At 26.8% G+C, this 143,064-nt stretch overlaps 5 protein-coding genes across 6 annotated transcripts; 3 read left to right on the top strand and 2 right to left on the bottom strand.

Moving 5' to 3' along the window:
- Nucleotides 1–21,490: 21,490 nt before the first annotated feature.
- On the bottom strand, nucleotides 21,491–56,047 carry LOC129968797 (cyclin-G-associated kinase-like). The gene is made up of 26 exons (XM_056083051.1): nucleotides 55,806–56,047; nucleotides 52,646–52,707; nucleotides 52,500–52,559; nucleotides 51,117–51,231; nucleotides 47,437–47,576; nucleotides 47,204–47,329; nucleotides 47,032–47,121; nucleotides 45,121–45,256; nucleotides 44,665–44,811; nucleotides 42,164–42,404; nucleotides 42,006–42,058; nucleotides 41,089–41,360; nucleotides 39,864–39,997; nucleotides 38,628–38,741; nucleotides 37,186–37,266; nucleotides 33,233–33,350; nucleotides 32,900–32,979; nucleotides 32,222–32,403; nucleotides 32,039–32,130; nucleotides 30,412–30,667; nucleotides 29,983–30,218; nucleotides 27,859–28,114; nucleotides 25,609–25,848; nucleotides 25,369–25,520; nucleotides 24,433–24,606; nucleotides 21,491–23,344 (listed from the first exon to the last, which is right to left on the bottom strand). The coding sequence occupies exons 1-26, from the start codon at nucleotides 55,933–55,935 to the stop codon at nucleotides 23,249–23,251; spliced, it is 3,783 nt and encodes a 1,260-aa protein (XP_055939026.1). The 5' UTR covers nucleotides 55,936–56,047; the 3' UTR covers nucleotides 21,491–23,248.
- A 258-nt stretch (nucleotides 56,048–56,305) lies between these two features.
- On the top strand, nucleotides 56,306–97,201 carry LOC129969456 (gamma-tubulin complex component 2-like). 2 transcript variants are annotated; one of them, XM_056084032.1, is made up of 27 exons: nucleotides 56,306–56,487; nucleotides 56,596–56,660; nucleotides 58,853–58,937; nucleotides 61,412–61,503; nucleotides 61,964–62,021; nucleotides 64,032–64,136; nucleotides 66,597–66,663; nucleotides 68,369–68,469; nucleotides 69,982–70,056; nucleotides 70,788–70,863; nucleotides 73,609–73,686; nucleotides 75,387–75,592; nucleotides 78,886–78,947; nucleotides 80,501–80,543; nucleotides 80,636–80,707; nucleotides 80,795–80,856; nucleotides 82,632–82,744; nucleotides 82,893–83,043; nucleotides 83,985–84,164; nucleotides 85,214–85,287; nucleotides 85,629–85,726; nucleotides 85,836–85,906; nucleotides 86,433–86,607; nucleotides 87,055–87,198; nucleotides 89,658–89,744; nucleotides 92,315–92,466; nucleotides 96,870–97,201. In XM_056084032.1, exons 2-27 carry the CDS (start codon nucleotides 56,608–56,610, stop codon nucleotides 96,934–96,936), a joined length of 2,547 nt encoding a protein of 848 aa, XP_055940007.1. In that variant the 5' UTR covers nucleotides 56,306–56,487; nucleotides 56,596–56,607; the 3' UTR covers nucleotides 96,937–97,201. The 2 variants fall into 2 exon arrangements, with proteins under 2 accessions (XP_055940007.1, XP_055940008.1); XM_056084033.1 differs by having other exon boundaries at nucleotides 68,375–68,469; nucleotides 96,870–97,200.
- A 7,142-nt stretch (nucleotides 97,202–104,343) lies between these two features.
- Nucleotides 104,344–105,621, bottom strand: LOC129969067 (stimulator of interferon genes protein-like). Its single transcript, XM_056083476.1, has one exon. The coding sequence runs from the start codon at nucleotides 105,351–105,353 to the stop codon at nucleotides 104,433–104,435; it is 921 nt and encodes a 306-aa protein (XP_055939451.1). The 5' UTR covers nucleotides 105,354–105,621; the 3' UTR covers nucleotides 104,344–104,432.
- A 747-nt stretch (nucleotides 105,622–106,368) lies between these two features.
- Nucleotides 106,369–107,059, top strand: LOC129968572 (histone H4). Its single transcript, XM_056082592.1, has one exon. It carries the CDS (start codon nucleotides 106,468–106,470, stop codon nucleotides 106,777–106,779), a length of 312 nt encoding a protein of 103 aa, XP_055938567.1. The 5' UTR covers nucleotides 106,369–106,467; the 3' UTR covers nucleotides 106,780–107,059.
- Nucleotides 107,060–115,942: 8,883 nt separating this feature from the next.
- Nucleotides 115,943–116,596, top strand: LOC129968571 (histone H2A). The gene has a single exon (XM_056082591.1). It carries the CDS (start codon nucleotides 116,032–116,034, stop codon nucleotides 116,404–116,406), a length of 375 nt encoding a protein of 124 aa, XP_055938566.1. The 5' UTR covers nucleotides 115,943–116,031; the 3' UTR covers nucleotides 116,407–116,596.
- The last annotated feature ends 26,468 nt before the right edge of the window (nucleotides 116,597–143,064 follow it).

The raw sequence follows: 143,064 nt of genomic DNA, 5'->3' as shown, positions 1-143,064 counted from the left end.
GCTCTTCTCATTTATCAAATTATCTCTGTGCCAAATTTTAGGTAAGTGAAATCATGTTGGCAAATATTAATAACATTCAAAGATGTCCTTCGTCACCTATCAAATTATATTTGTGCCAAATTCTAAGTCCAATAGCCTTGAAGAGTGGCAATCCACATACACACATTCACTTGTATTGGATTTAGATAATGTTATCTTAAAGTTGGAAACATTTTTTCGTAGTTTTAAATAGTCATATTTTCATTAAAACTGAATAATAATTAAGTATGCACTAGTCACCTTTGGCGACAAATTGCTCTTCAACCAGATAAATAGCATTATTTTAATCATGTCAATAAACTTTGATAAGCTACACCTTATCCCTAAAAAAGAAATTAACATTTCAAATTATACATGCACAAGAAGTATACAGAATTTTGATTGTTTTCCCAACTCCAGTTATGTATCAAAAATGGACAGATTAATTGCAGTAAACGGAATAGAATGAATAGTGAAATATAATTTTTTTTTCGGATTTCACAGCTAAACGATGTATGATGGGGGAGGGGGTGTGAACGACTATTAACGATATATTTATGGGTTATGCGTTTTTATTGACGAAATTGAACCAGTGGTAAGAGCTGGGAATAATTTCTTTAATTTTCCTAGGTATTTTAAATATACAAATTGTTAGAATTTAAAAATTCAAGTTTGAAGCATAAAATGTATTTTTTGTAAGAATACACAATATTGGCTGAACTGTAAGGACAGGAGCTGCAAGCTGAAATGCTACAAAATATGTTCCTAAATTTAAAATATTTCTCCAGTGAGCTATGCGAAAAAGGATGCATTATTGATGCAGTATTATTTTTTTTTCTTCGCAAATCCGTTACCGATATAGGAAAAGAATGCTTCCTATTAATATATACATCGTCCTGGAAGTAATTTGTATTTCCCATAACTTTTACCTATTCCATGTTCTCATCTTCACGCTTCACTGATGACTTGTACACATTTTTTTCTGCCCCCCCCTTTTTTTTTTGAACTCAACTTTCTAACTTCATCATAATTTTGATGATTCAAAATTCCGGCATTGACCGTCACTGAGCTCAGGCGTAATTGGGAAAAGAGAGAAAGAAAAAATAGATGCAAGTATAAAAAAAATAAAGAACCAAAAAAGAAATTCAAAAGACTAGATGAAAATGAAAAAAAAAGAAAGAAAGAAAGTAGTAGAAGACTCTCGAAATCTCTCATGCTGCCAATGCCCCAAAGAGCACGTTTAGGTAGGTGGAGGTTGGTGGAGAATGGAAAGAAGTTAAGCAAAATCACAGCTAATAAATGGAAGAGTATGTAAAAAAAAGAATAAAAAAATATGTTATTGCGTCTACGACTTTTCTTTCTCGGTTTTTATCGATTAATATTATAATTTGTTCAGTCACTCAAAGAGATTAATTCCACCTTACACTGATTAAAATCAATAAACGGTCGCGTAGACAGTTGATATTACTTTTTGGGTAATAAAGTGTGCATTAAGGTTTTTAATCAAGTTGGATATCTTTTGTCGTTATTCTGTGAGTGATGAAATATAAATATCAATATCAACCAAGGCTTCTTTACTTGTTTATTTTTGATAATTAACTATTATTTGTGCATTGTTTGAATAGTTATGCTGATATAGAACTTCAAAGGAGATAATTATCATAAAATGTGCGCAACAGATTTTTAAAATAAAATATTATGATTTTAGATATTAATATGCGTATGCCTTACAAAAAGAGAATATAATATAATATTTTCTGGTGAATATTTTTCGTTATAATACTGTAAAAAAAGGAAATAATTAAATTAAAAGAAAACCTTTATTAGTTGTCACGAGGCGATAAAAAATTGTAATAAATAAGAACTTATGGCTGCCATTGTTACTCATTAATTTAGTTTTACGATAATTAGCCTTAAATTTTATGCGGAGAATTCCTAAAATTATAAATGCTTTAAAATTAGCTAATAATTTAAGAAAATGAAATGAAAGACGATTTTTATGTCGTTAAAAATGAACCATTTCATTAGAATTTGAGGAATATTATTTCATTTTTACTTTGTTTTAATGGCATTGTTCTGTTTCTATCTCCAACAAAATTTTGATAAAAAAAAAAAGAGAGAACGATGCTGTATATTAATTACTTATATTCTATTATTAATGAGAGCGCTTATGTGTGCGGTTAAAAAATTTAATTTTTAATGATACTAATTTAATTGCCGCGATTTTTATACAGAATTTTGACAAATTTTTAAAATTAATTTCTTTTATAGTTTGAAATTTGTTGCAATGAAATGTTCGTTGTTGCAATAAAATTCAAACCGTTCAATTCAAATTCAATTGTTTTTTTCAGATATTTAAATGCATAATTTTATTCCATTGTTGAAAGCGAAAGAAGAAAAGTTTTTCTGGTAATTACCTGCGCAATTTACATGAAGAATCAGAAAATGAAGTCATATTACCACGAAAGAAAGACTACAATTTTTAATTAGATTACACAAATATTTATATTTCTAATGCTTATGATGTAATGGGAATTCGGTTCCACTGGGAAGGTTCATGTATACGACATGTTCAAGTATAAGACTATTCAATACCGTACCTTTCATTTCTATCTAATTTTGATACTTAAAAGTATTTACTTTATAGTGGGAATCAGAGACATTAAATTAAGCATAAGAGCTCAATTAAAATTCAATAATTGGGGACCCAGTTATTGAACTGGCCCCCCCTGGGAAAACTAATTAACTGGGACCAATATTCTTAGTTAATCAGCTGATCACCAAAGTGGATATGAATAAATGAAGCTGATGTCTTCGGCTATTCAATTTCTTATATACAAAATTTACAAAGAGAAAGTATTGTAATCGCTAAAATATTTTACCTGAATATCTTTATAAATTTCTATGATTTAGACTTCTCTGAATCGACATAAAACATTTTTGAGATTACATAATTTTTATGTGCATGTGTCTATTTTTCTATGAATTTATAACTCAGAAATAGTGAGATCAAAACGAATTAATTTTAATTTTAGTGTGCGACATTAACATTAAAATAGCCAATATCTTTAAAGTTTTGGCAAAACTGGTCAAAGGGAAATTTGTCTAACTGTATGTCACATGACAGTATGTCATATTGTACAAGCACATAAGAAAGTGGTCAACATTTTCCGTTGATTGAGTAAAAACTTTCGAATGCCAGTGCGATTAGCTTTCCAAAATTTTCTTTTGCACTAACAGACGTACTATCCCACACATAATATTATGGATCTCAGAGAAGACCACGAATCCCTTGCCTGTCATTGACAAACAACAACCAGGAAATATAAATCTTTGGCCTGAATTTACCTTTTTTTACAACATCTATTCTGCTGTCCGCAACAATTAATATCCCTGCCATGCGGTTAATACACAAATAACCAAAACTCGAATTTGTATTTTAGACGCCTTCTTTGAAAGAAAAATTTGATAAAGCATTATAATTATAAACACGAGTTCACATGCCACATTTCGTATATTTTAGACATTTCGTTTTTGAATTATTGTGTTTACATGTAAGGGAAAATAGAAACCTACAGGTGGTCACCTGTTTGATAGATTTAGTTCCAAATTTAATAAGGATCTACATTTTTTATGCTAAATCTGTGTACCAAAATTTATTTATCTAGCTCTTTACGTTTTGTAATTATCGTGTTCAGATAGCCGTATAGACAGACTTCCTATAAATGAATTTCATTCGAAATATGTTAGATTAGTTTGTTTAGTTATATTAACGTCCCGTTTTAAAGCAACACTAGGGCTATTTTGGAACGGACCTCGTAATTTTAAACCGCGGTCAGATGACGAGGGCAACACCTGAGCTGGCACCCCCCTCTCCACACCACACCAGCGGGAGGACGTTTGGCCAGGACGTTTAACGTGCACCAGACCCGCTTACACGACGGTTCTTCGGTGGAATCGGGTCTCGAACATGAAACTCTCCGGTTCCAAAGCCGAGACCTTACCACCAGGCCACCGCGGCCCGGAATATGTTAGAAATTTACAAGTTTGTTGCCAAACAGTATACCAAATTTCATCCACCTAGCTCAAAGCGTTTTTGAGTTTTTTAAACTTGGAAATTCGCCAAAATTTCACTTTAATTTTTTTTTTTTCGTGTGTGTGTATTTTAAAATATTTTTTTATTGTATACTTCTTATGCAAGAAAGTAAAAAGTTGCAAAACAAAACCATCTCCTGCATCATATTAAAATTCAAAAATAATCTTCTGGTTTATTACTGGTAAATAAGATTTAATATTTCTGATCTACTCTCTATCTCCATTTTTTTATCTTCAGAATATTTTTTTAATAATTTCCCATCTACATAACATTTTCCTTTTTCAAGAACCTATTTGTGGTCTCTTTAAAATATAGTCACACTTTTCAATCCCAAGTGTTCGTTACATTTTTCCGCCTAGAAATCCATCACATTTCTACTATAATCCTTTCGCCACTCTCTACGAATTCCTATAAAAAATTGTTTCTTCAAATTTAAAAGTTTATAGCGTATATACCCGGTGCACTTATTTGGTGCCAAATCCGACAGGATTTACGCGAATTGAATTTCGTGTCTGAAGTTACAGTTAGATTTTTTTTCCATCCCATCTAAAATTTTTTTCAAAAATACATATCTATGAGGAATATGAACATTCCAATTTGTGAGTGAGGGATCTTGCGGGCAAAACAGAAAATGAGGTTTCCGACCGTGGAATGATAGCCGTGCTGGTCTAGTTGGAGTCGGAATTGGAAGATGTCTCTACTGTTGCACATCGTACGAAGCAATTTCTGAGATCCCTGGGTGATATTTGATTGGGTTCAAATTGATGGAGTGCTCTGCGTTGCCAAAGGATAAACCAGTTTTATCCACAGTGGCGTAAGAAATTGTATGAGTTAAAAATAAGAATATTTTAAATTCGTATCGGTAATCTAACCGAAAATATCCATTTTTGTTCATATTAAGCCTTAATAAATGTAAGTAAATGATTCTAAACATTTTGTGTTTTATTAGTTAATGAAGCCCAGCATTGAAGTAAATCGTAGCATGTTAATGCGATGGAAAGAAGTATCCTAAAGTTTTGCTGTATTATGTTAAAAATGTTTGCAAATTTTTATTCTTTGAGATTAAGACTTATTCTGGGTACTTAAAGACTTATTTCTCCTTTTAGTTTCCCTTAAATTTTTCAGAATTACTACTTTTTAAAATCTTAATAAGCTATTATGAGCAAACATGCATTTATTTGAGAATTATAATGGACAAAAAATAAATTTAATAAAAAGAATTCTTACAAACTCGCTTTTATCAAATTATTTTCTTTTTTTACTTTTGTTCTTTAATTCATAATTAATTATTATAAATATTATAGAATACTGAAATCAATTTTCTCACAATTCACTACTAGTCTAACATGTAATCAGAATTTAATTGAATTAATAAATTAACTGATGATTAAGTTCTGAAAATATTAAAACAGGGTATTGATATTACGAACATACGTGAGTAAAAATTAAAACTAAAAAGAGAAAATTAAGAGAGAATGAAAAATAGATTATTAAAATCAATATTACAAACATAAAAAAGATGGACAAAATAAAGAAAAAATATTAAAACAAACATATATTTTATACATACGAAAGTTTAAAACTCCGTCAATTTAAATGAAAATGAAATAAAACTTAATCTTTACAAACATAAAAAAGCCGAGAAAAATAAAAAAAGAAATATACTAAGATGTCGCAAATTCATCAATCTATAAAAAAAAAATACCGAACAGTCATAAACCCACTAAAAACGTAAATTAATTCAATTAATATTTAAGTCAAATATTTCAATCACTTCAAATTTTAAAAATATAAATAGATCGGAACAGTAATTTATTTATAGAATTCACCTTAAAGCAAATAAACTATTCTCCTCTTTTCTGCAAACGATAAATTACATTTCAGATACATCAAATTCTGATGCGCAAATATGAAAATAATATTTCGAGGTAATGTACCATTGCCACTGCTTAATAAGAAATCAAATGTTAATATTTTTTTAAATTATTTTCATTTTACATAAAAATTATTATGATTTCAAATCAGCATCAATTTCATCTAAAATCTACAATCACTTACATTACAAAGACAATTTGCATTATAGAAATGAATTTTTCTCTATATAGTTTAATTGACTCTTGTGAACTGTTTATTTCTCTTTGGGGATTGTCTGTATATTTATAGAAAATCTGGCAATATTTCACTTCAACATTCTTTAAATGAATAAAATTCTTATGAAGATTCTTAAATAAAATAAGCTTTCTTTTTTTGTAAAATTTACAATAGCAATACAAATAGCACATTAAAGAGAAGTGCAAACATGTTTTTATTTTTACACATAACAAATGATTTAACTTAAAGTAAAAACAAAGAACAATCAACGGAAAATTTCTAAATTTAAAAGTTTCAGAAGCATTTTAAATAAACATATGCAGATTCTTGCCTCCGAAAATTGAGAATATGGCAATGAAATTTTTGTAATAACTCGCATACAAAGAAGGTATAAATATTTAATTGCATGTCCTTTGGCTTTTATAATGGTCTCTAAACGCCGTGGTAACGATTCGACCAATTTTTCTCGGCATCTGAAGATATTTTACCCCATTCTTCTTGCAACACTTGTTTTAAATGGGTTTTGTTTCTAAATTTTTTTTTTTTTTTTTTTTTTTTGTTCTTGAGCCACTATTTCGAGTTTTGCCCACAGATATTCAATGGCATTGATGCCAGGGTATTGTGGTGGTGTGTGTAACTGCTGTTTACAATGAAAAAGACACACATTTTGAAGGTACATTTTGTGTTTGGGGTCGTTGTCCTGCAGGAAAATGAAATTTCCATCTAAACCCAAATTTTTTGTCCTCTGTTTAGTAATGTGTTATTTATATTGAAAGTCGGATTTTTCAAGTAAAAGTAAGGTGTACTCTCAATTGTTTAAACCACTGTAAATTGTTTTAATTTAATAATAATAGTTTAAATAATAGTTTCCCTTCTATAAGGTAATGGGAGGTTCTTCCCATTCAATTCCCAATTCTAGTAATTCAATATTTCAAATTTGCGTCAGTTGTATTGGTATTTTTGAAAATGTTTGATTGAGCAAAAGGTATATATGGTTTCAAACAGATCTAATCTCCAACAAACTGGAAAAAAAATCTTTTTTTATAGATTGATGCATATTTTACGCCTGAGATTCTAGATTGCAGCAATCACAATTAATTAAATTTCATATAGCATTTTTTTTCTTGTATTTTTCTTCATCAATAGTTTGGATTCAAAGAGTATACATTCTTTCGATTCTGTAATATTGTTTTCCTGCAATGCTAGTCATATCTCAGAGAAGAGAGATTTACAGATTTTTTTAATGTAGAAAGGATATCAGGTCAATGATTATCGACCTTAGCCACAAATTTGGCGACACGAGGGAAGGTCCTTTTAAAAAAGCAGGAATGTTGACGCTATCTCTGTTAGAAATTGAATTTCAGAGTTCCGTCTAGAAAATTTGATTGTCTTTTGAGATATTATGTAAGCGCTACTGTATTAATTACCTTAATATTCTGGTCATACAGCAGTCAATGATATGCGGTTAATATAGAAGTACCAGAAAACCGAATATGTAATTTAAATATATTTTTTTTCGATTAACTGAAATTAAAGAGTCATAAGAAACTACAACTGTAGTCATAAGATCACATATCAAATTTCACTTATTTAAGTCATTACATCTTTGAGTTTTCGCTTTTACATGCATGAGAAAGTATAGACCGACAGTTGATCAAACTTTTGACTGATTTGGCTCAAAATTTGATAAGGACCTGCATTTGATGATCTGCACTTTAGATGCTATTACTTCTTTTAACTATCTCGCTCACAGGCAGATAAAAATACAAACCAATACTCCTTAACGAATATGGTTCAAAATTTGATGCAGGTCTATTTTTAGATGCGATGTGAACGATTATTTTTCAATCTATCTCTTAATGATTTATAATTATCTGCTCAGTTATATACAAACAGTCGGATAAACAAACTCCTTTGTGAATGGATATCATTTAAAATTTCATAGAAATATGCAATTGTCGTGTTCACAAAGAAACATAATTCCAAAAAACGTCTTTTTTCGGACTCTGGAGGTTTAAAAAAATGGAGATTCATCAAACCCACGAAATCGATTTTTTTTTTCGGCAATTGCAATCGTTTCCTTGTATACATCATATACTAGAAAGTGACCAGCATCAGTGACCTCCCCAAATCTTACTCATACTATCTTATAAAGGATGAGAGTATGATATTGGCGTATTTCATACAAGAATTCCCAACGAAACCTGGTATGAAATTGGCGTATATAATAGCTACGAAATATTAACCTTTGGCGTGAATTTGGCATTTTTTTAGTGAATCTATCGTGTGACCCTTGGCAATTAATCCCTGTCATAAGGTTAAGAGGGTGGATCCTAGAATAGCCCACCTCTTGGCGTCTTTCTGAATTCTCGCCAAACGAGTGGCGATAACATTGCCAATGTGGCAATCTAGACAGATTTTTTTTAAATTTATTTTTAATTTATTTATTTTATTTTTTATTATATTTATTTTTTTATTTTTATTTATTTTTTATTTTATTATTTTATTTTATTAATAAATAATCAACCTTGACGGATTTTTTTAAAATTTAATTTAATTTTTTATTATATTTATTTTATATTATTATTATATTGTTATTATTATATTTATTATTATTTCTGGCTTTCAAGTATCGTTTTTTAATTAAAAAATAATAATAATAACAAATTTTCAATTAGTAGTCAACTTGGCGAGATTTCAAATAATTCGCCAAGAGGTGGGCCCATCTAGGATTTTACCGGTTAAGAATATCCAGAAATCGAATTTGTATTTCAGACGCGTTTTCCGCATGCATATCTTAATGCACTCCATACGGACCAACGATGTATGAAAACTTCTCAAATTGAAAAGAATATTAAATGACACCAAATTAATATTTTTATCTTGAAACTAGTAGGTGAAGTCTCTCCAAAACTTTCTCGCATATTCTCTAATAAACATATAATCCCAGAGAACGCTTTACATGGCTTTGGCTTACAATAGTCATGAAATATTGCCCTTTGGCTTGCAATCTATCGTATGTTTAGCGAATTATTTGGAGATTAATCCCAGGCACGCAGCAACAATAACTGAAAATCGAATCTGTGTTTTAAGACACAAATTCGATTTTCTCAGCCGATTGAAACAAAAAGTTGACACATAACTACACTTATAATCGTTAAATCACATACCAAATTTGATATATTTAAATCATTGTGTTTACATAATTCTAAAAGAACAGAATCGCAGACCGTCGCCCCTTTGTTGTATTTGGCTCAAAATTTGATAGATGCCTACATTATAGATATTAAATCTGTATATCGAGTTTTATTTCTCTGGCTCTCTTCATTTTATAATTATCATGTTAACTTATATCCAAGCAGCCGGACAGACAAACTTGCTCTGAAAGGATTTTGCTCAAAATTTGACAGAAATCTGTTAATTTGGTATAAAAATCGTACGCCATTTTTCATTCCTCTAGCTAAAAGTGATTTTGAGTGATCTTTGTCATAGACAGATAGATAGACGGACATTTTTCAAAAATGTGTTTTTTGAACTCGGGTGAAGTCTGACGTGGAGATTCGTCAAAACATCGAATTCAAATTTTTTTGACCATTAAAATAATTTATTTTTAAATAATAATTACCTATTTATAAGCATTGCTAATGCTTATAAATTTTAAAAGTAGTTTTCTACTTCCTTCTTTAAATCGGCAACATGGTTTACGATTACCGATTTGGGCTTTTTTTTTATTGATATGGATTCTTTATAGGAAATCCCTTTTTTTAATATGTTGCATATAATTTCGATGCATCTATTAAATTTAAAAATACTCATTAGTTAAAGCACTTTTTGGTATGGTAATATCGAGAATCAATTTTCATGCAGCACGAAATTACTCCGTTTAGATTTTATTCAATCATCAGGTCTAATTTCGATTAAAAATAAATAAATTGACTCAAAAAATGGTTTATTCTAATAGAAAATGCCAGTTTTGACAATATTTGCAGATGCAAGTTGTTTTTGATTTTTTTTCTTTGAAAAACAGTTTTACCTTAATCGAAGCTTTCCTTACATCAAATTGTAAGGAAAGCTTCGATTTCTCTCAATATCCAACAATGCTCTATTAAAAACGAAAAATTAGAAGGCGAGAAGGCTTCTTCTAAAATAGATATTTACCACCACGGATCTTCTAAATATTCTATGTATGCAAGTTATTCAAGACCATTTCCCGCGTTTTTTTTGTCGTGGAATAAAGCTGTGTGCGGAATTACCTTGCTTTCCCTTTATTAATTATCATTCAAATATTAAAAATTCATGTTTTGGTTTATTTGCCATACCAATTGATTACAACTTCATCTATAAGCTGTCATTAAATAAGAATTACAATCCATTCGCGGATATAAAATTTTTAATCGCAAACGATTTTTTAAAAAATATTTCATCTACAATGCAAATATTTACAAATAATAAAATTCCGAGGCTTTTCTGTATCGTTTGCATTTTTCAAACATCTGTAAAGCGAATTTCCCTGCACTCATTATCCTTTTGTGGTGAAAATATCCCTTGATATTTGCATTTATTTATTATTCGCAAATTTTCTTTTTCCTCAATTTCAAAAAAAAAAAAAAAAAATCATAATATACTGTTATAGTAAAAGATATTAACTTTTACTTTATGTTAGCTTTACAACATTTCATTTCAAAATTTTATCATTTTTCTTTAACTAGCCAAAATCTTAGTATGAAGAAAATACGAAACATATTATACAAACATATTTCACTATTTAATATTATGTATCTCATCATATTAACATTATTTAAATATTGTTAATTGAATTAAAGTTATTACATACATTTGCATTTTTTCAGAGAATGAGAAAGTTATCTTTCTGAACTTTCTTAAATTCGTAGATTAGAACGATTTCTTCCCCTTTTCGATTTACTGGACTTTATCAATGCCACTAGGGCTTAGGGAACTTAGATTTGAGGGTAAGAAACTTCCGGTATGGTGGTTGGTTCTCGCTACCTGAATGGGTACGGAAATAGTGTGGGATCGACTAGCCCCTACCGATGACGGAATATGCTTCCCATGGGAAGGGTTGTACCGTGGCCGGAAATGGACTTTAGGACTCGATATCAGTTCTCACCAATGCTGTCGTGGCGGTCCGGTCATTCATAATTTATCCGTGTGCCTCAGGGCGGGTCAGAGTAATCAACTTGTGATTTCCTATTTCGCCATCTCTCTCCAAACTTATTACGAGTACAAAAATGTGAAGTCTGCAGTTTCTTAACTTTGGAACAGGATATTCAAAAAGTAAACTTATTAATGGCTTTTTCTCGATGGCAGTTCATACCTCTTTTTCGGAGGGAAAATTGAATCCAGCACCTAATAATATGGACTAGTTTTGTAGGTAACACAGAATCTGTTTTTGCAGTTCGTGGAGTCATTCATTCCTTTTATTTTTTGTGGCTTTGAGCTAGCTTATACCTCAGAAGGCCAATTTTTCCTCAATACAATTGATTTATTTTTACTATTGTTATTATTTCTATGAATTCGACTACCCTCAAAGGTTTTACTATTCTAGAAAGTTCAAAGTGATTCAAAATGAATCTAGAAGTTGTTTGGATGTCTTATCTTTGAAAGAAATCTACAAAGTTTTTAGAACACGTCTTTATTAGCATATTACTGAGTAGAAAACCAGTTTTTAATCAAAAGTATAGATATCAAATAAAAGTCGATAAATAATGAAACTTTATAAAAATACTTTAAAAATCGATAGGAATCTCTGGAATTTTAGTCATTTTTTTAAAACATATTTCAATTTTTGATACATTTTAAGGAAAAGTCTTACTTTTCATTTTTATTATGGCTCGCTTTCTGTATTGTATTGTTTTCAGCATTCAAAACTTTTAAAATTTGTTTTCCACCCAAATTTTTTTAGAAAAATTTTCTACTCTTTAATATATTGACAAAGGTATAGCTTTAATTAATTTCTAGTTAAAGTATAGTTTAAAAATGCAGTTACAAATTCTAGTATTTTCGACTTCATTTAAACATTTCCTAATTTTAAAGCTCACACTTGTTATCTAGAAGTAACTTTCTTCTTAGAAGTATCTGGATTTGAAAATTTCAAAATATCTGCAAGAACAAGAATTCTGAAACTTGTGAATGAAGCGGAAGATTTGAAACTAATTTTACTAGTTAAAGCAAGAAATAGGCTAATTTTTAATAAAATTATGAACGAATTGAAGAACATCATCTGTCTTCCCATTAAAAATAAAAGTGTGTGTGTGTGTGTGTGTGTGTGTGTGTGTGTGTGTGTGTGTGTGTGTGTGTGTGTGTGTGTGTGTGTGTGTGTGTGTGTGTGTGTGTGTGTGTGTGTGTGTGTGTGTGTTGTGTGTATGTGTGTGTGTGTGTTGTGTGTATGTGTGTGTATGTGTGTGTGTGTGTGTGTGTGTGTGTGTTGGCTGTCTACAGACCCAGGTATTAGCTACATCTAATTAATAGAAATCTTCATTTTCTTGCGTTCATTGTAGGAATTAAGAGTTCATTGTAAATACTATTAGTGGTCTTGACATTCATCCATAAAAAAAATTGAGGTTGAGGATGTAATTGATAAAACGTATATAATCCGAGACTATATATAACTCATTTTAAAGCAACAAGAATTACAATCGTAGAACAGACGCGAAATATATTCCAAATTCTGTCTATGATTGTCATGAAGTTCTCATCCTACTTAAGAGGTTTCTTCAAATATACTTAACTTCTCTGGCTTCTATATCATTAGTAGCATTTAGAAGAATGTCGACATCATTTTGTATTTCTTAATATCTTTTGTATTGATATTCTCTGTGATACGTGGCAATTGAGTGAAAATAGTTCAATCTGCACGTTGGAACAGAAACTGTGAAATGCGTGGGTGAGCCTTGGAAATATGTTTTCTTAAAAATTATTGAGCAAAGATAGATATTAGAAATGAACTTTTCTATCAGTCGCACATAAATATTTGCACTATCCGAACCCCACTAAGTGTTATTTCCATTAAAATCACCAAATAATAGAAATTGTAAAAAGGAATTGATCCACGAAATTGCCAAGAGCTTGTAGGTTAACAGCTTTATGAGGTCGCATACAAATACAGCAAATTGTAATGAGCGTTCTTGTGGGGACTTGTACAGCCAAAGCCAAAAAAAAAAAAAAATCATTCAACAAAGTGAGAAAATAACTCGGATAAAAATGAGACATCTCTAGAATTCTTCATTTCAGTGTCAGCATCATTCTAAACCATTATAGATGCGTATTTTAAATGACAGTACAAACTTCAAGAATATTTTTTCCTGCAGAATACAAGGAAGATGAAACTTGTTATTATAATTTTTAAGATCAACAATTTTAGACCTTAGACTACGAAAGCTGCAAGAAATTTAAATAATCGTCAAGCAAGTGTACTAGAATTTATATCATTAAGAGCATGCGAACTGAGTTGGCGAGACTTCCTCAAACGGATGGAGTGCAATGAGGACAGGATATTTAAGTACGCTGAAAATGGATGTAAAATGCTGGTGGAGTAAATACTTTTTCTCCAATCTCAATGGAATATAATTCTGAAAAAATTGCAGCCGCAAAAGTTGTTTTTAGATTCTTGAGTATAAGGACTTTTGAAGTTTTTAAATATAAAGATTTTTGAGCAGCACATTTCCATCTTTTTTTGATAATGTTTGAAGCAATATTTGATGGTTGATCAGATTGAAACTCGACAATCGCTATCAAAGCATTAGATTCGTACTACTGATAAAATCCTTATTGTCTTAATGTTCATGTTGAATTGATGCATTTTTCAGTGATCTTCTAACTTCAGAATAGTAGGCTATTTTCAGATATTACGGCGCACGCTCTACGATTCGACGAACTTTTTGAAATGACACTTGTTCCCTAAATTTCATAGCAATAATTTCTTTTTCAACTTCCCAGGTGGGACAGGAACAAGAAAAGAAATTGTGACCGTCCTTGCAATTAGTGCATTTCTCTGTTACGATGCACTCAAAACTGTCATCGCCAGTTCCCGTACAGAGGATGCAAATAAGCATCTCTTGGCAATTAGACTGGAAAAATCGCTGGCATTGAAACCAGTACAAAATATAAAAAATATACATCTATACAAGTAAGTTTATATATCCTGTTTTTATTGAAGCTGGTATTTCCGAAGTATTAAATATAAGAGCTTTGTTTGAAACTCTTGTCCATTCCGCCAAATAGAAATCAGGCGTACATCTATAATCCTTTGATTTTTACAAAGGGGTAATACATTCTTGTTATTATTTCGAAAATAATATTAAATAATTCCCTACAAGTTATAAAACCTTGGTATGTTGGTATTTAAGAAAACATGAGGTGTAACAGCTCTAAGAATCATTGTTGGTGCTTCGATTTTGACAGTTTTCTGATATTGGATACAAGAGGAAGCTTCGATCAATAAATTTACCAGAGTAAAGATTTAGAAAAAAAATGAAACTTTACCCTTAATTCCAATCACAGATTCTTATAGAATAAACGGAGAAATAGTTCCAAATACTTCTTTTCTTCAGAAATTCACTTCGTACTAATAATAATAAACACGTCAAAAGATTTTTTCAACTGGGATTGGAACTTTATGAAGCTCAATGAAGGACTATATACCAGATCTTTTCGGGACCATATGACATGGAGAAAAACTCAGGCATGACGTCACTAGCCAATACGGATATCAGCAAGAGATGGGATAGCAGCCACCGGCTATGGGCATTTCCAATCTCGATGTTTACTGTGGTGCTAATCGGCGTCTATACGCTCAGTCAGTCAGGAGGACTATAATCGTTATCAGCGCTACGCCCAAAGAAGTAATGCATTCGCTTGATCCCTAGCAGACTGACCTCAGGTAGCTAGCTACCGGACGAATTGATATATCAGGAACCATAGAATCTAATGGGACTCTGCCATCAGTGGGAGTTTTGGCTATTCATGAAAAGCACGAAACAAACTTCTCATGGAGAGTTCCCTCACTGGCTATCGAAGAATAGTCAGCAGAAGGCATGGAGGAGGATAAAGTAGTAAAGACCCAGGGGAACCTTGGAATTGGGACACCCGTGCTCACCTAAGAAAGTTAAATCTCTTAGGAATACTTATTGTATGGATACATCTACATACACTTGACTGTAAATTTTCCTCTTTATTATATCGTAATGACTGATAAAATTTTATAAAATAACGAAGAATTATCAGAAGATCTCGTATCGTTATTCACTCAATATTAGATATAAATGGCATTTCCAGACAAAAATTATTTAAAAATATCATGATAAAAATAATTCTGTACTTCTTTAGAAAAAAAAATGTTCCAAGCTGGATATAACTGATCAGAATAATTTTAAAGCAATTGTAATGGTCGATATAATCGATCGAGTTCAATACAATTTGTCCTAATTTCAATGGATTTTGATGTGCACAGGAACCTAAAAATGAAAATTAAGAATTGAACGAGTATATGAAAAATAATTCGCAGAGCATTAAAGTGGCATATCTAATTCAAAATTAAAATCAGTAAGGACATTTGTTTGTATTTTATCGTACCTATAAAAATATCTTTCCTAATCATAACTAATAATTAAAATATACGCTTTGCTTATACTAATTAGAAGCATTAGAAATTATCAAATTTAGTATAATATTTTATGTAAAAATCTTATTTCTTCTACATCATGTGAATAATGACCATTTTTATGAATATAGCCATTATTATGAATATGACCATTATTATGTCAGAATATTTGAAGATCCAAGTTTGCTTTTAACTTATTAATGGCAAAACTAGGACAGGGCAAGAAGGGTATATACCATGCGCCATTACCAGGAGTGTCAAAAATAAATTTTCATGCAGTTTCCAGAAATTAGAACGTTTTTAAAGTAAAATTTAAATGCTGACCAGGTCACATTCCATAGGAAAAAAATTGCGCGAAAGCTAGGAAAATAAGTTCCAATGACGTTTTAGTGCCTTCAAAAAATAAACGAAATTCAGAAAGCAGTGTATTTCTTTTTGGAAAGCAAAATGCATCCAATTCCATTCAATCAATTCATCCTCCATTCAAGGAATATTATGAAGACAGCAAAAGTTAAAATTTCATTACTTAAATATTCTAATATTTTAAATACTTTATAAGATTAGAAATTGAATTATTTGCTAGAAAAAAGGAAAGGAATTGAAGGAAAAAAATTGCATTAAAACAATGTTTCCCAAACAATGAAGCATGACGTTTAAGAGACTACAAAATGACAAATGTATATGCACGACGACATGAAAAAAAGACGAAAAGTAAGCAATTGAATAATTAAAATAGGAAAATAAAAAAATGCATAATATTTTAATACAAAAATATTATATCGTCTTATATATAGGTGAATGCACATTGTTAACGTAAAAGGAATATTGCAATTTTTAATTAAAATTGTTATAATTTTTCATTTAAAACAAATTTTGAAAATTGTTTGCAAGTTGGCAGCTACTTGAAACATTCAAATTTGGCTGATTTTGAGTAATCATTATATCATATTTATATATAAATTCTAGTAAATACGAAATAATTGTACAGTCGTCAAAGCTGAATTATTTGGGAGCGATTTCTCGCCAAATATAATCTTGTTTACAAATTTTTTACAGTCCTAAAAACTATTTATCATTATTTCTGGCAAAAATCCAAAACGGCGGACTTTGGGCAAGTTTTTGACGTGCTTGGCAGGAAACCATATATTAATTTTAAATCTTAGTCAAATAAATTATTTTAATTAGGCTTATGCTCAATTTTTTTTCATATGACAATTTAATGTTGTTGTTGTTTTAATTATTATTTGACGAAAGTTAATCCTTCACCATATGAGGTGCTTTTTGGAGAGTAGAAAAATTTTGAGACCAAATAGTTTTCTCAGTATGATTTTTTTTTAAATGTGTTCATATGCATCTTTTGTACTAAAAAGGTACAAAAGTGCAGTTACAAATCATAGAAATCTCCGCGATATTTAATTATTATAACCGTTTTGCCAATCAATATAGATTATAAAATTCTTTTAATTTATTTTATTTTCCTCAAACTGTTGTATTATTAGAGCTATTCTAGTCAGTTACAAGTATATTATTTTCTGTTTACAGTTGAAAAAAAGTATTATGTTAAACTTAGATAAATTCTGAGAAGAACATTTTTCCACACATATATGCGTTTAAAATAAACCCAATTTAAAGAATTTGCTTAATATGGCACGAAATTTTATTACATTTTTGCACATAAAAAATAGATTTATTATTATTATTATGTAAATAAATATTATTAAAAATATTGTTAAGGAAAATTCCAGTCAAAATGATATATTGGGTGTATGGTTAAATGGTCCGACAGCTCCAATAACAAACAGCGACGCTTTTTTTATTGAACACGCAGGCAACAAAACTGAAGCGAATCGTCCACAATAACAGCATTTGTGGATAACAGTAGAATGTAAGCAGCAAAATAATGATGAACAGCTCGAAGCGCTCAGAGAGAGAGCACGCTCAATTAATAACATGAGCTCAACTTAAATAACTGACTCCATCTCGCTTTCACGGATTTTTATATTTTCCAAGTCAGAGAAGGTTCTCGAAAGATCACCCTAAATAAGCCTATCGCCAAAGTTCACGAGGATTCTAAAATCTTCCATTTTGTCGCCAAATGGTCATCAAGTTTGTCGCCATGTCGAGGGTCATCGATACGCATACGTGCATCTATCAACAGAACTATCTGTCAAACGGTTTTCCTTGCAATGTCACTAACTGAGCTGGAAAGCAGCATTACAAATGCATAATAATATTTATTAAGCAGCAAAAAAAAACAACATTAAAATATAAATTGCTTCGTCTTCCCCCAAATATATGCATCAATTTTTAAATTAATGCATGTTTAGGTCTGTAAACAGGTTTGATAAGTTTTTTCTATTGCAATGACCGCCTCCTTTACAAAGAAATTTCAAACATAAATGAATAAAAAACATTTACTGTAATTATGGAAAGCTTAATTAATGCTAATGTATCACCAAGACTCAATAGAAATGCAAAAGAAAGGGAAATCCGTAATCATACCATTTTTCTATAAAAAAAGATACATTTTAATTTATTAACGAAATCACTTTTATCAGAGTATCATTCTTGACTCCTAAGAACAAAGAAAATCATGAACATTTAACTTTTTTTTAATATATATATATATATATATATATATATATATATATATGAATTTAGTTCCAGATTTCCTGAATTAGATACGAGTTAAAATCAGTTAATGAGTTTTATATCTTCCAATTTCATATTGAATAAAGTGTCTTTAGTATAACAGAAACAAAAAGGTTATATATTTTTTGTAATTCCTAAATTTGTTTAAATTATGTTTTATTTGTAATTTTTTATAGTTTTAATTATTACAGTGATTTAACAAAAAAAAAATTTCCTTGATAAGTTGTGTTTGTTCCATACATTTAAATTTTTTTTAAAAAAAAATCATTTTAAATTAATCATATAATTTATAAATCGAAATATTTACACGATCCTGTTTCCAAAGAACAAGCTGAAATCAAAATCCTTAAAACTCCTTAAAATATGGATTGTGCTTTTCAGAAAGAAAATGGAAAGGGGTGGAGGCATAATTAAAGTATTTGACGAGGGAGCTATCCGCAGACTGTGCCAATGCTTCTATTTAGCTAGAAAAGCATTTTTAACAATCTCATATAAATAGCATCTAACAATTTCATAAAGATAGAGATGTTTACCTGCTACTGCATTATGCAAAACAGAAGCTTAAGTAAACTATTTTTAATAACCAATTTATTCTAAAAATCCATCAATTCAAAAATTTACCATGCCTTTTTTTTAACTAATTTAGAAATAATTCAATAAAATTAAGGATTAATTCAAAAATTTGTTAAGGATTTTAAATTTTATTATTGAAATATTCATTTAAAAAACTGTTTATGTTACAAATTGATGAAAAGTTTTTACTGGTATGAGGCAGGGCTTTCAGAAATCGGGACATACATTTTCAAGATCTCCAGTAATTTTTCAACCAAATTCTTAGAAATTCTTATGTCAAAATATATTTTTGAATTGTAAATAGTAAAATAATAATAATAATAAGATAAAGTGTATGTTCAACAATACTGACTTGCTAACTCAAATATTATAGGTTCGATTTAGTGTGTCAAATTAGTTTTTAATAACAAAATGTATTGTTATGAAAAATTTACCACATTTTCTATTACAGAAATAAAAAAATTCCTGCTTAGCCATATTCCTATTCTCATCAAGGAATAAATTATAAAAATATGAAGAAGTAAAACCATTTAATTAATAAATTAAATGGTTTTAATTTAATAATTAAATAATTTTTTAATTATTAATTTCTGCTATTAAGCATAAGATAAGCTTCATGGACTGAAGAAATTTTAAGTCTATTTTATTTTTACTAATGCATTTAAATTTAGTATTAAAAAAATTAGAGAAAAATTATTTTGTTTGTAAAATAGAAACCTAAAAAGCAGCAAACTGACTTGTAGTTGAGAGATATTTTATTAGAAAAAATGAAATCTATGCATTTCATTGTGAAATGCATAGATTTCAATAAGTTCAATCAGAAGAAACTCATCCTTTAGGGCTGGATAATAGCAGCGCTGCAGATTCTAAAAATTTGCACTTGCATTTGTAATCTCATTTAGTAATTTTTCTACATTGAGAATTCGATAAAGAATGAAAAGAAAAAAAAAAGCAAATAATGAAACAGAAAATGAATTGGTAAATAGACAATATATAGTTGGGGCTGCCCTTGGAACAATTCTAAAAAATACAAAAATTCATTCATTGCAAAATAATGACAAACAATGAAATATTGATAGACTTACTGAAATTAATAATGTGCAGCTAAACTGGCAACACCACAGGTTTAATTTATGTGGCCAACTATGTGAAGCTCCATTTTTTTCCCCTCCATCTTATCCAATACATGCTTTTGCTCTCGATTAATTTTTTTTTGTTTTGTTTTTGCTTTTTCCCACCACTTAGATTGTTTATAACTATTTGCTTCTGGTTTTACTCTCAAGTTGCTCTTGGGAAAACTTTTCTGCATTTAGACACATTTAATTTCTTTTCATAGAAATTTCTCACTGAAAAAACATACATCAATAACTTTCCAAAATACAATTCAGATAATTATAATTAAAATTTCATCTGCTTTTTAAAAAATAATAATAAATAAAAACTGCATTTTTTTTTTTTTTTTTTTTTTTTAGAAATTTTTTTACAGCATTGCTTGCTTCTGACTTGACGAACTGCAAGCAAGTTTAATAAACACAATAATAAATTCAAATAAAAAAAATAAAATAAATTATAAGAGTACAATTTCACTACTAACCCATTTATTATTTTTATTTCATTAAATAAATTTCGAAATGTTAATCAACAATTTAAGAAAAAATCTCAAATCACAGTATTGCTGATTTAACACTTTTATTCTCTACATGGAGCACGACCATAACAGTAGTATATACAGGAATGTTAATTCAAACCCAACACAATCCTGTGTTAAATCATCATAAAATGATGTGTTCCCTCCCCTTATGAAATGGACAGCATCTATCACTGAACGAAAATGATGTTAACAGTTCAAAAATCAAAAACACATAACCACATATAGATGATGCAACATTAGAACATCTCAACATAAATTTCACAAAAATAGAAATATAGTAGAAGTCTCTGGAACAGAAACAATCATTTCACAGTAAAAGTTCACTTTAAAGTGTGATAAATATACAATAAAATAAATTATTTCTACAAACAATAAACATCAAGATAATGCAATAGGAATGATTGAAAGAGACTATATACAGCTAAATATTACAATTAAAGGAACCATCTTTCCATGAAATTATCCAAAAATATACAAATAAAGCTTAAATATAATAAAACGTACAGCATATATCTTATTTATGTAAATGAAGATATATCAATTTCTGATTTTTAATATATAACTGAAATAAATAAAAGTGGACATATTTATACATACTGAATTATTTCATTTAAAAAATAAATGTGTATTATTTGTTCCATATTAACTATTTATTATATCAAACAAGAAAACAATTTACATGACAGATAAAATCAACATAATTATGATTTTTTTAAATCAAGAAACTGAAGAGAAAAAAAAAATTTTTTTAATAGATAAAGGATAACTCAATGCAAGTTAAATAGTTATTTCACTTAATTATATCATATCATAAAATTTGCATAAAAATGGGAATAGAAAATGTGCAATGCATTTCAAAAATGGTGATTATTAATACATTTGGTGCAAAAAAAAATCTATTTTGAAAGAACTTATTTATTCTTTCTACATAAATAAATGAATATATAAAATAAAAAAAAAAGCTTTAATAAATGCATCACAATTTTAAGTACATTTTGTACTAACACTATTTACATGAAAATAAAATCTTTTAATATAAATCTTTTCATATAATATAAACAAAATTAATGCGAGATTTTTTTTTTAAAGATTTTTGTGAAAGCAATAGGTAGAGCGTGACAAAAATTAACGCAAACAAAGTGTAAAACATTTAAAACTGCACACATTTGGCACAATTATTGCTTTTGAGAACTAGTATATCACAAAAACATCACAATATAATCAAAATAACAGAGTTCAATATTTAAAGAATAATATAACTGATATTAAATATAAACATGAGATTTATATTGTTGTGACACCAAGCTACTTGTAAATGCGCAATTGCAGCATTTTAAATATTATTTTCAGTTATATATTTACATCATAATAATATAAAACCTAACCTCTCACTAAAAAGACATATTTCCAAACAATTTTAGAAATCATTTAAACCCAGACTTCCAACTTTTCAAATGAACATTTAAAGATAAGAAATTAATATCTCCAAAAAATTACAAGTAAAATTATTTTTAAACTAGTATGTCCTCCATGTAAATAAATGGGAAGACAGCAAAATATTAAAAATTAAAAAGGGCTTTTTCTTTTCTTTTCTTTTTTTTTTAATTTACTAACATGACAAACAGCGTTTTAAAAATTGCAGTATAACAAGCCATTGAACAAATTAATGCAAATAATATAAAGATGAAGTTAAAATGGCAGCTAAAATATTATTTGACTCCCAACATGAACTTAAGATATAAGAATAACAAGAAAAAACATGAATGAAATGAAGAGTGAAAATTCACACATAAATCAAATAACCTTTCTTATCTATCATAAACACAGCAGGCAGATTTGCTACTGTTATACTATTATTTTTCAGTTAGAGGCAAGTAAGTACTAGATTCAAAAGCTATAAGTCCTGGGAAACAGACACCAATATAAACATATAGGAAATTATTAGAACAAGAATAAATAATTTAAAAATAATTTTAGGCAACAATTTATGATTTAAGCCTAATTTATGAACCTAGACAACAATTAATTTTCAGCATAAAGCACATGAAAATGATGTTTTATATAACAACATGATATTGATTCTAGATATTTTAAAAATATAGCTCTATCAGAAACACCAAAAATACAGCACAGCAATAACATTTTTGTCAAAGAAAACATTTTCAACTGAAGATATTTAAAAGAAAATACTTTTTCAACTAATTTATGTAACAATGCTCCTTATAAAGAAAATTTATTTGATCACATATTCTATCATTATTCTCATATCTCTTCCATGCACCAAAAATAAGGCCACACAAGGTGTCTATGAAACCAATCTTCATAATATACATTCATTCTAAATATATATATATATATATATATATATTTAATATTTTATAATACATGAATCAAAATACATATCATACATAGACATGTAGAATAGTGAGAAAGTACATATTCTCTGAGTATGGAGATATATTCTGCATTGACAAGTGTTTTATTTTCTTTTTGCCATAAATCTTATGGTGCTGTGATGATAGTCTTTCGATGAACCATAGAAAAATGACTAGGCTAGATTATTTTGCTTTTCAAATTCACTCCAAGCATCATTTAATTCCATAAATATTAATTTAGCTAGATTTTCATTTTCAGTTCCTACTTGCTGAAAAAGATAATATTTTGAATAAAATACTTTTAAACAATAAGTACTTTAGCTATAAGCATTTTACTGATATAAAATTACTCTATTCAAAGGAAAAGCATGGATAGTTATAACAATATATAATAAATAAATGTAAAATATTTACATACTTGCTTATTTTAATTATAAAGAAATGACATTCAGTTAAATTGTCAATTAAAATATTTTTCAATATTCTTTATTCATAATGTGGGCTAATTGATAAAATTTGTTTTATTATTATAATTAATATTTCAAGTTAAACTTCAGACCTTTCATTTATTGCTACTTTGTGTTGTATAAATTTGTATGTGTCTGCGTCCGTCGAATAAGTAATTGAAGAATTAGCAACTTGAAAACAAATTTGCAAACACATATCCATAGTTCTTTCATTAACACAGACAAAATTTAAAACTGAAAAATAATTGAGTATTTGTGAGCTAACATAGCACATCATTTAATTATTAATTTTTAATAAGTATGACAATATATGCATGTTATTAAATAAAGATAAAATCTTTATGCTTAAATTAGCCTTGAATAAGCCATTTTTTTTTTTTTTGCCTTACTTTTTTTCTTTTTAAATTTAATCTAAGAAACTAAACAGAAACTAGTTATAATAAATACTGCCAATTCAAGTATTTTTTCTCATCAAAGCACAAATTTCATCCTAATTTTTTTTGCATCAAATAGTATGAAGTCTAATCCCACAAGTCTTTTTCATTATAACCAACATATAATGTAATTATGACCATGCTTCTTTGTCAGTTAGATAAAATAGTTTAAAAAATAAACTGAATCTTGCAAATGACCTAGTCTAAAAATAAAAGTGATATGCCATACATATAAGTATTGTTTGTAACAAAATAAAGCATTACTCAGCTCCTATTTTACATACAGAAAATTTATAAATAGCATAGTAGGGTACAAAGGAAATTATTTGCATTTGATTACAACAAATATTAAAACTCATTCTATATAAGAGAAGTGGGAATAAAATATTACAGCAATATATTGTGCATTTATATATTTTTCAAAAATCAAACAAATATCATAGCAAAACAACAAACCTTATCAGGATGAACTGCCAGGCATGCTTTTTTATACCATTTCTTAACATCATTTGGAGTAACTAATTGGTGCATACCACATTCTTGCCATCTAGTTCCTTCCCAAAGTATAGTGTGCAAAGAGCATAAGAGAGCTCGGATGTTTCTTTCTTTGTGTGTAGTCCAATCCATTATCTGCAAAAATAACAAATAAAACAAAATTCTTCTATAAAAATTAGTAGCAAAAAAAAAATTCATATGTAAAATTATTCTTTTAAAGGAAGCATAAAAAATTTTCCAGCAAATTTATAATTAATGGCAAACAAATGATGATTCATCAATCATCCCAGCTCCTTAATTATTGTGGCATTTTCAAAAATGTATGATTCATTAGGCTTGCTAAAAATTTAAGTGTGTTTATAATATATGCTGTTCAAATTTTTGTGCTTTAAAATTTTACTAAACATTTTAAATTTTGTGCTATCAGATGTATAAATACTGTTTAATACTTAAAATTTGATGTAAAAAAAATTGGTTACAATTTTTTTTAAAAAAACCGAAAAAACGAGAAAAATTATGTTGAAGCCATTGAGTTAAATTGCCAAATGAATGCACGAATAAACATAAATGCAATATATTAAAAAGTTAATAATATATTTAAACAGATTTTAAAAAATGCGACATAGTAGATAACACATAGCAAAATAGCCTGATTTTAACAAATCTGATAAGACAAGAAGTTTGAATTCTGTCTTGAATGAGATACAAGCTAAAAGTTCTTAATTTCTCGATGATGCAATTGTTTTAACACAAAATTCGTGGAAAAGTATAAATCTCTGAAAAAATTCAGATTCCAAATTTTCGAAAACAGAAAATGGAATTTTGTATAAATATAGAACACAATACATATATAACAGAAAAACAAAATGAGGAATCATTAAACAAAATAAAACCTACCTTAAGTCGCTCAGGATCCATTTCTTTAGCTAATTCTTCTCTCCTCATCTCAGCAATTGTTTTAGGACCTTCAGTCTTCTTGGCAAAACTAGTAAATCCTTGGTTTCCAAGTAAGTCAGTAAACTGATCATCATCTAATTTAGGCTTTGGAGCTAATTAAAAAAAAGGAAGGCATAACTTCAATTCTATTTAAATGAAAGCAAAAATACAACAAAAGGAAATAATTACTGAAAATTTTACCTCCGCCTGCTTTATTGCCCTCCCTTTCACCAAAAACACTAGAAAAGTGGGTGCGACTGTAATCAGGTCTCGAAGAAGGAGGTGCATTAGCTCCCTGAAAAGCTGAATTAGCTGTGCCAGCATAAGACTGAGGTCTAGGAATATGCTGTGGACTGGAATTCAAAAACTGATTGCCTTTACTTGAGGGTTGAGTTTTGTCAGGGGGCTGTCCTTGTCCAAATTTTATACCACCAAGTGAACCTGTACAATATTAAATTATACATGGAATTATACACTCTACTTGTGGCTCAACAGATAATTTCTAAAAAGTTTTATTTGCAAAAGATAAGTATATGCATCTAGTAGGAAAAATGTTTTATATGATGTAAAAAACTATGCCTTGTCTAGTTTAAGTCAATAAATAAACTCCTGAAAAAAATAAATTTTAAATTTATCACATAGTCCTCAAATCCTATAAGTTACAAAGAGTAAAATATTTTTCAAGCAACTAACATTTCAAATAAAAGAAATTTTACTCTTCCATGATTAAATTTGACTCAGTTATGAAGCTTTAAATAATACTGTTTTGCACCATGTAAACAGTTTTCTTAAGAAAGATCCATCAACATACAACACTTTTTTAAGATCCTGATTTAAAATAATGAATTCAAAAGCTTTATAACTCAATGGCTTTTAAGTAGCAGGAAAGTGGATCTTTCTTTGTGTAAAACGTTAATGTGTCAAAAATATTTTACCGGATATATCTAATAGGATCAAAAGATTGAATAAAATATTTAGAATTCAATTTCTTCAGCAAAGCATTTATTGACACAAACACATAAAGCATAATTTTTTACATTATTTAAAGCATTTTTCCCAATAAGAAGTATATGTCTATCACTGTCAATTTAGAAATCAGATACTGGGCCATAATTAGAGCAGACAAATCGTATAGTTAAAGTTTTAAAATATGATTGCTATTCCATTTGCCTGCAGTTTTCTTTCTTGGTATGAAATATTTATTGATGAATTTAATAACAATTTTTTTTTATCAAAACTTTAAGTGAATGCAATTATAATAAAACAATTTCATTATTTGTCATTCAAGATAATTCATTCCATTAATATTTTTGTTATTATATCACCCTCCCATTAACAATGTATGATTCAAACACACACATAAGAAATTTGAAAAGGTTTGCATTACTGACTTTGCTACCTTTGATTTCAGCTCATTTCAGCTGCATGCAATAATTCTAGTTCAATTATGCAATAACTCTAGAATAAAATTTATATCTTAGAAAAATCCAAGATTAGTTTGAAAACTTTTCTGAAACTAGAATCTTTTTCATGTAGAAAATGTTTTTGGTTCAATCATCTAATATCTGATATTAACATGTGCTCTGTTTTAATTACTGAATTGCAAAGCAAAGGTCATTAAACTTGATGTTATTAACTCCAAAACATGCCAACAAAAGTTTAAAGAACAAACAATATAAAAAAAATCCTTTTAAATCTCAGTTTTATTTCTGATTTAATATATGTTTATAAAAACCTACTGCTGTTCCTTCTCTGATTCTTTTAAAATATGTATGGAAAAAAGTATCAAATAATCTTTATCTTATTTTAATATTTAAACAAAATATCCCTTTAATAATGTTCACATAATATTTTTTATATTAGTTTTAAATAAGGAAATATTAAAAAATAGTTATATTAATACCTTGTTTGTTTTTATTGTTCATAAAGTATTGTTAAGTGAATGCTTTTCACGTGGAATTTAATTCTACTCATTATTTTCTTTTTTCGAAAGACACAAAAGAGGGAAAGTTCTTGGTTAGAATTTCTTAGAAAATTCTCCTTCCTCATTTGAGAGCCACTTTCCTTTACAAGTTCTTTGCAGTACAAGGAAAGAATACAGTGTTTGATGAGCATTGATAAAGAATGTTTGAATGATGATATCCATTTAACAAATGCATTTTAAGAATTTATTAGAAATGTATAAAAATAACACTTCAATAATCAAATCATCAATAAACAATTCTATCCGAGATCCTTTAAGTTAAAAAAAATCTGAGATTAAGGCTTTTAACTTATTTTTTTAAGAATATAAAAAAAAAAAATTAAAGTTTCAGAATATTTAAAATATGATATGTGTTATTTATAAGAAATCTTCAAAAGAAATTTTTTCGTTTCTTAAGAAATGTGCCTGAAACCTCACATTTTTAACAGTACTAACACAGAGAAACAGGTATGAAAGAATATACTAACCTAATTCAGCAAAAGGATCCGATTTTGCAAGCGCTTCCAAATTGGGAGTTGATGCATTTCGAGGTATTCCTCCTGGAGCAAGTCTTGGGCCTAACAATGATTGGCCACCTGCAGCATTTGATCCAGGTGCAGGAATATTATTGGATGCATTGCTACCTTGGTAGACTGAGTCCCAACTTCCCAATAAAGATGAATCTTGATTGGCTGCTGCACTCATATTAAAAGCAGATGCACTGGAAGACATACCTGGTTTATGCTGCAAAGAAAAAAAAATGTTTAAAAGTTTAATTTGGTCAAATATAGGCTCAAGGAACAAAAATTTAAAGAAAATGCTGTTTGTAAACACAAACATCAAATTTCAGGCTGTTAGTCTAATATTAAACTTTAAAGAAATTTTTAATACACACCTTTAATATTTCAAAAGTTGTTCACAGAAAATATTTTTTTTACATACATACTTCAAACTTTTGCAAAACAATTTGTTTACATAGAACATAAATAATTTTTTATGCAGAATTGTTACATATATACAAGATACATTACATAATTGCACACAAGGTACATAACATTTTTAAAAAGAGAATTTTTAATGCTTGAAAAGCATTTGATTAGACAACAATTAGGAATCGGATGAAACTCATAAACTAAACATATCAACTTTCTTCTGTTGTTCAACATTTAAAAGAAAAATAATTTGGCTACATATTGCAAAAAAATTTTTCTAAATGAAAATTATAAGAAAATTCTTTGTGGCTAATGATAAACATTAGTGACCTCATGCTGAAACCTATGACAAATGACAGATATTTAACAACTATTTTGCAAATCATAAGTCTAAAAAAAATTCTAAGGAAAGAGGCATCTTAGAAAATAAATGAAATTAATTCTGAAAGAAGAAAAAAAAAACATAAGGCTATTTTTGGGGAATAAAAAATATAAAAAGTAGTTCTGAAAAGGAGAAAAGGACAGATATAGATAACTTTTGTTCTTTACAAAGCAGAAAAATTTAAAAAAAAAAAAAAATCATTTTATAAAAATATAAAATAATGGATGGTAGTTGAATACACCAATCTAGTAATTCAATTCATCTAGTAATTACATTATAAAAATGCATTTAAATTATAATCGATAAATTATCATAAAGCCTTTTCATAGTAAAACTTACTTTCCCAACAAATAAAGTATTTTAACATAAATAGAGCATATTATGTCAAAAGCTAACAACCAAATCAATCGACTTATACCCACTTCATCACAGTTGATAAAGATTTGGCAGGAAATAATGCATAGGATTATTTACTAATAAAATTATTTTATTCCTTTAATCCTAATTTTGTAATTTAGAGAGTAATTACATTTCACTTATGTAGCTAAATCAAATATTTGTTAGTTTAATCAAAAAATTAATATATATTAACTAATTCTTAAACAATCTACAACTGATATATAATGCACATTAGCTAGATTTTGGAGGCATTTGAAACTTTACACTTTGAAATTTATTTATTTATTTTCTTGGTAATGCCAAGAATTGAAAAGTAATTTTTAATTTTTTGATATTTTACTATTCTTTAAAAGACTTTTTGATATACTTCTAAAAGTTTTTTTTAAATGACTTGTTACAAATTGTTTGATAAATTTTCTAAAAAAAAATTCTTTTAATAAAAGCATTTTTTTTTAAAGAATTTAATATTATTTTATGGAAATTTTAATTTTGGTTCATTAACAAAATTTTAAAAATATTAGTGAAAACTATGTTTTAAATTAAGTTGATATTAATGATTAAACAATCTATCTTTTAAAACTGACAATTAGGAATTATTATATTCATCCAAATTTTTGGAATAATTTTACTTATCTTGACAATTAACAACCATAAACAAAAGTTTATAAAGAGAGACATTAATTTTCATCCATTTGTAAATTCTTCATTGTTGTTTCAAACCAATATTACTAGGTATTTTTTATAACGGTAATTATAGAAATAAGTTAAAAGATATATTATTTGTGTCATATGCTGATTTACACTTATTCAATTTAGCAATAGTTATTCAGTACTTTAATAGGAAAAATCAGTGTATGAGAGCCATGATATTATAAATCCATACAAAAAGAATTACAAACCTGAGGAGTAGAATGTGCACTAAAACTCGTCTTTGGTGCATCAAATCCACTTCCAGCTGTTGATCCAAAAATATCAAATAAATCAGATGGGGTATTTTTTGGTTCAGAGCTAGAAAACTGGGTATTATTCTCAAAAACACTAAATGGATCAGCACTATTTGAAGTTTTCTGAGTTGAAGCATTATCAGGAAAGGAATCAAAACCATTATTATAATTTAAATTATTGTTGTTAGTACCTGTAAGAAACAATATAAACAATAAAATATAATATCTTATTAATTAAAATATAAATTGAAGGAATTAACTATAAACAATAAATATTAAATGTAATTTAAAACAGGGTAGACAATATTATACAAATTTTAATATATTGATTATACTGCAAAGAAAATATTTTTAATCAAAACTTCAAATGACTTTGTCAATTACCTATTAATGGAACACTTGGAGGGTCGCTTAAAAGATCAAAATTGCTAGGAATACTGTTCACATCATTGTCAATATCTAAAAGATTGACAGCAGGAGAACTCAGGACATTATTTGTAGTGGGAGGAGCACAACTGTTACTCAAATTAAGGAGATCCATTTCTGGAATAGGAGACGGATTGCGTGCAATATCATCCACAGTACTTGGAGTAGGAGTGGGACTTGCAGAATTATCACTTTCTGATTCGTCCTGTGCCAACTACAAAAGTAGTGATATATTAAGAAGTACCCACACAACTTTATCCAAGAATGTGATAATTATCAATGAAATAAAAAAATCATAAAAATATAAATTAATATAAAATTATATATGAAAACAAAATAACAAGAACAAGAAAAGAAGAAAAATAAAAGATTTTACAAGTTTATTTATTTGCAGTAATGATACTATATGGTGAACTGCAGAAAAGAGAAACCAGAACAAAATAATTAAAATTACAATTTTTTTTTTTTTTAAAGGAGGAAAAGAATTTGTTAAGGAATTAAAGAATTTATTGCAAATGATGCTAAGAGAATTTAAAAACAGTAAAAATAATTTTCATTATCTTTAATTTTTTTTTAAGTTTCATGCAAAATCAGCAAAGATGTAAAAATTCCTTCTGTGAAACTGTGAAGGAAATATTGACTCATCTAGTGAACAATTAATCAAAAAGAACAGTTTGGAATTATGAAGAATTATTCCAAATTATTATCTGAAAAAATTTGAAAAAAAATAATAATAACAAAATTACAGTATCATATTTAGGAATTTAAATTTTAATTTATGGGAAAAACTGGCTTTTCTTTTCAGAAATTTTTTAATCTAGAAAGTCAATTACAGCAGACATTCAAAACACATTTAATTAAAATGGCATATATTTGTTCTATTCTATGGTATATTGATTTTTTTCTGAAATCATTAGAGATTATGTATAGGCAAACATATGCAGAAAATAGCTCAATACTTCAAAACTATTTATTTTTAAAATTTCTACATTAAATTTCACTATTCTAGTTTTACAGTGCATTTAGTAACCCTGTTACTTATGTGCCAAATTTCATAGTTAGGGTAAAATAGCATCCATGCCATAGTCAATAAAGCACTTGCAATTATTTTATATTACAATAATATATTTTACACAAGTTACTAACAATAGTCACGGATTTGAATTTAATAAAAAGTTTACAAACTATTACTGTTAAGCTTTTTTTTTTTTTTTTTTTTTTTTTTTTTTTTGTATAAAAATGAAAGGCTAGCACATATTTTACTTCCAAACAAATGAAGTAAAGGCAAATTGCATAGAATTCTTAAAACTTTCCAATACAACTATTTTTATAAATACTACAAAACCAGAAAATGACAAACAAAAAAAAACTTAAAAAAAAACTGTATATGACAAAATATAATTCATAAAAAAAATTTAAAAACCTGGAAAAATAGAATGTGACAAAATAGAGTTAATAAAAACTTACCCCATATAAAATTATGTTTAACTTAAATAGCATAACATGATTGAAACATTTAAGCATTGTATTTAGTTACAAAAATTACAGACAAAAGCAAATGAAATATATATCAAAATATACTTACAAACGCTTCTTTTTCTTGCCAATTAAGAGATGATGTAAAAGCCTTAGAATTTGCAGTTTCTGGTAGTTCCTGAGATGGTTTGCTAAAATGGGCTAAAAAGGAAAATTAACCATTTTATAATGGATATATAAATGAATTATATATTAATACTAATTTGAAAGATAACAGTATCTAATTTCGTACATAAACAAGTATCCATTTCCTCATCTGTATTAAAGAGAAGACGAGGATTAAGCTGCATCTGTGAGATTTCATTCCAAACAGGTAAAACATCAGAAGTCTTCTTTTCAGCAATGCTGACTCCTAATGTGACACGGAAATTATCAGGATATCTATCCAATTCTTCAATGCCATCTAATTCATTCCTATAAAGAATTATTTTAACAATTTTTATCAATAGCAAGTTTATCTTTTTATAAAATAACAATGAATAAATCTAATAAAAAATTTAAACACTTTTAAATTTCAATTTAAACATTAATTTATCATCAACTTTGTTGTATATTAAAGAATAATAATGTTTATAAATAACAAGGAGGGGAAAAAAAGAATTTTCAAGTAATTTAACTTACTTAGATTTCTTTCTCTTTAATTTTAAGGAATGGCATCTTTCTTTCACAACTAAAAGAAATTTTCCCCCTTTCTTAAATTTTATATCTTTGACTGAAAGTTTCTTTTGAATACTATCCATTGCGAGATTAAAAGCATTTAATATCCTCAAAACTAGAACAGTAGTGCAGAGACAAATGTATATTTAACTTATGCTTCATGCAACTTGAATACACATGAAAAACATGAGACCTTCACAAATGTCTAAATAAGATGTTTGAAAACATTCCATCTAAGGCTTTGTTTACCCACCTGCTGAAGGTTATGGACTTGGCTTCCTGAGATATAAATCCAGTATTCAGCTGTAGTTGAAATATTCTATATGCTGTAACCTAATAAAAAGAAGACATGATTTCTTTTTATTTGTTTACTTACATTTTTTACATAATTAAAAGAAGTAGAAGTATAGATTTAAAAACAATAGTACCAATGTTATATAAAAATAAGACTTTTAATAAATCCTATATTCTTCAAAATTATTTTACATCTGGATTGAAAATCAAATAAATCTGAATATGATGAAAATCATAAAAAAAGAATTATGAGTAATAATGTTCAAAAGAAATGAAAGAGAAATTTTATTACCTTTCCTTGAACTTTCCCACCGAAAGTAGATCTTGCATGATACACAACTATTGTTACATCACCCATAACAACTGTTTTCAATGGAATATTAACTTCAGGATCAGTAATATTAAAATGTCTAGAAAAAAGATTCAATATAAAAAATTATAGTTGAAATATTTACTACAAAACCATTATTCTCAATTTGAAATATACAATGCAAATTTTAAAAATTCAAACTAAATAGTTTTTTTTTTAATTTTCCTCAATTTATTCATTTTATAATTTTTTTAAGCATCAGTCAATATATCTTAATTAGAAACTTTAAAAATAATTCATGCTTGATTTCTATAGGGCTTCTAATGAAATAATTATATAGACATACCTTTTTTTTTTTTAATTTAAAGGGGGTGGAGTTATAAACAGTAATAGAGACCTAAGACAGATATTTTAAGTTTGATACCCTCATAACTAAATACAATTTATTATTATAAAGAGTTACAATTCATATCATACTGGCTGATATACAAAATATTTATATAAATTTCCTCCTTTTAAGTAATAATAGAATTCAGTACTTAAGGACAGCAATGAAGACCATATTATGGAATTTTTTAGTCTGAATATAAACATAACATTTTCAGAGATGTGATTGATCAAAAAAAAAAAAAAAAAAAAAGAAAGAAAGAAAGAAAGAAAGAAAAAGAAAAAGAAAATCCATCAATGTGCAAAAGAAAAACATGCAAAAAGTTTGAATTAAATAATCAATGTACAGAAAAAAAATTACCAAAATTATAGCCCAATTGGCTTTTATATTCATTTCAAATATTTATAAAGTAATAAAACAATACCATATGATTTTCTCAAAAACACTTTAAGAACTATATTGCCCAGGACTAATTTAAGCATATATAGGACAAAAAATATAGGGAACTTTATTGTAAATATATCTCTCTAACATATTTAAATACGATTTCTTTAATGCTTAATGGACCTTTGCAGCATATCTCAGACATATTACTGGCTTTTTGGGAGATTTTTTTTATTGACAAGACTGAAAAGGTACTTCATAGTTTGTTTCTGAGTAATTAATACAACAAGCAGCTTCATTTTGTATACAAAATATAGATGTTATTATTTTTCATCTTAGTTCATTATTTTTGTTATTTCTGGTTTTATGATGATTTATGACAATTATTTTGAACTAATTAGGAATTATATTAATTAATTGTTTTAATATTTGCTTTTTGTATTACTAAATCTATTAAAGTAATTTCTTCCATATCCAGGGGTGTTTGTGGGACCCCAAAAAATCCCCTGAAACTTTTACGGACTTACTACCGGCATTTTGGAGTTTCGAGAAGGGGGGGGGGAATGAAAAATTACAATTATGAAGTATTGAATGACCTAATTATAAAAGTTCAATGAATTACTATTTTTGCAAAATTAATAACCATAAATTTTCAAACATATAAACTACTACATTTTATGCAAATCTTTTAAATTACCTGAATTAATTCTTTTAAAAAAAATTATCTAATTTCTGCTGCTTTTTTTTTTTATTTTCTGATGTTTGTGGGCTTGTCTTTCTTTTGTGGTGAACTTCATAATTGCAGGAAGGTTGACTTTTATTTTCCTCATTTACAGTTGAAGAAATTTCCTCGAGAACTGCACATGCAGAGGTAGAAGCAGTTTGCTTTTCTGCTAATGTAGAAGGTTTTTCAGAGACTTTTATAGGTGACTCATCTGAAATACATGTTTTTAAGTCCTCTTGATATGTTTTCCAACTTCTGTTCATATTCAGTAAGAGATCTTTGTGAATTGGATCAGTCATTGGATTTTTTGAGCCATATTTTTCACATGAGGTTTCTTTAGAAGCCATTAAATCATATTTAATAGTCTGCACTGCATCTAGGGAATCAATCTTAAGAGAGGTTCTATAGTCAGTGACAAGTGTATCCATTAAGTTGAATGCACTTTCCACTAACAGGCCATGGAAGCAGCTAAGGCAGGCTTTGACCAATTTAGCCAATGTAGGATACTTATAATCATTTGTGAAATCATCTTTTAAATTAAAAACTTTAGACCAATATTTATCAATTGTACACTTGACTTGATTTCCACTTTCATCAGATGTGTAGAGCATTTCTTTGGTGATATCAATATCACTCTGGTATAACCTTATTTCAGCTTCTACTTTTGACTTTTCATTATCACTAAAAATATGGGACATAAAAGATGATAATTTTTCAAAAGCTAATATTGTACTGGTTTTACCTCTTAGCTCTGGATCTAATGCTGTAAAACTAATTAGATATGAATTTTTAAGGGGTAATTTCTGTTTCATATGCTGAAATTTCTAAATGAAATTCTCTTGCGTACATAAATAAAAAAATATTTCAATAAGCGAAACGAAAAATTTACACGTGCATCAATAAATGAAACGAAAATTTTACACAGCGGAGAAAAAAAAGTTGCGAAGCGATCAATGACAAATAGCTAATACGGCGAAAAATCCCCCTTCTCTACTTATTGGCGCCACGCCAGTAGAGATAAGACCTTTGAACCCAGAGTCACGTTATCGCACATCTGGTCGAACGAAGTCTCCCCCTTTTTTTTCTGCCGCGCCTACTTGCCGAAAAGAATCCAGAAGAGAATGTCCGAGAACCGGGGGAATGAGTCATAACTCACAATAAGGAAAGAACAAAAAAGAAGTTTTTTCCCCCTTTTCACGCATTATCACTGCCTTTGGAGAAAGAAAGGAAAAGTTTTCACCACACACACTGACCTTGCGTTTTCTGCTTTAAAAGCAAACAAAATTACCCAGATCAAAATAAATAATTCATTATTATTCCTACTTCCTTTTGAACGACGATCCCCGGAAATTCCGGGGATCGAAGTTCAAAATCCCCGGAATTCCGGGGTTCCCCGGAGCACAAACACCCCTGCATATCTCTAGTTATTCTTTTAGTTAACATTTAGATGTAACATGTTTTCAGCAATTTAATTTTACTAATACATGAAACATACTTCTACAGGAACACTTAAACAACTAATAATTCTTTGTATGGAGATATAGCAAAATACTTTTATTTAGGAAATAATTCAAGGGTTATTAAATTCCAAAATGAATATTAAAATAATCATTTTATTAATTACTTGCATTAAAGACTGAACAAAAATATTTTTTCACATAAATCTGTTTATTCAGAATAAAATACTCTCCAATATAATGAAAGCTAACTTATATATTCTTAAAAAATAAATAATTCATAAAAAATAAATAAATTCTTAAAAAATAAAAATATATATATATAAATTTAAAAAGTATATATATGTAATGATATTTTAAACTCTTAATTTAATCCAAATTAATTTCCAACGCTTTATCTTAATTTAGCCCATAGTAATTTCATTCTGTTATTTCTTGATGAAATTCCACTTTCTGTTTAATTAATTCAACTGAAGTTCAGTAAAAAGTACTGCACCAACAATCTACGTATCGAGTGAAAATGATACTTCCGTTGCCCTTCTCAAAGGTCACCATGAATATTGAATTGCCGCATGGCCGGAAATTTTATGTAATATAAGACTAGTGATTTTATATTTCATACCTTTTTATTACTTCTGCTTTTGCGCCGCACAGCGTCTTCTTGCAAATAAATCATGTGTGTCTCCCGTGAGAGAATAAAGCAAAATTAAAAATACAACATCTTGTTTATGTCTTCAAACCTGCATTCTGCTTCAACCAAAATATGTTACATATAAACACGCCAGCATGTGTAATTAATTTAACTTTGAAAAGGAATAGAATGCTCAAAAAACAGAAATTAAGCTTGTATAAACCTACTAAATACATTAAAATACCTATTGAACAATAATTCTACATTTAAATATCAGTTTTTAAAGTCAAAAATTCAAAAACATTAAAATTCATTTTACAATACTTCAAAACACATAATATTGAATTTTACCTTATTCTTTCATATTCTTGAGATGTAGTAAAAACTCTATTTTCTCCTATGTAAACTTCTACAAATGGTCTACATCCATCCCTGTAAAGGGGGGGGGATCATTAAAATTGTTATTTCCAAAATATATTCAAACATAATGAAAGGAAAATAAATAGGAATAACAAAATCAGAATCTTTTTAAAAAAAAGAGATTCTTTTAAAAAAATTTCTCATATTCAGAAAAAATAGTTACAAGTATTTTTATACTACTACAATTCTGTGCTTATGAATCTACAGAACTAAAGTTAAAAATTTAGGGCAATAACTGAAACTGTCTTTTCAATTAACACAATAATTAACTTCTCAATATCACTTCAAAATTTCAGCAGCCAAGAACTTTATAATTAAATAAGACTTCTTTCACATACTTCTTTTATTTTCACTCATTCTTTTATAACAAACCCTGTAAATTTGATCAATGATAAAAGTTCTGGCATATCTAAAAATAAATCAACAGATACCCTAAAAAATCCTTATTTTTTTATTTATTTATTTGCCAATTACTACTACCAATGGAAAGAGTTTCAAATAGAAAACTAGCAACAATAAAAAAAGAAGATAAATTTAGTTAAAAAAATGTTTCTTATTTAGTTATTAGAAAATTATAAATATTGAATGCCTGTTTCAATTATATTGTGTACAAAGATGCTGAAAACATTTTCACAAGCCATTAAAATAAAAATGATGAACTTAATATGATTCATTAACAACGCTAAAATGAATTAAAATATTAAACTAAAATGGTCAGGTTATAATTATTTATTAGCTATTACACTGGTTTATTAACACTTAAATTTGCCATTGAATACAATCATGAAATAGACCATGCATCAATCACTCGTGAGTTCTCATTTAACCACTCAATTCCAGAAAAATAAAATTTTAGATTTGTTTATAAGGAATTTTTTTCCCCAAAAAAATGTTTGCAGAAAAGTTGGCAAAGGAAAGAAAAATCAATAAAATAAAAATACTACAACTGAAAGGAAACAAAATTAAAGGAGAAAAAAAATTAAAACTTCTAGAAGAAACTTACAAAAAAATTAGTTGGTTCAGATTTAACCAAATAAAAGAGATGACGAAAAATTCATTATCTATGGCATATAATCTTACTACAATGGAAACTTATATTTCCATAGATCAGATAATAAGTATGATACATCATTGGATTACCATGTGAAATTCACAATTATTATTCTTTATTAAATTAAGAGTAGTAGTGAAATACAATTTATATTCATTAACATACAGAAACATCATTCACAATATCTTCATTCTCTTTATAAATAACTGTCAAAAGAGTAGAATCTTTTTTATTGATGACAAGAAAGAAAAATAATATTATAAGCAAATGTAAAATAAAATGTAACAATAATAAAGCAATCATTGAAATTAATAATATTTACCTCAATTTAGTAAAGAGAGGAACTGGTTTCATTGTTATATAATGAAGAGCTACAGGACAGCAATGTGGATATGTAGGTCTATCTGAAACTATATCTGCTACATATTGCAAATACCTAGAAAAATATAATGAACATGAAATATTAATTATTTTGTGCTTGCAGAAAACAATTAAAAATTAAAAACTGCCTGTTAAGTCACAAATTTTAAAAATAAAAAAACCAGCTACACACAAAAAAAAAATTAAAAAATAATAACCAAAGCAATTAATGTTTTTTAAGGGAAAAAAAATCAATCGTTCCCCTAATCTTAAAATTAAAAAAGACAATTTATTGTAATATGCGAGATTTCATTACCTTTATTTACTAATAAAGCTACAATAATTTTTTATGAAACCCACATAATTTACATTACTCAAATATAAAAACAATGCAAAAATCAGAAATGCATGAAACATTGATATAAATGCACTAATTAAGAATCATATTCAAAATATATTTAATTTTTTAATAAATGTAAAAGATTTTCTTTTGATATTCATTATAGCTTGATTCCTTTATCACATAATTCACTACCTGGTACTTTTATGGTATATGATTTTTTTAATCTTTATTTTAATATATTTATGAAAATAATTTATATTATCGAAAACTAACTATTATCAAAAAAACTATCATTATCAAAAACTACCATTTTTTTTTTTTGTATTTTCCATTTTCTGCTTTTTATTTTGTAATTTATTATGTTAATCATCATCTAATGTTGTAATCAATTTTTCTCAAATTCACTAAAAAAATGACGACATCCACACTGAATCAAAACTAAATAAAATCAAGCAAATAATTGATAATTAAGTTTAGAGTATTTAAATACAGCATTGTAATTAGGAACTCTCAAGAATATAAATTTTTATAATTCAGCACATTAATTAGTAAATAAAAACTGATTATAAAATTCCATTTTTATAAGCATGAAAGTTGAAATAAGCACATGTAAAAATGAGAAGATAAAAACTTCATGCTTCTAATGTATAATAAAATATATACTTTAGACCATGAATGCAAAACAAAAGCGATGGCTTTAAAATCATTTTATAATAGAGGAAGAACACATTGATATTAACTAAAAAATCTTTTTCCTAAAAAAATATGACAGACATTTCATAATAGTAAAATAAAAACTTCCAATAAACACTTTGTGGAAAAATAAAAATTTAATAGAAATACATTGAAAAATACCTAAATTGAGAGGGAACCATGTTAACACAACATCTACGAAGAGCAAACAGTTGCAATGCTTCTTCTGGTTTCTTAAATAATTTGCAGAAAATAAGAAAAGCACTTACAAGAACTGCCGATGAAGATTTTCCATCCTACGAAACAAAACATCAAATTTTCAGAAATTCTTTCATGAAACAATTTTTTAAAAATTCTTCTTGAGGTATTCAAAAGAAATGTTTCAATGAAACAAGATAAGAGAAAACACTTTCCAATAATGAAATTAAGATCAAGATCTTGGTACTCACCAATAAATACATAACAATAGAAAATATTTTAACAGTATCCAATGTTTTAGAACAAATATGTACAACAAAATTAGCATATAATGAATAAAATATTTTAAGATTCTGGGCATAAGAATAACATTTTTCTAATGATTTAATTCTATGATCAGCCTGATAAGAAATTTAAAATTTGCATCTAAATCTGAACTAAAAGAACTAGATATCTCTGGATTAGAATATAAACTAATATACAATAGGGCTCTAGATAAAACTGCTTATTTAATAAATTTTTATATTCAGAAATTAAGAAAGCTAGATATTGATCTGATTGTTTTAATACAATCAGAACAATATCTAACTATCAAAAAATTATTCTAAATGAAATTTTTAAAAAATTATGCTCAAACTCAACTCAATTATTTTGAAAATAAAGACACTATATTACCTCACCTTTTTAACAGCAAAACGATTATATGTATTTAAATATTGATGTTGTACTTCTATGTGACAGCATATTATTTAATCTGAATAACACATTTTCATTATTTCCAAAATGTTTTTATATAAAATCTTAATTTTGCATAACTGAGCTGTTGGAAAAGTTTCAGTTTTATCCAAAAGAGAATTATACAATTAAGAAGATACCAATAAAAAATAATCAAAAACAAATTATATTTTACTCATAATTAATTTTACAATTAATAAGGCAAATATTTTATTTTGAAAATTAATTGTAAAATTTTAAAACCTTTTAAATGCAAAATTTATATATATTTTTAAAAACCTATTAAAATATTGCTCACATTAAACATAAATCTAACAAAATATTTAAAAATATATATAAATTATAAAGGACAATATTAAAATCTAATGTGCATATCAAATTATAAATAGTGAATAAATTGTCTTCAAAGCCCAATCCTAATGATACATAAATGAGAAGACAATATATTACTTACTAGACAATGTACTATGCAGACATTTTTAGGATCTTGCTTCAAATACAAATACATATTCCTACATAATGAAACTAAGGTATTTAAAGGAGGAGATTTCTTTGGTGGCCAGCCTGCTTCACTGATTTTAGCATTAAATTTGACAGAAGTATAAGCACGTCCAGAAACATTATATACAGCATAATGTCCACCATGCCTGGCATCTAAAAGGCCTCGAACATCGTCCACATGATTTCGATACGCAGATTCTAAACCTTCAGCAGGATATGACATTACTGTAAGGCAAAAAAAAACCATTAACAATAAAAAAAATATAATTATATAATTAATAAAAATATAATTGCAGAGGTTTTTGATGTAAACTTCAGGATCAAGTCATCAATCAGCAATATTTAAATATTTTTAACTAAATAAAATTTAGTGGAATTTCAATTTCCCAAATTTCATTCATCCCAAAGAGAAATAATCATGAGTCAATAATTTTTTAAAATTCTGACAGCTTTTTTATAGTACTGCTGATAATTTGTTTATGACAATGAGAAATAAATTCATTATGTAACTGCTTATATTAGTACTTTCTGTCAACAATAGCAATGCTAAAGAGCATTGACATAAGCATGGAATGAGGATAGATAAAAGTCTTCAACTTAGTTTAACATTTATATTTAATTCATATAATAAATTATATTTCTTGCAAATAAAATGAACAAATTAACAATTTAGAAAATCAACACAAAATAACAAGTTATTGCAAAAAAGTCTGCAGGATACTTAATGTTTACTGAAAACATTTAATTTACATCACTGATTAGGAGAAGAACTTCAAGTATAAACTTTTAAAGCAGAAAAGAAACAATGTATTTAAAAAAAAAAAAAGAATTATCTAAAATGAACAAACATAAATTGCTCTGTCAACATACCAGCAACTCTAGCAGTAATGTAATTGAAGTCCAAATCTTGGCGGGCAATGGATCTATAATAAAAAAATTTAAAATAAGATTTAACGTAATTAATTAATAGGATTAAAACATAATTACTAAAACATTTTATATAAATGAATTTTCAAAAAGGGACCTACTGAGAGACAGTCTGCATCACACGAGATGATTGTTCTTTGAGATTTTTGAGAAAACTACCAGCACCTCCTTTTAAAGAACCAAACAGCCCAGGTCCACCTGCCATATTGTTCACCTGTGCATAACCCTGATCAGAATTTACAGAAGGTGGAGGTGGTCTAGGAGGAGGAGGAGCCCCTGATGTCGTAGTCTCCACATTTGGAGGCGGAGGTCTGCTGGGAGGTGGTCTATTAGGTGTATGAGCTGAAAATTACATTTCATTAATTAATTATATTGATAGAAAAATTAGTATTTTGAATAAATCAATAGATTACTATATCAACAACAAACAGAAGGAAAATCAAATTATCTAATACAAATTTCTGAATAGATGCAAATTACATAAGCCTTTTAGTAACCACAACTTTTTTTCAGTACATATGTATGTGAATAAAAATCACTGATTTATTTAATTTTATATGCAATATCTAATACTTTTGCAGCTTTCAACATTTGGGGAAAACAGCAAAAAATGATTCTGACACACATTTAAGGAAAACACAGCCTGCCTCTCTTTGGAGAGCATATTTAAAAGAAATACCAAATAGTGCTAATAATAAAGCACATCATTTCAATTTTATAATTCATTATGGGAATTCATTATATGCATGCAACATTTTAAATGTTGGTTGTATACAAGATATAAAACTCCAGTTTTTCCATAGCAGAAATTTTTTTTTATTGGGCACAAATTTCAATATAAATAAAATAATTATTGATAAATAAAATTACTTAAAAATATTGCACACTAAATAATGCAAAAATTATGTCTCTGCTTATGTATTTAACTTCATGATGTTTTTTTAGTTAGCCACATTTGAATAATGTTTAATAAATTAGAAAGAAAATAACAGAAATGATTTATTTTAAAGTCTAATTTTTAATCAAAATTAATTTAATAATTTCTCTGTTCTATCAAGTCAAAAACCTTATTATTTTCATTGATTAATAAATTAAAATTAATTAAAAAGGAAGATTAAGTTATATAGAAAGGTATCATTATAAAAGCTCAGATAAGTTATGGTTTCTCCACAGCTACAATGCAGAAGCTAGCATTGTTTATAAAAAATGTTACAATTATAATTACTTTTTTCTTTAGATAAAGCTGTACTTTCATATTTACAAGAAAGCAATACCATAACGTTTATAAACGATCTTTAATCATAAAAAAGAATGAAAATTACCCTAGATATTGTATTATTCCAATTTTATATTTCTGTCATTTACAACACTTTTTATTGCTCCCATCAGATTTTTCCATATTCATAATGCATTAAAATCGTCATATTTACATTTACAGAAATTTAAACTTCTACCATTTATATTATACTAAATAGCTCAAGAGGAAGGGGAAAATAATAAAATGGGATCATAATTGAACAGAAATGCTTTGAGTAACAATTATATCATTAGTAGTGGAGAATGGTGAAAATAATTTCAATTTTTCATGAACTTGAAAAACAAACACAAAACATAAGAAATAAGAGATGTAGACAAAAATGTATAGTGGATTATGTATTTTGATGAAAATCACTAACTGTGGTTTTGTTAGGAATATAGTAATAAAATTACAATAGGAATTATAAAAATTTGAAGACCATTTACAGTATCTTGGATAATTTCATGTTCACTTTTATAAAAGACAACAAAATAAAATGTGTATCACACAATTACTTTATTCTTACTAGGGACTAAGCAGAATTACAAAGAGAAAGTAATGTCAGAAATCATTTACATTATTAATCATCACATTATTTTGAGTTAAGAAATAGGAGTAAGAAAGAAAAAGAAATACCGAAAGAGAATTCTTTTAATTATTGTCTTTTAAAAATGAAGAAACTATGATCAGAGAAAGAAATGACAATTTTAGTCCCAATTTTATTTTTACATATTCAGCAAATGGGCACACCATAACAAAATATACAAACACCTAAACAACTCATGGTCATCTTTTTTCAACTCTTGTGGTCCTCATTCCCCGAAGAGCTCACTTCTTCTTCCTTAAGCTTCTTTTCTCTCCTAGGCAATTAATTTTTTCACCAAGTTCTCATAAGGGTCACCAAATAAAAGTGATGCCTTACAAATAATTTGTAATATCCAGAATGTGCATTTGAAAAACATTCACTTCTCCCCAACCTTCACCCTTCTTCCATGCATTTTTATCAATGTAATTGGTTCCGATCATTTGACTCACTATTCATCAAGTCTGTAGGAAAATGCAGAAGTGGAAGAATGCTGTATATTATAAATTATAACTCAATTCACAGAAAAGAATTTCCTATCATCAATTAAATAGAAAATCCACAACTACAGGATGCAGAGGAGATACTGCTGACCCTTTAAAAGGATAATCACAATACCTAAATTGAAATTTTCTAATAAACCAGAAATCGAAATTTTAGTTTAGAGAAATACATCACAAAAAAAAAAAAGTTAAATCACTAAATTCAAATTGTGTATTTACCTGGACTAGGAGGGTTGCTTCCAACTGGTTGTCCCAAATTTAGTGGTGCATTAACATTAGTCTGTCTTTCATCAGCTATTAATTTCAATCGCTTCAAAATATCAGTTACAGAAGGTCTATCAACAGGATTTATTTGCAGAGATCCTCCTGTATTGAATAAAATATATATAAGTACAATTCCACCCCTTGAAGACTAAGTGCCTAGAAATCACATGCCAGTTACAATGAATTTTATACATAGACAGAGAGTGCAATATACGTTTTAATAATGAAAATGAATTTTTTTAAAAGTAAAGTTAATTAGTAAAACGAGTTAGTTACAAATTTATTAAATTACAATGAATATAACAAAATTGACATCACTAATTCCTACAAGTTTAATTTTTTACATATTCAATAAAGAAATACAGATTAAAAAATAGCAGTAATAATATTAATTTTATTTTTACATCTTACTTATTAAATCATGCAGAACTTCATAATCTGTAATATGAGCTGGAATGGTATAGTTAGCATTCAAAATTCTAAGTTTAGCTGAGTCTTCAAATGGGTGCTCTTTGAAGCAAAGAACAAAAAGAATGCAACCTAAAGCCTAAAAAAAGCAAATAATTAAAATGTTTACTTTATTAAAATGTGTCCTTAATTTTGAAATTAAAAAATATGTAAACCCATCTTCATTTTTAGATTAAAACATCCTTAACATTTGAAGAGAAATAAATATTAAAATATGTAATTCAGTTTATTTACTGTCTAAAATTAATGAAAATACATTACTTTGTAATAATTACACAATTTCTTCAAATAATGCTAATCTAATTTATTTGATTTGATTTGAAAATTAAAAACAAAACTTATTCGGACACGAAAGAATTTTTCTTTTAATATATTTTCAGTGAGAAAAAATATAAACCGATTTTAATAATATTGAACAAATTCTTTTAAAGATGAACTTTTACAAATACTCAAGTATTAGCAAACTGAAAAGTTTATTACTATGGACTCATAATTCAGGGGGGAAAATTCAATGAATGAAAAATTACTATAGAATCATCACTCAAAAAAAAAAAAAATTCAGAGGATGAAAAATAGCATCACTCAATCATATTACTCAAGCATTGAAATTTCCAAAAAGCAATCATTGCAAAATAGTAGTTATATTAGAATCAATTCTTAATCATTATCACTGAAGTTAGATTAAAAATTTAAAAAAAAAACTGAAAACAAATTGTGAAAAACACCATTTTAATGGTGATAACCAATTAATACAATATTATTAATCAATGAAATACTTGCTAATTTTTCCTTTCAAACAGATTTTGCTTTTATAAATTAAAAGATTTAGGTACTTCTCTTATGTCTGTATCATCCTTACATTGTTAAAAAAAAAGATTAAGATTTCAGAACTTTAAAGAATTGGCAGACATTAATTCTGAATATAAAATAATAATTATCATAATTATTTGGTGATGTATTACAAATTGAAGGGGAAAGAAAGAGTAATGCATTCACTGAACAGGAAGATGGGGGGAAAAAAGCAAATAGCTTAATCAAAACTTACAACTAAGTTGAATTTAGTAATTAAGAGAACCTGAATGGAATAAAAGAATAAATATTTATAAACTTTTAAAGTTAGGTTTATTATCTTGATATTTTTTTGTTGTTGTTGTTGTTGTTGTTTCAATAAAAAATTTTAAATGCTCAAAAAATACTTAGACCTCTTTCAAAAAGAATTAATTTTATGCATATCCTTTGATAAGAGACTTTGATGCTTTATAGTTGATAAGTGTAATTGATCAAACTATAATGCATATCATTTCCAAAAAAAAGAAAGATTATCAATGGCAGATAATTCAAACAGAAAATAAAAATCATGGGATTGGTAGTCATTAAAAAAAAATCTAAATGAGAAAAGTAATAGCTAAAAACATGCTTTGCAATTAACCATTCAAACTTTTCATAGTTTTATTTTTCAAACTACTAATTTTTTTTAGATAAACAACTAGTTAAGAATAAATCAAACAAAGGTGTAAGTGGCAAGTTTAAAATTTCAAAGCAAATAAATTTTTAAAAAATCTTTTTTCATTATTAAAAACATGACATTTTAAAACAATTAACCTTTAAGTTACAGTTGCGGTCTCAACTCCTTTCTCCTCTAACAATAACATTTAAAATAACATTGCAAGGTATTAAATAATGAACTATTACTAAAGATAATTTAAAAAGAAAGGAATAGAAATATGTTAAAGTTTCAAATTATCAGACAAAAAGAGTAAAGAATAATATTTTTCACTTTCTGAATCTCACAGATTCTACTATTTAAAGAAGAGGAGTCACATGTTTCAATAAAAAATGAGAATGCATTCTTACCCATACATCCATTGCTTGGTTAATGGGATAATTATTATAAGTATCTAATATTTCAGGCGGTCTGTACATAGGCGTTGTATTTTTACACATCTGTAAGAAATTTAAAAAATAATTATTCAAAGAATTAATAATATAAAGAATTTTTTAAAAAAAGAAGACTTTTTGATCATACTTCATCTTCAACTAAACTTCTCTGAATTGCAGTCCAAGTGTTATCAGGATGACAAGCTTTAGTAGTAGCACTTCCAAAATCACATAGCTTTATTTTACCATCTGAACTAAGTAATAAATTTTCTATCTAAAATAAAATTTAAAAAAAATTAAAACATAATTAAAACATTTTTTTACAAATATCATTCTAACAATATTCAAAAAACATTTTAAGAATAAGAAATAATAGCCCACCTTTAAATCTCGATGTATAATTGGCGGACTTTGAGAATGCATATGTTGTACAGCAGAACAAGACTGATAAAAGATCTGAATCACCTGAGCACACGAAAGAGGACTTTGACGAGCATTTAGAGCATCCATAAGGGGACCACCTGAAGAAAATCAGAACTTGAGACTGTATTTTAAATCTGCATATTTAAAAATTCAATGTTATCAATTTTACACCACCTTACAAGGCATTAGAGGAAAAGCAATGCAAATGATAGGAAAATATCAATTATAAAAGAACCACTTACATAGTTAAAAAAATATTCAGGAAGGAAATTAGTAAATGTTTCACAAATGCATTATAAATAATATATCAGTATTTTGTTTTAACTCTTGAAGCTTAACTTCAATTAAGAAAAATTAACTAAATCCATACTCTATTTATTTATTATAATTCTGTTAATCCAATATTCAGGAGAAAGACAATAAAGATACTCCAAAATATATTCAATTAATCTGATTATATTTCATAGTTTTAATATGGAATTATCTATGATGCAATAAGTTCTCTTTTTTTTACATAGCAGATAAAATTTTAATAAATGGTTACTTACAATAATATAAAAATATTTCTTCTAGATGAAAAACCAAAACACTTTCTTATAATAAAAAATCCCCGGACAGAAGAATAAAAACTACATTTTAAAATAATAATTTTAAAATGTAAATCAACTGCTTAAAATATCAGTTAAAATCAATGCTTCTGCAGAAATAGCTATCAAAATAATTCAATAAAGTATGTTAAATTGAAAGAAATGAAAAAAGTGGTACTGAAAAACTGTATTCACCCAACTACATAAAATTATACAGAACAGTATCACTTCAATTTGATATTTTTCCCTCTCTAAAGTAAAAGTCTTTAGTCAGAAAATTAATCAAATTTAAAGGAATAAAAACAGTAAACAGTTTTGATATATTCAACAAATGGCCTTATTCTTCTCGTGGTATACAAAAAATGATCATATTACATATATATACTAGATATTATATATATTATATACTAGATAATTTTATCACATTTTCATTAACAATCACTAACTTGGCAGAAATATATTATTTTATTAGGATCAGTTGGTGTATTTACCAGAAAATTTGAAATTTCTATTCAAAAATCGGAGTAAAACTAGCTAACATAGTATTTTATCGATGCTTTAAAATCTTAAATACTTGAGCTTATACTTGTTATTAAATTCCTACATTTTCTATACAACACATATCATAGAATTCAGAATTATGATAATTTTAAGAACCTTTTTAAAGAATTAAAAAAGTTAATTCTTTAAATTTTAAAGATTTTTTTTAAAAAAATTCACACACTACTTCACTATGAAAACAATTAGATTAAATTTCACATGCTTCATTCTTATGCATTTGGCAGTGGGAATTATAAAAATTTACGATTATCCTAAACAGAATACTGCTGGTAAATTTAAGTACATTTTTATAATAATATTTGAAAGAATATTCTATATATTTCATTTGAATTTGTCAATAGCAAGATGATCATACATTGCAATTAAATGCCAAAATATAACTAGAGCTTTAATGCAACATTTTACTGATTATATGTCATTTTTGATACAAAAAAAAATATATGAATTGCATTACATGATGATACTGATCCTCTGCATTAAATTTCAGAACTCGTATTAACTTTTAGATCATAGGTATGTAATATTTTATGGTTTTAAAAAATGAGGGTTCCATTTAAAAATATGAACATTTCTCTCCATTTAAATCAACAGAAAATAAATGTTGAGGCTATATCAATTACTTATAACATTATTTATTGTTATTTCTCCTCATTAGTAATAAATTTAGCATTCAAAATAAATGTGTGCAATTTTCAACAAGGTTATTAGAACAAAAAGAATACTTCTGAGTAATGGGATGGAAAGGAAAGCAAAATTTTAATGTTTTAATATATAGCATCTGAACTACCATGGGAGGAAAAATAAAAGTTCTATTTATTAATATCTGTGATGAAAAGATGAACATGGATTAACCCTTTAAAGAGCAAAAACATAAATTTTCTAATTATTTTTTTTTTAAATTATGGAAATTTACATGATTTTAGGATCTAAGAGAAGAGAAAATAACTTTAAAAAAATTTATAGTGGACTGCACCATGAGGGGGGGGGTCACTGGAATACCACTGTGCACCAACGCCATATTCTTGTTATAAATATTTAATACTTTTTCATTCGTTTGGTAACATAATTATTAATTATTTATTGATGGAAATACTAAAACACACTATATTATCAATGAAATACTTATACTATCTTACAACATGAAAAAAATTATAAAAGAAAAATAAACAATTTTAATAACAAATAATCCTGAAATAAATCTAGCAATGGCAAGTTCTTTACATGACATTTAGATTTTAAATACAATTTAGCACTATATTCAAGTTATGAAGAAGCATAATATTTAAATTAACCATTTAAAAATTAAGAAAATTATACTATAATAGAAAATATATTTAACATTCCCAGAATATAGCTCTTGCTGATACAAGAAGAATGCCAATGAAAAGAACAAATTTCAATCATCCTATTCGTATAAACCTTACTCAAATGTAAATAAATTCCTCACCCACAAAACACAAGGCAAAACCCATATAAATTATCAGCCACTTAAATAACAGAGTCAGGGGAAGGAAAACAAATTTGTTTCACTAAGGCGTTTCAAGTGGTAGAGAATCTCATGCCATAGGTGCATGGTGCGTATCTCTGAAACCATCTAAAAGGATGTCAAGTATAAAGAACTTTTCTTTCGCGATAGGATTTGAAAAAAAATGTGTATGTTGTGGACAGCTTTCATACAACAAATTTATGAGTGCATTTCAGATTTGTTTGTTTTTTTGCTTGCTGAAAACAAATTAATGAAAATATTAAGAAAAGCATTAAAAATGAAGCATTTTTTTTATGTAAAAGGGATATTAACTGGAGTGCTAACATCTACAGGCAATTATTAAAGTTAGAATATCATTTTAGAGCCTTTGGTTTTGATCAGTAACCACCACGCATTTAGAAATAATTTTTAGAAAGTGGCGGTTTTACCATCATACCACCACGTGTCAAAGGGTTAAATATATAAGTCAACAAATTAGAAGATCATGACCATCTAATTTACAATGAATTTTCATCATGGATACAATTACAAGAATAAATACCATAATATTAATACTTCATCACAATGAGCATAACAGACAAAATAATAAAATTATACAGAGTAAATTATACAAATAAAATTATCAAAAGCAAGATAAATAAAATTACTGAAATACTAAATTCAAATGTTCCAATTACTGACAAGGCAAATATATAACCAATAGATATATATCAGAATATAAAGTTAATAAATTTTACAATTATTGGATCTGTAATGAGAAAACTTTACTTTCATATAAAAGCTTCCATTTGAGAAATCTAATGAAATAGACTTCAAAAATTAGTTATGTTGCAACAGCATTCAATTTTGGGACACAGTCATATTATATATATTATTGTATAATCTCTATTAATAATAAAGATGAATATGAAAGAACAGGAAAATGTGGAACAGGAAATTATGACAATTGTTCTATTTCTAATTTTGCCCATAAAAAAATTGAGAAAAAAATTATTTTTACTGACCAGTGCAAAGTTCAGTAAGCAACAAGTATTCAGCTTTGCCATGTTCGGAATGTTCCTTTTCAATTGAAGCTGCTGCATAAAACTGAATAATGTTTGGATGACCAGAGAGTTTTGTCTATGAATTATTAAGGAATACTTATACATATTCATGTTTTGGCATCTTAAAAATAAATAAATAATAAGCCTACAAACAAATGCCTTGCATTTTATAACATAACTTCTGCCCCCAAGCAATGAAAAACATAAAACAAGAAATCAAAAACTGAAAGTAATATAAAATTTATAAAAAAATGTGAGCCTTGTCATGAATTTGAAAAACAACCATACTACCCAAGATACTTTCTTTTAATTAAAAAGTTGTGTTTTTTTTCTCTATTTGTTTCTTAATGAATGTTAACTCCAAATTTATCTTCCAGTAAAAGTTCTGAAATTTTTTTTCACTTTCCTATTTATAAAAAAAATAATTGAAATAAAATTGTTTACTCATTAACAAATAAAATTGTTTAATTTATTAAATTCATATATAATAACTATAAGGAGTAACTGCATTATTACAACATTCATATAATAAAATTATGTTTAAAATAAAAGATTAGTCTGGATATCCCTTTTCGGTTCTTTATCTATGATACCCTCATTCACAGAAGGGCTTTCTTTCTATTGTATTACGAATAAAGTAAAAAACTTACTGTTTGGATCATACCGAAAATACATTAATTTTTTTAAACAGAAATGATTTCAAATTTTTAAAAATTTAGATTAAAAAAAGCTTGATTTATATATATATATGTGCGTGTATGTGTGTGTGTTTGCAACAATATCAAAGCTTATTAAACTTTTTCGCATTTATAATTCCTTCATCTGATTTCCACTCTCACTATCCCTTAAAGTACAATACAATTAAGAAAATTCACAAATAAAAAAAGCATTGATCAAAAATGTAAAAATTTAAATTAATATATCAAATTTGATATGTTTGAATATATTATGTTAGAACCTTATTTTAATAATAAATACTGAAGAATTTCTATTATGAGATATTATGAGGAGTCACAATCCACAAATTAAGCTAATTTTTTTTTTAAATAAATAGAAATTATAAAATCACTCCATCTATAATATAGCTAATAGACATTTTTTGTGTCTATTAGTCATACCATCCAGAAATTTATCAAAAATACAACCCATTTTAAATAATGGTTTAAAAAACAATAATAATAATTTCATTTTAATTGTATGGTTTATTTTAGCAAAATAAAATAAACCAAACTTATCAAAAACAAAAAAAAAATCAAGCTAACTGAGATCTACAATTTAACATTTATTAAGACATTAAAAGAGTTCAGAAATGTTATATTTCAGGTATGAAACTGAAAAGGATACAAGAAATTTAATTTCTCGAAGTATACTTTTGCTGGCATCACTATCCCCAGCTAATAGTCTCTGAAAAGAAAAGGAAAAAGCAATAAATTACTTCAATGATTTTATTCAGTTAAGAGAAAAATATTAAGGAAATTTTCATTATTTACTTTAAGAGCATATTCTTTTCCAGTAGAGATATCTTGAGCAACAAAAACATACCCAAATCCACCTGAAAGGCAAAAGAATTATAATAAAAATATTACATGCAATTCATAATAGGGTAAAAAAAAATTGTATTGCAGAAAACAGTTTTCTTTATAAATATTTGTTCAAATAAAATTGTTACATGAATTTGAATAAGATAATAAATCATGTTGTAAGACAAAAAAAAATGTGAAAAGAAAATACAGAATTTTTAGGTAGCTCTTTTTATGCAGTAATTATTATAAGAACATATTTAAAAACTTACTATTCAAACTTTAACTCTATGTAAGGAAAAATTAGCTTTTTTTCTCGGCTTTAAAATAATGCTTGTTTCTTGTTTTATAACCTGACAAAATATTTTACTTCTAAATAACTTTTTCTGCGTTTAGTTTTCTTACAAAGAGTTGGAACAATATATGCCTCACTACTCATCAAAGAATATAAGTATGTCTTGACTCATGTAATTGTTTCTTCAACGATTCATGTAATCATTTATATCAAAAGCAAATGACTGGTTATTTAGCCATCTTCTTCGTATAGCTGAAATATATAAGTATATCTATGACTGTAATAGAAAGAGTTCTTTACAAACTGCACTTAAATATGACACTCTTTTATAGTATCTTAATGGATGTCATTATCTTTGAAAAATTCAGAAAAAAGCTGACCACCCAAGCTGGATTTTCAGTCAATAAAGTTTCACCCATCTACTTACTGGATGTTTTCAGAAGAAAGGAAACAAGAATTCTTCGACAGCACATGTATTACTAATTACTCAATTTTGACAAAGAAATCAAATGCAAAATGCCACTAGTAGATACTTTCAGCGAAAAGTATAAATGAAAAAAGCCCCAAACTCAGTTGTAAATTATTCCACAAAGAAAAGTTATAAGAACATTCCCTTGAATAGATTCTATAACTCAAGTTATTATAGATACATAATAGAGCATATTTAGGTACATTTTCAAAATAAAAGGAAATGATAATCTGAAATAGATACTCGGCCATTTCAAGAAAAACATGAATACTTCTATTTCAGAAATTCCACTCAAAATAAATTCAGATACAGTTTGTTTGTTTTTTAATGTGTAAGTATTTTTGAAGAATTATTTTTATTTTTCTGTTGGAACATTTTCATTTTATAAGTATTCATTTTAAAATATCAGTGCATGAAATCCTTTAAAAAAACTTCTATAAAAAAAAACTAATCTGCATTAATTATAACATTTAGTCAAAATTAAATGATACTGATTGATAAATTCATATGCTGTAACAACTGAATTCACAAACTTTTCAGGGATGTTAAGACATTTTTACCACATCTTTTTCAAGTTCAATAATTGATCAAGAGAATTATTTTAGATTAATGAATTTTTTAATATATTCACTAAATTTTAAAGGTTTTTATTTAAATTTTATTTATTTATTTATAATAATAGACACAATAATACTATTAATCAAAGGGTTAAGATAAATTTAATTCCTTATGCAGCCATAATATCTCCATGACAGAAGAAAAAAAATACTAAATATATGGTGCTGTGATAACTGTAGATTCTACAAAAATATATGGATTTTGGGCACTTGTGTATTGACCACATACCAATTATTAATTATGAAAGATACTGCAACCAATGACTGATTATCAAAAAAAAAAAATCAACAAAAATATCATATTAGTTTATAAACTTATTTTCTAATGACATAAGATTAAGCCTAGAGTTTGACAATGTATTAGTATTTTGATTTGAGAAAATCATTCCAATTCAGATTATATTTATAATTGTTTAATACCATACGAGAAATCTTCTAATGGATAGATTAAGCTTGTTAGAAGCACCTCACATAAATATTCCACCCAGAATAATTCTCTTTATTACAAGTTCAAAATACCCTTTTTTTCACATACTCAAAACAAAATAAAACTTTAAGGAATTTTATAGAACAATTTCATTTGAACAAAAAAAAAAAATTAAGAAAAAAAAAATATATATATAAATAGTGAACTACCAAGTGAATAAATTGAAATTAATTATTCCAATTTAATCCATGGATCAATTACTTCCTTATGACATTAAATAGAACTTAAAATTTTTTGTTGTATTATAGTTATTAACTCATATTTAATGTATATAAATAAAAGAAAAATTGTTAAAATATTGCTGTTAATTATATGATAAAATTAGCATATATTTTATAAAAAAATCAACAATACATTCCTTCTTACACTAAATGAACATGTTGACACTATTTAGCTTTGTAGCCTATATTTTTCATCACTTAATGATATGTAATAAATACTATAAAAGTTAATCCTAAATTAATGTTTCATATTACTTTATAAATAAAAATCAAAAATATATTCTAAAAATAATTTTCTTTTGTCATGGCATGTCGTTTGGGAATTTGAGAATTTAATAAATAGTAATCTGACAATTTAATACAAGATACTAAAACTTAACTTAAAAGATCTTATATTAAAATTTAGAATTTTTTTTCCTTAAAATAAAGAAAATTATTCTTTCAATTTGAATATATCTTCGTTTCAGAGCTCTTGCGCATATCAAACTCTTAATACTTTTGAACCAACTTTTGCATGATTAAATTTTTAAACCCTATGTAACATTGGTTCTCCATGTTTCTACAATATTCCATGTAAAAACGGGATTTATTTATCCAATAAATGCAAATTTTATCTTTCTTTTTTTTCTGAACTTCACTCTTCGTCCGATTTTTTTTTTTTTTTTATTTACTTGTATTTTTTCTTTTGAAATGTTTCTTTGGCAAGGGTTTCACAGTTCTAAACCAAGTAAACAATGGAAATCAGCACTACTGTAGAGATTTTACGATAATGCTATGTACAAGTTTGCTATAAAAATAGTTAAAACATAATTATTTTGAAATACAAATAATGACAAGCTATATATTTAATTTCGCGGATTTAATAAAATGTTCTGGCCTACTGAGGAAAACATTGTTTACATTCCGTAGGTCAGTCATTTCGAAAAATCTTCTAATTATAATATAAAAATATTGAAGAATATCGAATAATTTTCAATTATGGAATAAATGTTTAATCTATAAACAGTAGAAAAGAAAATATTTTAACTGAGGGCGTCTCACCTTCTGCAATTACTCGTTTCACTCTCAGTTTTTGTTTTTCAAGTTCAACAATTTGGCCGACAAATTCATGTTCCTCCTTGGGAAGATTGCTTGAAAAATAGCCAAATGCAGACTTGAAGAGATCTGACATTTTAAAAGTTGAGATCAGGAACAAATCAAAGATTCATTAATTTAAAACAGACGAAAATGTTCATTGTGTCCCAATAAAAAAAAACCACAACAGAAACCTACGGAGCCATGAGTGAACGGTACAGACGAATTTTAGAATTTATCTTCTTCTATGTTCTACTAACGTATGTCAAAAGTAGCAGAATTTCCTTGAATTTAAAAAAATCGTGAAAATAGATCAGATAAATGAAAACTAACAATTATTTTTATTTATTATAAAAATCTTTTTTTTTTCTTCTAACTTTTACAGAATTATTACTTTCTAAAATTTTTTTAGCAATCCTTAGTTTCACAACTCAACTCAGGATTTTATTTACCTAATAAAGCGCCTCAATTATAATTTTAAAATGTAGTTTACCGCCGAAGTGACTGCTTGCTTTTGATTATTTTAATCAAACTTCATAGCTAAATATTTGAAATGTCAAAACTAGTTTTTTATATTAACAACAAAAGAAACTATGTATGCTTTTAGCTTTGCGGGAAGCTTTTTATAGAGGAAATTTATATCAATATCGTATGTCAATACAATATTTATGTTGTCTTTTTGTTTTCCTCCCTTCCAATTAGAAACTTAATATTATTGCTTCTGATCAAATTACATTCATTTTTTCATTTTCTTCAGAATATTGAAGATATGAGTGAATATACAGTGCATCACCTTGTGAGTGAATTAATCAATAATCTTGGGTAAGTTAGAATTTTATAAGAAAAGAAGAAAACTTGCCATTCCAAAATTAAAATTTGTTAAAGACAAAAGATTTTATAGTCTTTCTCATTTTGCGAGATCAACATTATTTTTATATGGATTATTAGATTTAGACGGCAATATTTTTGTTGTATTTTTTTTATCTTGAAATTAATAAAAGAAACAATGATGCATTATATTAGATGGAAACTGTCAGATATTCTTATTTTTTAATTACACACGCTTTAAAATTAGTTTTTCTCTTACGATTTTATGGCAAAAACTCAGTACAAAGTATTGTTTTAAACTTTTACTTTAAATGTTAAGTAATCTTCAGGAACAATTTTGGTGTCTATGTTTAAAAGATAAGGTCATCATTTAGGGAAAGGTATAATGCTGTAATGATATATTTTTGTTTTTCCTAATAGAAGTACCATCTGTGTACAGCAGCTTAACTTCAAATTTGGATTAGCCTTATATTATGGATTGCTTAAGTGTTCATTTAAAGTATTTCTTCAGCTAATCAATAAATTTCAAATGGCTAAATCAAAGCTGAATTTCAACATCAAATTTAAAATAACAGAGATGAATCATTTAATAGTTTAAAAATTATTAATCTGAAACTGTAGTGTATTAACCTGGACCTATTAGCTACCTTTTGACTTAATGACATATCACTGACAGAAATATAAGCTTAAGCACATGCCATTGGTGAACATAGCCAATAGAATAAGATGAGATCTTTAATGATTAATTGCTGGTTGCAATAAGCTTGTCATCTTTGGCTGACATTAATCACTGACATGCAGCTAATACACAAAATGCGGATTTCTGATTAGGCAGTTGCTGGGCTGACCAGGGCCACAGGTAGAATTATGGCCCTAGTCATCAAATTGGTAAAATATACAAATTCTATGATTTATAAATATTAAAGTAATATTAACACTTTGTTGCATTTGATTGAACAGTTTCCCAGATGCTTCATTACATTTACTTAATTATATTTATAAACCCGATAAGTCAATCTAAATATTATTATGCACAAATGTTGATATTATGCAATCATGAATCAAAATAAGCAAATATCTTTTCTCGATGCTACAAAAATGAAGATTTAAAAAATTAAACTAAAAAATCATTAATATGTTTAAATTAAAATTGTATTTAAATGCAAAACTGAAATGACCAGTTTATTAAAAAATTTAAAAAATTTCATTGTTTAGTCACAAAATGTCTCAATCTGCCACTAAATGCAAAAATATCTCATTGTCATATCTTGCAAACAAAATAATAAATTGAAATACAAAAATAAATTTAGGTTTTTGTATACTCTCTTTATTATTAAATATAACAACATTCTATTTCTTGAAGTCATAATCAATATAGTAGTTAAAAATACTTTAAGCTTCTGAAACTCAAGTCTGAAAATCAAGCCATATTATGGGATGATTGCTATCTTTAAAATATCCCCAGTGCTTTTACATTGACTGAATAATTTAATAATGTTAATTACCATTGGTTACACATAACAAATATTCATTAATGTTTTTGGTCTTCTGTGGTGGTTATAATAAAGTTTGGTCTTGAATTATTTTTAAGAATTTGAATTTTTCTCATTTGTTTTTAAGTTTCCAATTTTCCAGGCATTGAATCAGCTTAAGAGGGCTCTAACAAAAAATAAATATCATATATAATTTACTGTTTTTTCACAGTAGGAGATCCTCTCTTATCTCAGCTTTACTTTAGATTTTCTTGTTTATGAAAATCATAACATAGAATAAGATATGTTATGCTTTTATATCAAAACTGTTCCAGATATATATTTATTTCATAATTATTTATAAAAAGTTGGGTAGGCAAATTTTAATTTCTAAGTTTCAATTTGCATGTATAAATATTTAAAAATAATATTCTTTCCCATTCAAAATTAGGTATTATTTAAAGTAGATTCTTATTTTTACATATTAAAAGTTCATGATTAGAAATATTAATTACATTAATAGTAGTTTTTAATAATTATTGAATAGTTAAAAAAGATCTGCCATACTTTTGTTAAAAAATTACCATTATACTTTTGTTAAAAAAAATATGATAGTTTCTTACAAATATTCTCTTACAATAATCTCAAAATAAATGAAATTTGAACTGCAACATTATTTCTCAAATGATATTTTTGTTTCTAAATTATTTATAGTTTTACTGAAAAGTTGAGTGAAGGTGCATCATGTGAAGATTATGCAGAGATACTAAAGAAGAGTAGAACTCCTTATAACACAAAGGTTATTTTATTTTTATTATACATTTTATTTGAATGTGTTGTTGTAATATTTAAAAAAATTAATAGCTATTTAAAATTTATATTTCTTGCTCTGTCAAGTTTTATTTTATGCAAAAATTTTGCATCGTAGGTAAATATAGTTCATAATATAAAATTATAGAATATCATAATGCTTCAACATTATAGTTGGAAGTATACTGTTAATATTTGATGGGATTGTCATGATTGAATCAAAAATAATTAAAAACATCTTGGTAAAAAGAAATTAAGACATCTCCTGTGGGAAAACTATAAGTTACAATCAGTTTTTATATGTGTACTTTCTTGGGTATGTCATTTCTATTGAAAAGTAAGTTCTTATCTTGGTTGATGAGATGTGAGGGAGGGGGATACTACCATACAAATAAGTTATTATTATTCTTTTTTACATCAAAGTTTTTAGAATTTATATGCATTATTGCTATTATGTGTTTTGAGTATTGCTTGTAGAACATCTGCAGTCATAATTTCTCTCTTCATTCCATTTGATTTGCAGCTCCACCCTGGTTTCACATCAAAAGTCCTCATGTCTTCAAAATGTAGCATCATTTGGTGAAGGTGTTTAAGTTTAAGAGAGCCTCAATGCAAATTTTTGGCTTGTTAAAATGCCTTCAGCATTACAGACATATTGTTAGTTTTCTAGTAAAAAAAGCTTTGTGAGAAAACTAAATGTGATAAAGTTAAACATTTTTTCATTGTGAACTCTGAAACTTTAGTTCTTAGTTTTAGCTCCTAGTCTTCATACTGAGCAGTTTTGGGAAAATTTAATGTATTTGCTTGTGCAGTTCACTTTTCTTTTTAATCTTCTCTTAATTCAGTTTAATTCACCAACAATAGGGCTGCTGGTAAATGAAACATCGAAAACATGCTGATATTTGGAACATCAAAGTGAATGAGAAATATACCACTGTGATGTTTCAAATATTTTATTCAAATTTTATATCTATGATCTGATAAGAATTAAATCTAAGAAAAAGATGATTTGCTCTCAGCAGCAAGCTGTTACTGTTAAGAGTTACTCTGTATATGGGTTTCTTTTTATTTTTCTTCCTCTTTAAAAACTTCTTACAATTCATCATAGGAAATAACTCTTTTTGTTAAATACAAAATGCATATATGGATTGAAAAAAAAATTAATTATTTGTAAAGGTTTTGAATTTATTATTTATTGACATTTCTTGCAAGCTGCAATGCTGACAAGCTAAACTTTGGAATGAAAATTTTTATGAGTAGTTTTAAATTAATCATTAGTTATTGTAAAAAATAACATTTATTTTCAGCTTGAGTAATTATAAATTGAGTTAGAATTTTAGTAAGCTTAAGAGTTAATGTATTTGATGTCATGTTTTATGAATTCAGAATATTTTAAGATCTAATTGGATTTATATTTAATCTTTTAAATATTTAAAAAAATCCAACATTTTTTATTTGTATATTAAAATATGAGATGATATTCCATGTTTGATATTGATTGGCTTTTTCATCTTAACATTTTGCCACTGATAATTTTGACATGTAGTGGTAATTTTTATGATTGACATATATATACAGTAGACTCCCGATTATCCGCGAGCGGGTTATCCGCGCCTGCCGCACAAAGTTTATTTTTTTTTTTTTCAAAAAGGTGCAGTTTTACAGTTATGCTTTTGTAATTAGATAATACATTACAGTATTAAAACAGTACATATGTATTAATTTTTCTGTGCATCCTTGACGCCTCTCGTAAATACGAAGCACTTTTCTGTTTTCATTAACAAAATGCATTTTAGGTTAGTTTTGAGTGATATACTAAAATATTAAGCGTTAGTTAAACATTTCCTGCTGTTTATTTTACGTTTTGTTGTACATAAAACGATTTTTCAAAGTTGTAATGACTGTTTTCTTTTTTGCTATACCCGTTTTTAGCTTTTTTCGGATTATCCGCGATTTTTGTTATCCGCGGCGGCCGCGCCACCCAATTCCGCAGATAATCGGGAGTGTACTGTAGATGATAAATATTTTTAAATCTACAGGATATTTTAATCTATATTTTCCATTGTAGTATTTTAGCTTCATTTGTCTGTTGTAAATGTCCAAACATTGATTTAGAAACATTTTAAAGCAATTGAATCTTTTAAAATTGAAAATACTAATATTATAAATATGCTAGCTCTCATGGAGATTGAAATCTTAATCATTTAGAGGTACAATGACTGTCAAATTCTTTGTATTTATTATCTCTGTGGCTCTGGTAATGTTAAATTTATTTCTTCATTGTATTTAATCAATTGAAATCTTTTTTAGAGCATTACCTTGAATGTGTTACCTTTTTTTTAATGTTGAAATCTTATGATTACATATTATAAAATACTTGTATAATTTTTTAAGGAAATTTAAAATTATTGACACATTTATTGAAATTTCAATAAATAAATTGTTTTTAACTTTTTTTTGTAGTGTGCTAATGTGACAGCTATAAAAAAGGTCTCTGAATCTTCTTCATGTCCTGAGGAATTTATGAAAAGATATGAAGAAATAAAACTCAAGCAGTAAGTTTGCTTTTATTCTAAATTTTCACTGAATAAGACATTGAAATTTAATTGGACATTTTTTTTCTCTCTACTTTAAATTAAATTGTTTACTAAAGCTTGCTAATATATCTAGTCTTATAATTTATTTTTTAAATGGATCATGCACCAGAATGTTGCTCACAAATCATATCTTTTAAGTAAAAAATTTTGTTACCATGTCATAAAATAGTTTGCTTAAAATTATCGTATAGTTTGGTTTATTCTAAGATTAATAAAAATATACATTTTTTCTTCCTTTTGATAAAATTAAGCAAAAATTTCATTCTCTTTTTGAATATGTAAAGATACGAACAACAATTTCTTAAATTTAAGTTTTGTTTTCTCCATTGAGTATGTATTCTGTTTATTTGATATTGATTTTTCATTGTATTAATTGAAACTTCTATCATTTGTCTTAATTTTTTCTATTTTTATATAGAATTCGTGAAGTCGATTCTCTTGTATCTTTTTTGTACAAAGTACAGAATGATGAGAAGGTAAATGCAAATAAATTTTATTTCACTGATTTTCATTTTTGAATTGCATATTCACTTTAAGACATTATAATTTTTGTAGATTTTATTTCAAACTATTAAATTACCATTAATAACCTTAGATGAAGATTCTTTTTTTCAGCAGTCAGTTAAAGCCAAGGAGAGGACATAGGTAGAAAAATTCAGTTTGGAAAACTATTGGTAGTAACTTTGTAAGGTGTTTATTCATTAAAATATTAAAACATATTCTGAATCCAACAAATTCTGAGGAGAAATCCTTTAAACTTTCAGCATAATTGTTTACTGTTAGTTGTTACTATGATCTGGCAGCAAAAAGCATAGATGATAGCACTCTTGCTTGTAGATGGAGTTCAAAGTTCAATCCTAGATGCAAATCGGGGGGGGGGGGGTGAAAATTCTTCCAAATTAAATTATTAACCAATAAATATTTTTATTTCTTTTTTGCCTTATTATCCAAAAATAAACTTTTATTTACATGGTACTTAAATTATAATTAAAATTTTTAACAGCAAAATAATTAAATATAATTGTAATAGTGATAATTAATAACTAAAATTAATTGTATCTTAAAGTCAGTAAAAATTTTATATTATTTTATTTTAATAATTACAATTTATTCACCTTGTTTCTGCAAAACAGTTTTAAATTTATCAATTTGAAAATTTATTAAATATATAAAAATTATTCTGATGATAATGATTAAGAGATATAATTGAAAGATGTTGAATTATTTAATATATTAACAAATGATCCAAAATTTCAACAATCAAAAAAGGGCTGATTGACTAAATGCTGTTATATATTACATTATCCTGAACTTCTACAACTCCAGTTCTCTACAAACTCTAAGCTTCTTAGATTTTGCTTTATTTAGAATGTTTTATGTAATATTTCAATTTAGTCTACATAATGCTCTTATTCTGAAATATAAATGTCTGAGATTACAAGGACTGTGTTTCAGAAGCTGAATCTGAAATTGGAGTGGGATCAATTTTCAGTGAAATGTGAAAATTGAGACTAATAGATGTAGTTATTTACCATTCGGGTCTGATAGCTGAAAATAATTTAATTGAACTGAAATTCTCTGTTCCTATGTCTCATGAAGCAATGTTGATAAGAGAGAAAATTTAACAAAATATCCTAGATTTGGTAGTAAGGACAAATTTTTATGAATAATAAGTAATGCTAGAAATGAAATTCATGCAAATAGCAAATACAAAAGATTTAAAAAAAAAAAAAAAAAGTCTGGCAGAAATAAGATGCTTTATTAGATGAAATGGACCGAAAGTGGGAGAAAAAAGAGCAGAAATTATTCTTTTAGATTTTAAAATCAAAACATTGACATTGCAAAAATACATCTTATATCGAAACTATAATCATTACAAAAGAATTAATACAGTCATTCAAAAAATAAAAGGGCTATTCAGATGGCAGGAAGGAGTAAGAAAGGCAGGAAATATATTTGATAAATATATAGTTATAAATTCTTGGAGCTTTACCTGCTGCAGGATAATTTGCAGATTTTGAATCAAAGATGGGTTTTCAAAATTTTTTTTAATGGAACATGTTATTTAACATTAAAGATCTGTCTTGAACAGAAAAGCAGATATACAAAAAACCTTGACTACTGAACTGCTTTTGGAATATAGATTTCAAAATTAATATCTAATATCAGCAGATTATTATTAATCTGACCCGACAGAGATGTAAAGTAACGAATATTTTACATTATCCTCAATTTCAGTTTTCACTATGACACGTTGCTTTTCTGCAAATGTGATAACATACTAATATATAATCCATCCCTAATATAAGCCTAATACATAATCAATCTTTTAATTAAAACATGAAAAAAAACTTGAAAGTTTTTTTTTGTAACATTTTTTTTTATCAATTATCATTGAAATTTAATTCTTTTCAATTGAAATTTTTTCAACTTAGATTAAAAGAGACTATTGGAGGTAAAATAATAGTTCATGTTTTTCTTTCCAGGTAAAAAATTTATTGGTGAAAAATTCGAGTGCCAAAATCAACAGTAGTACTGTTTCAAATGAGAAGTCAAGTATTAATAGCAATTTGTCACATAGAGATGCCCAGGTAAAAAAAAATGGTTCCTTTTAGTTATTATATTTCAATTTAGAAATGCTGCATGTAATAAATTATAAAAATTTCAATTTAAAGCATGGCAATTAAATATACAAGCAATTGAAATATAATATTGTGACAGTTTTTGTTCATATGCAGTTCAAAAGCAGATAATTCTTCTTTTAACTGTTATTTCTCAAAATAGTGCAATTAGATTATTCTTCTAATTTTAGAAACCGAATTAAATACAAAAAGTGTCAGTTAATGAACTTAACAGGTTATTTTTTCAATCCTAAAAGCTATTGTATTAAAATTATTGGATATATAGAAACATAAGGATTAATATCATTTGGAGTATGAATAGCCCAAAATTTATATTGTGGGAAATCAATCTTTTACTCTTTCCGTGCATGCTTACCTTTTCTCTTTCTGTCTCTCTCTTTGTAAAATGTTAAGCAATTATCTATAAAATATTATTTGAGTAAATAAATTTAATAAAATGTCATGTAAACCTGCCTATTTAATCTTAGTGTGCAGATGCATAAAGTAGATTTTAGACTGTATATATTATATTAAATAAGAAAACATAATAATAAAAGTAGTTTTTCATATTATTACTGCAAGATTAATCATTTAAAGTGTGTGTGTAATCTTGCCTTTGACAAAAGAATTAAAGTGTCTTATGTTTCTATAACGTAAGCTAGGCCAAATGCAGCCACCATGATGTCTGGATATAATAATTTACATATTCATATTATATAATGTTTTGTGTTGACAGTTAAAGAGAATAGAGTCATGTTACTAAAAACATTTATATTATAAATGACTCCAATTATAATATAAAAGTTTTTTATAAATGTTAAAATTTCAGAAGATAATATCGGATTAAACTTTCTAGATTAAATTTATTTATTCCACTCTAAAAACTTTATACTCAAAGCTATATGCATCACTATTGAATATCAAATGTAAAAAGAGAAGATTGAATTAATGCCAGATTTTTTTTTTTTTTTTTTTTTTTAACTTTGAAATTGGAAAAAAAAATTTTATTTGAGATTATGTTAAATAAAACATTGCTAAATTGATATTTTTAGGCAGCTTATAAAAGTCTAATAGATAGTATTTTTAGTAAGTATTGTAACTTTTAGTTAAAATGGATTTATTACACACACACACATATATATACTTATATATGTGTAATGATATTTCTTAATTCAGTTTAAATCCTTATTTATTTTCTAGCTTTTATTTTAAATTAGCCCATGTTAACTTCATTTTAAAAGGTCCTCTTATTTCCTGATCCATTTCCCACTTTTTTATTTAATTATTTCTAACATGTGCCTTACAAAATTGCTGACTCTTTTGATTCCCATGCCGGGAGCAAAGGAATAAAAATATTTATTTAAACCCTATGCATCTTTTTAAAAGATGCCTTAGATTCTCTTGTCCTAAGTTGACACGTGGCAAAGAATATGCCATGCTAAAATCATTGAAGGATTGAAATTCTCCCTTTTGCTCTTTTCATGATGTAAACTAATATGTTACTTATCAATTTTTCCCTGTAAATAATGTGCCTCTTGGTGTAAAACAAACAGAAATTAATATTAAGCATTTCTTTTTTTCGACCTTGCATCAGCAAAATTTTATATATATATAATATATACAGGACTTTGATTGATTAAGTAAAAAATCATCCTCTAAACAACCCACCTTTAACTGTTCACTCACCTTATCTTTTCACCTCTCAAAATTTCAATTTCCGTCCACTCTGCCATGGCAAGGTTACTTATATATATTTTCCCCTTTTTGAGCTTTTATGTGTTAGATTATCTTAATAAAGGTAACTTTACAGTAATTGTCTCAGAATCCTTATTAATGGTTTTCAGTAATTCTGTATCAAATAAGGAGATTAATTCTCAAATTCTAAAGAATTTCTTTAAAAAAGTAGATATTCAGGTTTTTCATGACATTTTAATTAGATTAAACTTCTGCTCTAGAATAGATTGTGGTTAGAAATTAGACCATTGAGATTTTATGAATAATATAATTTAGAACTCAAAATAATAATATGAGAATCTTAATTGTATATTCTATAAAGATATTTATCGTATTAAAATATATTTTTAATTATATTTAAAAAAAATATATATCATGGAATTAACATTATCAACTGAAATATTTCAGTGCTAAAAATGAGAATGCTTTGAGAATAACAAATTATTTATATAATAATTGAAATAATTACTTTTGTGAAAGGAATCTTATGATGATTTTAATATCAAAAAAAAATCTGCCATTGCTGTGTCCACATGTTATTTAATCACAGGTGGTCGTAAAAAAAAAATAATAAATGAATTTCTATTTGTGTTTTATCTTTTCTTCTTATTATTATTCTCATTGATTTTTATTATTAATATTATGAAAAATACCTCTCAAGAGCTTTCCAATTGAATTTTGATTTTAATTTTATAGTTCCAAAAGAAGAGTAATTCTATAAAGAGTGAGCATGAAGGACTAAGAAAGGAGCCACCTCCACGTGGTAACCATCTCATTTAATCTTGTTGTTTGCTGTTAATATAATCGATGCAATACTCCTTTCAAGCATTGATTGCTTTCTCATTACTGTTTATTTTATTCAAAAAATTGTCTTCTATTTTTTTTTTTTTTTTTTTTTTTTTGTCAATTTTTATCTTGTTTCTTTCTTTTTTTTAAGTAATTTAGTAAAGTAGATATTTTTTCAAAAAGTTATTAAATAAGTTTATTGCATAGTTTCTAACTAGTAATGCATGCTATATAATGAATTTTTCTCCTTATTCCTTCAAGAAAAGTAAAATGTCAACACTTCATATATTTATCACAAAGTTTTTTAATCCTCCAATGTACAAATGTCAAAGTGCAGATAACAATAAAGGAACAATGCCAGCAGTTCCTTTGGTTCAATTGGTAGAATATTGGACTTTTAATCTACTACCCTGTGGTTCGAATCCCTTTTGCAATATGCTAATCTAAGAACAGTCATTTTATTATTTATTTTTAGAATCTGGATAGTTATTCTTGAATATTCTTTAAATGCATACATGTTGTGTCCTACAAGTTGTGAGCAATTTCTTTTATAAGTTGCTTTGCAATAATGAATCTATTTTATTGCTAAATTGTATTCTTAAACTCTTTTCATCTTCTTGACAGTATTTAAAAATTTTTGATAAGCAATAATGAATGTTTTAAAAGTTTGTCTGATCAAAACTTATTTTTTAAATGCATATCTGTTTGTTTTTAATAGCTTTTGTAAGCTTGTTTCTTTATAATATCAAATAGGACTATTTCAGCAATTCAGATATATTTATAAATTAGTAAAAATAGAGCAAAATATTGCAATTAATTAAAAGTAATACTATTGAAGAAATAATTTTATAATTGCTTAAGGATATTTTTTCTTAATAATATTTCTTGAATTTGCTGTGGGAAAGTGTAAAAGTATCAGTTTTACTTCATTTCTAACAACAACAAAAAATCTTAAAATAGGTTAAAAAATTATATATGCCAAATTTGGCACTACTAGGTTCAATGCTCTGTTTTTATAGAATGTACAGACAAATGCATGTCTTTGTTATTATTAAAGATTATTGTTTGTATATAAATTGACAATTCTGTTAAAGATGTTTTCTTTTTTTTAATAATTTCTGGGCTTCAGATTTGCAATTAACTTATATTATCTTGGCATGCTTTAAGGAGTTAAACAAATATTGTTTTAAATATATATTACTACTTCTACTTACGTACTATAAATCTGAGTCACATGACAATGAAATTATTTGAACATAGCACAACAGTATAGTATAATAATATGAATTGATATTATATATTGTAAAACAAAAATTATTATGACTAAACATTATTTTATACTCCCAAATTGTATAATTTGACTAATTGTTTTTGTGAATATGCAGGATAAAACCAATGCTAAATCTCGGTGTGTGTTTCCCAGCCTTTCTAATAGGAGATGAATATTGAAAAGGCTTTTAGTATTTCTATCTTAAAATAAATTTATATCATTTTTTTTAATTCTTCATAAGAAACTGACTGTAACTAATCAAAGGATAAAAGTGTAATTGGAGAAAAAATGTGAATCATTTTTGTCAAACTCAATAGTGAATCTAATTATCTAGTTTTATTCTACATCACTTTTTTTCATTTTCCTCCTTTTTTTATGAATATATATGTAATTTGCTTATATTTATGAACCTTTTCAGTTCCTCCTGGCATATATGCACTGCCTAATTGGGTTAAACATAGAAAAAATCTGAGTTGGAATTTTGTTGATGATGTATTGCCTAATCCAAAGCATGTAAGCTTCGTTGATTTAATAATATTTGTAATAACAAATAGAAATTGTATACTATATTAGAATTTGAGGGTTTTTTTTTTTCTTTGGTGTCTTGAATCTATTAGCATATTGTTGAAAATTTGAATTTGTTTTAATTTACTCAAAATTAAAACTCTTATGTATACAGTATATTATGTATACTCTTATGTATACTGTAATTTTTTTTTTTCATTCCAAGTTATTTAATGTAAACAGCAAATAAAAAATTTATCTTTAAAAAAAATGGTTCAAACATATTTAATGTGAATTGAACCATATTTTTTTATAAAAATTTATTGTATAAATTATCTTTACATGTTTATTATTTATAATTCCACCTATTTTTTCAATTACTGATTTATTAAAATTTTTATCGTCATTTTAATTTTATTTCTATAAATTTATCTTTTTAATTCTGCATTAGTTATTTAAAAAACATTAAGTATTAAAAATAAATCTTTACTGCCAATTTTAGCATAAGAATTTTTACTGCTTACAAGATCTTCGTTATTCAAATTTTTTTGGCAAATCTTTTTTATTATTATTGATAACTATTTTATTCATCATTTATTCGTATTAAAGGATAGAAAGTTGTTGGTTAGTATTTTTTTTTTTTAATTTGAATAATTTTACTGTAGATGCATTTCTGAGTGTGTGTTATATTAATTTATATTTGTTTAGTGACAGCAGCTATCAAAATAAGAAAGCTGTTAGGAATATTTCCCTATTATTATTTCTTTCATATAAGTCAACTTCTAAAGACACTTTTTTTTTTTTTTTAAATTTATGTCCAAATCATTTGGATTTTATGGGTAAAGAATTCCAAATATTTATTAATCCCGAATATTTCTTTTTAATAAAAGAAAAAATTCGGTTTACATTCCATTTTGAAGCAACATGAGGACACATAGAAAAAATGAAGAATATATATATTCTTAATATCTTTTTATTCGAATATTTTACAAAATTAAAAAAAGCTATCAAAATTCATGATTCGGCTTCATTAAAATTTGTTTATGCATTTGTAAAATAAAATGGCTAAATAATGATTGTGATTAATTGATGCAGCTTCCCATATTAAATATTAACTGAAATGGCAGTTATCTATTATGTAACAGTTTATAATCTGGAAGTAAAATATCCATTAAAATGAGCCTTTCAGTTCTATTTAATTGTCTTAAAGTTAATAATTATTTTAAAGTTTTGAAGTGTTAAAAATTGTTACTACATAGTTAAGATAAATACAATTTCTTTCAAAAATTAAATTCTATGTATTTTTTAATATGCATAATAAGTATGAATTGGGGATTAATATTTCATTCTGCTTAATGTATTTTCCAACAAAAAATTAATATTCAATTGGAAATTTATTATAGATTTTTTTTTTCAGACAGGTTTTCTATTTTTGTAACTTTATGTTGCATTTGAAGCATTCCATATTATATTTGTCTTTGGGCTGTCTTTATACAAATGATTTCTTTTTCTTTTATTTAGTGTGGTCCCATTGGAGCTCTTCCTCCTAATGTACAAGAAAGTCGATTAATTGATGACATATTGTTTTGTTTAGTGGTATGTAAATTGTGTTGAATATTTGCAATTTCTGAAAAATAAGTGAATTTTGTGTTAATCTTTTTCTGTTGAAATGGATTTCAAAAATAATGTAATGTGTGTATTAAAAATAATTTAAAATAAATTTTAAGTAACAATTTTAAAAAAAAATCAACTTTAATTAATCTTGGACAAGATTTTATTATTTAAAATAAATTTGTCATGCAAAAAATAAAACTTAATTTTACTAATAACTATTGAGTTAGAAATTTTCAGGGTCATCAAGAATGTTAAGCTAAAATTTAAAGAAATTTATGAATTACCAATATAATTTTTTTTTTTTAAAAAAAAGTACATCTAAACACTGTGAACATAATTCTTGTCAGTTTTACTGAAAATTAAGGTCAATATGGATCCTAATAGTTGTTTATTTTATGTTATCTAAATTTAAAAAGCCAACTGAAATTTAGTCATTATTTCAAAATTTTGCTTGAGATTATGGTGATTTCTTACCCTGTAGTTTAAGTTTAAAAAATATTCATAAAGTTCAAAAGTTTTTTTTTAAGTATTTATCTTTGAGTTGAGTTATATCAAAATTTGAATTTGAAATGCAAATTAAAAATGTATTACCAGCAAATATTTTTTTTTTATATTTCAGTTCTGAGCTCTTATCTTATTCAGATGTTATATCATTGCCTATATTATTCAAAAATAACTTCTTTTTTTTTTTTTCTTTTTTTTTTTTTCTATAGGGAATAGATGGTGATTATGTATATTCAAAAAAAGTAGATGGCGACAAAAGGATATTTCTTGTAGATGAGTCTGCTAGTAAGTTTTCTGTCTTTAACTGTGTCAAAAATAGAAAGAAAGGAATAACACAGCCATATCTGTTGTTTGATTTGATGATGTTTTCTTGTTGTTATTGTTTTAAATTCTTCCATTTATCAGAGATTTTTTTTTCCTAAATAAAATATTTGTCATAGCAAGCTAAGTATTGGTTGATAATAAGTTTCAATTTTACACTGTATTAAAATAAAATATGCAAGTCTAAAATAAAAATATTTTTAATAAAACTCAATAATTATCCTTGTATTTTTTAAATGTCTTCATCCAAAGAAGGTAAAAAATTTAGCTTTCTAACATCTGACTTAGGGCTAATATTTGTAGATGTTTTATAATGTATGTAATATTGTAGATGTTTTGTAGTTTAAGTGGCAAAAATTATAACTAAGTAATTTTTTTAATGCTTCAAACAAGGGACTATTTCAAAACTGATACGTGCAAAAACAACATTCTTTCAAATATTTGTTCAAAATAGGGGGTAAACCAACTTCCTGTCTTTAACTATACCTTACCTTAAGCAATTCCAAAATTATTTTAGAGTATTCCTATACCTATAATGCCAATCAATATTTAATAAATATTAAGTACAAAGAAATTTTGGATTTTCTAAAAGTCATAAATTAAAAGACAATTGTAGCTCTTTTATTGAAATAATCTTTTATAAGTAATGATATATAACTAAATATACTCTTAAATTTTTCCAATAGTCCTCACGTTGCTTTTAAATGGGATGTAATCCCAATTAAATTGTTGTTTTACAAAATATGTAACAATAAAATGCCTTTATTTTTATTTAACATGAAAGTAGATTAAAAGTATTGGCTTTATAAGAGAGCAGCACATGGGTAGTTTTAAATTTCAGATGTATTAAAAAGAGCAGTTCTACTGTCTTTGAAAGTTTATGAACCTCATTCTAAATGTTATTAATAAGTGTGCAAATATTCAAATTTTAATTGACTGGTATAATGTGTAGTGTCATTTGTAATAACATTAAAAAAAAATTGAGGTAAAATTATCCTGGTGCATAATCAATTTCATGAAAATCCAAGAAAACATTCATCACAATTAAAAAAAAAACTATAGGGGTTTTTTTTGTGTGTGTGTGTGACTGATGAAATTTAGTCTGATCACTATTAGAAGCTCTGTAGATGCCCATGGAAACCAACCTCTTCCAATTATTAAGATTAAAGTAATTATTTATAATGTTTCCGATCACCCAAAATTTAGAATTTAAAATGAACAATAAACATTTTTTTGTTCGTTTTGTCCTGGTGTAAAAAATTATGTCAGTAGAGTTTCTTCTTCTGATTTAGCTTCTTCTAGCATCTCTTTGAATTTGATGGCTGCCAAGATCTCGGGTTAAAAACTGGAAGGTTTAAAGTTCAAGACCAAATCTCACTGAAAAACTGTCATGTGATTGGGTTAATGCTAAATATAATTTTGCTAGCATGTGTAGAAGTTTGGAGAGGGTGTGGTAGTTTAGCTGTCTACCTGATTGCAGTTCAAAATTGTGATGTCCACCCCAAAAAAGCTCTTATTGCTTTAAGACAGGGCAATATTATATTATTAAAGTAGTTCTACTGGCTCAAATGCACAACTTTTTGTAAATCTGTAAAAAATTTAATTCTGCTCACAATGTACTACATTTGATTTTTAGATAAATTTATTATAATAGATAAAATTGAAAATGAATAGCATTTTTTCCCTCATTTCTTAATTACGCTTCAAAAAATATTCAGCAATTTTGCTTACTATGTCATTTGGATTTTGAATTCCAATAAAAGCACTGTAAGTTGAATCCACATCCTTAAATATTTCCTGATTGCTTCAGCATTTTTGTCATCTTATTTACATTAAAGAACTATCTGCATTTAGATTTTCAGTCTGCACCTATTAGATGTGATATCTTTAGATTTAAGTTTAAATATTCAATCTCATGTTGCATAGTATCAAAAGCAGTACTTCCTTTCAAATATCATCTAATGTGGCACATATAAGAATCTTCGATTATGGTAGCTTTATAGAACAAGAGATAAAGAAGAGTAAATGTTTCTGTTTGACTTTAAAAAAAAAAATTAGATATTAGAATTTTAGAGCAAACAATACCATTGATATTATAAACATTTATATTGATATTAAAATGGATTGATGCTGATACAAAATGATGCACTGGAAGAAACGGATTTCATTGTTGCATATAAAATTCCTAATCTTTGTAAATTATATAGAATATTCTGGAAATTTATTTTATTAATAATTAATCAAATAAATTTGTATATAATATGTTATCTTCATTTATTAAATATTAAATAATTAGAGAAAACCTTTTGAATTTTTCAATGTATATTAGTTCACACTTTTAAAATTCTTTGTTAATGAAACATCAGCAACAAACTTTTTCTCTTGTATTATTTATCAAATGTAATTAAAACATTTACTGATTAAGTTTCAGATCTATGGACCAATGATTAATATCAGTTATATGCTAACAAAAATTTAACAATGTAAATTTGTGAAGATTAACGAAGTTAATGAAAAAAAATGTTGAAAAATTATGATCAAGTATATATATTTTATTATAATTGCATTTTTCTGCTCCTGTTTCATTTAAAATTTAATTTCTTTTTGTAAAGTTTAATAAAAAAAATAATATCTTCTATAATTTTTAAGAAATATTAATGATGATTTTTAATATTAATGATCTAACAGAGTTGTATTATTTTTTCTCAGATATTGCTCTGAAGCTTTTGGTTCAAAACATGATGCCAATGTTTTCTCACTACTCCACAATCATAAATTTCATTGAAAGTAAGTAGACATAAACTTTTCATGTTTTCTTCTACAAAAAAAATTATGATTAATAATAATAATAATCTGAAATGAAGAAAAAATTTTAAGCTAAATCTTTGATTAGTTTTAATTATGCTTGTACTTTGTTCAACTACTTTTATACTAATTTTTAAACTTTCTACCTACATTTTTAATTTTAGAGTAATTGAATACTATCAAATTAAATACTTCTGTCATTGTCACTATTGCATTGCAGTTAGTTACAGCATTTTAGACAAAGCTCTGTGGCAATTACCATCTATTAATTCTCTGCTTTTTAAAACTTTAGATTATACTGTTGTTTAAAAAAATTCTCTTAAGTATTTAGTAAAAATCAAAAACAAATAATTAACAAATTTTTCTTGCTACAAAACACATAAAATCTCAAAAGAAGAATATGTATAACTGTATTGTTAATAATGATTATAAAATCAACATACTAATTTCATTTTCTTGCTTGAATACAAATAAGTTTTATTCTGTCTTTCTGAGAGAGAAAATTGGGTGAGCTCTTTCATATAATTGAATGAATTTATAATCTTTGTGAGTTATTGTTCAACAGGCCACCAAACCATTTGACTTAGAAGTATCAAACTTGACATACATGTACTTTGGAGGGTGGGAATGTGTACATCAGTAATTTTTTTTTAAATAAGAGAAATTTGAGCTCTCTTTTTTTTTTTTTTTTTTTTGCAGTAACCTCCAAACATACTGCAGTAAAAAAAAGCATTTTTGCAACATCTTAAAATTCAGTTGTTATGATACCAAATTCTTTGTTCCATTTTTAATAATTTTCTTAATATTTTAAGTACGTTTTGTGACAATATGTTTCACTGTTAAACTCAAACCTTCCACATCGTTGATATTAATATTTTATACTAGCTTTTTGCTCTTAATATGACCAAGGTTTAAAGATTTGACTTTTTTTCCCCCATATTTAGTAGATATCTGTATGAGGGATGCTTTTAATATTTTGTTTTACCTGAAATTAAGGTTTAAATTCAGAACTAAGCATTGGTAGAAAAATTTTAAACGCCTCTATTTTAAAATGCTGCTTCTTTTTCCTGTATTATAATTTGACAAATAGAGATGTAGGTAGAAATTTATGGAAACATCGAGGATAATGAAAAGAAAGGTATAGCTTTTCAAATTTTTAGTAACCATTAATCCTGGTTACTAAAGGTGGTTAGCAACAATTCAAAACAAAAATGTGCATGGCTATTAAATTGCTATCATTAAAAAAAATTTTAATTTAGAAACAGTGTAAGTCATTTTTAATTAATTAAACTCTAATTAATTTTGTGATTAATTAAATTCTAATGAAAATTTTCTTAAGGTATATAAGTGTTAAATTTGATAACTTTAGATCAAATAAACTAGCCTGTAGAGGGCCAACGCACGCACAAACTCTTTCACCTTTTTTTTATTAGTAGAAATAACTTACTTTAAAAGGGGGGAATGAAACCTTTCTGAAAAATTAATTTTCTATGTTATAATTTTTCTTGTTCATTGTTTTATAAATTTTTCTTGTTATAAAGTTTTTTTTCAATTTCGCACTTCATTGTGAAAACATAGTCATTTTCTTGATATGATATCCGCCTTTAAGTTTCATATTTTTTTTAATTATAGATTTTATCTTTCCTGATTGGCTTTAAATATTTTGATATTTTTCTTGGCAGAAAATATTCATTATGAACAAGGTCTAGTCAATCATGCTCTTGCTGCTGCCATGCGAATCTTCTTAAAAGACTATTTTGTATTGGTCTCACAGTTAGAGAATCAACATATTCAACGTAATTTAACTCTTCAAAAGATGTGGTTTTATTTACAACCTTCCTTGGCAACTATGGAGACTATTGCTGACATTGCTTCAATTCTAAATGAGGTATTAATAAGCTATGAATTATTTTTGTTTTCTATTATTCTAATAATATTGGTAATCAGTACTAAATTCATTCACAAATTTTTATGCATATTTTATTTTTTGTCAAAGTTGTATAGGCTTATCCAAATCAATCTATTTTCTATTTGTTAATATTTTGTTATTATTATCTGTAAGTTATTCTCCCAATATTCAGAAATATGATTTACATTTTAAGAAATATTAAACACTATCGTGTAATTTTGTTGTTGACTTACTGTAACTGCCAAACAACATTTAACAATAAACAAGCATGTGGCTTTGATTAAATTAGAAATTTTCAATAAATAAAATATGTTATTTTATATAAGTTAAAAACACCTACTGTTGTATGTAAAAAATGAGCAATTTTGTTGAAGTTCTGTATTAAAAAGAAAAATGAGTATAATGATATATTGCAAAAATTGCTCCAATTAAAGGAAAAATTGCTATATAATGATTTTAATGAGGTTGTAGCAGATGTGATTATTACTTGAATTTCTAATGAATCAAAAACATGACATTAAAAGTGTAATATTTCCTAAAAACTTAAAAATAACCATAGACAGAAATGCAATGTCTGATCAGAACATTTGACTCAAATTAAAAGGTGTATCGAGGCAATTGATAATCTGTCTTCATTATTAATATTCCAGTGTCTATGATTTTTATGTAAAGTATTACTGTATTTTTACATTCTTGTCTTTTATAATTTCTCATTGTTCACATACTCTTTGTTAATTTTATGAAATTTAGACACACCATGCAGTGCAAATAGAGAAGGAAAAAAAATTCTGTATTAACAGAACTAATTACAAAGTTGTAAGTAATCAATATGATATTTGTAGAGAGAGTTAAAAATATTTTGAGTAGTTTGAAGAAATTAGTAGACAAATAGAAAAGAACATAAGGAAAAATAGAAATCTATGTTAGATTTCATATTATGAAAAAGATAAGGTGATCATGAAGTAATTGTATTTTTCATTTGGAATAAATATTTTGTTATATATAAAAAAATACAATGCTAGCTTTTTTTTAATAGCTAGCTATTAAAAAATTAATGTTTAAATATTATATTCAGGGTTATTGCATATTAGGTCATTTCATACTTGCTATAATAAACTAGATATACCCATTCTAGAAGAATGATAACTAAATTAAAGTAATATATTTTGCAATATATTACCTATTCTTCTCATAACTTCTTATTAAGTAGAAATACGACGGAAAATTAGTATCAACAATTAATTTACTTTGGATATTTGTTTGAGGTTACTAATAGGAGTAAAAAAAATGCCTATAATATTAATAACATGCATTTATGAATCATTTGCTTCTCTTCTCCTGGGTATTTTTTATCTACATTAATGGTTTTTCATGCTTTATATTTTTTGACCATTTGTCTCAATATTCCTTGGATCACTGAAAAATACAGAAAATTATCTAAAGTAGTATTTATGGAGAATGGGCTTTAAGCACTATTCTTTGCCATTAAACATATCTTAATAAAAACGTGTTGGATGGAAGCAAATTTTATTTATCAGTAGTATGAACAAACGGACATTTTGAAGATGTGTATAATTATGTTCATGATGAAAAATGGTTTTAATTAATACAAATAAACATTCTTATTGCGTAATGCAGGATGAAAATTCCCAGAAAAGTTGTCAATTCCTTATAACTAAAGAAAAATGTAAATATGCAATGTAGCATGACCATGCTACACTGCACACTAAAAGTATTTTTTGATGCAAAAATCGGATTGAATTTACTATTTTTGGGATCATAATTTAGATGTTCTTGAGATATATATAATCAAGAACTACTTAAAAGAAACTAAAAAAGAAATAGAGTTTAAGGAAATTTTGTGTAAAAAAAAAAGTATCCATTAATGTGATAATATATGAAGGAGTAATTGCTTCATGATTTCTCTAGTAAAGAGATGGGAGGAAAAAAGCTTAGAGAAGATTATCAAAATACTTATCATGTTGTCAAGGAACCCTAAATAAGGTTGAAACCTACATCAGCTGAAATTTCTTACTATTGTAAACTTATTGCCTTTAAACTCAGCTAGTTTTCTCCAAATAATGCTTGTGAAAAATTAAAGAGTAAGTGAATCTATCTGCATATCGGGAATTATCTTGGGGGTCTTTGTGAATAGATTCAATCAATAATATGATGAAACAAAGTCAAAAAGATTTTTTTTAAAAAATCATTGTTAAAAGATATGAAAAAAATAAACGGAATCGGTTTCTTTGCTTTTACTCATGAATGACATTTCATTTCATTACTGAAAAGTATTGTTGCAAAAACATTTTTTTAATTAAATTTGAGATAAAACATGACAACTAAATTGTTTTAATTATTATTTAAGATAGTGTAAAAATCATTTTGTGCTTACTTTATGAGTTTCCCTAAATTTAGCCAAGGCTGCACTAATCATTTAAAAAGAAAACTTGATAATTATGCCAAATTATTATATTAAGGTTATAAAATTCTTATTATATATCTTTTAATTTTTTTATTTATTTATTATTTTTTTTCTATTATTTTTAAAAGTTCCAATTGATTGTTGAATTTATGTTCTAAATGTTTGGAGGTGGAATTTCTCAAAATCTTTTATTTCCTTGATTCAATTCAAAAGCAAATCAATTATAAGCAACCATGAGTTTCTCTTTTCACAATAATTATGATAGGACTAACAGTATCTTCATTATGACGAACAAAAGGAGTAAACTTCATGTGGCAAATCAGAGAAAATTGTTTACCAATAGGCAGCAGAAATCCCTAGTTCTATTTTGTTTTGATCACTCCATGATGCATATTTCTGCCCCTCAGATTATATCTGACAAATTTGATAGTTCTAGGTTCAACATCTGCCTTGAAATGGCCAGCAGAGAAATATTTGCTTTTATTAGTGATAGAGGTTATATATATTTCATCACCATTAGTAATATGATTCTATTGGATTAAAACTGGAATTGCATGTAAATACATAGCAAAAAATATGTTGAACTATATTTGAAAATATTTTGAACTTTTTAAACAAGACATATGAAAAATAATTAATATTTTATGAGTATTTAATATAAAAATAACATATAATTATTTCCTTTGAATGGTTTTAATTCAGTTTAGTTGAATTTGGTAGCCCATTCAGACGAAATAAAAGTCAAATAAAAATTTACTAATGCAGAATTTATTCTGATTTGAATTATGCGTTATTTTTTTATAAACTTCCTTATTAAACATTATTATTATTATTATTTTCTTCCTAGGGTGAATGCTTTGGTGGCACAGTATTATCAGTCCTTCATGATAATACAGCTTCTCTTACTGGGTAATTAATTTGCTGTCTTTGTGTTTTAATAAACTTAATTTAGATATGCATTTTAACAATATTCCATTTTATAAAAAGTTTTTAAACTAACCAATAAATATGTAGTGTATAAAAACTAATGAGGATAAGTAGGAAGATAAATATTCTGCATCTATCAAACTAGCATAACAAATTGTTTTTTTATGTAAAAAAAATGTTGTAGAAACAGAAAAGAACTTAAGTTTTATGTTTACAGTTAAGGACTTAGGGTTTTTATGAATTATTATAAAGAAAAAATGAATATTTGACACCATGTAATGTTCTTCTGGATATATCTTGAATGAAAGAAAGCTGAGAACATTTTTAAATAAATTATCTGCAGGAAATTGCATTAAAAATATTAATAGAGGATGATTCCAAGAGTAATAAGTGAAGTTGAGTTTTCATAGCCATTTCTAGAAATGGCTATTGCTCGGATTTTTTTTTTTTTTTTTTTTTTTTATGACATAGGTATTGTAGTTAGTGGTAACTGAAAGTAACAAAGTTACTGATATACTATATAACTTTTTTGTACGTCATTTTGGTATGCCATTGATTACTATTATAATTGCAATAACTCATCTTCTATGTTAGATTAGTTCATTTGCTGTGTTTTGTCTTTATACTGATTACAATTAAATTAATTTTGATGTATTTCTTGAGTAGGCATTAGTTTTATATTATAGGTTAGAGGAAGTATTTAATATCTTTCAAGCAAAGGTAATTTAATAATGAAATAGGAAAGGGTTTTCCTTAATATTCTAATTTGTAATTTCCTTTGATCATTATCTTTTCCTGTTGGAGCTTTTGTATAGGACAAGGCAGCAACACAATCTGCTAAGTAATTAGAGAAAAGACAAATTGGCTGTATGACAGTATCTTAATAATTTAGTGGTACTGTGTATGTACTGTTTCTGGAGAAATAAAAGAGAATGTTCTAAATGATTATGATATTACTTTAAGTAAATCAACATATTGTAGAATTTATAGACTCGTAAACTATGTCAAATTCGAATGAAAAAGGTTCATATTTGGCATTTTGGACATAATATTGCTGAACATTTTATAAAATAGCCTGAATGCCAGTTAACTTTAACAGCCAGTAGCCAGTTAACTTTAAAATATCTTGGTTTTATTTTTTCAGATTTCTCAATATGAAATCATGTTATATCCACGTCGTGACCAAGGTTTTTTTTTTTTTTTTTTATTATTTATTTAAAAGCACAACATTCATATGTATTTCAATCAGCAGGCTACACATAATGGTGTTTATTTGTATACAAATTTGAACTTGCAAGTTTTTGTCCTTAGGACAAGGAATAATATAGTGCTGGAATTTTAATGAGTAGTTGAACCATTCTAAATATGAAATGCTTGAAATAAGATTGTTTAAAAAACATTTTTCATAATTAACAGTTAATTTTAATGTTAGTCAATAGTGTTAGTGATGCTAAAAAAATATACATAATAAAGCTTGTTTTTATTATTATTATTATTGTATTTTTTTCTGAATGAAGATTTTCTTTCTACATTAGGTCGAGTAAATCTCGAGAAATTTGTCATACTCTTACTAGAGCAGTAAGTGTTTGTAATTTATTTTTTTTATTCTATATATGTTTAAGTATTTTTTATTAGGATTAACTACCATATTGAAAATCATTTTATTTCAGGCTTCTCTTCCTTATTTTGAATTTTTAGAAAAATGGATTTATAAGGGAATTATATCAGACTATTACTCCGAAGTAATTTTTTCTGACTTTCTAAATAGTTTAAGATTCTTTTAAACACAATTTTTTTAAATATGTAATTTATAATATTTTTTGTTTTAGTTCCTGGTTGAAGATAACGAATTAATAAAGAAAGAAGATTTACCAACTGAATATAGTGATGCGTATCCTTTTCTTAACTGATCTGCATTATTTGTTTTCAAAGAAAATAAATGGAATAAAGAATATAAATTTTACCTTCAGAGCTCTTATATATAGTTTGCTGAATTGTAGCAGTTGCCTATTTATTTCAATTTATAAATTTAATCATTTATTTCATTCTGTATCTTATATCCAAACCCATTCATAATCTAATCTTTCAACATTTATCATCTTCAGACAAAAAGTTTTTTTCTTCATTACAGAAAATTTTTCTTTAAAGTAAAATTTAAAAGTAATAAAGAAACTATTAACAAGTAAAATATTTAAAAAGTTATTGTAGATAAATTTGTATGTTTCCCCCCCCCTTCAAAAATTTTTTTATTTACTTATAAAATTGAAAAGTCTAAAAGAAGGAACTTACAAAACACTCAAATTCTAATGTTAATCTGCATAACTCTCTTTTAAAGTTGTTAAGAAGCTGTGACATAGGAAAAAGACATTCAAGTATCTTCAAGAACTGCAATTTCTTAAAGAATATCAAATAAGTGGTTCTTCTACTATATGTTGTGTTATCCCATCAGAATAAAATGTAGAAAATTTGAATTCTCAGTGAGCATCTGTAAGTATACTCACATTGAAAAATACTATAGCTAGTGGCGCAATACCATAAATTAATCTTTTTTTTTTTTTCTGATTTCTGTATGCAAAAAAGTATGTAATTGTTAACATTTTTATGGAAGATGTTTTGATCAAAATTTTGAAGAATTCCTGCGTTTTTGGAACTCTCTCGCAAAAATTTTGTAAATAATACCAAAAAATAACCTTTATTCCTGCACGTTTTTGTTTCAACTTGTGTGAATTTCAATTAATTTTTTTAATATGCAATTGCAGTTGCCTAAATTTTAATAAGCAAGTGCCAAAAAAAAAAAACTAAAAAGTTATTTTTATTTCTTTATAAAATTATTTGAAAGTTAGTTATTTAAAATCCTTTATTAAAATAGCTTTTATATTGTTTAAAATTTAATAGAGTGTTAATTAATTGTTCTATTCAAAATTAATTGAAAAAAACTTAAAAGAAAACAAAAACCATCACTATGCAATATAGAACTTAATTTAGCATAAGCCGCTTTGTGTCTATGTTATATTCTCATACTTAATATTTATTTTATAATTGTCCTCTTGAAAAATACTTTTGTTTTTCCTATAATGAAAAGTGAAAATATTTTTAAAAGAGAAAATGGTTTGAATTTTTCTCTTATAGTATTTCTGCTTATATATAAGACATATGATCTTTTCTTTAATTTAATTGAGCTATATTAAGAAGAGGATGCCTGGTTTTCTTAATTCACATTTAATACTGTTTTCTGTTACCTTCCATTCATGATTAGTTTGAGATGAATAAACCAAGACTCTAAAAAAATTAATTAATCTGAGTTTAAAATAAAATTAAAAAAAAAAAAAAAAGACTGAATTTCTAAAGTGACAATGAAACATGTTTTTATTTCATGATAGAATTTAAACTCAGGTTTTGACTTAAAAATAACAACAGTATGCAATGAATTGTTTGAATGGTGTACCATTTATTGAAAGCACAGTTATGTCTTTTCCTGTATTTTTTAAGATTGAATTATATGGATCTATTTAAGTAAGTCATCCATATTATTAGTATCAAATCATACTGAAGAAGATTTCTTATACTCAGTATGCATTTTAAAACTTTATTCGCATATAGTAAATCAGGAATTTTTAATTTAAAAATGGATGTCATTTGATTTATTTAACCTTAATTAATTTGGAGATATTGGGAGAAACGTTACACCATCAGATTTCATCAGATACCAGTATTCCTGAGTAAAGCTGCTGACATGATTCTGCGAACTGGAAAATATTTAAACGTTATTAGACAGTGTGGTAAGTTCATCCATTTGGATGATTCTGTTATATACTCTTTGTATTGATAAGAAATGGGCATTTGTTTTCTAAAAGGCTTGTTTAATTGCTGATTAAAAATTGTTATTTCATCAAGTGGTATACCTAATGATAAAATAAAATTTCTTAGGCAAACCTGTGAATTGTCCTGATGCTAAAGCAATTGTTTATACCACACGGGAAAGTCAATATGTAGAATACATTGAACCAGCTTATCATTTTGCTAGCAAGAAGCTCTTAGATGTTTTAATGGATGATGCAGATTTGAAGAGGAGACTTCTGTATGTAATTTTCTTTTTTAAAACTATATGCTATTTTTCTTCTTTGAAATTGCATAAGCATTTCTGTTTATTCTTAAAAAAAAAAAAATTAGACTAAAAATTATCATTTATCCATACCATCATAGAAAATAGTTTATTAACCCATCAACCGGCTGAAATGTAATAAGTCATCCCAACATAACAGCTGAAACTTTAAAAAAGTCACTCTGCATTCAAGCATTTTCATTTTAGAGAGATTCAGATGCTGGATAATTGATGGGTTAACTTGTTAATTGGTAGCAATTAGTTAATTCCTTGTCTGCTTGTTATAATCAATACCGATTCTCTGATACATCATAAATGATAACAACTGCTCAATGTGATTATATAAAAGATTCAGCAGTATTTTACCCATTAATTTCTTTCATAAAACTGAAATTTTATATAAGTGCTTCTGTAATTTTATTTTTTTTTAAATTAATAAATTAAAAATATTGATTGCCAACTTGTTTTCTTTTTTTTTTTTTTTTTTTTTTATTTACTATTTGAAATAAAAAATTTATATCTATTAAAGAAATGTTTTAATGAAAAAATTAATGTTGCTGGTATTATACATTTTAAGTTTGATAAGATTTTTTTTAACTATTTAAAAATGAATTTAACTCTTGTTGGCAGTAGTATATAAAAAAATTTTTACAATTGGAGATCTGAAGGAAGCTTTCAGAAATTAACTCAAAAAGTTATTTAAAGTATAAATGTTTATTAGCATTTTGACTTGTAATTTATTTTAGATTAATGGAAAAATAACTTGCATAATATGATCAAAAATGACTTTTATTTTAACAACCAATGAATTAAAAATCAATGACATATATAATGTTCTGTCTTATTTTATGTAAGTCACTAGAGGTTTCATTTTATGTTTGATTATTTGAATTTTTTTTATAATGGTGTTTTTTCAGATCAGTAAAGCATTATTTTCTTTTGGACCAAGGAGATTTTATTGTACAGTTTATGGATATGGCTGAAGAGGAACTTCAAAAGGATATAGATGATATCATGCCTTCTAGATTAGAATCTTTATTAGAACTTGCTTTACGTACAAGTGTTGTTAATGAAGATAAGTACAAAGATGATGTCAGGTGTGTATCTACTTTAAATATTTGAAAAAATTAATAGTAATTATATTCTTAACTTTTAATTTTATGATAAATAAAGTCAAAATAATAACAATTTGATAATAAATAATGTTATGTTTAAAGGTTAACCATTATATTTTTTAAATGTAAATTATGTATATTTTATAAAAATATAAAGTTGAGCCATATTCATTTTGGTACATTTTTTTTAAAAATAATGATAGGAGTTTTAAATAATGATGATAATTTTCAATATTGATGATTTTTTTATTTACTAAATTACTGTTATTTAAAAAATTTCTGTAATCACTAAATTTTTAATTTAGTGCTATAGGTACGCAAGGGGTTATATGGGGTAAATTACAATGATTTTCATTTTAAAGTGATATCAAAACATTAGCTCTAATTTAAATTTTTTTATTTTGTGACTTTTTCTTCCAGAAATCTATTTGTTTTATCAAAATTAGCTCTGTTAGCTATGTTTCTATAAGTAAATATTTTTATATGTTAAGAGTAAAAATTTGTATTTGTATCATAAAATGTTCAAAATAATATTATATTTTTAAAGAAAATTTATGTTTTTGCTATCAGAGCTGATGTAAACTCTTCTGCTAAAAAAAACCGTACCTTCCATTTTTTTTCATCTTAATCAAGAAATTAATTTTTTACAAATTAATTTCTTATTCTGTAAAAAAAAAAAAAAAAATCTGTTTTTGTGGAATGTAAAGAAGAGCGGGCAATTTTTTGATATAAAAAATAAAATCTAACATTGAGGGTTATGTTTAATAGAAGTTGCTTTGGAGGAAATTTTCTGCCCCTTTGTATTTCAAACCATGTCTATACAAGTAACTGGAACACTTACAAATATGTCACATCTTCTTATCTCTAATTTTATAGAGAATATCTCTGTAAATAGATTTTTTGCAAATTTTATTTAATTATTCATATTTTATATAGTTTAAAAATATTTCAATAATGGCATAAATGAAAACATTTTATTTGAGGTAACCTCTTTAAATTTTTCTAATAAACCAAGAAATTGTTTCTTTTAGAGTTGAGCTCCTTCCATACGACTTGCTGACTCAGATGTTTAAGATACTTCAGATCCCTACTGATGTTCAAAATGGTAAATGATGCTGTTGATTAAATTGCTTCCGGTCTTCACTTTTTGTGTATTTATTAAGAATTTAGATGTGATTCAGATAGATTTTTAATTGTTATAAAAATATTTTCATTCATTTTCATTTTCAATATCTTTGTAAAAAATGTTTAACTAAAAGCGGAATATTCAGAAATTAACTACTGGGTGCAAATATCCTTGAATGGTATTTAAAACTTGCAAATATATTCAAATCACTGCCAATTATAAAAGCCTTGTATAAATAATACAACAAAAGATTTCTAATTATTGATTTTTTTTCTGATTAAAAAATATTTAATGCATTTTTCATTTTTCTTTTTTCATAGAATATAGAAACACTGAATCAATGATGCTTACAGGGTTAGAAGCATTTGTTTTTGATTATGAAGTCAAATGGCCTCTTTCACTCGTCATTAATAGAAAGGTATAGCTTTGTTCATGTACTGAATTTCTTTATTTATTAAAATGTTCCTAACAGATATATATTGCATTTTATGTAAAATATTTTAATTGTTATGATTTCTGTATTTCAGGCTTTGGCATATTATCAGATTTTATTTCGTCATTTATTTTATTGTAAGCATATTGAAAGATTGCTTGGACGGTAAGAATATTTTTTTAATTTAATTTCACATTCATATTTCTACAGATTATTGTATAAATTTCAATCATTGTATAACTTGATTAAAATTCATTAAATAAGCAGATCTTGTAATTATAAATGCAGAAGAAAAAAAATGACTCTTGATAATTTCAACATTTTGATGTACACTTTAAATAGGAAATTTTCCATTTATTTTATATCACCTGGAATGAATAATTTTGTAAAATTAATGCTAATATTTCAGCATTGTTTTATATTTAATGTTTCTCCCAGCAAGAGAAAGAATGCACTTTTATTCTTTTATATACAAAAAATAATCAATTTTAAATTATTAATTTCTTTTACCTGAACAATATGTTAAATTTTAATAATTATTACTGTATCGTATTTAAAAAATATCATTTAGTTTTTTTTCCCCCTATATGTACCTCAGATTTAATTAGTCATTTTTTTTTCCTGGAAATATATTCTATATTTAATTAACAGTATTCATAGTTTTTTAAAAAATGTCTCATTTAATTTTCAGTGTGTGGTCTTTAAACAAACGAACAAAGTCACTTCCTCGTTCAGAGATGTGCCATTATGCATCTGCTTTTGCTTTGAGACAGCGTATGTTTAATTTCATCCAGAACCTTGATTATTACTTAACTCTTGAAGTTATAGAGCCACACTGGAATGATTTTTTCAGGAAGATTTCACAGGTATATTATATGTGTATTTTGTGAATTATTTATTTGATTTTCATTTTTCACAATGGTCAGCCTCTATAAATTTATAATGTATTAAAACAGGAAGTCTATTGGATGCAAGAAATACTAAATTACCATTTAAAATTAGTTTTTACACTAATAGCATTTTTCAGGAATTTAATGTTGCAGTAAATTCCTAACAAAATAACTATTTATAAAAAGAATTAGAAATTTTATAATACTTGATTTAATTTTATTTTCATTTTGTGAAACAATATAATCACTAAATCTGAACATGTGGCAGTTATTATTGCCAAAAGCTGTAATAGCTGCTACTGTATTTAATGCCAAATATAAAAAAAAAAATTTCTTGTATTTATTTTTTGCCACTAACTATATAAATGTGATTTTAAACAATAAAACTGTCAAGTAATTTTGATCTCTTATGTATTTTTCCAGGTTACTAATGTCGATGAGGTACTTTTCTGTCATAATGATTTTCTTGAAAAATGTGTCGAAGATTGTATGTTAGCAAACCCAAAGCTTTTTCAAGTGTTGGCAACTCTCATGACTTTATGTGCTGACTTCTCAATTTTTCTACAAGTAAGATATATGTACATACTTGTGTATTTTATCCATAAATTGCAATTCTCAAATTTGAATATTGTTAGCTGCCACCTAATGTAATCTTTTCAAAACTTGTTGTGATAACTATAATGAATTAGGTAAAATTCATTATGTTTGTATCATATCAAGAGAATAGGAAAGAAACACTTATCTCAAGGCAATCTATAATTTATTTAAAAAATAAGATTTTAATGATTTCCTTAATTGTTGCTTAGTAAGGATTAATCTATCACTTTTAATTTATATATTATTCTTAATTTCATTGTTCTTGTTTTTTTAAGTTGTTGAACAATGCTGTATGCTAGATTTCAAATTATTAAACACAGTACACTCCCAAATATCTGGCCTAATGTAGCGGACAGGCAGATCAGATAGCAAAAAAGTGGAAGTTCTGTGAGCTTATTTCTTTGGCCACCAATACATACCAGAAGACAAAGTTTTTTATACCAAAATTCACTATTATAATACGTGTTTTCTCATTTATTGAGTACAAAGCTCTCCATTTATCTCGAACCACATAGAATGTGAGCGTGTCCACGACCTGGTGAATCATAGAAGTAGTTGCCAGTAATGTATCAAGTTAAAATAGAAGACTCTGTGCTCGTAGTTTATATACTGCACTGCATATTTCAAAAATTTCTTTGAGAAAAAGCAAGTTAAAGGATATAAACTATACACATTCTAATATAAATTTTGTAAGACTTGATTTAAATGGTGGAAATATAAAAAAAACATTAATGTAAATTGCATGCCTAATTCTTAAGAAAATTGAATCAAGTTGATTTCATTTTTTACTGATAACTGATTACATAGATATGGAAAGGTAACTAAAATGAGAATCAATACTTACGGTTTTTAATTTTTGAAAAAATTCTTAATACATGACTGCTTCTGCATTTTAGCCTCCTTCCTATGCCTTATATTCCTCATTTAATTACGATAAAAGAAAACTAGGTCAGATAGTATGGAAGTTGGATACTCATGAGTGTACTCTATTCAGCACATTTCACTATTTGTTGATGGATTTTTATCAATGTGTTCATCCCTCTCAGTATTATTACATTTATTGCTAAGTCTTGCTCACAAGATACTCATGATTTTTCAAATTTTTATAAAGATGCTGCTGCAAAGTTTTCAATTATACCACAGCATTGCATTGCATCATTTTAGTTAAACTGTCACAACCTGTTCAAATTTTAAATTTATCTTTAATACTCAAATCGGCTCTTAAAAAACATGTTTTGTTTTCATAATACAATCACGAGCAACAATATTTTATAACTATTCAAAAGATTTCAAGCCAGACCTGGTGGCATGGCTGTCTGTTTAAATCAAACAAAATTGCTCTATTCTAGACAAAAGGAAAATTGACTCTTAAATGTTTCTTTCCCAATGGAGCAAGAAATTACATGAATATCAACCGTTAACACTCGTTGAAAATTAAACATCAGTTAGGTTTGAAGTTTTCTACTTGAAACCTAACAACATTAAGCAATAGAGTGATCATACTAATTGAATATTTTTTTTGAATATTTGAATATGTCAGTTCAAGTTCAGAGTATTTTGATTATATAAAGCGAATGATAACATGATTTAATTGTGATCACATTATGCAGCATCCACCATTGTATAATACTGAAGATATTCTAACTTTTGCTTTATTTAGTCATTTTTAAGATATTGTTTTTATTGGGCTTTGTTTTTTATGTTGGAAAATTATCAAATGATTATAACTAAAAGCAATTTGATTCATTTAATAATGTAATAGATTATTTTCTTCATCATGAAAATCACCATTGCTATACACCATGAACACAGAATAAGAATTAGTTCAGAACCATGATTCTCACATTGTTGATGTGCATGACACTAGTGTAACCTTCATTCTGATGTAAAAGCAAATGTCTATAAAAAGCGTTTTGCAATAGTCAATGATCTATGTTATGATTTAACTATTTTTCCTCCTATGCTGTCATTCAGATTACCTAAATACCAAAGCAGAACTTATTTCTAATTTTCCTTTCAGAAAGATTTTTAAATGCTGTTATTGCTGCTAAAAGCAAAATCAATTTCCCTTACTTATAATATTTATCAAAACTAAATTAGACATTCATTCTTGTCCCTGTAAATATGACAGCTTCTGTATTTTAATTTACAATTCATACTGATTGCATTTTGCTATATTTGATTCTTTTCTTAATAAAATTTATCAAGAATACCTGGATAACTCATATTCATCTTTTATAATCATGGTAATTTGATTTTTTTTTTTTCATCTATGAATTGTAAACAATAATTCTTTAATATAAATCTGTAAAATGTATTTTTGCTAATAACTCTTACAACATTTTCCATAGCTCATAATTATAAAATTTATTTCTAATTGTTTTATTGCTTCCATTTTTATTCTTTTACATAAATGGCTTTTTTCTAAGGGCATTATGAAATGTTCTATGGATATGGACATGTCAGCTGCTGGTGACAGTTTATTGTATTCTGTACGTGAACAACCACTTTTGGATGTAAGTAAAAATATAAGAATTTTAAAAAAATTGAAATATATTAAAATTTTATTTGCATAGATTTTTTTTTCCATTGTTGTATTGAATTAGTTTTTTCATTTATTTTATATATATCATTCAGAATTTGGTTGTCATTTTGAAGAGAAAAAAAAAATGTCTGACATTCATAATCCCAAATTCTTTAATTGCCACTCCTCTTTTTGAAACCATTTTGTTATTATATTAATTTCAAATATATTCATTTACACCTTCATATTTTCAAGAAATTCAGGTTTATAGTAAATCTACTTAATTTTTAACAATAAACATTTATATTTTTATCATGTTTGGTTTTCAGTTTATGGTATATTCTTAGTCAGCTGACATAAGTGGAAGTCACTGATGTTGGTGAAAGACGAAATTAAAAAACACTTTTATGCAAAATACCAAATATTAAATTATATCTTTCATAATACACTGTGTTTTTTTTTTAAAAAAAAAGATGTAGAATTGAAAAATATCAACTAAGTCTATCTTATATTAAAAAGTAAAAGTTGTTTTGGAACATGATACTTCCATCAAGTTATTATTTTTCTCTATTTTAATGTATCATCGACTTCACTTGGCTGCCCAAACTCTTCCATTAAAAATCAACATTTTCTTTATTAATTGCAATAAAAGGCAGTTGTATAGAAAAACATAAGAAAATGAGCAAAATTTAATTGACTTGTAGTCTCCAGCAATGACTATGATCTCTCATGTTTTTCAATGTTCCTGTTTTCCTTTGCAAAAAGGCAAATACTACCAAGTGACAGCTCAATGATGAAATTGTGTCATTTTTTTTATTTCTAAATGCCATGCTTTAAAGCTAATTAATCATAATATCTTGCTTGCTTTAGTATTTTTTCTCTATAGTGAAGAAAATTTTATATTCCTACAATACCTTGTTTTTAAAAATGGAAGTGCTTGATGGTCTTCATTTCATTTTCTTTTGAATAAAAAAAAAGTATTTAAAATAGAATCCATTCAACATTTTTTTTTAAAAAAATATTTAAGTAATTTTCTGTTATGATTGCTTATATCATCTTTTATCGAAAGCAGAACGAAAAAGACTTGGATTAAACAATTTATACTCAAAAATCTTTGGAAAAGTTGTTGTTATCGAACACTTTCATATTAAATACTGCTTTGAAAATAATATCCAAACAATAGAATGGATCACTTTGGTTGTAAAAGTTGTAATTTATAAATTGACATTGATTAATGTATTTGAATCTGCTTATTGAATATATAACCTTTTATGTTCATTGAATATTTGAATCAGTTACACCTTCAGAGTCGAATAGAAAATATCTTTAATAAAGAAATTTCAATTAAATAATCTTTTTCTATTTTGAATATTTATGTAGATTTATTTAAATACTGATAAAAAATGATACAATGTACATTGTAGTCTTTGTTTTATATATATATATATATAATATAATATAAAACAGTCTTCATAACATTTTTCTTTTTCTAATGAGAATAGTATTTCATAGATTATTTTTTATCAATTGAAACTTTCTAATATGAATGTATTCTTGAATTTCTTGCAGTTAACTGAATTTGACAATATTTTGATATTGTTGGATTTGCATAGATTTATAGTTTAAATTAATGGAATTGAAAGTTTGATATCAATTATTGTATTTCTTTAAGATTAGATATTTATGTATGCATTATTTTTCACTTTTTAGTCCATTGCAGTACTCTTGGATATATGTTTTTGGTGTTTCCATTTGACAGATATAAATGTCTGCCTCGGTTTTCTGGTGTGATAGCATGCAATGTATAATTATCCATGGAGGAAAGAAAAAAAAAGGAATTTTTCAAATTCAATCCACATACTTGCAATAATTTTGTGGTTAACTTCATAAAGCAGCAAAATCATCACGATTGATATTAAATTTTAAGAAATTAATAAACATAAAATAATTGAGCATTACAGACAAAAAAAATGTCATTGACTTCACAAAATTTGATTTTCACTTTATGAAAGTATGGATATAAATTGTATAAATGCACTCAAGCTTACCTTTAGGCATGTGTGAAAGTATTTTTTATCTTGTAAGTTTAAATGAGGGAAGTACATTTAAATAGTTCAGCTTTCACTCCTGTAATTTTTAGTCTATAAGGAACATATATACAAATATTGTCTTTTATGTTTATAGATTTGTATCGATCTAGAGGGGTAGGAAAATTATCTGAAAATAGTGACTTTTAACAATAATTTTGTGTGCACTCCCAGAATTGTATACATCTTTGTTTATATTCTTGTTTATGATACCTTTAATGTTTGTTCAGAATTCTTAGATGTCTTTTGTGAAAATAGGTGGTTATTAATTACTGTACTGATATAGTATTTAGCTCCTAGTTTACTTTCTATTGATCAGGTAGAGAATTTCGATAGTTCAAATATTTTCAGATCATTTTGCTAAAAAATCAAGCAAAAATTTGTTCTATAATTTTTTATTCTTTAAAAAAGCATAATACAAAAATTTATATAATTTTTTATATATTTGCATTATATAATAATGTTTTATTCACAGATGGCAAGTTGCCCAGCTGCTCTGGAAAATTTTCAACAGCAAGTTTCCAGTTACGAGAAGAAATTTGACCAAAGCATCATTTGCATGCTTCACATCTTGCATAGTGTTCATCAAAGCAAGCAGACTTCTAAAATTATAAATATGCTTTACAGGTACTTAAAAAAAATATTAACTTGCATCAATAAAAAACACAAACCTGCTGAGAGGTAGAAATGTCATAATCTAAATGTTTATAGTAAACAAATTCTGTCATTAATATTTTGGTAAGAATTGCTAATACATATAGCTTTCATTTATTTTTTTAAATTTATGAACTAAATACCGCAAAGAATTCTCAAACAGTTTAACCATTTCTTCACTATTAAATTTTTTATTGCCATTATTTTCTATAATTAAAATGAATTCATTGTAAAAAAATTTTTTAAAGTAAGATATTTTTAAATTATTAGAATTCTAATATGAATCAATTCTTGTTTAATCACTGCGCATGACAAAATAACTGTGTCTGTAACTATATAATTATCTATATCCATTCCTTACTAATTGTTTATTCCGATTTTTGATCCTTTTACTTCCTTAAGACAAATATCCTTTTACTTCCTGCTAGATAAAAAGACATGTAATTGGGAAATTGTACAGTATAATATATATATGTACGTATGTCTATATTGCATATCATTTGAGATGAATTGACTTCTTTAAAATCAAAAATATTTCCGTTCTATCCTGTAACTATTTTTTAAGGTAAATTAATCATAGATGAATGATTTTTCTTATTTGGTTCCTATTCCTTTAATAAGATTGCTGTGGCATGAGAAAAAGCAGAGAAATTCAAAAATTTCCATAAAAATTGGAAAGGTACAAGGAATTTTAAGTTTCTTAGTTCCTATTCTCTCCCCTCCCATCAAAAAATGCCTATATCTAAATATTGCAAGATTAAATGATCATAACCAGTAGCTTTAAAAATGAAATGCCATTCACAATTATGTAATCATGGAAAGTCGCTCACTTTTTTTGTACATGTGTAGATCAGTCCTATTTCGATTTGAGGGGAAACTGTTCTTTTGCATGAGATTCCCATATTGCAGCTAATCTGCATGCACGAGACTGCTGTAACTGTGGGAGAGAATAAATTTCTCTGGCAGGAATAGCAACCAACATACAATCTGCAGAAGCATTTTGGTTGCTTACGCATGAGTTTATGGAATGGTTTGCCCAATATTTGAGAAATTGTAAACTTATTCCAAATAGATTGAAGAAGTTTTTTTTTAACAGTGAGTTGTTCAAAATGTGTATTTAACATAGATTGGGCAAATAAAAATATCATTCTCACTTTGCTGAATGGGTTAGTGAAGTTCCACAAAATCCATTTGCTGTGTACTGCCCACTTTATAAGAAGATAATTAGTTGATGTAATGGGAAAACAAGAACTTACCATGATATCAAAAGAGGAAAACTTACAGAACTACTTGCCAGTTCAAAAAAATTATCATTGATATTGGGTCGTGTTTCTAAAAGAAGTACAGGAAAAAAGGATATATCAGCACCGAAAACATCAGATTCGATGCCTGAAAATAAGCTGATTTCAAACTTTTTAATTCAAAAACAATAATTTAAAGCTGGGCTTTTACCTGCATTCAAGCTTATTGTTTTGTCAAGCTTATCAACATTTGTCCCTTAATGCATATATCAGAAATATTTTTGCATATGTTTATTGATAATGAAATTGCCAAAAATGTAATAATGTGTATTATTTGTAATGGATTAGCTCCATTTTTTTTCAACAATCTCTTAAAAAATATGTTTATGTAACAATTGCATTTCACAGAAAGGCCAAATGGATCTTATTACAAGATATTTGTGTTTAATGACTTTCCTGGGTATTGGAATTTAGTGTTTTTAAAGCATACCACTGCTAAAGAATTGTTTGAGAATTTTAAATTTAGATCAAAATATAGTTACTTTTAACGAATTAATAAGGATAAATCAAGTATGAATTTAAAATTTTTAAAAATATATCATAAAAGAACTTTTATGTGAAAATCACTGTAAAATTTTAGATCTAGGTACTTGTGGACTACACATAATCCATGGAGCATTTCAATATAGACATAAATCTGCTGGATGGAAAGCAAATATGCTTTAAGAGCAATGTGTAGAATACTTAAGGATAGTCCAGCAAGACATGCCAATTTCATTGAAATTATAAGTTCTGAATTGCCATTAAAGTTTTGTTCTACCTGCTGGATAGAAAACATCAGTATTTGTTAATATACTTTAAACGTTTTCAATAACATAAGCACATACATGATTTCAGTATTTAAAAAAAAAAAACATTTTCCAGAATCTGCCATGAATGATAATATTATAAATGCTAGCCATGATAAATTGATTCCAACTAAAATTAGCATCTCTTATATTCTCTTCTAACATTTTTCAGTCACTTCTTAAAAAATTTCAAACATCTGAATTTAATAGCGCTATGCCTTTCTTATATGAAAATCTTTTCTTACTTATAAAACATTGTCAAAAAAAAAAGCATGTTTGAAGAAATGAAGGCATTATACAAATTATTTTTGATAGAGCTAGAGGATGCTAAAAATCTGAGACAGAAAAAAAGAAGAAAATATCGATATTGATTGCAATGAATGGATGAATCTAGTGACTTTGAAGTCCAAAGAATTTCTTAATGTTTGGGAAGTTGTAATAACAATTATTGTGTTATCACACGGCATTTGGTTGTAGAAAGTAAAATTAGCATCAACAAGGATATGCTTGTTGAAACTCTGAAAGAAGATTCCTTAATAAGTTTAAGAACTATGTATGATGTCATAAACTTTTAGGGAAATGTTTTAAATGTTCTGATTTCAAGAGATTTACTTCAGTATGCTAAATTAGCTTGTATGAGGTATTAGGCAGCTTTGGAAAAGCAGAAAAAAGTTTGGGGGGGAGGGCAACAAACGCAGAACAACATTACAATTGAAATCACTGAAAAATAAATAAAACTAATGAGTGAAAAATTTATGCAAGCTCCAGAAATTAATGCCCAAGTATATAAAATGGTAAAAAATAAAAATCTTGTTTTGTAAGGCTTTTTGTTCTTTTTGAACATTTTTTTGTTTATTTAAAGTGTTGTTGTTAAGAAAATTTTATATTTTACATTTAATAAAACCAGAAGACTGTATAAAAATTTAGACTTCAAAATTTTTTTAACGACATCTATTGACTTGCATAATATAAAATATAATTCTCTACATCATTTAGAGCAAAGTACAATAAAGCATTGTTTATATGCTTCATCAAAAACCCATTTCGTTTGTAGCCATTGTAATGATTAATGCTTTGTTCATGCAGCACTTTATTTATACATTGTTTTTACCCTGTTTATTTCGAGATCAATTTTACAGAGTGTATGAAAGGTACAAATATTGAACTTTTGAATTATTCACAATTGATAAATTTAGAAAAGATAAATTATCTGATTCTAATTCAAATGATGAAAAAATGTGAAAAAGTAATTCATTCTTTGTTTAAAGATGCAATAGTGAAAAAAAAACATTGAATTAACTTAATTCAATCCATTAAGCTGTACTTCATACTCGTAGAAAATCGGCACATCAAACAACGCTTAAAGTTTGTTTTTTATCTACATGTTCATAGATCACATAAAATAATTTATGTGCATGTATATAAGTACTAATTATGCAAAAAATATTTTATAATTATTACTCAAGAAAAGCATGATTTTTTCTGAATTTTATTATAAATATTGAATTTTATTTTTTATTTTTTTCAAATGCTATATACTACAAGGGGTGTTTAAATGAAAAGGTACGAAACGACACTGTGGGTATAAATGAATACTTTATTCAAAGTATACACCATAAGACTGACACAACGATTTCATTGATGAACGAGCCGAAGGATTCCTGTGGCTGTGACGAGACCCAGTCCTTCACAGCATCCTTGAGTTCGCCATCCAAGTTGAAGCGCTTCCCTTTTAGATGTTTTTTCAGGAGATCAAACACATGAAAATCGCAGGACGACATGTCTGGGCTGTAGGGCAGATGGTCGAGCTGCTCTCACTTTAACTTGGCCAGTTCCGCGTGTGTGACCCTGGAGAGTGTGGGCGCGCATTATCATGGAGCAGAACCACACCCTCCGTGAGTAGCCCCAGTCTTTTGTTCTTGATGGACCTGCGTAATCTTCGCAATGTCTCACAGAGCACATTGGAGTTAATGGTTCTTCTGTGCTTGAGGAATTCAACAAGAAGCAGGCCTTGGACGGCGAACTCAAGGACACTGTGAAGGACTGGGTCTCTTCACGGCCACAGGAATTCTGGGAACAACGAATCCTTCAGCTCGTTAATCAATGGGATCGTTGTGCTCAGGCTTTTGGTGTATACTTTGATTAAAGTCTTCATTTATACCCACAGTGCCATTTCGTACCTTTTCATTAGAACAACCCTTGTAATTATACCTTTAAAAGAAAGTTGTAAAACATGACTTTAAAATGATTTTGCATGTAACATCAAATTTATATATGTATATTGCAGATTGGATTTCAGTCGTTTCTACGAGGAAATCAGTCTGAAGAAAATGGGAAATGAAGATGATGTTTGATCTTCTTGTGTGGCATTCCTCTTGAATTCTTCCTTGTGAATAGTGTTGTATTATTTATAATGTTTAAAATTTATCTCATATATTGTTATATACTTAATATTACTAATAGTATAGATTAACCTTCCACCACATTTAAATTCATCATATTTCAGTTGTTGTACAATTATTTGATTCAATTGTTTCCTTTAAACAGTGCCAATATTCTATATTTAATGTAGATATAACTGAAATAAATTTTGATTTTCCTCAACATATTTTCTTTTAATTGTATCTGAGTTGCAAGTGTTTATTATAAACATTATATTTTTCAATTTAAATACACTTTAGATTGTTTATTTGTATTTTTTTTTTTCTAATTTTAAATATTAGTGACTAAAAACTTAATTATAATGCTATGAAAAATAATAATTCAAAAATTACTTCAAATAAATTGACATTTCAGAAAGATTAAGTTGTTTCGATATAAAATGTAAGGACTTAATTTGTAAATCCTGGTATCAGAAACTGTATGAGAGAGATGGTTCAATGAGAATCTGATATGAATTCCAAAATAGGCTCTCACTCATTTGTGAATCATCTTTTTATGTATCTTCCAAAAGAGGTTCTCATTTAAATTTTCTTGCTTTTCTATAACAATAAGATATTGTGGGGGGATTGAAAATCAATTCATTGTTGTCATGTTTAGCACTTCCCTTTGTTTGAATGTCCTTGGCATATGTCATTCTTTTTAGTTTATTGTAAATCTCGTCTTCTGTTTAATTTTGTACTTGAATAAAAAAATATAAATTTTGACATGAAAAAGGAGAACTTAATTGATATTCCAGATTGATTATTAGCAAAAAATGAGAGATTTTTTTATATAATTTTAATGCTTTCGAGTTTTGAGATCTTATAACTTCTGGCAACTTTACCTTTAATATTGTTCTACATATTTAATGAAATCAGTAGCAAATGAGCTTGAACTAAATATATGTATTTGTTTCCTTTTCATGTATTAATTAATTTGCTTATTAATGCATTTAGAATAAAAATAATCTATTTTATGAAAGAAATTTTTTTACTAATTTGATAAATATAGTTTATTTAAAACAAAGAAAGGGAGAGTCAGAAAAATTTTTGAATCTTACATTGGTAAGAAAATATTTCACATTATGAAATACACTAGTGATTATTATATTTGTGCAACATTCTTCAAAAATTTCCTTTTTTTTTTCTAATTTCTGAAAGAAAAGATTTAATTTTTTAATAAATTAGTAATATACAAAATTTATTTTTTCAGTTTAAATTTGTTCAAAAAATTCCTTTCCCTCACTAATTTAAATTTTAGAATTGAATTCCAGGGGCTCTTAATGAATTATTAATGTAATGGATAGAATAATGTTAACTCTGATAAATCAAACATGAGCCATTGAACGAGAAATTAATTGTAGTAAATTATAATTTTCATACAAATAAAACAATTTTTGTGAAGCATCTGCAATTCATTTATGTTGAATAGTTTGAGTTTTTACTTTTACATGTTTGTTTTTCTTAATTTGTAACTATGTTTTTTGAGCTTATTGGATTGTAAAATAAAATTTGATAAGATCAATGAATTTGAAAATTCTGCATTGTACTTTCTTTTTTTTTTTAACATACGCTACTTAATATTTAAATTTTTCTATTTGATTTCTTTTTTTATTAATATTGGTAATTTACATTCTTGCTGATTTTCTATGAAGAATGCCATCCTAAGTACGAAAAAAATTATTTTTCCAAATGATACACTTGTTTTCAAATTTCAGTCTTTTTCATCAAATAGTTGCACATTTGGGTGGGTGGATGATTTTTGAATAATATTTCAAAATTTGTTTTTTAGTTCACAAAAATATGCATTTGATATTCATTGTCCTTTTTATTCCTTATAAAAATCTCACAGGGTTGTCACACCACCGAGAGAAAAGGGAATTTAAAATTCGTCTTTTAAAAAAACAGGAAAATGCAGGGGAACTTGAAAATTTTCATAAAAATCAGAAAAATACAGGGATTTTAAGTTTCTTAGTTATTATTATTTCTTTTATCCCCATCTAAAAAATACCGATCTCAAGATAGCAAGAAAAAACGATTGTAGTCATAGCTTCCAAAAATAAAATACCATTTGCGATTATGTAATCCGAAAATTCACATCTTTTCTATTCTCTCCACTTTTTTTCTGTATGGATCATTTCAAATTCGACTTACGAGAAATTGTTCTTTTTTCCATGAGATTCCCGATTGCAACTAATGAACATGAGCGAGACTTAACTGCATGAAAGAATAGATTGAATGTTGCTTTTCCTGCCAAAAATTTAATCTGCAGAAGCAGCGCAGTGGTGTTTAGTCTACCATACTTAAATTTACTGAATGGTTTATTTTTAATTTAATTTGAATTTTTATGGGCATTAAAACTTGTTGTGTCATATTCATCCTTTAATGCATTCGATGAAATATCAGAATTATTTTCATGTATGTTCACTGAAAGTGAAATAGCTAAAAAAATTGTATGTTAGATCGGACAAAAATATACCTTATTTTTTTATGGACTAACACCATAAAACTAATGGCTAAAAAAAAATCTGTGTAAATTGATGTTTAAATACATGAATTGGCAAAAATGCTTTGTAATGTTTTTTTCTTAAGTCATCATTAAGATACGTATCATGATAGCAAAAATGTTTTGTATCTTATTTCACCTGAGTTCTTAATTTTTGTGATTTACAATTAAAGAGCATGAGGTATAATACCCCCCCCCCCTTTAATGTATAAATTTTGTCTTGCTAAATTCTAAATAATAAGGAGATAATGTCTTTCTTTTTTATGTAAACATAAACTCTTTAATATGCTGTTATTTCAAATAATGTTAAATTATTGCTTCCTTTCTTTGCATTTTGCACTCCTTAAAACCGTATTGCAGTAAACTGGTGCATGAGTGCTATTCACCCATTTCTTTGTATCAAAGAAATAATCATCTTGTATCTTGAGGGATTTTTTTCCCCCCTGATTTCAATGGCAATCTCAGAATATGGTTTCTATGCATATATTTATTTTCTTTCCCTTTTTGTAAATCAGATCAATAAAAGTTAATTGGGGGATGAAAAATATTATCAAATATGCATTAAATCATGCCAAATGTGAATTTATTTTGACAAACATGTGAATAAGGATTATTAGATTTAATTTATAATCAAAAAAACATATAGGAGTAATACATATTTACAGTAAAATGAAAAAAATCTGTTGTAATAATATGCGAGTATGCAGACATACCAAAATTATAATATTCAGTAATAACAATCAAATGCAGCAAGGAACAGTTTTATAGAAAATGCAAACTTATTTAGGATGTTAGTCATCACATTATTCAGTACCTGTTAGTTTTTTGTAGTTGAAGTTAACAGTGCAGGATATTTTAGTCAGTACATCTACAATTAAAATACATTTCTTTGAAACAAATGTATCATTTTAAAAACTATTAGGGCAAGCATATACTAAAAAAAGTTTACTAACAATGTATATAAATAGATTTTTTTTTTTTTTTTGCATGAATGTAAATTTTTATTAAGTTCTTATTTTTTCATATTGTTAAGCCATATATAGAATTTCAGGTAGTTATGTCTCTGCATTGATAATAACAACGAAAAAGTTAATAGTTCTGTGACTAGAATGAATATAATTGAAGACACAATTTATATGATACCATTTATCTGAAAAATACTATTTTAAGGAATGAAAATTAATAGTGAGCAGAATTTATTTATGTACAATTTAAAAAGGAATTATAATTCACTTTGATTATTTGCAATTTAAATTTTTAAAATTTCATTTAAATTCAATTTAGCTTTAAAACATCACTTTTGTTATTAAGAATTATTTTCTGGTATAGCATGGTTGTTGGGGCGTTGGATTCGCATCCCTTGGGTTGTGAATTCGAACCCCGCCGGCCCGAAGACTCTCCGCGAGTGTGTGGTGGCTGACGCCCGTATAAATATGTCGTGGTCACAAAGTCCTCCATATCGAGAATAATGGGGGTACTGGTTCAGAGGGGATCGTTCTCTAAATTGCGATCTGTGGATGAAATGTATGAATGAAGTCAGCCCCGTATAAAGGGTTGTGACACGTGAGTAGCTAAGACGTACTCTTGGCCCTAGATGGCGCTACTGAAAAACATGAGACGCTCTCTCAGCTTAAAATCGCTGCCTACGTCAGCGGGCGTGTCTATAATAAGTGCCAATAGAAACAACAACAGAATTATTTTGTATTTATAATATTATTAAATCATGAAAAAGATTCATCTTATGAGAATTTCTGTGAAAAATATTAACTGACTGCATTGTTATCAATTAGTTTTACTCTATTAAATGACTATTTAGTAACTTCTACAAGATTTTTTTTTTTAATTTTGCACTTTCTCTTCAACGAATTTCTTAAACGTTATTATTTATTCATAAATAATTTACTTCAAAGCTAAATAAACTAAATTTTAAAAAACTTTATAATACGGATCAAATAATAATTTACATATAAAAAATTAAGCATGTAACTACTTCTTACAATTTAAAGTGTAGTATAAGATAAGGGTGCATAGAATCATGAAAAGTGCTAAACCCTTTTAATGTCGAAAGACGATACATCGTTCTTTCGCAACATTTGCTAAAAATGCCAACGACAATATATCGTTATGTAGGCCAGGACATTGTAACTTTCCAAATAATATTGGCATTAATTTATTCTTCCGTAATTGCATAATAAGTTTCTTTTCAAATCTTGCAAAAAATGTTATCTTTTTTTATGAGAATCTTCCCAAATATTAGCAAATTCATCAAATTGGGCCGGCATTCCTCGCAGATGTGATATTTTCGTTCAGCATTAAAAGGGTTAAATATGATGACCACTTTTAAGCATCTCAAAAGTGCTTAATTTTCTTGAGAAATGCTACGGTTTTGTTCCATATATTTTAAATACAATATTTCAAGAATATGGTTCGTAAAAGTTCATTTTTGGATGTATTAAGAAAGAAAGTCTACAGAGCAGAATTCAGAAAAGGAATCCAAAGGAGGTTCCAACATGTTAAAATAATAATGGACCTTTTTTTTTTTTTTTTTTTTTTTTGCCTTTGCTTTCTTCAACAATGCTATTGAATGCCTTTTATTGAAATACTGGAATAGTTATCTGGATGGGGCAATACCAAATATATACTGTGTCATACTTGTTGCAATTTGAAAAACGTTCCAATTTTTAGTGTTGTAGAATTTAAGTTATGCCTGATTAATGTATTTTTAACCTTGTAATGTATTTTTATCTTGTTAAAAAATAATGCATAGATTGGTTTGTTCAACAGAAAATAATAATACAGCAGGATGAATTTGATGTCCCAAAAAGATAAGTTGCACTTAAAAATTTTTTAAAAAATAAGAAAGTTCTTCAAAATTTTCTATTCTTCAGGTTCAGATTCTATCAACGAATTTTGCATTTCCCCCCCTATTTGTAATTCTTATAGAATTTAATTTCTCAGTAAAATCTCTCTCTACATATAAAGGTTTGTCCCGATTGACAGAGCAAAACACAGCATTAAATTTGAGAAGTTACTGCTTTGGTGTTAAAGGCAACTAGGAACTGATTTTTCAAAATTTTTATTAGAAGTTTAAGAAAAAAAAATAAGAATTTTAATATGTTTTACCCTAACATCAAAGGAAATTATCACACAATTATTTTTACATAATTTTTTAAGGTTAAAAACAATAGTTTTTTATCTATATCAATTTCATTTAAATGAAATGGGGTTTTTTTTTTTTTTCTTTAATTTTCTAAGAAATTTTTGAAAAATTAGTTTCCGAAGCAATTTGTAACAATGATTTTTATTATAATGGAATTTAAAACAATATCACTGCTTCTTTCAATCATTGAGTCACCTTGTTTTACTGCTGTTAACAAAATGATGAAGGGAGGGGGGAAGAAGCTTTCTCACTTTTATTCAAATTTAAAAATTTTGAAATAGTTTATTAAATTTGATTTTCCATTTGATGAACTTTGTTGAATTTTGTAGCAATGCAATAAATAACTTGTGCAAACTTCAAAAATTACTTTTTTTAAAAATTGCTTTAACTGACACTTTTTTTATTTCAATTTTGCTTCTAAAGTCAGAGCTGGCCTTTTTTAAACTCATAAATTGTTTCTATTATTTATGGAAAGTAAGATTTGTTAAAACATTTTCATTTCTACATAAAATATATAATCACATTTTTCTGTAATTTTTTTAAAGATAAAGGATATAAATGTTTAAAAGCAGGTTTTAATTAAATTTCAGAAAAAGATCTTTACTAAGCTCGAATAGTAGAAAGCAATAAGACAATTTTTTTATAATATAAAAATTTCTGAATGCTGCTATTCTGTTCTATTAGAAAAAATTGATCTGAAAAATTATTTAGAACCTGGCATTGCTTTATCAATTTCATGGCAATTTTGCCAATCTTGTGATGGTAACCATTCCAGAATGTAAGACTGCAAATAAAATTATTAAATATATAGCGAGTTAGTGCAGAAAGAAATTTAACCTTCCATGTTCACATCTCAATTGTTATTGGATATAAAAATCAAATACAAAATCTATACTTCTATATCAACATTTTAGTTTTTGGTATTGATAGGGGTTTTTTTATAATGTTTTTGTTGTAAATAAAAAGACATTTGTTTTACTAAAAACAGTGTACAAATACAGAAATTTTAAAATTTACAAAAATACACATTTAATTTTTTTATAATTTGTATAAAATAGAAAATATCCTACGTGTAGGAAATGCTCAGGTTTACATATGTACCCATGGATAGAGATTCTTTTTTGACTAAATTTGTGTTTAAAAGATATTGCTTGAAAGTACTTTGATTTGTGCTTAAAAGTACTTATTTTTGTTGCAATTTTTCATACAAATCCTAAGAATGCTTTAATTTATTAATAAAAAATAAGAATGAACATTTATAACAAATGATTTTTAATTTAATCTATCTTTAAAATATACAGAAATATTGCTAAATATGTATGTAAAACTTTAATATAATTCTTTTATCATTTAACTCAAGTATTTCTACTTATATTTATGATTAAAAAATTATGATCTATATGATTTTTTTACTTTTTATTTCAGGATAAGGATATCTGAAACCCTTATATAATATATAATATCACAGATCAGTTCATTTTTTAAAAATATTAAAATAAAAAATTATAAGAGAAAAAAACTACATAGATTTTAAAATATTATACATTTATATTATAGAAAATCCAAAAATAACATTTATTCCACAAATTTTTTTCTCCATCCAGCATTTTATAATACACTTCATTGAGACTCTTCACAAAACACTATTTGTACCATAATTTATCATAACTATTAATTTCAAGTTCATATTTTTTTTATTAATAACAAATAACAAAGTTAACAAATAAAATATGTTCATAACAGGTAATAATTTTTATGGTGAAGTTATTCTATTGTTTGGCGTTTATATTTTTGCACTGAGGGTAAGTTCGATAAAATATCATGAAGCTCCGAATTTTCATCATCATATTCAACAAGTTCACATACTTCAAATGAATTTTCCCGATCCTGCAGCATCTGCGTTAAATTTTTTATGAAGGAATCTCTTTCAGCATACATTTCAGATAAAGGCATTTTCCCATTTTCTTTCAAAGCTCTGAGATTTTTGAGTGGCTGTGCATATTCCAGAGCACAATAGAAGAATTTTCCATTATAGTCAATTCTGTATACAGAAATATGGTATTCTCGAGCTTTGATTCCACCATGATCAAGTTTAAAAGCAAGAAAATTTTTTGTATACTCAATGCAATCAGATTTGTCAATATATTTTTTCACTTTGCAAGACTTGGGAAAAAGTATATATAGTTTATTAGGAAGTTGTATCCCTTCTTTAGTCTTAAACTGTTCTGCTGTCATTGAAAAATTGTCAGGCAAAATTCTACACAAGTAGTTCTTGTAGTACCAGATAGCACAACCATAGCCCGAATTCAAATTATTGGCTGCAATTAAATATGATACTTCAGAATCTGATAATTTCCGCAGAAAAAATATTCCAGACCAAATAAAAAAAGTGATTATAAACATCTTCAAATTGTCAAGCACAAAATCCTTTCCAATGTATCCAGAAAAAAAAGGAATAACATGAGCACAAATGAGAAAAACACAGATAAGTAATTCGATTAAATGGTCTTTACCCAAATATTTCTGTTGCGTCAAAGAAATTTTTGAATTCCGATACATACTAATGCAAACTCTCAGTCTTCTTACAATTATAAAATTACAAATAACAGAACACACTTTATAATAGGAAGAAGAGAAAATCAAAATAAGAGAAATTAATCCAGAGATGATGAGCGTTAAAGCCATTATAAATGTCGAGCAGGTGGTCCCAAACGGTTATGAAACTCAGTCCTTTTTTCGGATCATTAAAGCAATTTATATCTATCAAAAAAATTTAAAATTAATAATATAAAGAGCATTTCGACGAAATTAATTAAGTAAATTACGAATGTAAAAGGCAGTATTCTAGAACAATTCCCAACTTTAATCAGTGATAAGAAAAATTATCATTAAAGAATCGAAACTTTTTCAATACGAGTACATATGACCACTAGCTGTTTACTTTTATTACAAAAATACAGTTATGATTAGCAGATCAATAATTATAACACCATTGTGGCAAAGTAGTTATGGCAAATGTGAAAATATTCAAACTCTTCTTTCGAACAATGTTTTTGCTTAACAGTTTGTTACTTAATCTTCAAAATAGTTAATATTTTAAATTATTTTTGCAAAATAAGAACAAAATTGTAGAAACCTGAACATAATGCATTCATTTGTTCGTACTATTCCAAAAACCGAATTTTTCATTTTTTGGAGGAGATTAAATGATCATTATATTGCACGCAGAGAAGGAGATCTCTTTCTCTGTGATATTGCATAAAGAATAATCAATAAAGACTCTTTGAAGAATCTTTATTGATTTTGTTCTAAAAAAATATCTAAAAAAAGAGAAATAACAATTTAAATTTTTATTGAAGTTAAATTCATATCGTACTAGAGCTTTAAGTAAATTCGTTTTTCTACATCATAAAAGAATGGTTCATTTACATTACCTATCTAAAATTTTAGCTTTCCTCTTTGCAATTATTAATATTTATGCAAAAATTAATATAATGCCGCATTTAATTTATTTCTGATGGAAAGTCTGGCAACAAAAACTAACTAAATTTCAAAAGAAAAATTAGAAGCTTTCTCCTAGGTTCGCTTTACATCATCGAAATTCTTGATGCCGATTGGTTTAGAACCTTGTTTAGCAGCTTTCTTGCAGGTCCGCATAGCTAATGACGTAATTTTTCGCGTCGTCTGTTAGAAAAATAAAGCGTTGCTTGTAGGTTTTGGCAATAGAGTGAGTTGTCTAAGTTCGCTGTTGCGGTTTCGTTTATTGTTTGCTGTGTAATAAACGTCTTCGTTTTAAATCATGTCTGGACGAGGAAAAGGAGGTAAAGGTCTGGGAAAAGGTGGTGCTAAACGTCATCGTAAAGTTCTTCGAGATAATATTCAAGGTATCACCAAACCTGCCATCCGTCGTCTAGCTCGCCGTGGTGGTGTGAAGCGTATCTCGGGATTGATCTATGAAGAAACCCGTGGTGTATTGAAGGTGTTTCTTGAAAACGTAATTCGTGATGCCGTAACCTACACCGAGCATGCCAAACGGAAAACTGTAACGGCCATGGATGTTGTATACGCTCTTAAACGTCAAGGCCGTACTCTGTATGGTTTTGGTGGATAATTCCTCTTCTTGAATGTCAACCTATTCATTCCGTCATTGCCCGAGTCGAAAGCTTCCTACATTTCATTGACTTTTGTGTAACTATTACTTTTCGGATGTTACTCTTATTCTCTTTTTTACGAAAGTTTCGATTTGTATTTCTTGACGAAATCTCTTGATTTACTGTAATAGACGTACTGAGAACTCAAAATTTAATGTGTCGAATATTAATGGAAGCTGTCATTTATCTTTTTATGAAAATTGTGTTTTTAAGTATCTAAATAAATGTATTCGATTTAAAGTTTTGTTTCATTTAAAAATGCCAACTAGATTTATTCAATTGTATTGCATATTTAATTCCGGCTAGAGTCCTAGTTACTAAGTTTAATAACTTAAACTGTTGAATTCTAGTTAAGAACCACCTGCAGTTCAGCTACTAATCTTGGTAGGGAAATGGATTTCTCTTGTGAACTGTTGAACTTAATTTTAAAACTGCACTTCAAATTTTGTTTAAAACGACATTAATAAACAAGTTCTAAGTTTAGTTGAAGTGGATTCTAAATTGTACAAGTTTCATATTTAAACTTTGTGTTCACTTAATTTGCAGTGGATCTTGGAAAATTCTTGTTCTATAAACTTGCACAGATGCTTTCTTTTAATAATGTCAACAATCAATTTAGTCTACTGAATTCCCAAGATGCTTCTATTGAATCTAATTTTAAGGAGATTTGAATTCTCTCTTGACTGTTAAGCATTGATATTGTCTACATAGATCAAAAATTTCTTGCAACATTGGTTTAAGAAATATTAAGTCTGTACAAGAGATTTGAGTTATCTAATTGAATTCTTCAAACTATAATTGAATATCATATGTTTAATCAATGACTATTGAAACAAGATATTGCAGATATGATTTTTACAGTATTGGAGTATATTAACAAATGACATTCTGTCGGAATTTTTTTCCTTGCTGCCCGATATTAAGAGAATTGATTTCTAAAATTAGGCTTTAATGAAGTTGAATTTTACTGTTTTGAAGTGAAATTATAGGTTAGTCGCATTTTCTTGCTTTTAATCAAAATTAAAGCTTGTAAATCCTCGTGGATTAAAATGATACAAATTTCATTCTAAGATGAAATTTAAGATTTAAAGAAACTTATTTCTACTTGATATTTTAAATCTAATTGCTTCTAAACTTTTTCATTTTTTTTTTTTTTAGTTCTTGTACAGAAGTTATTTTAATATTAATTATATTTGTTAACTTCGATACCAAAAGTTTTTATACATTTTACTTATTCTCGATATATTCTATTAAAATATCACAAGTATGAAGTATTCTATTTCTACTATTCTCTTCAATTCTGTCATCAGTCTATATATTGGAAGGTACAATTTAATGTCTAGTTAAAAATAAAAACTTCACTTCTTAATGAACCGATTTATATAAATTGTAATATTACATTGCTGTCTTTATTAAGTTTTCCTTGAGTTTTGCTTGAATTATTAAATGCTTTCATAATGTTTGTAGATTTTTCTTATTCAGTTTTATTAGATATTTGAAATGTTAGAGGGTTTTCTTTTTCTCTCTTATAATTAAATATAAGCTATTAATTTTGTAATTTTCATGACTAGTATAAAATAATTCACAAAAAAAATAATTGTTTTAATTTCTTAGAAAAATTTCTTGATTAACAAATCTTGTTCTTCTCAAATTTACTGTTAAAAGTTAATACATAATGATAAAATAGCTATGGAAAGTATTTTATTTGGCAATTGAATCAAATCTTGAAAGTTTTTTTAATACACCTAAATTGGTCTTTTACATATTGTAGAATATCTGTAATTAAGAATTTAATGATGTATAGTTAATAAACATCAGTTTTAATATTAATTTTATAATGCAATAAAATCATAATTATTGCATTTAACTAATTGGACTTTTTAAGTTATGAAATCTTGCAAAGTCTTTTCTCCAAATATTCACGATCTAGAATGCTTCTGTTGTAATTATTATGAGGTTTAATTTAATTATGGTAATAAAATGTTTTCAAAGGATTTAAATTAATGTTTCAACAGTATGTTAAATGAATTCAAAAAGTGTTTAAAAAGACTTTCAGCTTAAATATAGCAATATCTTTTAGGGAAAAAATTAAACATACTTCATAATGTATTAAAATATCGTATCGGAAAATATTATTTCCATGTAAAACATCAGTCCTTGGCAACTTGTATAATCTTAAGTAATGGACAATACTTCAATTAACCTTTTCTAGGACTGTGGGAAGTATGCTTCCCACTAAATTTGTCAATCTTTATATGAAATTATATAGTTGGCATATGTTCTGATAAATTTTTTTAAGAAAGACAAACTTAGATGCTTCAGTTCTTTGTCTCACACAAAATGTGTCTTGATTTGTACTTAATTATTAATTAATTAATCTAATAAATTGAATTAATCCTCTTCCTTATTCTAATTTCAAGCCTAAAAATATTTTAACATATGACCAGAAAAAAATGGCCCTTTAAAGGGTTAAAGTATTGACAAGTAAAATTAAAACCTCAACAAAATCTGAATCACTGATGAGATATTACCAGTTATTATTGACAATATTCTAAAAGGATGAATACCAGTAAGCATTTGAAAAGACAATGTTATTCAACTGCAGAATTAAAAAAAAAAAAAAAAATCTTTATGAGAAAAGTAGAAAGAAAAACTCTTACTTGAGAAAATTTCAAAGGAGCAGAAAAGTGCTTTTTCTTTTTAAATAAGTTCAAGGTGTATATATAAATATATACCTTAGTAATGAAATTTCTTTTCACATATAAATTTAATCAATAGAAAAGTGGGATTAAAGCAATTAATTAAATTATTATAATAAAAACTTTAATGATATAGGAATGAAATCCTAAATGTTTGTTTGCAGACTGGTACAAATGATGTATCAGCAAAGTTAAAAATTCTACTGGGCAGCATTTGTATTCTTGTGGGAAAAGGCCAAGCACATACCTTCCAAATTAGGTTATCCACTTATTAATAGCATTTCTTACTTCTATATTTCATATAACATAATATTAATAAATTATTGAAAATAGGTATTTCTAAAGATTTTTAACTAGTTAAAACAAATATTTTAAAACATTATTCAAAATTATTTGAGACTTTTATTATTGACTAAATATATAAGTAAAATATATATATATATATTTTTTTTTAATCTGACAACAATATCTAGTTGATGAAATAAAATAACATTTATTAGACATTTACAATTTTGTTTCATTAAATAGCAAACACTTTTGCCTTTCTTAAATCATTGCTCAGTTTAACTTATAACAAATTCTCACATTCATTTTTGTTATGAGAAACGATTCCAATGTTTTTTTATTCATGCTGAAGGAACAAGATGCCGAAATCATGATTGAAGATTCATAAAAAGGGTCTTTTTAGAAAATTTTCTAAGTATATTTATCCATTTATTTATTTATTTTTGTAGTTTTCCAAGTTTCCACATAATTTATGTAGCTGTTGGAGTGTATATAAGAACCATCTTTCAGAATCTCAAATTGTATTAAAAAATAATTTCATTGACCAATTATCATTTTGAAATCAAAATTTACTGTCCAGAATAAGATAAATGAATAAGAATTCAACTTCTTAGCCTGACAAAGTATTGAAAACTCTTCAGCTTCCATTTTTAGAAATATATATAAGGTGGGTATGATAAATTTTTAGACTTGAAACAATTTTCATGGAAGCTATAGTGTATGTTAAAAAAGTGTATTTATTTCTATTGAACCAGTGCAGTTTTCTTCAAAATTAACATTATTGTAATTCATGTTATGATTAAAATAAATACTGAAAAATCTTATTAAAAGTTTGTTCATTAAGAAAATTTTAATTATGACTTACATTTATAAATCAGGAATCACTAAGGGAAATGTTATTAGAATTTTCTCTAATTTTAATCAATTATAATTAATTTATTATTGAATAAAACAAAAAAAGTTGATGGTTTATTCCTCATTTATCAGTTCAGCAATGCCACTGTCTTCAGTATCATGAAAATAGTTAAATTTGTATTTTATAATGTGCAAGATAAATAAAAAAAAATTTCTTCCATAAATTCATTTATTAATTTGTTGTTTAACTAAAAAAAATATATTGATAAGGCAAAATTGTTATTTTACTTATTTAAAAAAAAAAAACATTCATGCAGGATTGTTTTTATGTCATAAAAATTTTTGCTAAAACAAATGGTATATTTTTTAATTATATATAAATCTTTCTTTTCTAATGAACTTCACTATTAAGCGGATACTAACCATTACAAATTTTATTGAATGGAGTGTTTCTCTTTTATTGGATTGCTACAAGCTTTGTCTAGAGCATAAATGTGCGTGATACAGTTCCATTTGTTTCAGTTTCCATGGATTGTAAGAATAATTCTTAACATGTTACTGCAAATTATGGTTATTGGCATCTAACTTTCCAATGAAAAATTATGCTTAAAAAAATAAAATATTTGATAACATGTTAGAACTTAAAGTACTACTGGGAATTCTTTACTTTGTTGTACATATAAAGCATACTTCATTGAAACTCCTCACATACACATGAAACACAAATTATTAATTTCAATTGGAGGTGATATAATTAGTTAAAAAATGTAATATAATTATGGTTTCTGTTTTCAAACTGTTAGTTTTTTACTTAAAAAAAGAAGTAATATCCTAAAATAAAATCCTTCTTGATTCATAAGTAGATGATAATTCCACTAAGCTAACAATTCTGTTAAAGAATTAAGAAATCTAAAAATATATTTTTTGTTAGCAAAGTTTCAAAAAGTGTTGGTTCCTACAAAACAACAAAAAAAAATCACATTTTATACAATCGAAATCAAGGATATGGAAAAGTATTTTTCTGGCTAATATTAATGGATTAAACAAAATTGATAAATTTATGAATAGAACTTCTGAATAAAAATATAGCAACTTCCAAGTCGAAAAATATCTTTCGAATCTAAATATTCCATGTCATTTGATTGTGTATAAAAAATTTTAAACAAGAAAAATCATAAATCAGTATTACTTGTTTGTTTGGGTTTTTTTAATATATAAAGGTGATGTATAAATTTTTAACACAGAGGATGCAGCAGTGATGGGAGGGTGCAGAATGTGGTGTTATGAAGGGTTTATTACTTTTAGCATCCAAAATATAGCTGAAATTAAATTTTATATGCATAATGTATGACTCATTTATACCATAATATTTTAGGGCAAAACTATCTACATATTAAAGAATATGGAATTAGTAATTATTTAAATTTACTTAGGGTACCTCTTAATGCAAATTTTCGTTTAATTTCAGCCATTTGCACTTTTATTTAAAATACACATCTACCAGATACTTAGTTGGGGGTTTTATATATTGGCTAATCTCATGCAGAGAATTGGTAGCTCCTTATTTCTCTAGGAAAGGCAAGTACAGCTGCCACCAGTTAACAAGGCATTTTTTTTTTTTTAATAAACAGGCCTTAATCTTCTATTTCATCCTCAAATAATTGCTATATATCTTGATATATAGCAATCTATTCTATGATATGTTCATCTGTTTTCTATAATTTTCTCTTTATAAGTATTATAATTTGGCCAAAGGTGAATTCAAATTAATATACTGTAAGAGAAAATTCAAATTGTAACACATTAAAAATAAAATAAAGCAACAGATTTGCCTAATCCTTATTTAATACCATTACTTATTGATATCAGTGCAAACTATACAATACCACTTCAAAAATATTTTTAAATATTGCCAATTTTTTTGCAAAATATGAAATCATTTGTTGTTCTAATCATTTGCTAGCAATTTTTTCAAAGATCAAAAATCATATATTTGCTAACTGACATAATTAATTTATTTATGATGATATCTTCTACAAACCATTATTAAAATATAAGGAGCAGCTTGTTAAAATATAAACAAGAAATATAAGGAGCCAAACATCTGATGATGTATAGTATATTGTACAAAGAATGATGAACTGATTATCAAATGATCATTGATTAAAATTTTAAAACTTGTCCTTTTAGTTTCAAAATAGAATATTATACTTTTTTAAAATCCAGAATGACTGATACATGTATCCATTTCCTTAAAGATCTGAAAGGGGTGGATGCTTCAAATGATTTTTTTACATGTCAAAAAAGTATAATTTTCTTACTTTAAAAGTTCAATTACCATTTGGTGATATATGTAGAAATATTTCATCTTGCAATATATATTTTGAAAATTTCAATAGTAAATATCTACTGAGAAAAATAAAATTTATTTTTACATATTTAATCAAAGAAGTTAAACAATATACAAAGATTTATGGAAAGAAACCCATTTATCAACAGAAATTTTTGATTTAGTAATTTGTTAGGCTCTATTAAAATCGATTAAACAAGCATTTAATTAAGTAATAATCGTAGAAATTAAATCAGACTTGTTTGGTCATATTTCTAAATTTAAAAGTTTTAGAAAACCTCATATTTATTAATAATATATTTATTAAGCATACTAACATGAAAATCATCATATAAAATATTTTTCAGATTACAGTGATGGTAATTCATAGGGGAAAAAAGTTAACTGACTCATATCACTGTACTGAAAAATATATCAAAATAATTGGCTATTGAGAAGGTAAAAATTTTGCTATAAAATCTAATAAATATAAGATATAGAGTTAAGTAAAATATGCTTTGAAAATAAAGCAGCTACTTTAATAATACATGACTCTTAGGCATGATTAGTAGACATTAAAAGGAAATTTTAAAAATTATATGATCTAAAAAGGAAGAAAAATTATTTTTTAAGTAACAAGAAAACAGGTTTTTGCATCAAATTTTTTTTTATTGTAATTAAAGAGGTAAACAATGAATAATCATATTCAAATGAAAAAATAATAATGTATTTATTACAAAATTTAAAAATACATGGAAATCCAAAAGAAATTCTGTGAATCTTACTAAAAATTAACTAATATAATCCACACTACTTGGGATTAAAATCCTTTCATGTATAATATGCTGGGAAAAAAATTAAGTGTTGGTAGATTAGTTCAAAGTTTTAATATTGCCCAGCAAAGGAGTTGCTGTAAATTTCCATGTTTCAAAATTATCTGCATTAAATCTTCTAAAATAAAAACAGCTAAAAGAAAAATTTCACAAAAATGAATTTAGTATAATTAAAAAGGTGAAATTTTTAATTTTAGAATAAATTTTTTTAGAATAATTCCCTCTGAAGTTTCTGCGGGGAAAAAAGTCAAAATATTAATTAATGTTTCGTAGCCTATACCTATTACTATCATTCAGTGTCTCATTTACTTAAGCAACTTTTACCTTTATTTGAGAGATTGATTTAAGCTGCTTTTAAGCATTGTTAAAATGCAAATTTGAAAAAAAATAAATAAAACAGAAATTCTTTTAAAAAATGCTTATGTAATTCAAACTTAACATTAATTTTAATGCATTAAAATTTAAATAATAATAATAACTACTGAAAAAAAATACTGTGCAGAAATGAAACTAATATCATTAAAATGGTAAAATTTTAAGATATTTAAAAAAATATATTTCTTTTGGAATAAATTCCCCTGAAGTTACTATCAAAAAATGGCAGAATTTTGATTAATTTCTAATTAATTGAATATTTAATTAATTTTTAAAACTTTGATAATGTTACAGCATTTTTCTCATGTTTTAAATACTAATTGTACAAATTTGGTTGAATTCAATTAAGATGTTTAGGAGGAGATGTGAAATATATATAAATATATGTATAACCAGAATGATTTTTAATTATATAAATATATAAGTAAAAAAATCAAATAATCTGAATTGAGATTTTATAAACTTTAATTACATGAAATTCGATTAAAGTTTGCAGTTTTCAGCTTAAATGGGAGATATAAAAGTCATGTGATAGTTTTTTTTTATTTCTCAAATTATTAAAATTTGAATTTCTTTACATAAGAAATACATATGTTTACTTTTCATAGTCAAAAGGTAATTTAAATCAAAAATATTAATACAACATATGATTTCTAAATATTTTGGCAAATATCAAATACCTCCGATTCAGAAATGATATTTATATACAATGAAAAAAATTAATCCAATAAAATGGTGCATGCTTTTAATTTAAATAATAACATACTTAAATAGATACCTTTTCATATATCAAAATATAATGTAAAATTATTTTTTCACAGTTGTACTTTTCTATAAATGTACTCATCTATAAGGAGTCAATTTACCCTGTTTTGAATTATTGTTGTTTGGTAACTAAAGGCAGATTATAATTTCGATATGACAATACTGCTGGAAATTTTAATTATTCCTTTTGCATGTTGGGATATTTAATTCACACATGAATTCCAATAACCCTTCCTTAATTATGATAAGATATATTTTTCAGTTCAGAAGGAATATTCAGAAAATCATTCTTGTAACCAACATCATATTATTTAAATAGTAAACAGCGTTTTTAAAAATTACTTAAATGTTTCGCATGAAATTATTCTTCATATATATATGATATTATAATTCTTGTAGTGCTTTTTATATGGCCACACAAAAATATGTTCAGACATTAAAAAAAAATAAACAGAAAAAATTCTATGTATGGGCCCATTTTACGAGATAATACATTACAAGCGTACAAATAGTAACTGAAAATCAGTAATATTTCATTATGATCATGAAAACTATTCATCTTTTATTTCCAAAATGCACTTTTTTTATTTCAAAAATTTAATATGAAAAAAAACAACGTGTATCCAAATGTTGAAACAACCGTTTTCCTAAGTCAACGATTGAAAACGAAACTGTAACAAATGTAAACAATTATTTTTCTTAAATTGATATTTTCATTAAAACGTCATGGGAAACTCATAATAAATGCATACAATAACAGTTAAATGATAATTTTTAATTTTTTTTTATTTCTGAAAAATTCTGTGAGCAAGTATTTATTTTTTTTATCATTATTTCGAAACAGAAACATCATTTGCATAAACAGAAACCCGTAGAGGGCGCGATTTCAAAACTCGCATGCGCAGCTCCCAAAACAATCTGTGATTGGATGATTTTCCAATCTCGAGCTATGTTATAAAAGGGAGAATTTCGCAATTTTTTTTATTATATCTTAAATACCTTCCATGATTGTCACTGTTTGTTGTTTTTGATTTAAAAGTTACTTTCTCACTTCAAAAACCGATTTTAAAGATGTCTGGTCGAGGCAAAGGAGGTAAGGTGAAAGGAAAAAGCAAGACTCGGTCCAGTCGTGCTGGATTACAATTTCCTGTGGGTCGTATTCACAGATTACTTCGAAAAGGAAACTACGCGGAGCGCGTTGGTGCTGGAGCTCCTGTCTATCTAGCAGCGGTCTTGGAATACCTGGCTGCTGAAGTTCTGGAATTGGCCGGCAATGCAGCCCGCGACAATAAAAAGACTCGTATTATTCCTCGTCATCTGCAACTAGCAATAAGAAACGACGAAGAATTGAACAAACTATTGTCGGGTGTGACAATCGCTCAGGGAGGTGTCTTGCCAAATATTCAAGCTGTTCTGTTGCCGAAAAAGACTGAGAAAAAAGCGTAATTTTCCATTTTTCGAATTGATCCACTAAATTTCATTGATACCAATATCATTCCAACACTGCTGTTTTATTTCAACCTGTGTTGCATGGATTTTCTTTTACTGTGAGACTGTCGCTCTATATTTGACATTGATTGTGGCTTGTGTAACGTGTAAAATAGTTCCAATAAATCAATGTAGTGATTTGGTTTTATTTTTACAAGTCTTTCTGTGTAAGTATTGAAGTAGAATTGGTACGAATGTTAAAATTTTGTTTCACAAAGAAGACAGTATATATAGAATTGATGTTTCTTGGAATGCAATTGTTCTAAACCCTACTTAACGTAATAGATTAGAAAATCCTAAATGTCTTAATATGGTGACTTTCATACTAGCTGAAAACTTTATGTATTTTAGTATCAATAAATCTCTTTATACTACAATCAGAAGTTTAAATTTAAAATTCATTGTTATTTTTCTGCATATTATAAATTCTATTGCTCACTTTACCAAACTTCTATTGCTAATTTTCTATTTCTGCATGCACTGATTAGTATCGAGTTTTTTCGAATCCAATCTTTTATTATAAGTTTATACATTTAAAGTCATTAACACTGAACCCTTTGTTCAAATGGTAGAAGCGATTTCCCTCCCCACTAGTCTTAGAGCGAATGTTGAGGTTTGTACAAACCGAAACTCAATGTCTTCAATATATATTAATAATTCCATTATTGCTGTTAATTTTTTTTTTTTCTTTTTAATCTGATATGTTCCGAGTTGCGACATAAGTTAGAATTTAGTAGCATTAAATATGTATATTATTGGTTTTGTAGAATGAGAAAGAAAAAAAAAAAAATTAGAGTCGGTTTAAGAAAGAAAATTGCTTTCTTGATGTAGCAAAAAGAATTCGGAATTGATAGTATGGGGAGATTCCATTTTGTGAAACAAGTTTCCGTGTGGTATTTTTACTTGGGGTATCAACAAGTTACTTTTTGATTTTGTATTTGCAAAATATTTAAGATTATAAAAAATGAGTAACAGTTAAGAAATGTGTTGACAATATTTCTAAGTTTTGAAGCGAAAGTTTAATTTAAGAAAACAAACGTCGAATTACTTTTTGTGTATTTGAACAGGACTTAAGCCTTCCATATGTTACTAGGCGACACATGAAATTCAATTTTTTTTTTCTTTTTTCCGAATAATACTTTATATTTGTCTTAATCTTCCGTTATTGGGGAACACAGTTAATAGAATATCTTTAACGGGTTTTTATATTAATTGTAAGTATATGATCAATACACAAGTGTATTTTTATATATCTTTTTTTCTTTAAATAATATTGGATGTAAAATCAAATGTTTCACTGTCCTTCTAGAGTTAACATGAATTTTTTTGTCCTCCGCACATGATTGTGCCACGAAATATAAACTTGAGTGTTCGCAGGCTTTGAAAATTGTTTAGTATATGTTTATTTTATTTCTATAGATTTTAGTTGCAATCGAGATGAAAGTAAGCGAGTCATGCCATCCATTTTTCAACTGTCATAAAGTAATTAAAATATAATGGAAGAATTAAGTATCAAGAAATGTTTCCCCCTCATCTTAAACATTAGAAACCATATAAACGTAACAGTTTTTGATAAATTTTATCTGTAAAGCTGTCAATTATTTTGGTCTTCTATAATTTTCAGCTCTGAGAAATGTTTTAAAATTTTTAAACCATATTTATAATTTTTTGAATTTCTTTTTTTTTCAAAAGCATGAAAAAGTATAAATGGGAGAAATGCTTTAGATCTAGGAAAGTAATGAAAAAAAATCAGTTTAGTTATTTGACAAGTTAAAATATTTTAGATGATTAGTAAAATTAGTATTTTATGTTTAACTATATTTTTTTGGTTATACCAGTGCAAATTGATCTCAAATAATATTTAAAATTATCAATAACATTAAAATCTTTCTTGTATTTAAAAAAAATTTACAGCAATTTATTTGTTCCATTAAAATATCATCTGTAAAATGAATTGTGCATGGTCAAAATATATTTATTCATACTACATTGAAGAAATGCAAGAAAAATTATAACATCGGAACAAGGTAAGAAATCTGGAAGAATAACTGGGAATATATTTTATATCTGGAGGAATATATAGTGATGATTTACAAAAGGATTGTAATAAAAGCATCCCTATTTAGAGTGTTGTAGAGGCAAAACTGTCTCGTATATTTTGGAATTAGCTTTCTGAAAACTCGGAGAAAGCTAAAAGAAGTAATAAGTTTTTAAATTTAAAGTAGGCTAATAGTTACAAGTATAAATTGTATTTAACTATTGCCAGGCAATTTAATCAGCGTTGTGATGCATATTATGAATAGCATGAATATAATAGGTGGCATAAACATGAACCAATTGTCATGTCATAAACATCCAGATGATGGCTTTAATTAAAGTAAAAATCTTCTAAACTGAAACAAAAGAATTTTTATCAATTATATATACATATATTTTAATGTTATGTTTATAAATTGGTTTGCCATCAATAAATTATGTAAAGGTCATTCTAAGTACTGTATAATGCAGACCTGTGATTTAGAGTTACTGTAATAGACATACTTTCTTCTAAGTAGTTAAGTGATAACTAAGTAATTTTTTTTTTAATTTCAATTAGATTTTAAATAAAAGTTAATCAAAATGTTAATTTTTCTTCATTGATTTCAGGGCACATTATTGCACAGGAATAATTATTGTGCTACTTCAAAGTTTATAAAATTAGCTTTTCGGTGACATTGCCCAATCATAATAATTTCTTACAGATTTTAATTATATTTTTCAATATTACTTTTCATCCTTTTAGTTAATGCATTTATATAATTATATTTAAAAATCTGATGTTTAATTATTGTTACATAATTAGGTGGAAAGTTTAAAAATGAAATAAAGATATGTATATGAAGCTTTTAAAGTCTTATATCACAGTGTATTAAGCTAGAAGCTCAAATCCCTTTATTTTTTGTTCCCTTTTGCATTTTGGTGCTTTGAAAAATGTTGCTTTAATCATAATAATCGTGGGTTTTTTTTTTTTTTTTTTTTTTTTGCATGATAATGATTTTTTTTGTTTCTTTTTGTGTTTTGGTACTCTGAAAAGTGATACTTTAATCATAATAATCTTGTTTAGTGTTTCACATTAATATGAATTTTTTTTATTGACAGGTTTTATCTTGAATCCTTAGTTTAAACATTTAATAACTTGGAGTAATTGCACTTAATTCTGTTTATTTAGAATAGGAATATCCTTTTATTTAAGCATGTAGATATCTTGATTTATTAATAAAAGAATATAATTTGCCAGATTTGTGTTTATGCAAGATGGCTGTTTATTGAATAATGTAGCATAATGAGCAATGTTATCTTGCCTGTTGTTCATTTTCTACATCGTAGTTATTTTTATTTATGAAATCGCTTCTTTATTCTTGAATTACTTAAGTTTGAATTGCAGCTGTAATGTTACAGTTTTCAAATGAAATTTTAGCGAGAGTTCATAAAATCTACAATCTTGTTATAAAAGCATATAAATATTTTTGTTGAGTTTTTTATTTATAATTATTTAATTAAACTTCCATTTAACCTAGAAAAGGATTATCCAATCTCATTGAAGTATTCGCTACAAAAATATTTTATACCTGATGTGATTTTATTTGTATAAAGTATATAAAAAAATATATAAAATTTCTAATATTTTTTACAGTCCTTGCTTTAGATTTTTGTGTTGGGTAGTAATTTGTTGTTGTGTTTTTAAACTCCAAAGGATATGATTTTTTGGAGTTTTAAGTTCTTAATCAATTTTTATCCCTAAATGCATTTTTTTTTTTTTTTTTTTTTTTTTTCATTACAGAAATCAGAGGTTATGTCACTGCATAAAAGAGCATGTAAATAATCTGTTAGAGAATCAATGATATGTAGTTACTAAGCATTCAGGCTGCTTAGAGATTTAAACTGCAAAATTTTAATCCGTATTATTTTTATCCAAAGTATAACCTACTCATTCAAAAGCATATGTTAAGTGCATGATTCTTTGGGAGATTTTGCTGAAGTTTGAATAAATAAGAATTTCTTTATTTTTGTAGAATACTTTTGTAATGATTCACGATTTCTATAATGCATACAAATCATTGTTTTTAAAGTATTTCAAATCTCAACAAGTTTAGTATCAATCTCAACAACTTCTAATATGCAAGTGTAACAAAATCAACTTTATGGCGACTTATTCAGTACTTGGATCATTCCATCATGGTTAATCAAATGAAATAAAATAATACTACTGAATAGGTTATTTGTTAAGATAATAAAATCATCTTACTTTAAATTCCAGCTACACCAGAAAAAATCATAAAATGTGTAGCCAGTAATTATATAAATGAAATTAACATTTGAAGTTTTTATCTATATGCAGTAAGTTTTTATCGCAAATTATTGCTGGGAAAAAAAGTGGTATTTATTGAAAAAGGAATTAAAATAGGGTAAATTAGACATTTTTGTTTGCATATGAAAACTCATTTCTCTAATTTTTTAGAAAGTAAAATATGCTTCAACATTATATAGAATCTTAATGCATATAAAAGAAAGAATGAGCAGGGATAAAAATTCAGTCTATGCACTATCATTATATTTGTAAATAAATAATAAATTTTTGTAAATACTGTTTTTGAAATGAAGCAAAATATTATTATTCTTAAAATTGAATTTCAACTCTTAATTTAGTAATGGATGATGATTTTCTTCTTGAAAAGAAATAGCAACATTAGCATTTAATGGTTATGAAAGAAACTATTTTCTTATATCATACCAATTTCATACATTTGAAGTTCCAAAAACAAATATAATGCGGTAATATTAAAATAAATCAGTTGTTAAATCCTTTCAAGAAAATCAGAAGAAAGTGATCTGGATAGAATTTTATTCTTTGTAGAAAGTGTTAATACAATCATATATCTAACATATTGCTGACATAAAAAAAGGAATTATTGGAAATATATAAAAAGAATTTTTGAAAATGTAAATTTTAGTACCAAGTTCATAATTAAAACATATGTTTTCTTAGCAAATAAAATTTATTGTAAAAATTTCAAATAAATTTTCAAAAAAAAAAATGAAAGTTTTCATGTTATTCTTTAGAAGTTGGTATTGCAAAAGAAACGAAACTTGTAAAATTATGTTTCATAGAAGATTAATTTTCAAAGAAAATAAAATTTGTCACTATGAATGTATAAAAAATAATCATTAGCTTGGAACTTTGAAAAGCAACTAGTCCTTTTATTAGCAGATGATATTTTCTATTCACATAAGAAGCAGATTTTAAACTGCTTCCAAAACTTGATTCTTTTCCACTATGGATTTCGTATATCATTAGATCAAGGAATGTGAAGTAATTGATACTTCCTGTGTGTTGGCGTTTAAATTAAAAATGGTTTGTAAGATTGGTCATCAAATTCTTTAGAAAAACTTTTATTTAAAAAAAGTATAATATTTATGAAAGAAAATTTATTGAGAAACATAGGTTAATGGAATGTTTAAATGATTCTCTCTCAAACAAATAAATGTGGAAGGATTTTTATATCACCCCTTGCAAATATGTGACAGTTATTTTAAAATAACATTCCTAATTAGCATTACCAGTATGGATTATTGTAGAATTCTAGATACTTATTAGAAGTGTGCTGTTTATTGGATAACTAAATAAATATTAAACTAAATAAATATTTTAAAAAAGAAATTGTCATGTTTAATTTTCTTTCTTGCTCACTAAAATTTGAAACATGCAGTCATGATAATAATTACTTTTGTATGATGTTTAGATTTCTTAGTTGATTTTAAAATTTTGTACAAGAGTTCTCTTTCTTTCAAAATAATTAGTACAGTTTTATATGCTAGATAAATAAAACTATGTAATGTAATTATCTATTATACTTTGATTAGTGAATCTCAACTTTTTAGTCAGCAGATAAAATTGTGGATGCATTTTATTGAATCGTATGATTCAGATATCTTCATATTTAGAATAATCCAAATTATTACAGTTTGTTGTCGTTACAGACTTGCTTGAGAATCGCAATGTTTGACAAGTATATGATCAATTACTATGTTTTATTCTGCTATAATTGGACCAAATTAAGTTTTCTGAGAAAGTGTCCCCTTAGGCAAAGCAAACTTCCAAACCATCCTTTCCTTTCCTTTTTTTTATCATTTAACACAAATATTTTGTATTGATTTTTAATTCTTTATATTAACAGTTTTGTGTAAGGAATTCTGATAGACTGACAAAACATTTAATATTAGTGTCTTTTAAGATAGGTTGTTTTAATATTTCACAGTCTTATAAAAACAATAAAAATTAAAATTAAAAGCAGGAAAAAAAATTATGCATTCTAAATCTTTTATAAAATTAAACATTTTTAAATTCTAAAGCAATATAATTTTTAGAAATTTTAAGAGACATAACACAAAATTTATAGACGATAATTATTAAGGAATATTAGAATAATCATTTAGTGTTCAATCGATATTTTCAATGTATTCGGAAAATGTTACAGAAAATAAATCAAAATTCCAGGTGCCTTCTAAATGTTACGGGCTCTAGGCAGTTAGTTGCTTACTTGATAATCTGGCCCTAGTTGTAATGATGGTTCTAATCTCACTTGCTCTTGCATATCTGTTTAAGATAACAAATTAACAACGGACTTTATTTTTTAAATGCATAATCCCATCAAACACATTACAAATGGCTACATAATAAATTTTGCAAAAAAAAAAAATCATAATAGAGAGAAAAAGATTTTGTCTTAATTTGGTAAAAAATTGCACTTCAACCGTGCGAAAATGAAGATTTGGATTTATATGTCGAACGCACTTACCTGATTAAGGAAACAAAGATTTGTGATAAAACAAAATGTGGCTTTTTTTTTAATCAAAATAACTTGGAGCACTTAAGATAGAAGATTGCACGTTGGCTCCTATTTATAAAAGAAGATAAAGGATTTTAATTTTGTGAAGAAATTTGAATTGTACTTACATGCATGCAAAATTACAAATAGACAGTTAATCTTGTATTTGTTTCAAATTTTGATACAAAGCTACACTGTAGATGCTAAATCTGTGTACTGTACCAAATTTTACTTATCAAGCTCCTTTCGTTTTGAAGTTATCGTGATTCTACTTGGACAGATAAATTTTCTTCGAATGGAATTCATTCAAAATGTGATAGAAATCTTCATATTTGATGTGAAGACAGCAAATCTAAATTCATAATCTAATAAAAAAAATTTTTTAATTTTTGAAAACTTCTAATCAATTTTATGAAGAATTTCATTAATGTTTTTAGAGAATCATTCTTAGTCAAAAATTAACCTTACAATGTCGAATCATAAATATATGAACTACAAACACAGAAATATTAAATTGCATAATAAATGTAAAATAAGAGAGTTTGAGGGAAAAGAATAAAAAAATAAATAACTGATAGTATGTTCTGAAAGTTTATTATAAGAGTTGTTATATCTCCAACAATGGTTGTGGAGATATTTTCTCCCACGTTTTTCCTAAAATTTTCTCCCACGTTTCCTAATAAAGGTTATTATCCCAGAGAATGCTTTGCATGGAATTGTCGGACAATAGTTTTGAATTATTAACTTTTGGCGTGAATTTACCAATTTCTGAATCTGTCGTGTATCTTGGCTAGGGTTTTTTTTTTTTTTTTTTTTTTTTTTGGCGATTAATCCCTGGTATGCTGTTAATAGTATTCGTAAATTGAATTTTTTGTTTTAGGCGCGGTTTTCCCAAACAATTGAAACTAAATTTGGACACCAAACTACACTTGTAATCACTTACGATATATTTAAGTCATTGTGCTTTTGAGTTTTCGTGTTTACATGTTTCTGAAAGTAGAGACCAACAGTTAGATTTGGTTCAAAATTTGATATGTATCTGCATTCCGACAGTTAGATTTGGTTCAAAATTTGATATGTATCTATACTCCGACAGTTAGATTTGGTTCAGAATTTGATATGTATCTACACTCCGACAGTTAGATTTGGTCCAGAATTTGATATGTATCTACACTCCGACAGTTAGATTTGGTTCAGAATTTGATATGTATCTACACTCCGACAGTTAGATTTGGTTCAGAATTTGATATGTATCTACACTCCGACAGTTAGATTTGGTTCAGAATTTGATATGTATCTACACTCCGACAGTTAGATTTGGTTCAGAATTTGATATGTATCTACACTATAGATGTTAAATCTGTTTGCTGAATTTTATTCATCTAGTTCTCTTCGTTTTGTAGTTATCGTGTTAACTTATATTCGGACAGACAGACTTCCTCTGGCCGGATTTTGCTTCACGTTTGATTGAAATCTACAAATTTGGTGCAAGAATTGTATACCAAATTTTATTTGTCTAGTTGAGTTTTTGAGTTATCTTTGTCACAGATAGACAGGAAGATATTTTCCAAAAATGTGTTTTTCTAACTCGGGGTGGTTTAAAACGTCGAGTTTCATCAAATTCTAATTTTTTTTATGACTACAATACTATCTCTATAGTTCGTATTTAAAAAAGTAAAAAAAGACGAAATTCATTTTTTTTTCGAGTGACCCAAATGTTAGCAAGATCCTCAAAAGTAAAAAAAAAAAAAAAAAAAAATTTGAAAATTCAGAATGGGCGAACCTAATTTTTTGAATTATAGCGAAAATATCTCCAACATAATATGAATTTTTAATTAAATCAATTCTAAATTAATATGAAGAGATTCTTTTTCACTTATAGACATATTTGTATGTTTATTAGTTATTAACTTTTCATCATAGTCCTTCGCTGGTGTGGTGTGGAAGTTTTTAGAGGGAGGTGCCAGCTCAGGAGTCATCTGACCGTGATTCAAAATTTCGAGGTCCGTCCCAAAATAGCCCTAATGTTGCTTTAAAACGGGAAGCTAATGTAACTAAACTAACCTATCCTAATCATTGGATAGATAATTTCTCAAACACGTGGGTAAGATTGCATCAAAAATTCATTCAATTTCTGACGAATGCGACATTTAAAAATCTTTTAGAAATAAGAATTAATTTCTTTTTATTCTTTATCACATTTGGTGGCAATCTCATCAAAATGATCTGTCAGTTTATACCTCAAGTTTTTAAAATGTAATGTGACACGATTAAGACTTACTTCAAAATTTCATATATAATATTTGCATCTAATACAAATTTGGATTTGATTTCAGCACTTTTTAATATTCATACAGACAACAAATTGTATGTGCATACTTTTATTTTGCCCACGATCATCAAGCTCCCCTCTGCTAGAAAATTAATTTTTAATAATTCCATCTAGAGAACTTTTGAGCCAATCACACATCCTAGGAACCCACATTACTTTAAGGGTAAGCAGGTTGGCAGCTCAGATATGCCCTGTAGCACACGGAAAAATCTGAATGACCGGGTAGCTGCGACAACTGTGGTAGGAATTGAGGTCGAGTACCAAGGGCCATCACCGGCTACGGTACAATCTCTCCGGTGGAAGGTATGTCCAGCCATCGGTAGGGGGTAGCCGATCCCACACCATTGCAAGAACCAACCACCATACCAGAAGCTTCTCATTCTCATATCTGAAGTGCCTCCTGTGGGATTTTGCCTTAAGTGTTAAATAAATAAGTGTCGTATAATGCCGGTATTCTATTGTATAATTATAATGTATAATTTATAATAAATGAATAAATGCCGTTTGCCATGGGGCAACCTGGCTAGTCCGCCACTATTTTGAGGTTAAAGGATTTATCAGCAGGGTATTTTTCATTTTCAAATTTTTATATATTATTTTTAGATCCCTTAACAGTTATGTGTATTGTACTATGCAACTTCTCATTTTTTTGGTCAAAATTTTGAACTTTAATTTTAAATGAGAAAAAAACTTCCAACTAATTGAATAATATATCTGATTAATCGAAACATATTCATCGCTACTAATAATAAAGATGAAATTGTGAGTGTTGGCTGTCTATAGTATGAATATCTAATCTAGAACTGTCAAAATTCTGACATATATACTTTAGAGGGTGGAAATACTCATCTCAGAGCGATTTTTTAAAAATTTTAACTAGAATTTTAATTTATTAAGAATTAACCCACGTTTTGGAGTTTTCTTATAACTTCCTGAAAATATTTCAACACAAAAATAATTTTTACATCATCTTAAGATTCAAAAAATTATCTTTTCACTTATGTTATGTTTTTTCCTGTATAATTTTATTTTCTATTTTTAATTAATTTTAAAAGGTATTTTTAAGTATAATTTGTAACAGCATAATTCATCGTTGAAGTGAAACTCAAATCGTTTTCATTGTTATTGCTGATATTTTCTCATGACTTTTTCTTCATTGTTAATGACCAAGATATGAAAATTCGGCTTATTTTTCCAAATTGAATAGATTTTAGTATAACGCAGGCTTTTAATAAAATTTTGAAATTTTGTCATCTTTACAATTAAGCTTTAATTTCAGAGATCAAGAAATAGTGATAAGTGTTTAAAATGCGACCATTTTAAACTCTAATGTTCTTTCTTGTGATATTAAGATACAAGCGTATGCATAAAGATTAGATAAAAAAAATTAAGAAGGTGCATAATATATGATAAGTATTATGGTGTATTGCTTCTAAATTAATATGAATTATATTTCTGTCAAAATTTTAAGTTCAATAACTTTTTACTGAAGAATCTATTAAGACCATTAATTCTCTTTAACTAGCTGGTCGTCGAAGGCTACTGGTAAATATATAAGAGCAGAAATTGAAATCATTCAGCATTGAAGTTTTCCGTAAAAGTACAATGTATATTGTAGAATTTATACAAAATCTCAACAAAAATATTTGAATACTTGTGAACTACTTAAAATGCTTAACTGATAGCTAGGTTTAACAATCTTTAATGCAATACTTTATTGGCTGATTAAAATACTAAAACTTATGCGCTGTTATAATACAGCTTACAACCACCAAATTTATTATTGGTAATTTGTGTTACATGCATAGTTTAGAATTTTTCTCGCCAATTTCCTAATTAAGAAATTTTCGAATTGATATACACTTTAATGAAATATAAAAGTTCAGTAGTTGACTCATCATATTTTTAGTCTAAACTTATATTTAAATTTTTTTGTGTGTTCAAAATTAAAATAAAATCAGTATAGCGATTGTCCATCGTATAAAATGGCTTTATATTTCAGATGACTTTTCTTATAGTAAAAAAATTCAATTAAATATTCATTGAAAAAGCAAGACTTTGCCTAATCTAAGGACTAAATTGCGCTTGGTTTTTAATTAATTAAATTAGCGGTATTCAGTTTTGTACATTCAAGATATCAATTTATATTACAGCTAATATCAGAGTGACATGCAAAAAAATTTATCATGTCTTATTTCTGAAGTTAACTGTAATATTCACAGAATAAAAATAATGAATAAAGAAAGTTATCATGTGAGAACATTTCTATTTTGCAGCATACATTTTATTTGCTGAAAGTTGAATTTCAAACCACATTTGGTCACATCAAATAAATCCATTAGAATAATCGAACCTTTCGAAATGTTTTGGAAAAAAATTATATTGATCTTAATATCGTAATTTTTCCGCGAAGGTTTTTGCAATAAATGTTAAAAGTAGATGGTTATTATTCAGAATCTAAATTAAAACATTAAGAATTTTTTTTTCTGATATTTACCTTTTTCTACAGCTTCAGTCTCTATAATTAATTATCTCTAATGGCCCATAGTTTTTATGTTTATAACTGGCAATATTTTAAAAACTGTTCTTAAAACAACATCATATTTTCACATGATAAAAAAAAATCAAAAGCTTCATGTGAAATATGTTTTAGACAGAAAATTAATCAATCTGAAATATAAAATGAATCTTCATATTTTGATCATCCACAAAAGAAGTTGAAAAGATAATTTTTTAAAAATCTAAATATAGTGTAAAAATCACTTTTGTACTATAATATTTGTGAAAGTTAATGGGGGGGGGGAATGTCACATTTAGTTTAAAATTAGTTACATTTTTATTTAATTAGAAATGTGAAAAATTAATCATTTGAAGATATGCTTTCCTACCTTCCAAAATATATTTGTACCATATTTGGTTGCCCCATTTATAATGGTCTCTCTTGTACACAGACATACTTTTATTATTATTTTTAAAGATTATAAAAGACATCCAAATATTAGACATTGAATATCTTCTTCACAATAATTACAAATATATATTTATAGAGATTACTTAAAATATGAACTTATAATTGTTCAATTTTTGAAAGTTTTTTATATTGATTTATCATTTTATCTCAAAATTTCTGCTAATAAATTGATTTTTTTGGTAAATCAATAAATTAAATTATTTTATTTCAGAAAAAAATTTTACTTGTAGAAAATTCGCATTATATACACATAAATAAAGCGCGGATGTGTGAATTGAGAAAATTGATATTTTTTGATTGAAATTGTTTTAAAAGACAGTATTTGACATAAGTTCGCATTCGCATAAAAAGTAAAAGCAAGAGTGAAAATATCCTTAGAAAGAAATTAAACATTTACGAATGCCGTGAATGATAGATATAATTAAACAGTAAAATAGGTTTAATATTTTAATGGAAAAAAAAGAAATTGTTATAAATCGTATTTAAAATTATTTTGAAAAATTGATTAAAATTAAGGAAATAGTTGTTTAGAAACGAAATTTTTGAATTTTAGAATGATGAAAAATAACATTTGTGCTATGATACATTCTGAATTTATGCAAAATTATTCTACTCCCTTTTCACTCCTTCTAGGAATAACCAAGTGATAGAAATAACAAGAAATGCTGACTGCTTGACAAGAGATGCATGTCTGTTTTCTCAGAAAGCGTTAATCGCTTTATCATGCAAGAATATTCTTTAACGAATCGTTTTAAGTTAATCGTTTTTGAAAAGAATCGTTTGAAACTCGTATAATGCCAATCAAATTCAATAAAACTGTTTGCAGACGATTTGATAATATAATTTAAATAAACTTCCATGACTATTTTTAAATTATGTTCACAATCACTGAAGTATATACAATGTTTTAAAGAAGTTTTTGTGTCAATTTTTTAAAGCAAATGCTTTTTATTAATAATAATTTTTATTTATTTAATAATAAATAAATAAATAAACCATTAGTACTTTATCCCCAGTAATTCTGCATATTTCAACTAGTTAAAAATAAGTTTAAAAAAATGAAAAAAAAAAAAAAGATAAATTAATCAAGCCTACAACATAATCCTTCCACGATATTTTGGTCTAAAGGTGTCGAATCTTTTAAAAAATATATTATTTGTGCTTCCGCAGTTTCACTTTCCGTCTAAGATTTTTAATCCGAAATATTTTACATTATTCCTGTCAAAAGAATATATTTTTAGGCTTAATGAAGCATAATTTCATGCTACGACGATTTCTATTTTGCTACAAATCATTACAACTGAAAAAACTCTTTTAAGCCTTCGCAGTTCTGAGAATGGCTACCTGATCGGGAAAAATCAATACATGACTTCCTCTTCTCGATTGGACTGGTGTGATGGAGTGGCGGTCGTCGGTTAAGGAAAAAGCCTGTTGCTATGGAAACCAGCGGTGCACGGTGAGATCCATGAAAGCTGGAAGAATTGACTCCCCTCCCCCCTAAACCCATTTAAGAAGAGAACAATGACATTCTATTTACGCATCTGCTTGTGGCATAAACCCAGAAGGAAAGCGCTATTTGGGTTTGACTGAACAATGTGTTTAGGATGTTACTGTTGTGTCCATTTTTAATTCTGGTTTTTTTGGCTTTTTCTTCCGGTTTAAAAAGAAAAATGCTTACATTTAAAAGCAAATTTAAATCGATTAATTTTTTAAAAAAGCACACTTTTGAAGATGTTATCATAATATGTATAATGAATAATTATACATTGAAGATGCTATTACATTATGCATAAAATATAACCACTCCAATATAAATGGATTTAACTAAAAATTAACAACAGAAAAGTGTCCAATTTATGTATCTTTCTGTCTCGTCCTGGATTTTTTTTAAATTTATTTTTTTTGTTTGTTTTTTAGCAATTTTTTGATAATTTACTTTGTTCATTATTTTTATATCAAAAAAAGTCCATTCTAGTTTTCGAAACGCTCTCTCTGCAATACCTAAAATGGGTCCAAAACAAAATAATTTTTTCTGAGAAAATTAATTCTTGTACGGTGACACCGCTGCTAATCGTCTCCCCCCCCTCCTATGGTTTATACTTAAATAATAATAATAATAATAAAACATTTAGCATAGATAATTCTGTGAGTTCTGTCCTGTACATATTACTTACGTAACATATTTAAAAAGTCTATTAGAAACAGTACCAGAAACTTTTATTATTTGGCAAATACGGAGATTTGTGTAACCATACTTTATATTGTGAATTATTTTTTTTAACGCGTGTCTTCAGTTAATTGAACATGATTATATAAAGTAGCTGCTTTAAGCGACTAGTTAGTAGGTCCATCTTTTTAATAAATGGCGTTTTATTTTCAGTTTCATTAACAAAAAAAAATTTTACAATTTGTTATGAGAATTATATATCAAGATAAATTCAAGTTAAAATTCCACCAACAAATAAACGTTTATTTTTAACAGAGAAAGATGTATAATGTTTATTATAGAAAATTCTGAAATTAGGTAGTCTGAAGATTTAAATGACATTTTATACTTCAGCTGATATTTAGTAACAGGAATAGATTCTGTATTGGGATATTTTTTTCCAGTTAAATTAATACAATTGAAAATTTATAATTCTTAAAAAAAAAATTATGTGGCGAAATGAGATTAAGTTAAGTAGTACATAGTCTGAAAAGTTTTATGCCACAAAAATAAATCCAAAGATCATGATTTATATATTTCTTTCTCTCTGTATTAAATACTGATATTTTGTGAATTTTAAGTTAATTTTTAGGTCAAGGATTCTTCAGGAGTATACACTTAATAGATAAAGTTTTAAGGAAAAATCATCTAAGCTATCTTCTAAATGATAATTAAAAACTACCTACCTCCACTTAAAATTTAAAATGTAATGAAAAAAATTACGTTTAAAATATAACAAAAGTACTCTCTAGGAAAAAAAATTCTCTTTGACTGGCCTGAAAAATCTACAGCCAGACAGATAAAAAATGTAAACGAGACTTACTTGAAAGAAACTCTAATCTTACTGAAACGAGATACGAATATTTGAAAGATATTTCCCAACTTCGACCTCTATGACCCTCCTTCCCCTAAAAGTTCCTGGTTTATGTAAAGGAATTTATGGCTTTCAGGAATCCAGGCCATTCCTAGCGATCCCCAAAGAAAATAAACACATTTGCAGATGTAGACTTCAAAATCTTGATTTTGGTAGTGGTACGAAGCAAAATTTAATCACTGTGAGATCTTCTGATGTTCATTCATTCGTTTATTTATTTTACCACCTGCCTTCTACGCTTGATGTGAGAAGGAAGAAAATCATAAAAGTTTTTAGCATCCACTTTTCAGTGTGGATTATAATAGTTAAAATTTTAATCAGCGGGAATGGTCTTTTCAAAACTTTCTCGCATACTCTCTAATAAACTTGGCTTGCCGGACAACTCCTTACACGGCACTGGCGTACGATAGATACGAAATATTAACCTTTGGCGGGAATTCAGCATTTTTATTGAATCCATCGTGTCATCCTTGGCGCGATTAATCACCGGCATGCGGTTAATAGTATCCGAAATTCGACTTTGTGTTTTAGATGAGTTTTTAGCAACTGACTAAAATATAAATTTGATACAAAACTGCCTTATGGTTACAAAATCCCGCGCCAAATTTCAGACATTTATGTCGCTGCGTTTCTGAGTTATCGCGTTTATAAGCTTCTGAAAGTACAGACTGACAGACAGTCAATTCCTTGTTGGATTTCACTCTTGATGTGAATTTAGCACTTTTACTGAATCTATCATGTCATTTTTGGCCAGTTGTTTGGCGTTTCATTCCCTGGCATTCAGTAAATAGTATTCAAAAATCAAATTTGTGTTTTAGTCGCGTTTTTACTAACCAAATGAAACAAAAATTTGTCAGAGAATTACCATTGTAGTCACAAAATCCCATACCAAATTTCATATATTTAAGTCACTGCTTTTTTTTAAATTATTGCATTTATATGTTTCTGAAAGTACCAATCGACAGACATTAAACCCGTATTTGAATCTGGTTCAAAATTTGGTAGGCGCCTGTATTAAAGATGTCAAATCTGTGTACCGAATTTTATTTCTCTAGTTCTCTTCGTTTTATAATTATCGTGCTAAATCATATTTGAGCAATCGGAGAGACGCAGTTTCTCTGAACAGATTTTACTCAAAACTTCTAAGAAATCTGCAAATCTGGTGTAAAGACCTCATACCAAATTTTAAGCATCTAGCTCGAAGCGTTTTTAAGTTACCATTGTCAGAAACAGACGGATATTTTCCTTTTCTCTCTCGCTTCTTTTTTTTAACTTAGAAAAGTCTAAAACATGGTGATTGTCAAAATCTCGAATTCCAATTTTTTGACGATTACTATACTTTCTCTATACTATATTTATTAGAAAGTAAAAATCAGACAAAATACTGCTCGCCGTACTTATATTAATACTACTGAAAAGACAATTTTTTATTGTTTTAGATATAAAAATTGCATCCGTTGATTGACTCGGGAGTTATACGCGAGAAACTGATAAAGAAACATGCAAATTGTTTTGTTACGGTAACGGTTGATCGTAAAACGGTCTTTCTTACGATGATACTATTCGTGATGGGAAGCAAAATTACTGCTTTGTAACAATATTAACTTTTTAAATAATTAAAAATTGAAAAAAAAATATTCGCCATAATTCTGGCACAAACCGACTGATCAATCTTCGATTTTTACTATTTAGAAATAGATGTTTTCAGCGATCAATTAATCCATTTAGCTATTGGTTGTTATTATTGAGATAAATCAATAAAATTCAAAGTATACTATGTATATAAAGTAGTTATTATCTATTCAAACACAGTAGATAGCATCTTTATATTAACTATTTTGTAATAAAGTTAGACGACAAAATAATTTAAAATGTAAATTATTTTCAAGTATAATAATTTAAAAGTCAAGCCAAATATAAAATTTTTTGAAAGAAAAAAATAAAAATACTTAGCAATTATTACTATAAATTAATTTTAAAAAATTGAGATTTAAATAAATTGCGATGATTTAATACGCTTCGAAAGAGACTATCAAACACAATTAATGCAAAACCAAAATAAAATTTATATAGATTAAAACCAAGCAAGAAATATTATTGGAACCTCGACCTTTAAGCATTTCAGTGCGGTTTTCAAAGTGCGTTCAAATATGGATTGATAGAAAAAAATATTGAATTGTTTGTTGCAAGTACCATACGAGTCAGTAATGTCGAAATTTTTAAAAAAACATTGATTAATTTCTTAATCAGTGTTTGAAGTGAGTACTCGATTAAAATCGACCTTGTTTCTAAGCATGATAACTCAATAGCGCATGACTTAAATGAAATTTGGTATGTGATATGACTAAAATTGTAATTCTGCATCAAATTTTGTTTCAATCGGACGGGGGAAAAATCCATTAAAGTTATATATTCTGTGCTTTTTACTATGCAATGAGGCACACAGCTCTCATGTGTGGGATTCTGAAAATAAAAATCTGAGCACTTGTGATGTTACAGGTCTTATCCAAGGTCCATTATTCTAAGAGGGGTAGGGAGAATAAACACACAAAATTATTCCACCCAGCCTAATTAAAGGCATTCGGATTAAATTTGAAGGATCAAACTACAACAACAGCATTAGCGGAAACTAAAGTTGAGTCCTAAGAATCATCACCGGCCACGATACAAACCTTCCCGTAGGAAGCACGTCCAGAAATTGATAGAAGGTAACCGACCCCCACCATTTCTGTGCCCACTTGGGTTTCGAAAACCAACCACTATGTCGGAAGCTTCTCATCCTCATATTTGAGGCTCCCCCTGTGGGTGGATGGATAACACGTGTATTAAAAATATGTGAAAGTTTCTGTGAGATCACTCCCGCTTGTGGTAACTTTCCTGCAGGATAGACTTTATTTTCAGATAAAAATACCCTCTCTTATAATTTTTCTAGATAAAATTTACTAATCTAGAAATCTAGAAAGAATCTAGATAATCTAGAAAGTTTTATTGACTCATTGGCAAACTCATGAATCTTTAATGTGTTTGAATTTTCTCTTTTGCCTTTGGAGTTCTTCTTCCTTAGGTATATTTGATTCATTAAATTATTGCAAGAATATATCTTTTTAAAATTTGTCGTCCAATTAAGTTGATTATTGTTACAACACTGTCCGAGTCATTAAATTTTGAAAAACAATCCATTCAACATTCTAAACAATGAAAGAAAAAGAAGCATATCATTCAGTTTTTGAATTTAACCTGATAAACCTCAAACGAAAAATATATTAAAAATTCTTGCAATTCATTCTTTCTTCTCTCTCTTTGCTTTTCAATTTTTAATAATAAATATTTAATAAATGAAATTTGCAAAACCGGTATAATGAATAGGATTTGGGGATTATCGTGTGTTTTTTTTTGTTTTTTTGTGTGTGTGTGTGTGTGTGTGTGTTTTGTTTTTTTTCTCATGGAGATTATACAGTGAAATAGCGTTTTTGTGATTTATTTTAAAATTGGGGGTGCCAGGGGAAAAGTAAGATACATCTGATGGTGAGGAGTTTTTATATAAAATAAAAATTGTAAAAATTAAGCCAATGGTAAAGGTTAGAGAACTGGTTCTTTAATTTTTCCTAATTATTTTAAATGCATAGATATTAATAAATTCAATGCAAAAAAAGAAGAAAAAATAGACTTTCTTCCAGGATTATAAGAACTATTCAGCGTCTGATGATGAAATAAAATGAATTAGTGACTCATGCGATTTCAGCACTAATTCTAATCCCAACAATATGACTCATATCATTTCTTTCCTAATTGTGCAAATACTCTTTTAGAGTGTGAAAAACAGAGCAAACACGATTATGGAGAGAATAAAGTTGATTCGTGTAGTTTCTGCAATCGGTGTTTAAATACGCATTTTCCAAGGTTATAAAGATGAGGAATTATCAACAAAATTGATTCAATTATGTTCATTTAAATTTTTTGGAATTATTACTGTTTAAGCCTTGGGTCAAGAGACTTTTCCAAGGTACAGATTGCTTCTAATTTTTTCAAGATGTTGCGGTTCACCCAGTGTGGTGAGCTAAAAAAAAAAAGGTCTACAATATTTATTATAACTTAATAATAAATGCGGAATATGTGCTTACCTACATAACTAAAAACATAATAATAATAGACACAAATATAATAATATCAAATGCTGCATTTAATATCAAACAATTCAAAATACATTTTAAAAAATAGATCATTTTCATCTAAAGTTAGTTATAGTTAGTAGAAGACTTAGTCTTGCTAAGATATCTTTCGCCATTCTTCAACGTCTCGGTATATAATTACTAACTGCTTATCTTGCACTTGAGTTTTTCCGTAATATAGTCTGTGAGACGGGAACGATATGCTGTCTTAATTATATTCATCGTTGAAAAATGCATATTCACACAGATATGTAGAGCCAAAGGACGATGTTAAATGATATGCAACTTTTAAAAAAAAAAAAAATTTGGATACTTTACTAGTCCATGAGATTCCAAAAGTTATTCTTAGGTTTTGAACTACGTTCTTTTAAAATTATGTCATTTTGCAAGAGAAAAACTTCCTTTTCCTCAAGAGAATATATAATTTATATTTTCAGTTATTTCTTCCACATCAACATTACCCAATGGGTAACACATGAATGTAACAATTGGTGCTAGTTCTTGAAAATTCTTGAAAACGTTGTTGCGAATTGTAATGAAGCGCGAGGATAGAACCTGAGACCTTGTGGTTCGCAGTCAGTAACATGACCACAATACAAAAGCAATTGCTCGTGCAGAGTAGCTGTTAACTGGCTTATAAGCTTTCACTACAGATTCTCCCTCCACTGAGTCGAACGATATGGCTGTTGAGTGGTTATGTATTTTAGCTGTTGATTCCATTGCGCCTGTACCCATTTGAGATACGCCAAGCGTTATGGCGAGCGTGTGTGGTTGCTGCTGCTGCGTCAAATGAGTCTGACGACTTTGTGTTGCTGCGTCAAGTGAGTCTGACGACTTTGGTTGCGGGTAGATGGCGCCACAACAGCTGTACGAAGGTTGAAGGTTCATCGTCCAAGGTCACCAATGTTGCGGGTTGGCGATGAGCGAGGATAGAACCTGGGACATTGTGGTTCGCAGTCCAGTAACACGACCACAATGCAAAAGCAATTGCTCGTGCAGCGTAGCTGTTAACTGGCTTATAAGCTTTCACTACAGATTCTCCCTCCACTGAGTCGAACGATATGGCTGTTGAGTGGTTATGTATTTTAGCTGTTGATTCCATTGCGCCTGTACCCATTTGAGATACGCCAAGCGTTATGGCGAGCGTGTGTGGTTGCTGTTGCTGCGTCAAATGAGTCTGACGACTTTGTGTTGCTGCGTCAAGTGAGTTTGACGACTTATGGTTGCGGGTAGATGGTGCCACAACAGCTGTACGAAGGTTGAAGGTTCATCGTCCAAGGTCACCAATGTTGCGGGTTGGCGATGAGCGAGGATAGAACCTGGGACATTGTGGTTCGCAGTCCAGTAACACGACCACAATGCAAAAGCAATTGCTCGTGCAGCGTAGCTGTTAACTGGCTTATAAGCTTTCACTACAGATTCTCCCTCCAGTGAGTCGAACGATATGGCTGTTGAGTGGTTATGTATTTTAGCTGTTGATTCCATTGCGCCTGTACCCATTTGAGATACGCCAAGCGTTATGGCGAGCGTGTGTGGTTGCTGTTGCTGCGTCAAATGAGTCTGACGACTTTGTGTTGCTGCGTCAAGTGAGTTTGACGACTTTGGTTGCGGGTAGATGGCGCCACAACAGCTGTACGAAGGTTGAAGGTTCATCGTCCAAGGTCACCAATGTTGCGGGTTGGCGATGAGCGAGGATAGAACCTGGGACATTGTGGTTCGCAGTCAGTAACATGACCACGATACAAAAGCAATTGCTCGTGCAGCGTAGCTGTTAACTGGCTTATAAGCTTTCACTACAACGTCTCTCTAATTCGGAGTAAGTTTTATTATTTCATCATGTTTCCTTTGAAGATACATGAGTCGTCTACACACTCATCGAATCATGTGCTTAAGTTAAACACAGCCGGATGCGATTGTAAAAAGCTGATTCTCCAGTCTAGATGACGTCGCTATTCCATAAATATATTGCTTTCATTATGCACGTCTTAGATCTTAGTAAAAGCAGTCACCCCGAAATGTCCTGGTGATACACCGGTCGATCGCGATCAACTTAATGTCCATTCTGGCTATTCATAATCTAAAATGAACAAAATGCATTTATCTAAGTACTTTTCGGAAATAATGGACCACGGTGGCCTAGCGGTAAACCCTCGATTTGAGGACCTAATAGTTTCAGCTTCGGACCTTGATTCTATCATTTATGTCAATCTGCTTTCTCTAAAGTTGATTTTGTGGAGTTAAACATTTTGCCTTTAATATTGTGAAGAATTTGAAGACCGGGGTGATAATCTAAGTGTAATCTTCTCTTTCTGATTGTGATTTAGAAACCGCGGTGGTCTGGTGGTAAGGTCTTGTCTTCGGAAGCGGAGAGTTCCAGGTTCGAGACATAATTCCACCGAAGAACTGTCGGGTAAGCGGGTCTAGTGTATTATTAGTATACATATATTTATATTAAGATTAAATGTGTATTTTAAGCGAAAAGTAAGAAAACGAAATTTCAACCTACAATATGTAATTCGATGTTAGTTGATACGAACAGAGGGGATATTTATGCATATAATCGAAAGAATATGTGAAAGCTAATAAAAGAAAATAAATATTTATGTTAAAATTAAATGAGTATTTTGCACTTACAACAAGAAAACGTTGTTTGTACCTATTTGATGTAATCCGATGATAGTTAACACGGGCATTGGGAACATTATGTGATATTTATACAAACAATCAACCGAATACGTAAATTTCTATTTAAAGAAAAGAAATTTTTATAATAACAGTAAATGAATATTTTGAATAAAGAATAAATAGGTGAAGCTTGTCCTATAATATACAAATACAAATCAATTTACATGGACAGAGTAGCCATTTATATAGAAATGAACCGAATAAATGAAAGGCTTCTAAAAGCGATTAATCCGTCGGGGCCAAATGTCCTGTTGATGTGGTGCGGAAGTTTTGAGAGGTAGGTGCCAGTTCAAGTGTCATCCTCGTCATCTGATTACGATTCAAAATTACGAGGTACATCTCAAAATAGCTCTAGTGTTGTTTTAAAAGCGGGGCGTTAATATAACAAAACAAAACCAAACTTATTGTGATTCAAGTTTAAAAGATCCATCTTACAAAAGACGCTTGCTAGGGGCCTCAAAGGTTATTCAATGTTCACCGCAGAGCTAAACTGGCAGCGAATTTATGATATTAGATAGGAAAAGGACCCTGAATGCAATCTTGCAACTGTTATTTCATTGTTATTTTTTATGTTATTTCATTGTTTTATGTTATTTTGAAAATCCTCCACAGTTCAAAATGGGATATTAATTAAACTAAACTACCAAAATAAAAGAATATAAAATAAAAGATTTGTACAACGATAATTCTACTAAATATATAAAACCCTGATATAGTATTTTAAAACTTCAAAAAAAAAAATTTGTTTACAATAAATCGAATATTAATGAACCTAGAAAAAAATTCGTTTACTTAAAATTCATCAAAAAAAATTATTTTATTTTATTGATAAAATTTAAACTCTATATATTCTAAATTCTAATATGGAAGTGAAAATATTAAATTTTCAAATTGTACTCCATAAAACAAATATCATAAAACGTTACAAATACCTACATGCAATCATCCGCTGCCAATTCTAATCTAATTCATTTGAAATTTTTGTCATATTATGAAAGAGTTTTAAAGAATTTTTAAAGTTTCTATAACATTTTGTAGTCCATACGTAATGCTGACTTCTAAATGAAATCTGGAGTTAAAGAATAGAACTTGTATCAATTCTCATTTGGAATTACAGATGTGAAAAAAATCTCTCACGCATAAACATAAAAAGTAGTTTAAAATATTAATTTTATGTCTGTATCTCCCTTTCTCTAAAATGTTATTAAAATTTTAATTATTATGATCAGAGCTATGATAGAATAATTTCTACAAATAATAAAAATTACTGGAGCTTTAGAGGACAAATCGTCAGATCTGGAGCCACCAAATATGATTCAGATATATTTAGAAGGATTGCAATGTACACTTTGTAGTGATTTCTTTGAAATTTTAGTTAATTAAAAATTTGATGCGTAAAAACCGATAACTTCAACTAATATCAACTCATAAAATGATTTTTGCACATCTTAAAATTGAAAAAAATAATATTTTATCGATATCCATTTAGGTGTATAATTTTTTCTCTTATTTTAATAATTTTTCAAAACTATGTAGATGCATTATTTATAAAACTTTTCCTTATTTCAACAAAAATTAAACCATTTTTATCGCTTATAAAAATATTTACTTGCATGTTTCCTTTCATGTAAGTAGATAAGAATTAAGGTTTCGGTTTTTTATTTCATCAATAAATCCTTTATTTTATATTGTTTTATTTTTCAGTGGAATCTATAGAACCCTCTTAAATAGTAAGTGTAATCGTAACTGTTTTTCCTTGGCCCTATAAACAGGCAGTTCAAGTCTTGGAAGCAAGCGTAAAGCATGATGTTGCCTCCGAGTATCATTTTGATTCATATATGTTAAATGTTATTGTCCCAAATAGTTTTGTCTCCTTGTAAATCATGTCCTTTTATGTCATTAAATGTATTTTAACTTAATTGGCATGATTTATTTATTTTAATCGTCTTCCCTGGCAGAATTTAAATTTTGGCGCCCTTACGGTCACATATGCATATTAGGAAGCAAATCCTGAATCTCAATGATTATGATTGCTTATCTTTAATTCTTTTTTAGCGGCTAAGATATTAGATGTGTATAATATAGAAATTGCGAAATTTTTGTTGAAATTAGATGTATCTTTTTTTTTTTTTTTTTACAATTCCTTTTATTGTCCGAAATGTTTACAAATTAATATATTAGTTGAAGCAGACGATTTTAAAAACTGTGGATAACCGATTTTCTCCATAAGTTTGAAATATTTCTTTTTATATGTCTGCAAATTTCGTTCACAAATGCTGCAATTTAAGAAAGGTTTCAAGAAATTTTAAAAGATAATTTATTAAATGGCTAATATTTCATAAATAAAAAAATTAAAATTAATTAAATCAGGAGCTTATCACATGTAAATTATTAATAATCTCTGCTTCTAAAGTTTTTCTTAGAATTTTGTTCCTATGGTCTGGAAATAGTTCTTCGTATACATTCTTATTCGTAAAGATTTTTTAATAAATATTTCATGTTCTCACGAAAGATTTAGTTTTTGAGTCTTCGCTTGAATTTGAATGATACATTTATGTTATTTTTTTTTCCGTCATCATTAAATCAATACTTAAAGGCAAACAAAATGCGGTATCAATACATAAATATTAATGTAAAAGAAAAATTTTGTTAAAATTCTTAACTTTTCTTAGTAAATGAGATTACCTATTTATTTATTTCAGAATCGCCTGCGCTAAATTTTTTTAAACAATTAAATATCCATTAAAAAATTTCACAGAAAGAAAATTGGTGTTTTTGGTGAAAGAAAAGGTAAAATTTTAAATTTTAAGATGGCATAAAAATATGTTTTCTGAAATAATTATTTCTGAAGTTTCTATAACAAAACAAAAAATGGCTATTTCTCCTAATCTGAAGCCTCTATTGTTCGTGAAAATCTGTGTCATTCGCTCGCACAGAACTACATTTTCTGCTTTGGTTTGAGTGATTGATTGACCTATGATAAAGTTTTAGATAAAGTGAATCAGTACTGTATCATTCTAAACGATGTATAAAGATATGTATGAAATAAAAGACAAATTTTAAAAAATATTAGTAGAATAATCAAAGCCATGACTTTGCCCAGAAAAAAAAAGTGTCGATTACTTTCCTTATTTCAAAATTATCAGCATCAAATTTTCGAAAGAATTAATTACATTTAAAAGAAAAGTTGTGCAAAAATGAAATTGACTTCATAAAAATATGTAAAACTTTAAATTTTATTTAAGATTTTTTTTTTTATTTCTTCTGAAGTTCCTGTGGACAATCGGCAAAATATGTATTAATTCTTATCGAAAAAGAACTGTTTCTTTGCTCTTAAGAATTTACATTTGTATCTGTTTCAACGATTGATTCATGCCTGCTTTTTATTACTATTTGAAACAATTGAAACCATGGTAAAAAGATATGTATTATGATAAAATAGAAATGTTAAGAAACAGTAATAGAAAAATTTGAAATTATCATTAATTTTAATGCTTTTAAAATGTTTTAAAAATTAATAACAATTGAAAGATATATAACGCAAAAAAAAATCGAAATAATATCACTGAAATATAAAATTTTTACATTTAAAGCGGTATTAAACTACTTCAAGTAAGATTATTTACACTGAAGCAACTGCAGAAAATTAGCAACATTCCGAATAATTTCTAACTAATTGTGCTTTTAATTAACTTTTGCGCTTTGAAAAGTTGACACTATTCTTTGTCTTACCTTAAAGAATATGTGTGCAAAGTTTGTTAAAATCGGCCCAGTCGTTTAGGATGAAATATGGAACACACATATATTTATATTAAGATTAATTGTATATTTTAAGTGAAAAGTAAGAAAACGAAATTTCAACCTACAATATCTAATTCGATGTTAGTTGATACGAACAGAGGGGATATTTATGCATATAATCAAAAGAATATGTGAAAGCTAATAAAAGAAAATAAATATTTATGTTAAAATTAAATGAGTATTTTGCACTTATAACAAGAAAACGTTGTTTGTACCTATTTGATGTAATCCGATGATAGTTAACACGGGCATTGGGAACATTATGTGATATTTATACAAACAATCAACCGAATACGTAAATTTCTATTTAAAGAAAAGAAATTTTTATAATAACAGTAAATGAATATTTTGCATAAAGAATAAATAGGTGAAGCTTGTCCTATAATATACTAATACAAATCAATTTACATGGACAGAGTAGCCATTTATATAGAAATGAACCGAATAAATGAAAGGCTTCTAAAAGCGATTAAATGTTACCGTAAATTAAATTTCAAGAACCATGAATATCTATTTTTGCATTAGAAATTCAATTTTATTAAACAAAATCAGTATTCTAGGGTAATTAATTACCTGCTCACTGAAGCTGCTTGTAATCAATTTAAAACATTATACTTAATATTTAGTGCCTGCTTTATATCCGCAGAAACGATTTAGCTTTTCAGGAAAGAGTGCAGTATAAATATTTATTTAAAATATTTATATGTTTAAA

This window comes from Argiope bruennichi, chromosome 5 (assembly GCF_947563725.1).
Source record: "Argiope bruennichi chromosome 5, qqArgBrue1.1, whole genome shotgun sequence".
Lineage (NCBI taxonomy): Eukaryota > Metazoa > Arthropoda > Arachnida > Araneae > Araneidae > Argiope > Argiope bruennichi.
This window is presented reverse-complemented; position numbering and strand designations above follow the sequence as displayed.

Bases quoted from the DNA above. Each gene is read 5' to 3' on its own strand.
- LOC129969456 (XM_056084032.1), top strand. From the start codon at position 56,608: ATGAGTGAATATACAGTGCATCACCTTGTGAGTGAATTAATCAATAAT. The intron at 61,504-61,963 runs GTAAGTTTGCTT...ATTTTTATATAG, and splicing joins GAAGAAATAAAACTCAAGCA to AATTCGTGAAGTCGATTCTC. The intron at 78,948-80,500 runs GTAATTAATTTG...TTTCTACATTAG, and splicing joins AATACAGCTTCTCTTACTGG to GTCGAGTAAATCTCGAGAAA.
- LOC129968572 (XM_056082592.1), top strand. From the start codon at position 106,468: ATGTCTGGACGAGGAAAAGGAGGTAAAGGTCTGGGAAAAGGTGGTGCT.
- LOC129969067 (XM_056083476.1), bottom strand. From the start codon at position 105,353: ATGGCTTTAACGCTCATCATCTCTGGATTAATTTCTCTTATTTTGATT.
- LOC129968571 (XM_056082591.1), top strand. From the start codon at position 116,032: ATGTCTGGTCGAGGCAAAGGAGGTAAGGTGAAAGGAAAAAGCAAGACT.
- LOC129968797 (XM_056083051.1), bottom strand. From the start codon at position 55,935: ATGTCAGATCTCTTCAAGTCTGCATTTGGCTATTTTTCAAGCAATCTT. The intron at 42,405-44,664 runs GTAAATACACAA...TGTAATTTTCAG, and splicing joins AAGCAACCCTCCTAGTCCAG to CTCATACACCTAATAGACCA. The intron at 24,607-25,368 runs GTAGGTTTTATT...TTATTTTTGCAG, and splicing joins TGGATCCTGAGCGACTTAAG to ATAATGGATTGGACTACACA.